Raw genomic sequence first — 144,179 nt, forward strand, 5'->3', positions numbered from 1 at the left:
GACAAATGCCTGCTCCAGTCCTGTTCACCTCTGGGGCAAGAGTGACATTGCTGGAAGCAGGGAGAGCAAACACTAAGGGGAATGGAGCCAGCTTGAACACAAACTTCAAAGTTTCTACTCCAGCAACTTGGGAATGGCCCACACCACCAATATGGTGGTGTAGGTCACTGAGCAGAAGGGAGTGTCTAGCTCACACCTTGCTCTGGCTCTAGCCCCTTCATCTGCAGCCCCACCTCGTACCAAGGTGATAGCTGCCAGCACAAACTGGGAAAAGACATGACTCATACTTACATCAGATTCAGCTCTCTCACCAAGGCCACTGGGCACATGCAGACTGTATAGGGATGCTCCCACACAAGGACACCAATTCAAGATTTGGATAAGTAACTCTTTCACCTAATTTAACAGAGACAGAGAAAGTTAAGCAAAATAAGAAGACAGAGTAATTTGTTTCAAATGAAAGAACAAGAGAAAAACCCTGAAAAAACCACTAATGAAACAGAAACAATTAAACTGACAAAGAGTTCAAAACAATAGTAATAAGAGTGTTCACTTTTTTTAAATTTTATTTATTTTTTATACAGCAGGTTCTTATTATTCATCCATTTTATACACATCAGTGTATACATGTCAATCCCAATCTCCCAATTCATGACACCACCACCCCCCACCCCCACCACTTTCCCCCCTTGGTGTCCATACGTTTTTTCTCTACTTCTGTGTCTCAATTTCTGCTCTGCAAACTGGTTCATCTGTACCATGTTCTAGGTTCCACATATATGCGTTAATATACGATATTTGTTTTTCTCTTTCTGACTTACTTCACTCTGTATGACAGTCTCTAGATGCATCCACGTCTCAACAAATGACCCAATTTCGTTCCTTTTTATGGCTGAGTAATATTCCATTGTATATATGTACCACATCTTCTTTAACCATTCGTCTGTTGATGGGCACTTAGGTTGCTTCCATGACCTGGCTATTGTAAACAGTGCTGCAATGAACATTGGGGTGCATGTGTCTTTTTGAGTAATGGTTTTCTCTGGGTATATGCCCAGTAGTGGGATTTCTGGGTCATATGGTAATTCTATTTTTAGTTTTTTAAGGAACCTCCATATGGTTCTCCATATTGGCTGTATCAACTTACATTCCCACCAACAGTGCAAGAGGGTTCCCTTTTCCCCACACCCTCTCCACCATTTGTTGTTTGTAGATTTTCTGATGATACCCATTCTAACTGGTGTGAGGTGATACCTCACTGTAGTTTTGATTTGCATTTCTCTAACAATTGGTTATGTTGAGCAGCTTTTCATGTGCCTCTTGGCCATCTGTATGTCTTCTTTGGAGAAATGTCTATTTAGGTCTTCTGCCCGTTTTTGGATTGGGTTGTTTGTTTTTTTAATTTTGAGCTGCATGTGCTTTATGTATTTTGGAGATTAATCCTTCATCCGTTGATTCATTTGCAAATATTTTCTCCCATTCTGAGGGTTGTCTTTTTGTCTTGTTTATGGTTTCCTTTGCTGTGACGAATGTTAACTTAATTAGGTAAAAGAATAGATGAACACAGTGAGAATATTAAAAAGGAACTAGAAAAAAATTATTTTAGCTTGCTTTTTCTGAGAATATATTTTACTTTTATACTAGGACAATCCAAACTGCAGGTTGATTGTCACTACTCTACTGAATGCTTTGACAGAACAGTCCAGAACCACTCATGCCAGGTACTGGTATTTTCCAGAGTAGTCGGTGGAAATAACCTTTGGATGTAAACTTCCTTTTAACTTATTTAAATGATTTTAACATACCCACCCATAATATTACTAGATGAGAAAATGAAGATTTGGGTATTGTTTTATTTTCCTTAGTGGTTAAGAGCATTTAAAATAATAAATATTCGATTTGATATGAGTTTGAATTTCTAAACTTCTGAAAATCCTACTGTCTCAGAAGTTGAGACCTATTCAGTGTTCATATTATAGCTGGCTCTGAATAAAATGTTTAAAACCACCACAAAGTTCAGTTCAAAATATATATATGATGAGATATATATATATATATATATATATATATCACTAAGCAGTTAAAACAATAGTTTTTGTTTCCGGAAAGGAAGCTTCAAAGCATTACTATTAATCCTAAAGAATACTCATTTATTCACTTTGCTGTGCAGCAGAAATTAACAAAACATTGTAAATCAACTATACTTCAATAAAATGTAAAAAAAAGAACTAGAAAATACAAAAAAGAACCAGTCTGAACTGAAGAATACAACAGCTTAAATAAAAAACACACTAGGAGAATTAACAGCAGACTGTTTGATACAGAAGAACACATAAGTAACCTGAAAGAAAGATTGATAGAAATCACCTAATCAGAACAGCAAAAAGAAAAATAAATTTTAAAAAATGAGAAAAGTTAAAGGGGCCTCTGAGACAACATCAAGCATAACAACATCTGTATAATAGGAGGCCCCAGAAGGAGAAGAGATAGAGAAAAGGGTTGAAAATGTATTAGATAAATTTATGGCTGAAACTTCCCAAACCTGAAGAAGGAAATGAATATCCAGGTACAGGAATTACAAAGAGTCCCAAACAAGATGGCCACCAAGGCATATCATAATTAAAATAGCAAAAGTTAAACAGAGAATTCTAAAGGCAGCAAGAGGAAACCAAATAGGTATATACAAGGGAACCCCCATAAGTTTATAAGTTGATTTTTCTGCAGAAACTTTGCAGACCGAAAGGTAGTGGCATGACATATTTAAGTACTGAAAGGGAAAACCCTACAACCTAGGTTATTGCACCCAGCAAGATTCTCATTTAGGATAGAAGGAGACATAAATCACTTCTCAGACAAGCACAAACTAAAAGAGTTAATCAATACTAAACCTACCAAAAAAAAAAAAAGAAATATTAAAGGGACTTCTCTAAATGGAAAAGAAAAGGCTACAACAAGAAGTAAGACTCCATAGAAAAGTTAAAATCCCAGTAGTAAAGGAAAAACATATAGTAAAAGCTGTGGATCAACCACTTAAATAAGAAAGTACAAAGATTATAAGACAAAAAATTATACAATCAACTATAACTACAATAAACAGTGAAGGGATAAACATGGAGTTGTAAAATATGACATTAAAAACACAAAACTGGGGAAAGGGAGTAAAAAATGTAGATGTTTTAGAATGTGTTTGAACTTGAATGACTACCAGTTTAAAATACATGAACCCCATGGTAACGAGAAATATAAAACCTAAAGTAGATACACAAAAACTACAGAGAAAGAAGGAAAATAATACCAATTAAAAAATCATTAACACACAAGGGAAGAAACTAAAAGAAGAAGAAAAACACTGAAAAGATCTACAAAAACAACCAAAACACAAGTAACAAAATGAACCCCAATGTTCATTGCAGCACTATTTACAATAGCCAGGACATGGAAGCAACCTAAATATCCATCGACGGATGAATGTATAAAGAAGACATGGTACATATGTACAATGGAATATTACTCAGCCATAAAACAGAAAAAAATAATGCCACTTGCAGTGACATGGATGGACCTAGAGACTGTCACACTGAGTGAAGTAAGTCAGACACAGAAAGACAAAACCATATGATATCACTTATATATGGAATCTAAAAACATGGTACAAATGAACTTATTTACAAAACAGAAATAGAGTCACAGATGTAGAAAACAAACTTATGGCTACCAAGGGGGAAGGGGGGAGGGATAAATTGGGAGATTGGGATTGACATATACACACTACTATATATAAAGTAGATAACTAATAAGAACCTACAGTATAACACAGGGAACTCTACTCAATACTCTGTAATGACCTATATGGGAAAAGAATATAAAAAAGAGTGGACATATGTATATGTATAACTGATTCACTTTCTGTATAGCAGAAACTAACACAACATTGTATATCCAATAAAAGTTAATTATACTCTAATAAAAATTAATATTTAAAAAAAGGCAATAAGTACATACCTATAAATAATCACTGTAAATGTCAATGGACTAAATGTTCCATTCAAAAAACATAGGGTGGCAGATTAGATAAAAAATAAGATCCATGTACATATTGCTTACAAGAGACTCACTTCAGAGCTAAAAACACACACAGACTGAAAGTGAGGGGATGGAAAATGATATTTATGCAATTGGAAATGAAAAGAAGCTAGGGTAGCAATACTTATATCAGACAAAATAGACTATAACAAAAGACAAAGAAAGGCATTATATAATGATGCAGTGATCAGTAAAAGAAGAGGAAACAAAACTTGTTAATATATATGTACTGAATATAGGAGCACATAAATATATAAAGTAAATATTAACAGACATAAAGGGAGAAATTGACAATAATACAATAATAGTAGGAAAAGTTAGCATCCCACTTACATAAATAGATCATAACAGACAGAAAATCAATTAGGAAACATTATCTTAAATGACATATTAGACCAGTTGAATTTAATAGATACTACTGGACATTCCATCTAAAAAACAGCAGAATATACATTCTTTTCAAGTGTCCATAGAACTTTCTCCAGGATAAATCACATGCAAGGCCACTAAACAAGTCTCAACAAATTTAAGAGAATAGAAATTAAATCAAGCTTGTTTTCTGCCCCCCAGTGTATGAAACTAGAAATCAATTACAGGAAGAAAACTGGGAAAAACACATACATGTGGAGACAAAGCAACATGTAACTAAAAAGCAATAAGTCACTGAAGAAATCAAAGAGAAAATCAGAAAATACCTGGGGACAAGTGAAAATGGAAACAAAACACACCAAAATCTATGAGAAGCAGCAAAAGCAGTTCTAAGAGGGAAGCTTAGAGCAATACCGGCCTTCCTTAAGAAATAAGAAAAATCTCAAATAAACAACCTAAACTACCACCAAGAGTTAGAAAAAGAACAAAAAAGTCCAAGGTCAGCAGGAGAGAAACAATAAAGATCAGAGAGGAAATAAATAAAATAGAGATTTAAAAAACAATAGAAAATATCAATGAAACCAAAAATTGTTTTTTTGAAAAAATAAAAAATTGATAGGCCTTTAGCCAGGCTGATCAAGAAGGAGAGAGAGGAAGATTAACCAAGATGGCGGAGTAGAAGGACGTGCTCTCACTCCCTCTTGCGAGAGCACCAGAATCACAACTGGCTGCTGGACAATCATCGACAGGAAAACACTGGACTTCACCAAGGAGGATACCCCACGTCCAAGGACAGAGGAGAAGCCACAGTGAGACAGTAGGAGGGGCGCAATCAGAGTAAAATCAAATCCCATAACTGCTGGGTGGGTGACTCACAGACTGGCGAGCACTTATACCACAGAAGTCCACCCACTGGAGTGAACGTTCTGAGCCCCACGTCAGGCTTCCCAACCTGGGGGTCCGGCAATGGGAGGAGGAATTCATAGAAAATCAGACTTTGAAGCCTAGTGGGAATTGATTGCAGGACTTTGACAGGACTGGGGGAAACAGAGACCCCACTCTTGGAGGGCGCACACAAAATAGTGTGTGCATTGGGACCCAGGGGAAGGAGCAGTGACCCTGGGGGAGACTGAACCAGACATAACTGCTGGTGTTGGGGGGTCTCCTGCAGAGGTGGGGGCTGGCTCTGTTTCACCGTGGGGACAAGGACACTGGCAGCGGAGGTTCTGGGAAGTACTCCTTGGCGTGAGCCCTCCCAGAGTCTGCCATTAGCCCCACCAAAGAGCCCGCGTAGGCTCCAGTGTTGGGTTGCCTCAGGCAAAACAACCAATAGGGAGGGAACCCAGCCCCACCCATCAACAGTCAAGTGGATTAAAGTTTTATGGAGCTCTGACCGCCACAGCAACAGTCAGCTCTACCCACCTCCAGAGCCTCCCATCAAGCCTCTTAGATAGCCTCAACCACCAGAGGGCAGACAGCAGAAGCAAGAAAAACTACAGTCCTGCAGCCTGTGGAACAGAAACCACATTTATAGAAAGATAGACAAGATGAAAAGGCAGAGGGCTATATACCAGATGAAGGAACAAGGAAAAACCCCAGAAAAACAACTAAATGAAGTGGAGATAGGCAACCTTCCAGAAAAAGAATTCAGAATAATGATAGTGAAGATGATCCAGGACCTTGGAATAAGAATGCAGGCAAAGATTGAGAAGATGCAAGAAATGATTAACAAAGACCTAGAAGAATTAAAGAACAAACAAACAGAGATGACCAATACAATAACTGAAATGAAAACTACACTAGAAGGAATCAATAGTAGAATAACTGAGGCAGAAGAACGGATAAGTGACCTGGAAGACAGAATGGTGGAATTCACTGCTGTGGAACAGACTAAAGAAAAAAGAATGAAAAGAAATGAAGACAGCCTAAGAGACCTGTGGGACAACATTAAACGCAACAACATTCGCATTATAGGGGTCCCAGAAGGAGAAGAGAGAGAGAAAGGACCAGAGAAAATATTTGAAGAGATTATAGTCGAAAACTTCCCTAACATGGGAAAGGAAATAGCCAGCCAAGTCCAGGAAGCGCAGAGAGTCCCATACAGGATAAACCCAAGGAGACGCACACCGAGACACATAGTAAACAAAGTGGCAAAAATTAAAGACAAAGAAAAATTTTTGAAAGCAGCAAGGGAAAAATGACAAATAACATACAAGGGAAGTCCCATAAGGTTAACAGCTGATTTCTCAGCAGAAACTCTACAAGCCAGAAGGGAGTGGCATGATATACTTAAAGTGATGAAAGGGAAGAACCTACAACCAAGATTACTCTACCCGTCAAGGATCTCATTTAGATTTGATGGAGAAATCAAAAGCTTTACAGACAAGCAAAAGCTAAGAGAATTCAGCACCACCAAACCAGCTCTACTACAAATGTTAAAGGAACTTCTCTAAGTGGGAAACACAAGAGAAGAAAAGGACCTACAAAAACAAACCCAAAACAATTAAGAAAATGGTCATAGGAACATACATATCGATAATTACCTTAAACGTGAATGGATTAAATGCTCCAGCCAAAAGACACAGGCTTGCTGAATGGATACAATAACAAGACCCTTATATATGCTGTCTACAAGAGACCCACTTTAGACCTAGGGACACATACAGACTGAAAGTGAGGGGATGGAAAAAGATATTCCATGCAAATGGAAATCAAAAGAAAGCTGGAGTAGCTATACTCATATCAGATAAAATAGACTTTAAAATAAAGAATGTTACAAGAGACAAGGAAGGACACTACATAATGATCAAGGGATCAATCCAAGAAGAAGATATAACAATTATAAATATATATGCACCCAACATAGGAGCACCTCAATACATAAGGCAACTGCTAACAGCTATAAAAGAGGAAATTGATGGTAACACAATAATAGTGGGGGACTTTAACACCTCACTTACACCAATGGACAGATCATCCAAAAGGAAAATAAATAAGGAAACAGAAGCTTTAATTGACACAATAGACCAGATAGATTTAATTGATATTTATAGGACATTCCATCCAAAAACAGCAGATTACACGTTCTTCTCAAGTGTGCACGGAACATTCTCCAGGATAGATCACATCTTGGGTCACAAATCAAGCCTCAGTAAAGTTAAGAAAATTGAAATCATATCAAGCATCTTTTCTGACCACAACGCTATGAGATTAGAAATGAATTACAGGGGAAAAAACGTAAAAAACACAAACACACGGAGGCTAAACAATACGTTACTAAATAACCAAGAGATCACTGAAGAAATCAAAGAGGAAATCAAAAAATACCTAGAGACAAATGACAATGAAAACACGATGACCCAAAACCTATGGGATGCAGCAAAAGCAGTTCTAAGAGGGAAGTTTATAGCTATACAAGCCTACCTCAAGAAACAAGAAAAATCTCAAGTAAACAATCTAACCTTACACCTAAAGAAACTAGAGAAAGAAGAACAAACAAAACCCAAAGTTAGCAGAAGGAAAGAAATCATAAAGATCAGAGTGGAAATAAATGAAATAGAAACAAAGAAAACAATAGCAAAGATCAATAAAACTAAAAGCTGGTTCTTTGAGAAGATAAACAAAATTGATAAGCCATTAGCCAGACTCATCAAGAAAAAGAGGGAGAGGACTCAAATCAATAAAATCAGAAATGAAAAAGGAGAAGTTACAACAGACACCACAGAAATACAAAGCATCCTAAGAGACTACTACAAGCAACTTTATGCCAATAAAATGGACAACCTGGAAGAAATGGACAAATTCTTAGAAAGGTATAACCTTCCAAGACTGAACCAGGAAGAAGCAGAAAATATGAACAGACCAATCACAAGTAATGAAATTGAAACTGTGATTAAAAATCTTCCAACAAACAAAAGTCCAGTTCCAGATGGCTTCACAGGTGAATTCTATCAAACATTTAGAGAAGAGCTAACACCTATCCTTCTCGAACTCTTCCAAAAAATTGCAGAGGAAGGAACACTCCCAAACTCATTCTATGAGGCCACCATCACCCTGATACCAAAACCAGACAAAGACACTGCAAATAAAGAAAATTACAGACCAATATCACTGATGAATATAGATGCAAAAATCCTCAACAAAATACTAGCAAACAGAATCCAACAGCACATTAAAAGGATCATACACCACGATCAAGTGGGATTTATCCCAGGGATGCAAGGATTCTTCAATATACGCAAATCAATCAATGTGATACACCATATTAACAAATTGAAGAATAAAAACCATAGGATCATCTCAATAGATGCAGAAAAAGCTTTTGACAAAATTCAACACCCATTTATGATAAAAACTCTCCAGAAAGTGGGTATAGAGGGAACCTACCTCAACATAATAAAGGCCATATATGACAAACCCACAGCAAACATCATTCTCAATGGTGAAAAACTGAAAGCATTTCCTCTAAGATCAGGAACGAGACAAGGATGTCCACTCTCACCACTATTATTCAACATAGTTCTGGAAGTCCTAGCCATGGCAATCAGATAAGAAAAAGAAATAAAAGGAATACAAATTGGAAAAGAAGAAGTAAAACTGTCACTGTTTGCAGATGACATGATACTATACATAGAGAATCCTAAAACTGCCACCAGAAAACTGCTAGAGCTAATTAATGAATATGGTAAAGTTGCAGGATACAAAATTAATGCACATAAATCTCTTGCATTCCTATACACTAATGATGAAAAATCTGAAAGAGAAATTATGGAAACACTCCCATTTACCATTGCAACCAAAAGAATGAAATGCCTAGGAATAAACCTACCTAGGGAGACAAAAGACCTGTATGCAGAAAACTATAAGACACTGATGAAAGAAATTAAAGATGATACCAACAGATGGAGAGATATACCATGTTCTTGGATTGGAAGAATCAACATTGTGAAAATGACTATACTACCCAAAGCAATCTACAGATTCAATGCAATCCCTATCAAATTACCAATGGCATTTTTTACGGAGCTAGAACTAATCATCTTAAAATTTGTATGGAGACACAAAATACCCTGAATAGCCAAAGCAGTCTTGAGGGAAAAAAACGGAGCTGGAGGAATCAGGCTCCCTGACTTCAGACTATACTACAAAGCTACAGTAATCAAGACAATATGGTACTGGCACAAAAACAGAAACATAGATCAATGGAACAAGATAGAAAGCCCAGAGATAAACCCACGCACCTATGGTCAACTAATCTATGACAAAGGAGGCAAAGATATACAATGGAGAAAAGACAGTCTCTTCAATAAGTGGTGCTGGGAGAACTGGACAGCTACATGTAAAAGAATGAAATTAGAATACTCCCTAACACCATACACAAAAATAAACTCAAAATGGATTAGAGACCTAAATGTAAGACTGGACACTATAAAACTCTTAGAGGAAAACATAGGAAGAACACTCTTTGACATAAATCACAGCAAGATCTTTTTTGATCCACCTCCTAGAGTAATGGAAATAAAAACAAAAATAAACAAATGGGACCTAATGAAACTTCAAAGCTTTTGCACAGCAAAGGAAACCATAAACAAGACGAAAAGACAACCCTCAGAATGGGAGAAAATATTTGCAAACGAATCAACGGACAAAGGACTAATCTCCAAAATATATAAACAGCTCATTCAGCTCAATATTAAAGAAACAAACACCCCAATCCAAAAATGGGCAGAAGACCTAAATAGACATTTCTCCAAAGAAGACATACAGACGGCCACGAAGAACATGAAAAGATGCTCAACATCACTAATTATTAGAGAAATGCAAATCAAAACTACAATGAGGTATCACCTCACACCAGTTAGAATGGGCATCATCAGAATATCTACAAACAACAAATGCTGGAGAGGGTGTGGAGAAAAGGGAACCCTCTTTCACTGTTGGTGGGAATGTAAATTGATACAGCCACTATGGAGAACAATATGGACGTTCCTTAAAAAACTAAAAATAGAATTACCATACGACCCAGCAATCCCACTACTGGGCATATACCCAGAGAAAACCGTAATTCAAAAAGACACATGCACCCGAATGTTCATTGCAGCACTATTTACAATAGCCAGGTCATGGAAGCAACCTAAATGCCCATCAACAGACGAATGGATAAAGAAGTTGTGGTACATATATACAATGGAATATTACTCAGCCATAAAAAGGAACGAAATTGAGTCATTTGTTGAGACGTGGATGGATCTAGAGACTGTCATACAGAGTGAAGTAAGTCAGAAAGAGAAAAACAAATATCGTATATTAATGCATGTATGTGGAACCTAGAAAAATGGTACAGATGAGCCGGTTTGCAGGGCAGAAGTTGAGACACAGATGTAGAGAACAGACATATGGACACCAAGGGGGGAAAACTGCGGTGGGGTGGGGATGGTGGTGTGCTGAATTGGGCAATTGGGATTGACATGTATACACTGATGTGTATAAAATTGATGACTAATAAGAACCTGCAGTATAAACAAACAAACAAACAAAACAACTAATACTAAACTTTCATTGGGTTATTTGTATGGAAATATGTTAATATAAATGTTTCAGACATTACATGAAATTTCTAAAACTCTTATATGTTCTGGTATAATGTTATAAGTCATAATCCTAGTTATTACTTTAAAATGTATATCTCAGAAATAACTAATTTTCTTGTCAACTGCATTATTATGAACTTTCATCAAATCTTTAACCGTGGTCATTTTTAAGTCTTTCGTCATTTACAGACAGTTCTGGGTGTACTCTGATGCTTTTGTAAATATGTTCCTATAAAAGGGTTTCATCTTCAGGAAATTCATGGAAAAGACTCTGACAAGTACAGGTTTCTGGTACCTGACTGTACTGCTGAACTGAATGAATAAGCATTTTCAGAACTCTAATGAAAAACTGATGAGCTCATAAAAGTGCTAACAAAAGATCAAGATGAAAATAAAAATTAATTGCATGGGACTGAGTGAACTGATGAGGATGCGTATAATTTTTGTGACTTTCTGTTTGAATTTAAAAAAAGAAAAAATCCCACAAGGACTCAGAGGCAAAGAATATACAAATCAATTTTCACTGCAAAGTAAAGGAGCTGTTACAGTGGAGGATTACTGGACTGAATGTCAATATTATGACATAGTATGAGTGTGTTTCATGTTTGGTAATTGCAATCATTGTTGCTTTTGTTGTGGTCATCCATGTACAATGCTTGGTGTCAGTCTATTTATCTCTTGTAAAAATAAAATACAGTGTGTGTGTGAAAAAAAAAAAAGAAGAAGAGAGAGGAGAGCCCAATAAACAAAAAAGAATTGAAAGAGGAAAAATACCAATACCACAGAGATACAAAAAAATCATAATAGAACACTACCAACAGTTATATGCCAACAAATTGTACAACCTAGAAGGAATGGATAAATTTTTAGGAAAATACAAACTTCCAAGACTGAATCAGGAAGAAATAGATAATTTGAACAGACCTATCACTAGTAGCAAAATTGAATTTATAACCAAAAAAAAGCTCCCATCAAACAAAATCCATGACTGGACAGCTTCACAGGGAAATTCTACCAAAAATATAAAGAAGAAACAATACTGCTCCTTTGCAAACTAATCCAAAAAATTGAAGAGGAGGGAACACTCCCAAATTTATTCTATGAAGCCACCATCACCCTGATACCAATACCATGCAAAGACACTACAAAAAAAAGAAAATTACAGACCAATATCTCTCATGAATATAGATAAAATATCCTCAGTAAAATATTACTAAACCGAATTCAAAAATATGTTAAAAAAATCATACACCATAATCAAGTGTGCTTATTCCAGGGATACAAGGATTGGCCAATATCCAGAAATCAATCTGTGTGATAAACCACATTAACAAAAGGAAGGATAAAAATCACATGATCATCTCGGTAGATGTAAAAAAAAAAATTGACAAAATTCAACATCCGTTCATGATAAAAACGCTAATCAAAGATGATATAGTGTCCAGTCTCACATTTAGATCTTTGAGACTGGACACTATAAAACTCTTTGAAGAAAACATAGGTAGAACACTCTCTGACATAAATTGCAGCAATATCTTTTTTGATCCATCTCCCAGAGTAATGTAAATAAAAACAAAAATAAACAAATTGGACTTAATTAAACTAAAAAATTTTTGCACAGCAAAGGAAACCATAAACCATACGAAAAGACAACCCAGGAATTTACTGAGGAAATTACACAGCAACCTCCAGAGGACAAGCTGAGTTAAATTAAGATCTGAAATAATTAGGAATAAAACTTGTCCTACCTCTAGGTTCAGTCAATTCATTCCAGTTAAGTAAACATTTACAAATCAAGCATGACAAAAATTGTGTTAATTTCCAAAGGAGATTAATAATACCAGAAAGCTATTGAATGTTTATATATATTAATTCATTTAATCATTACTTCAGCCCTATGAGAAAAGTTATATTCTCATTTTTTCTTTCTTCTTTGTCAAAATTTTAATAGTGGTAAAATACATATACATAAAATTTACCATCTTAACAATTTTAAAGTGTACAGTTCAGTAGAATTAAGTACATTTACATTGTGGTGCAACCATCACCACTGTCCATCTCTAGAACCATTTTTGTCTTGCAAAATTGAAACACTTTATCCATTAAATACTAACTTTCCAATAGCCCCACCCCTCAACCTGGCAACCACCATTTTACTTTCTGTATGAATGTGGCTACTCTGGGTGCCTCATGTAAATGAAATAATAAGGTATTTGGTTTTTGTGACTGGCTTAATTCACTTGGCATACGTTCTCAAGTTTCACACATGTTGTAGTGTGTGTCAGAATTTCTTTCTTTTTTTAAAGGCTGAATAGTATTCCATTCTATGTATATACAATATTTTGTTTATCCATTCATTCATCAATGGACAATTGAGATGCTTCCATTTCTATATCTCTTCAAGACTGCTTTTAATTTTGGGGTGTAAGTACCCAGAAATCGAATTGCTAAATCATAAGACATTTCTATTTTTAATTTTTTAAAGAACCATAATACTGTTTTCCATAGTGGCTGCACCATGTTACATTCCTAATAAAAGTGCACAATGGTTCCAATTTTTCCACATTCTCACCAATATCTGTTATTATTTCTGTCTCTCTCGTTTTTTTTTTTTTTTTTGATAGTAGCTTTCCTTATGAGTGTGAGGTAGTGTTTCAACTTGTTTTTTTATTTACATTTTCCTAATGATTAGTGATGCTGAGCATCTTTTAATGTGCTTATTGTCCATTTGTATATCATCTTTGGGGAAATGTCTGTTCAAGTTCTTTCCCCTTTTTGTATTGGGGTGTTTTTTGTTGAGTTATATATTTTTGATATTAACTCTTTATCAGATATATGATTTGCACATATTTTCTCCCATTCCATGGGTTGCCTTTTTACTATGTTGATTGTCCCTTTTGATGTACAGAAGTTTTAAATCTTGAGGTAATTCAAGTTGCCTGTTTTTTTTTTTCTTTTGTTGCCTGTGCTTTTGGTGTCATATCCAGTAAACAACTGTGAAATCCAATTTCATGAAGATTTCTCCTATGTTTTCCTCTAAAGGTTTTATAATTTTAGCTCTTACATATAGATGCTTGATCCATTTTTAGTTACCTTTTGCATATGGTGTAAGGTAAGGGTCCATTGTCATCATTTTGAATGCGGATACCCAGTTTTCCCAGCATCATTTGTTAAAAGGCTGTCTTTTCCCCTTTTAATACTCTTTGCATATGCTATGGGCTGAATTGTTTCCCCTCAAAATTCATATAAGTCCTAACACCCAGTACCTCAGAATGTGACTCTATTTGGACATAGGGTCTTTAAAGAGGTAATTAAGTAAAATGAAGTCATTAAGGTGGTCCATAATCTAACAATGACAGATACCCTAATAAGAAGAGGAAATTAGGACACAGACAAACACAGAGGGAAGATATGTGGAGACACCAAAGGAAGACAGCCATCTACAAGTCAAGGAGAAAGACCTTACAAGAAAATAATCTTACTGGCATATTGATCTCAGACTTCTAGCCTCCAGAATTGCACAAAAATAAATTTCTATTGCCTAAACCACCTAGTCTGTGGTACTTTGTAATGGCAGCTCTAGCAAACTAATACAACACCCTTGTTGAGAATCATTTGATCGTATATCCAAGAGTTTATTTTCTGGGATGCCTATTGTATTCCATTGATCTATATGTTTGTTTTTCTGCCAATACAACACTATTTGAATAAATTTTGAAATCAGGAAGTGTGAAACCTACAACTTTGTTCTTCTTTTTCAAGATTATTTGGACTCTTCAAGGTTCCTTGAGATTCCATATAAATTTTAGGATAAATTTTTCTATTTCTGCAAAAATGCTTTTGGAATATTGTTAAGTATTTCATTGAACCAGTAGATCATTTGGGTAGGATTGATATCTTAACAATATTAAGTTTTCCAATCTGTAAATATGAGATGTCTTTCTATTTATTAGTTTTGTCTTTATTTTCTTTCAGCAACTTTTTGTAGTTTTTAGCGTACAAGTCTTTTACTTCCTTGCTTAAGTTTATTCCTAATAATTTTATTATTTTAATGCTATTATAAATGTAATTATTTTAACTTTTTTTTCAGATTGTTCACTATTAGTATATACAAATGCAAATTTTTCTAAGTTAATTTTATATACTCCAACTTTGCTGAATTTGCTTATTAGTTCTAACCGTTTTTTGTGAAACTGTTCATGTTTTCTGCATATAAGATTATGTCATCTGTGAACAGAGATAACTTTACTTCATTCTTTCCAATTTGGAAGACTCAATTTATTTCTTTTCCTTGCCTAATTGCTCTGGATAGAACTTCCAGTAGTATGTTGGATAGGAGTGGTGAAAGCAGATATTCTTGCCTTGTTCCTGATTTTAGAGGAAAAGCTTTTAGTCTGTATTCTGTTATCTGTTGGATTTTTATATATGGCTTTTATTATGATGACATAGTTTCCTTCTATTCATAGTTTTAGTAGACTGCTTTTATTATGAAAGGGTGTTAAATTTTGTCAAATAGTTTTTCTACATCTATTAAGATGAATTTTCCCCTTCATTCTATTAATGTGGTATATTATATTGATTGACTTTCACGTGTTGAAACATTATTGCATTCCAGGAATAAATTGCACTTGGATATGAAGTATAATCCTTTTAATGTGCTGTTGAATTGTCTTTGCTAGTGTTTTGTTGAGGATTTTTGCATCAATATTCACCATAGATACTGGTTGGTAGTTTTCTTTTCTTGCAGTGTCTTTGTCTGGCTTAGGATCAGGGTAATTCTGGCCCCAAAGAATGAGTTTGGATTTTCAAAATTTTGAAAAAAAATAACAATTTTTTTTGGAAGAGGTTACGAGAATTGGTGTTAATTCTTCTTTAACTATTTGGTAGAATTTACCAGTAAAGCCATGTGGTTCTTGGCTTTTCTTTTTGGGGGAGGATTTTGATTACGGATTCAATGTCTTTACTAGTAATTGGTCTGTTCAGATTTTTCTATTTCTTCATGATTAAGTCTTGGTATGTTGTTGTTTCTAAAAATTTGTCTATTTCATCTACATTATCTAATTTGCTTGCACACAATTATTCATAGCACTCTCTTATAATCATTTTTTGTTTTATAAAATTGGTTGTAATGTTTACTCTTTCCTTGATGGTTTTAGTTATTTGTGTCTTGCCCCTTTGTTAGTCAATGCTGTTAAAGATTTGTCAATTTTATTGATATTTTTGAAGAATCAACTCGATTTATTGATTTTCTTTATTGTTTTGTATTACCTATTTATTTATCACTGCTCTAATCTTTATTAATTCCTTCCTTCTGCTAATTTTGGGTGCAGTTTGTTCTTCTTTTTCTAGTTCCATAAGGTGTAAAGTTAGACTATTAATTTGAGATCTTTCTTTTCTTTTTTTTATAAATTTATTCATTTTTTATTGATTTTTGGCTGTGTTGGGTCTTCATTGCTGCGCACAGTCTTTCTCTAGTTGTGGCAAGCGAGGGCTACTCTTCATTGTGGTGCATGGGCTTCTCATTGCAGTGGCTTCTCTTGTTGTGGAGCATGGGCTCTAGGTGCGCGGGCTTCAGTAGTTGTGGCACACGGGCTCAGTAGTTGTGGCTCATGGGCTCTAGAGCGCAGGCTCAGTACTTGTGGTGCACAGGCTTAGTTGCTCCACGGCATGTGGGATCTTCCTGGACCAAGACTCTAACCCATGTCCCCTGCATTGGCAGGCAGATTCTTAACCACTGCACCACCAGTGAAGCCCGAGATCTTTATTTTCTTAATGTAAACATTTGCAGCTATAAATTTCCCTCTTACACACTTTAGCTGCATTCCACAGCTTTTGTTATATCTTGGTTTTGTTTTCATTTGTCTTAGAATATTTTCTAATTTCCTTGTGATTTCTTCTTTGGCCCATTGGTTGCTTAAGGGTATGTTAACATATTTGTGTATTTTCTAGTGTTCTTTTGCTATTGATTTCTAGTTTCATTCTATTATGAATGGAAAATATTATTTTTATGATTTTAATCTTTTAAAATTTATTAAACTTTTTTGTGGATGACCATATGGTCTATCCTGGAGAATGTTTCATATGTACTTGATTAAAATGTGCATTCTGTTCTTTTGGGGTGGAATGCTTTATATTTGTCTACTATGTCCAAATGTCCTAATATAGTGTTGTTTCAGGCTGTAATGTTTTTCATTGATTTTATTTCTGCTTCTTCCATACAATTTTGAAGGTGGAGTATGAAATCTCCTACTATCATTTGAGCTGTCTTTTTTACCCCTTCAATCTATCAATCTTTGCCGTATATCATAGAGCCTCTGAAGCTGGTGCATATATATTTATAATTGTTATATATTTGCTATTGTCTAAATGTTTTCCCTACCACAAATTCATATGTTGAAATACTGACTCCCAAAGATGATGGTATTGGTAGTTAGGACCTTTAGGAGGTGCTTAAGTCATGAAGGTGAACCCATAACAAAAGGAATTATGTTTTTGCAAAAGAGACCCCACAGAACTCCCTAGCCGCTTCCATCATGTAAGGACACAGCTGGAGGAATCCATTTCTATCCAGCAGCACAGATTTGTGAGGAGAGACGTCTGTGACTGGGGGAGAGAGAGGGAAGGGAAAGAGGCAGACAAGAATAACAAAGGTCATTGAAGGGACATGTTCCCTGCTGTCTGCGTTGGAATTTTAGCAGGAGGTTGGCCCATAGACCTCTGGGAGTACCCTCACTTGAGGATCCCCCTACCAGACTGTGGGAACCCACAAATCCCCAAATGCTAAGCCCACACCTCCCCCCACTCTGTCACCAGCATTTTCTATGCCAACTTTTTAATGTGCTTTCCTGAGTGTAGCCCCAGAGCAGGCACAGGAAAAGAGAAACCAAAACCTTGAGCTATAGCTCCACCTTCTGGAAAAAAGATATGTTTCTAATTGCCATTTTGTTGAACTGTAAAATCAAAGCAAAAACTAAGAAAGGTGTGTGCTACAACAAATGTGATGTCAGAGGCACATCATATCAAACACTATGAAAAATCATGTTAATATGGTGTCACAAAAAGAAAATAATAATTCTCCAACAACCAAATCCAAATATATGGAATATTTCAATCTAACTGATAAAGAATTCATAATACCTGTTGTGAAGTGATTCAACAATCTAAACAAAAACCCAGAAAGGCACTTAAAAAAAAAAAACAACTTAGAAACAAAAGAAGGAGTTCTTAACCAAAAAGATTGAAATTTTTTAAATGAACCAGAGAAATTCTGGAACTGTAAGATTCAATGAATGAGATGAAAAATGCATGAGAGAGCTTAGGAAATAGGGCAGATCAGATTGAAGAAAGAATTAGCAACTTGGAGGATAGGAATTTAGAAATTACTCAGATGAGGAGAGAGAACTAAGATTTTCTTTTTTAATGAAGAAGTCCTACAAGACCTATCAGATATGATGAGAAAAACAAATATAAGAATAATTGGTCTACCAGAAGAAGAGAAGGAGAAAGGAGCAGAGAGCGTATTTAGAGAAATAATAGCTGAAAACTTCCCAAACCTGGGGAAGGAATTGGACATACAAAGTTCAAGAAGCTAATAAAATGCCTATTACCTCAATGCAAAAAGACCTTCCCTAGATTGGTGATGTCAGCATGATGGAGGCATGAGTTGCTCCTTTTCCCTCCCCTTTTATTTGCACCTAATTGGACATTTATAACTGAACAAAGGTGTTTCTGCACTGCATACTAGGACACAAGAGAGATCCATCCCTCCTTGCATCCAAATGTGAGTAGATTGGACCTTTAGGAGTCTGTGAAGCCAGTGGAGTTGCAGCAGCAACACTGGTGTGACAGTGATCACTCTAGCAGAAGAGGTAGAAAGTGAAAGGGGTCAGTGGAAGTATGTCCAGGCATAAGGGTTTCAACTGGACGGTCCCACTGCTCTTCAGTAAAACCTGGATTTTTTGGGAGAGACCTCCATGACTCAGGAGAGGGGAAAAAAAGGGGGAAAAAGCAAAGAAAACTAAATTAACATATTTCCTGCTGTCTACCCATGATTCCAGTAAGACCTCTGGAACTCACCCACATGAGGATCCCCCTGCTGAGCTGTAGGCACACACAAAGCCTCAAGATCTAAGCACACACCTCATCCACTCTGTTGCCAATCCTTTTTTTCTTCCCCTGCAAGCATATATGTGCACACTCCCTAATTTAGCAGCAAGTCAACTCCAGTAAGAGAAACAAAAAACTTGAGCTCTAGCATCACCTTCTGCCAACTAATTGAATTGTTGGAAACTAAGATTTTTAAAAAGGCTTTAGATTTCGCATATAAGCGATATCATATGATATTTGTCTTTCTCTGTCTGACTTACTTCACTTCGTATGATAATGTCCAGGGCCATCCATGTTGCTGCAAATGGCATTTTATTCTTTTTAATGGCTGAGTAATGTTCCATTGTGTATATGTACCACATCTTCTGTATCCATTCACCTGTCAATGGACATTTAGGTTGCTCTCATGTCCTGGCTATTGTAAACAGAGCTGCAATGAACCTTGGGGTGCATATATCCTTTTGAATCATGCTTTTCTCTGGATATATGCCCAGGATAGGGATTGCTGGATCATGCAGTAGCACTATTTTTAGTTTCTTAAGGAACCTCCATATTGTTCTTTGTAGTGGCTCTATCAATTTACATTCCCACCAACAGTTTAGTAGGGTTCCTTTTTCTCCACACCCTCTCCAGCATTTATTGTTTGTAGACGTTTTGAAGATGGTCATTCTGACTGGTGAGAAGTGATATCTCATTTTAGTTTTGATTTGAATTTCTCTAATAATTAGTGATGTTGAGCATCTTTTCATGTGCCTCCTACCATCTGTATGTCTTATTTGGAGAAATGTCTATTTAGGTTTTGTACCCATTCTTTGATTGAGTTGTTTGTTCTTTTGATATTGAGCAGCCTGAGCTGTTTGTAAATTTTGGAGACTAATTCCTTGTCTGCTACATCGTTTGCAAAATTTTCTGTGATTCTGTGGGTTGTATTTTCGTTTTGTTTATGGTTTCCTTTGCTGTGTAAAAGCTTTTGAGTCCCATTTCTTTAAAATGTCCATTAATCTAAGAGATGGCTCAGGAAAGATATTGCTGCAGACATAGAGAATGGACTTGAGGGCACGGGGAGGGGGAAGGGTAAGCTGGGACGAAGTGAGAGAGTGGCATGGACATACATACACTACCAAATGTAAAATAGATGGCTAGTGGGAAGCAGCCACATAGCACAGGGAGATCAGCTCAGTGCTTTGTGACCACCTAGAGGGGTGGGATAGGGAGGGTGAGAGGGAGACGCAAGAGGGAGGAGATATTGGGATATATGTATATATATAGCTGATTCACTTTGTTATACAGCAGAAACTAACACACCATTGTAAAGCAATTATACTCCAATAAAGATGTTAAAAAAAAAGATATCGCTGCGATTTATGTCAAAGAGTGTTCTGCCTGTGTTTTCCTCTAGGAGTCTTATAGTATCCGGTCTTACATTTAGGTCTTTAATACATTTTGAGTTTTATTTTTGTGTATGGTGTTAAAGAATGTTCTAATTTCATTTTCTTACATGTAGCTGTCCAGTCTTCCCAGCACCATTAATTGAAGAGACATCTTTCCTCTATTGTATAGTTTTGCCTCCTTTGTTATAGATTAATTGACCATGGATGTGTGGGTTTACTTCTGGGCTTTCTATCCTATTCCATTCATCTATATTTCTGTTTTTGTGCAAGTACCATACTGTTTTGATGACTGTAGCTTTGTAGTATAGCCTGAAGTCAGGGAGCCTGATTCCTCCAGCTTCGTATTTTTTTTTTTTTTTTTTTTGTCTCAAGATTGCTTTGGCTATTCGGGGTCTTTTGTGTCTCCAGACAAATTTTAAGACTTTTTGTTCTAGTTCTGTGAAAAATGTCATTGGTAATTTGATAGGGTTCACACTGAATCTGTAGATTGCCTTGGGCAGTATGGTCATTTTAACAATATTGATTTTTCCTACCCAAGAACATGCTATATCTTTCCATCAGTTTGTGTCATCTTCAATCTCTTTCATCAGCATCTTATAGTTTTTGGAATACAGGTCTTTTGTCTCCTTAGCTAGGTTTATTCCTAGGTATTTTGTTCTTTTCTTTTCTGGCTGCAGCATGTGGCTTGTGGGATCTTAGTTCCCAGACCTGGGATTGAACCCAGGCCCTCAGAAATGAAAGTGCGGGGTCTTAATCACTGGACCGCCAGGGAATTCCCTATTCTTTTTGATGCAATGGTAAATGGGATTGTTTCCTTAATTTCTCTTTCTGATTTTTTCATTGTTAGCATACAGAAATGCAACAGATTTCTGTGTATTAACTTTGTATCCTGCAACTTTACCCAATTCAATGATGAACTCTAACAGTTTTCTGGTAGCATCTTTAGGATTTTCTATGTATAGTGTCATGTCATATGCAAACAGAGACTGTTTTACTTCTTCTTTAGCAATTTGGATTCTTTTATTTCTTTTTCTTCTCTGATTGCCATGGCTAGGACTTCCAAAACTATTTTGAACAAAAGTCATGAGATTGGACATCCTTGTCTTGTTCCTGATCTTAGAGGAAATGCTTTCCGTTTTTCACCATTGAGTATGATGTTAGCTGTAGGTTTGTTATATATGGCCTTTATTATGTTGAGGTATGTTCCCTCTATGCCCACTTTCTGGAGAGTTTTTATCATAAATGTGTGTTGAATTTTGTCAAAAGCTTTTTTCTGCATCTATTGAGATGATCATATGGTTTTTATTCTTCAATTTGTTGATGTGGTGTATCACACTGATTGATTTGGGGATATTGAAAAATGCTTACATCCCTGGGATAAATCCCACTTGATTATGCTGTATGATCCTTTTAATGTATTGTTGGATTCAGATTGCTAGTATTTTGTTGAGGATTTTTGTGTCTGTGTTCATCAGTGATATTGACTTGTAATTTTCTCTTTTTTGTGGTATCTTTGTCTGGTTTTGGTATCAGGGTGATGGTGGCCTCATAGAATTAATTTGGGAGTATTTCTTCCTCTGCAATTTTTTGGAATAATTTCAGAAGGATAGGTGTTAACTCTTCTCTAAATGTTTGATTGAGATTATTTACAAAACAGAAACAGACTCACAGACTTAGAGAACTTATGGTTATGGGGGGGTGGGGCAGCTGAGGGGAAGGACGGATAGATTGGGAGTTTGGGGTTGACATGTACACACTGCTATATTTAAAATAGATAACCAACAAGGTCCTAATATAGCACAGGGAATGCTGCTCAATATTCTGTAATAACCTAAATGGGAAAAGAATTTGAAAAAGAATAGATGCATGTACATGTATAATTGAATCACTTTGCTGTACACCTGAAACTAACACAACATTGTTAATCAATTATGCTCTGATAGAAAATAAAAATTTAAAAATGATAAAATAAAAAAAATTTTTAAAGGCTTACCTAAATAAGAATGGTCTTTGTTACTTCAAATGCAGTGGGAGTGGCGCAATGCATCAAACAGTATAAAAATCATCATAATACAGGATCACAAAAAGAAAATGACAATTCTCTGGCAACCAAACCCAAATACACAGAATGTTACATATAACTAATAAAGAATTCAAATTACCTATCATGAAAAAATCCAGCGAGCTACAAGAAACATCAGAAAGGCAATTCAATAAACTCAGGAATAAAATTTATGAAGCAAAAAAGTACCTTACCAAAGAGATTGGAATTCTAAATGAGAACCAAACAGAAATTCTGGAGCTGAAGTATTCAACAAATAATAAGACGAATGCATTAGAAAGTATTAGAAATAGAGCAGATCAAATGGAAGAGAAAATAGGTGAGCTCAAAAATAGGAACTTAGACATTACTCAGGTGGAAGAGGAGAGAGAACTAAGTTTTTTAAAAAGTGAAAAAAAACTCTACAAGAGCTCTAAGACTCCATTTTAAAAAGGCCAAAATAAGATTAATGGGTAGACAGAAAGAGAAGAGAAGGAGAAGGGGTCAGAGAGTTTATTAAGAAATAATTGCTGAGAACTTCCCAAAACTGGGGAAGAAACTGAGTATAAAATTCATGAAACTAATAGAACTCCTTATTTTAGCAATGAAATAGACCTTCTGCAAGACAAAATATAATGAAACTGTCAAAATCAGTGATAAAGAAAGATTTTTAAAGGTGACCAGGGCTTCCCTTGTGGCACAGTGGTTAAGAATCTGCCTGCCAATGCAGGGCACACGGGTTCGAGCCCTGGTACGGGAAGATCCCACATGCCACGGAGCAACTAAGCCTGTGCGCCACAGCTACTGAGCCTGCGCGTCTGGAGCCTGTGCTCCGCAACAAGAGAGGCCACGATGGTGAGAGGCCCGCGCACTGTGATGAAGAGTAGCCCCCGCTCACTGCAACTGAAGAAAGCTCGTGAACAGCAACGAAGACCCAACGCAGCCAAAAATAAATAAATAAAATAAATTTATAAAGGTGACCAAGGTGGGGCGGGGGGAACCAGTAACCTACAAAGGAACCCCCATTAGGCTATGAGCAGATTTCTCAGCAGAGACTATACTAGCCAGGAGAGAGCAGAATGACACATTTCAAGTATTGAAAGATAAAAATTGCCAACCAAGAGCACTCTATCCAGCAAAGTTATTCTTCAGATATGAAGGAGAAATTAATGTTTTCCCAAACAAAGGAAGCCAAGGGAACTCACCACCACTAGAAATGACTTACAAGAAATGCAGAAAAGAGCTCTTTAAGCTGAAAAGTCAAAGGTATGCAAAACTCTGATTAAGGTGATAGACAGAATTAGAAAACTACCTCTAGTTTAGAATAGTATATTAAACAATTAATGCATAAAGGTTAAAGAGAAAGAGCACACACATAACTATAACTACTACAATTTGGTAACAAATCCACAGCTTAAAAAGAGATAATTTGTGACATCAAAAACAAACAGGGGAGTAGTAAAAGGGTGGAACATTTACAGGCAAATGAAGATAAATTGCTATCAGCATAAAAAGAACTATTTTATCTATAAGATGTTTTATGTAAATCTCATGGTAACCACAAAGCAAAAATCTAGGACAGAGACACAAAATGTAAAAAAAAGGAGATTGAGCAATCCATCATGGAAAATTACCAACTTACAAAAATAGACAGAAATAGAAGAAAAAAAGTAATAATGGAGAGATAAAATAGCCAATCAAAAGGCACAGAGTGGCTGGATTGATACAAAAATAAGACTCAACTACATGCTGCCTACAGGAAGTGAGCTTCACTTCTAAAGATACATATAGGCTCAAACTGAAGGGATGAAAGATGATATTCCAAGCAAGTGGAAAGAAAAAGAGAGTGGGCATTGCCATACTTGTATAAGACAAAATAGATTTCAAGCCAAAAATGCTAATGAGTCAAAGAAGGACATTATATAATAATAAAGGGGTCAATCATCAAGAAAATATAAATTCATAAATATACATGCTCCCAATACCTGAGCACCAAAATATACTAAGCTGATACAAACAGGACTTAAGGGAAATATAGACAACAACATAATAATAGTAAGGGACTTTAATACTGCACTATTAGAAATGGATAGATCATCCAGAGAGAAAATCAACAAGAAAACATTGGAATTGTGTCATACTTTAGAACAAATATACTTAGCATATATGTACAGAACATTTCATCCAAATGAAGCAGAATTCACATTCTTCAAAAGTGCACACGGAACATAATCCAGGGTAGATTATATAATAGTGCATGCACACACACACACACACACACACACACACACACACACACACACACAGTTAGCAAACTTAAGAAGATGGAAATCATACCAACTATCTTTTCTGACCACAATGGTATGAAACTAGAAGTCAACATCAAGAGGAAAGTGACAAGATCTATAAATATGTGGATACTAAACAACACACTTCAGAACTACTAATGGGTCAAAGAAAAAATCAAAAGGGAAATAAAAAGCTATTTTGAAATAAATTAAAATGTCAATATTACATATCAGATTATATGGGATGCAGAAAAACAGTTCTGGGAGGAGAATTTATAGAGATCAATGACCAATTAAAACATTAGAAAGATATTAAGCAACCTAATTTTATACTTCAAGTAACTAGAAAAAAGAAGAACAAATTTGGCCCAAAGTTAGCAAAAGGAGGCAAATAATAAAAAACAGAACAGACATAAATGAAATAAAGACCAGAAAAAAATAGAAAGGATCAAAAAACTAAGAAGTGTTTCTGTAAAAAAAATAATAATAATAAAATTGACAAATCTTTAGCTAGAATAACTAAGAAAATAAATAAAATTAAAAATCAGGCAGAAGGCCTTATAACTGATATTACAGAAATACATAAGATGATAAGAGACCACTATGAACAATTATATGCCAAAAAATACAAAACCTAGAAGAAATGGATAGATTTGTAGACACACACAACCTATCAAGACTGAATCAGGAAGAAATAGAAAACCCGAACAGACCAATAACAAGTAAAGAGATTGGATCAGTAATCAAAAACCCCCCAACACAGAAAACTCCAGGACCGGATGACTTCACTGGTGAATTCAACCAAACATTTAAAGAAAAATTAATACCAATCCTCCTCAAACTGTTCCAAAGTATCAAAGAGAAGGTAATATTTCCAAACTCACACTACAAAGCCAGCATTACATTGATACCAACACCAGATAAGGAAACCACAAGAAAAGAAATCTGTAGACCAATATACTTGATGAATATAGATGCAAAAATTCACAACAGACTATTAATCACCTGAATTCAAGAACTCATTAAAAGGATTATACACCATGACCAAGTGGGATTTATTCTTCAGATGCAAGGATAGTTCAACATATACAAATCAAAATGTAATATATCACATCAATAAATGTAAAGATTAAAATCACATGATGACCTCAATAGATGCATAAAAAGCATTTGACAAAATACAACATCCTTTCATGATAAAACCTTTAACAGATTGGGATAGAAGGAACATATCTCAACATAATAAAGACCATATATGACAAACCCACAGCTAACATGATACTCAATGGAGAAAAACTGAAAGCTTTACAACTAAGATCAGAAATAAGACAAGGATGCCCACTCTCACCACTCCTATTCAATATAGTGCCAAAATTATTAGCAAGAGCAATTAGGCAAGACAAAAGTATAAAGGCATCTAAACTGGAAAGGAAGAAGGAAAATTATCATTATTTGCTGATGATATGATCTTATATATATAAAAGAAACAAGAAGTTAATTTAAAAACTGTTGGAACTAATCAACAATTTCAGTAAATTGGCAGGGTACAAAATCAATATAGAGAAATCAGTTGCATTCTTTTATGCTAATGATGAACTATCTGAAAAGACCACCTACTGAATGGGAGAAGATATTTGCAAATGATATATCCGATAAGGTGTTAATATCCAAAATACACAAAGAATTCATACAACTCTACACAAAAAAACCAAACAACCTGATTGAAAAATGGGCAGAGGAGATGAATAGGCATTTTTCCAAGGAAGACATACAGATGGCCAACAGGTTTATTAAGATATACTCAACATCACAAATCATCAGGGAAATTCAAATCAAAACCACAATCAAATATCACCTCACCTGTCAGTATGGCTATTATCAAAAAGACAACAAATAATGAGTGTTGGCAAGGATGTGGGGAAAAGGGAACCCTCATGCGCTATGGTGGGAATGTAAATTGGTGTAGCCACCATGGAAAATGGTATAGAAATTCATCAAAAATTAAAAATAGAACTACCATATGATCCAACAATACCACTCCTGGGTATTTATCCAAAGAAAACAAAACACTAATTAGAAAATATATGTGCACCTCAATGTTCATTACAGCATTATTTAAAATAACCAAAATATAGAAGCAACCTAAGTGCCCATCAATAGCTGAATGGATAAAGAAAATTATGTGTGTGTGTGTGTGTGTGTGTGTGTATAATGGAATATTACTCAGCCATAAAAATAAATAAAATATTGCCATTTGCAACAACATGAATGGGCCTAAATGGTATTTACGCTAAGTGAAATAAGTCAAGCAGAGAAAAACAAATGCTGTATAATTTCACTTATATTTGGAATCTAAAAATAACAAAACAAATGAACAAACATAACAAAACCATAAACAAGAGTCATAGATACAGAAAAGAAACAGGTGCTTGCCAGAGGGAATGGGGGTAGGGGGAGGAAAGGAATAGGTGAGAGAGATTAAGAACTACAAACTTCCAGTTGGAAATAAATGAATCACGGGTATGAAATGTACAGTGTGGGAAGATAGTCAATAACTAAGTAATATCTTTGCATAGTGACATATCATAACTAGACTTATCATGGTGATCAGTTTGAAATGTATAGAAATATCAAATCACTATTTTGTGTAACAGGAACTAACATAGTGCTGTAGGTCAATTATATTTCACAAACAAACTCATATAAAAAGAGATCAGAATTGTGGTTACCAGAGGCGAGAGAGGGAAGGGGAAATTGGATGAAGTCAGTCAAAAGGTACAAACTTCCATTTATAAGATAAATAAGTACTAACGATATAATGTACAACACGATAAATATAATTAACACTGTAGGTTATATGTGAAAGCTGTTAAGGGAGTAAATCCTAAGAGTTCTCATCACAAGAAAAAAATTCTTTTCTATTTCTTTATATTTGTACCTATATGAGATGATAGATGTTCACTAAACTTATTGTGATAATCATTTCATGATGTATGTAAGTCAAATCATTATGCTGTACACCTTAAACTTATACAGTGTTTTATGTCAATTATATCTCAATAAAGCTGTAAGTAAAAAAAGTAACCCCTCCCTGTGGTAGCCCCCAAGCTGTAAGCTTAATCAGCTTTCTGCTTTCTAGCCCCCAAGCTGTAAGCTTAATCAGCTTTCTGCTTATCGGAGAACTGCTTGTCTCTTTCTTGGTATGCACTCCTGACTCTGTGGTTTTGAGCGTAAAAAAGGAAAATGGCTGGAGGCCAGTTTCGTTCCAGGAGCCTGCTCTGGATCTAAAGAGCCCCTGGTTGTTCGCCAGAAGAAGGACGTGCTGCCCTAAAGGGAAAGTCTGTATCTCCAAAGAATGGCCCCTAAGGCATGCTGACGCATAGACAGGTGGCGACAGGATTATGTGGAAAACAAGGTTTACTGATTTATTGCCTTCTTTCTGTTCCTTAACTAACCTATATATATGATTATGCTCTTTGAATAAACTTGCCTTGCAACCATCAGTTGTCTTGGCCCTTCTGATCCCATACTGGTGCTTTTCAGTTCCTTACCCCTCACCGCCAGGAACTCCCAGCTTTCTGCAGCCGGTCTGCGGCACCTCCCCCTAAAAAAAACTTCATAGTGGTTGAAGACCCCATTTCTTCTTTAAGTCTGTGTTCTTTGGCCAGTTTTACAACACTTTCAGTCTGCTTACCACCCTCAAACCTCTGGTTTAGTCAAACACACAGCAGTATTAAGACTCAATTGGCAAAATTTGTAGAGGTCCTCCAAATACTTTGGCCAAAAGCATTGCCATTGGTCCTTCTAAATCTTAGATCCATGCATTTTGGAACTCATAAACTCTCACCCTTTGAAAGAGTCACATGATGCCCAATGCACTAGGCTCCTTCTTGTTTTGACCCACAACTGATAAAAGGAAAGCTACTCCAGTATTGCAAGGGCCTAATTGCTTCTATTAAAATTAACCATGTTTTGGTAGAGCAATCTTTTCACAGCGTGCCGTTGGGAGATGAAGACCTTAAGCATCACATCTCGCAACTTGGAGATTTTATCTACTGAAAAAGACACCTCCAGAACTTTCTTCTACCTCACTGGAGAGGTCCCTATCAGGTATTGCTAATCAACCCTTGTGCTGCCAATTCCAAGGAATGGACTCTTGGATTCATGTGACACATCTAAAGAAAGTACCAAACCCTGAATGGACATGCACATCATCTGGTGACCTGAAAGTAAAGATTTCCTGGAATTGAAGCAGAGGACATCTGATGAGACAGCTTTCCTAAGATATCTGGACCAGGCCTGTTGGAAGTTAGTCTGCCAAATCTTTGGTGATGACATATCACTACAGGTGATCTCCAATGTCTATGATCTTGCAAACATATGGACTTTAGATTAAAAGCGCCTGAAATTTCTCCCTCTTACCCCTCCTTGTTATTCGAATGTGATCTCTATAGATTTTCAATCTGTACTCATTCCTTCTGATGTGAGACACTGCACCCAGGAAAGGTCCTTTGCAGCACTGAGGGACAAAAAGCCACTGAAACTAGAAAACCTGACTCTTGATCAGCAATGCTTTCAGAGAAAAATCTTGATCAAAAGGGAAAATTATAATAAACAGAAACCTCAATTGAACAGAGTCAGGAGACCAGAAGGGGGAGCTCTCTTGCCCTGCAACAATAGCAGAAGGCACAACAGAAAGAAGGAAAAACTCTTCTTTCCTGGCAAGGACTAAGCCAATGAAAAGCCAAGGACTTTTTGTTTACTAAAGCCCTCCCAACTTCCTTTCCCCCTCTATAAAAGCATTCTCCTTCCCTTTCCATGGGGGGACCTGTACATGGCTCCTTATGTTGCAGACCCTGAATTGCAATTCTCAGCTGATCCCAAATAAACCTATCTTTGTTGGAGAAATATCTGGCAGTCAACACTGCCAGTCTATTTCTTTTGATTGGGGAGTTTAATGCGCTTACAGGTAAAGTAATTACTGATAGGGAAGGACTTACTATTGCCATTTTGCTGTTTCTTGAATTTCTTATAGCCTTTGTGTCCTTCATTTCCTCCCCTACTGCCTTCCTTTGCATTTAGTTGATTTTTGTAGTGACACATTTTGATTTTCTTTTCATTTCCTTTTCTGTATATTCTATAGATATTTTCTTTGTGGCTACCATGGAGATTACCGGAAATATCTTAAAATTACAATAATCCATTTTAAAGTGATAACAAGTTAATTTAAATCACATGAAAAATTCTACTTTTTATAGCTCTGCCCCCAACTTTATTTCATTGATGTATCAAGTTACATATTTATTTATTATATATCCTTTAACATAGATTTACAATATTTTATGTTTTTGTCTTTTAATCCTATGAAAAATTAAAGGTGAAGTTACAAACCAAAATAATAATAATACAGGTTTCTATATTTTACATATATTTACCTTTACCAGAGAACTTTATAGGTTCACATGGTTTCAATTTACTTTCTAATGTTCTTTTCTTCCACCTTGAAGGACTCTAGTTGTAGTGATCTCCCTCAACTTTGGTTTACCTAAGAATGCTTTCATTTCTCCCTCACTTTTTTCCTCTTTTAAATAGATTTTTAGAACAGTTTTAGGTTCACAGCAAAATTGAGCAGAAGATATAGAGAGTTCCTATATACTCCCTCTCCCTACACATGCACAGCAACCCCCACTATCAACACCTCTCACCACTGTGGTGCATTTGTTAAAACTGATGAGCCAACATTGACACATCATTACCACCCAAAGTCCACAGTTTACATTAGGGTTCACTCTTGGTGTTGTGCATTCTATGAGTTTGGAAAAAATGTTTAATGACATGTTTCCACCACTATAGTATTACGCAGAATAGTTTCACTGCCCTAAAAGTCTTTTGTGCTCTGCCTATTCATCTCTCTGGCCCCCCAACTCCAGGAAACCACTGATCTTTTTACTGTTTTCATAGTTTTTACTTTTTCAGAGTTTCATATAGCTAGAATCATAAAATATGTAGCCTTTTAATAGACTTCTGTCGTTTAGTGATATGTATTTAAGATTCCTGTATGTTTTTTCGTGGCTTGATAGCTCATTTCTTTTCAGTGTGGAATAACATTCCGTTATTTGGATGCACCACAGTTTATCTACTCACTTACTGAAGGACGTCTTGGTTGCTTCTAAGTTTTGTCAGTCATGAAAAAGCTGCTATAAAAGTCTTTCTGCAGGTTTTTTGTGGACATAAGTTTTCAGCTCCACTGAGTGAATATCAACAAGTGCAATTGCTGGATCATATGGTAAGAGTATGTTTAGTGTTGTAAGAAACCACCAAATTGTCTTCCAGTGTGGCTGTACCATTCTGCATTCCCACCAGCAATGAATGAGAGTTCCTGTCATTCCAAATCTTTGTCAGCATTTACTGCTGTACGTGACCTGGATATTGGTCTTTCTAATAGGTATGTAATGGTATCTCATTGTTTTAATTTGCATTTCTTTGATGACATATGGTGTGGAGAATCTTTTCACATGCTTATTTGCCATCTTTGTCTGTTTTCTGGTGAAGTGTTTCTTAAGGTCTTTGTCCCATTTTTTAATGAGGTTGTTTGTTATTGTTAAGTTTTAAGAGTTCTTTGTATATTTTGAATAACAGTCCTTTATCAGATGTGTCTTTTGCAAATATTTGCTCCCAATCTGTGGTTTGTCTTCTAATTGCATTGATAATATCGTTTGTAGAAGGGAAGTTTTAAAATTTTAATGAAGTCCAGCTATCCATTATTTCTTTCATGCATCAAGTCATGTCATTGATACGTGTCTAAATACGTATCACCATACCCCAGGTCATCTAGGTTTTCTCTTATATTTTCTTCTAAGAGCTTTATAGTTTTCCATTTTATATTAGGTTTATGATCAAACCATTCTGAGTAAATTTTTGTGAAGTGTTTAAGTTTTGTGTCTACATTTATTTTTCTGCTTCTGGATGTCCAATTTTCCAGCACCTTTTGTTGAAAAGACTGTCTTTGCCCCATGGTACAGCCTTTGCTCCTTTGTCAAAGATCAATTAACTATATATATGTGGGTCTTTTTCTTAGCTGTCTATTCTGCCCCATTGTTCTATTTGTCTCTTCTTTTTCTAATACCACACTCTCTTGATTACTGTGACTTTATAATCAGTCTTGAAGTTGGGTAGTGTCAGTGTTCCAACTTTGTTCTTCTCCAATATTATGCTTGTTATTATGGGTCTTTTATCTCTCCATGTTAACTTTAGAATCAGTTTGTTAATATCTGCAAAATAATTTGTTGGCATTTTGATTTGGATTGCATGGAATCTATAGATCAAGTTGGGAAGAACTGACATCTTGACAATATTGAGTCTTCTTATCTATGATCATGAAATATCTATACATGAATTTGGTTCTTTATCAGAATCTGAGGTTTTCCTCACATAGATATTGTACATTTTTAAAGATTTATACCTAAGTGTACAAATTTTTTGGTGGTAATGTAAATAGTATTGTGTTTTTAATTTTTAAAAAAGCATTTGTTCGTTGCTGGTATATTGGGAATCTATGGACTTTCTATATTACCCTTGTATCCTGCAACTTTGCTATAATTGCTTTTTAGTTCCAGTTGTCTTTCATTGATTCTTTCATATTTTCTACATAGATGATCAAGTCAACTGCAAACAAAGATAGTTTTATTTATTCCTTCCAAATCTGTATGCATTGTATTTCCTTTTCTTGTCTTATTGTATTAGCTAAGACTTCCATTATGATGGTAAAAAAGAGTAGTGAGAGGTGACATCCTTGCCTTGTTCCTGATCTTAGTAGGAAAGCTTGAAGTCTATCATCATTAAACTATTCTTAGTTTGCTTAGTTTTTATCATGAATCGGTGTTGAATTTTGTCAAATGTTTTTTGTGCATTTATTGATGCTATCATGTGACTTTTCTTGTTTAGTCTGTTGATGTAATGGATTACATTAATTAATTTCCAAATGTTGAACCAGACTTGCATACTGGGATGTATCACACTTGGTCATGCTGTATAATTCTTTTTATACATTATTGGATTTGATTTGGTAAATATTTGGGGGGGGGATTTTTGCTCTATGTTCATAAGAGCTATGGAAATAACAAAGAATAAGGTGGTATGGTATGATGGCTAAGAGCTCAGCACTGGTGTTAGGCCACCTGAGACAGAAACCTAACTTCTTCACCCACAAAAGAGGGGGGTAATCTATCTCATACTACAGATACCTAGATACAGCTTGTGTTAGTGCTGCTTAAACATGTCACATATTTAAGAGGGCATTTAACAATGACATAAAAGTCAGAGATCTTTATTCAATCAAGTGCCAGTTCTGAAGTAATTTCTATCTAATTTATCTATTACAAAAAATAGTTACTCTAGTGTATTCTCTGTGCTGATTATACTAGATGCCATGATTACTGCCATTTGTCTCACAAAAAATTAAGCAGATGGTACTTACCCACCACAGTCCCACAGGTCCAATACCAATGCATTGGTCTATAGGTTTCTTTTCTTGTAATTTTTTATATGGTTTTGGTATTAAGGCAATGCTGGCCTCATAGAATAAACTAGGAAGTAGTCTCTCTTCTTCTATCTTCTGAGATTGTAGAAAATCGCTACAATTTCTTTCTTAAATAATTGGTAGAATTCACCAGTGAATCCAACTGGGTCAGGTGCTTTCTCTTTTAGAAGTTAATTAAAATTCAATGTGTTTTATAGATATAGGCTATTTCAGGTTGTCTATTTCTTCTTGTGTGAGTTTTGGCAGATTTTGTCTTTCAAGGAATGGTCCCTTTCGTCTAGGTTATCAAATATGTGGACATAGAGTTGTTCATAGTATGCCTGTATAATCTTTTTAATTTCCATGGAATCTGTAGTGATGTGCCTTCATTCATTTCTGATATTAGTACATTGTTGTCATCTCTTTTTTTCTTAGTTAGCCTGGCTAGAAACTTATAATTTTATTGATCTTACAATTTTAAGATCAATAATTTTATTGACCAATTTTATTGGTTTTTTAAGAACCAGCTTTTGGTTTCATTGATTTTCTCTATTAATTTCCCATTTTAGATTTTATTGATTTCTGCTCTAATTTTTATTATTTCTTTTTTTGGCCTACTTAGGATTTAATTTACCATTCTTTTTTTAGTTTCCTAAGATGGAAGCTTATTAATTTTAGATCTTTCTTCTTTTGCAATATATGCATTTAATGTTACTATTTCCCTGTAAGCAATGCTTTCATTGCATTCATAAATTTTAGTAAACTATATTTTCATTTATTTAAAAATATTTTAAAATTTCTCTTAAAATTTATTTGACCCATATGTTATTTAGAAGTACATTGTTTAACCTCCACGTATTTGGAGATTTTTCAACTATCTTTCTGCTATTGATTTCTATTTTGATTCCATTGTGGTCTCAGAGCATTCATTGTATGTTTTCAATTCCTTTAAATTTGTTAATGTGTGTTTTATGGACCCCAAAGTGGTCTATCTTAGCTTATGATCTATGTGCACTTGAGAAGAATGTGTACTCTGCTGTTGTTGGATGTAGTCTATAGATGTTATGCCCAGTTGATTGGCACTGCTGTTGAGTTCAGCAATGTTCTCACTAATTTTCTGCCTGCTAGACCAATCCATTTCTGATAGAGCAGAGTTGAAGTTTCCATCTATAATAGTGGATTCATTTGTTTCTATTTGCACTTCTATCATTTTTTTTGCCTCACAGATTTTGATGCTCTGTAGTTAGGTGCATGCATATTAAGAATTGTTATGTATTCTTGGTGTATTGACGCTTTCATCATTATGTAATGCCTCTCTTTATCTCTGATAATTGTCCTTCCTCTGGAATCTGTCCTGTCTAAAATTAATATAGGTACCTTAGCTTTCTTTTTATTAATATTAGTATCTTATAACTTTCTCCATTCTTTACGATTAATCTATATGTGTCTTTATATTTAAAGTGGGTGTCTTGTAAACAAGGTTCAGGACACACTACCCCAAAATGAGGAACCTTGGAATATTGAATATTTTGACCTAAAGATATTTGAGAAAACAAGAGAAGCAGGAATGTTACTCTATTATCAGAAAGACAACAAACAATAGGTGTTGGCAGAGACGTGGAAAACAGGGAACCCTCCTGCATTGTTGGTGGGAATGCAAATTGATTAGCCACTATGAAAACAGTATGTCTGTTCCTCAAAAATTAAAAATGCAACTACCATATGATTCACCAATGCCACTTCTGGGTATTTCCCCAATGAAAACAGAAACACTAATTCAAAAAGATATGTACAGCCGTATGTTCATTGCAGCATTATTTATAATAGCCAAGATATGGACACAACGTAAGTGTCCATCAAGAGATGAATGGATAAAGAACATGTGGCATATATGTACAATGGAATATTACTCAGCCATAGAAAAGAATGAACTCTCGCATTTGCAACAACATGGATGGATCTAGACTGTATTATGCTAAGTGAAATAATTCAGGCAAAGTCAAATACCATATGATTTCACCTATATGTAGAATCTTAAAAAACAAAATAAATGAACAAACATAACAAAACAGAAATAGACTCATAGTTACAGAGAACAAACTGGTAGTTGCCAGAAAGGATGGGGTGGGGTATGAGTGAAATAGATGAAAGAGATTAAGAGGTACAAGCTTCTAGTTATAAAACAAATAAGTCATGATAATGTACAGCATAGGAAATGTAGACAATAATATTGCAATAACTTTGTATAGTGACAGATATTTACTAGACTTATTGTGGTGATCATTCTGTAATGTTAAAAAGTATCAAATCGCCATGTTGTACTCATGAAACTAGTACAATATTGTAAGTCAATTATGTTTCAATAAAAAATTTAAAAATAAATAAGTAAATAAAAAATAAACAATTAATTAATTAAAATACTGAGGTCAAGACGGCAGAGGAGAAAGACGTGGAAATCACCTTCCTCCCCACAAATACATCAGAAATACATCTACATGTGGAACAACTCCTACAGAACACCTACTAAATGCTGGCAGAAGACCTCAGATTTCCCAAAAGGCAAGAAACTCCCCACGTACCTGGGTAGGGCAAAAGAAAAAAGGAAAAACAGAGACAAAAGAATAGGGACGGGACCAGCACCTCTGAGAGGGAGCTGTGAAGGAGGAAAAGTTTCCACACACTAGAAAGCCCCTTCACTGGCAGAGATGGCGGTGTGGGGGGGAGATGGGGGGTAGCAGGGGGGAAGCTTTGGAGTGACAGAAGAGAGCGCAGCAACAGTGGTGCAGAGGGCAAAGCAGAGAGATTCCCACAAAGAGGATCGGTGCCAACCAGCACTCACCACCCTGAGCGGCTTGTCTGCTCACCCACCGGGGCTGGTGGAGGATGAGAGCTGAGGCTCCAGCTTCAGAGGTCAGATCGCAGGGAGAAGACTGGGGCTGGCTGCGTGAACACAGCCTGAAGGGGGCTAGTGCACCACAGCTAGCTGGGAGGGAGTCTGGGAAAAAGTCTGGAACTGCCTAAGAGGCAAGAGACCATTGTTTTGGGGTGCCCGAGGAGAGGGGATTTGGAGCACCTCCTAAACGAGCTGCAGAGATGGGCATGAGCCGCAGATATCAGGACGGAACCAGAGACGGGCATGAAACTCTAACATGGCTGCTGCAGCCACCAAGAAGCCTGTGTGCAAGCACAGGTCACTATCCACACCTCTCCTCCTGGGAGCCTGTGCAGCCCGCCACTGCCAGGGTCCCGTGACCCAGGGACAACTTCCCCAGGAGAACACACAGCTTGCCTCAGGCTGGTGCAATGTCACACCAGTCTCTGCCGCCGCAGGCTCACCACGCATTCCATACACCTCCCCTCCCCGCCTCCCCTGAATTGAGTGAGCTAGAGCCCCCTAATCAGCTGCCACTTTAACCCCGTCCTGTCTGAGTGAAGAACAGATGCCCTCAGGTGACCGACACGCAGAGGCAGGGCCAAATCGAAAGCTGAACCCCAGGAGCTGTGCCAACAAAGAAGAGAAAGGGAAATTACTCCCTGCAGCCTCAGAAGCAGCGGAATAAATCTCCACAATCAACTTGATGTACCCTGCATCTCTGGAATAAGGGAATAGACAAAGAATCATTCCAAAACCAGGCAGTGGACTTTCTGTGATTTTGTCTGTACAGCTTTGCTTTCACCACTTGTCCTAGGGTTCTGTCTGTACGTTTTTTTGTTTTTTTTTTAATAGTATTTAGAGCTTGTTATCATTGGTGGATTTGTTTTTTGGTTTGGTTGCTAGCTTCTTTCTTTTTCTTTTTTTTATTACTTTTTAATTTTTAATAATTTTTAATTTTTTTAAATAACTTTATTTTCATTCTTTCTTTCTTTCTTTCTTTTTCTTTCTTTCTTTCTTTCTTTCTTTCTTTCTTTCTTTCTTTCTTTCTTTCTTTCTTTCTTTCTTTCTTTTATTCTCCCTTTTCTTCTCAGCTGTGTGGCTGACAGGGTCTTGCTGCTCCGTCCGGGTGTCAAGCCTGTGCCTCTTAGGTGGGAGAGCCAAGTTCAGGACATTGGTCCACCAGCGACCTCTTGGCTCCCCATAATATCAGGCGGTGAAAGCTCTCCCACAGATCTCCATCTCAACGCTAAGACCTAGCTCCACTCAATGACCAGCAAACCACAGTGCTGGACACCCTATGCCAAACAACTAGCAAGACAGGAACACAAACACACCCATTAGCAGAGAGGCTGCCTAAAATAATAATAAGGTCACAGACACCCCAAAATACACCACCAGATGCAGTCCTGCCCACCAGAAAGACAAGACTCAGCCTCATCCACAAGAACACATACACCAGTCCCCTCCATCAGGAAGCCTACACAAAACACTGAAAAAACCTTGGCCACTGGGGGCAGAAACCAATAAAAACGGGGACAAGAAACCAGCAGCATGTAAAAATAAGACCCCAAACACAGTAAGTGAAGCAAAATGAGAAGACAGAGAAATACACAACAGATGAAGGAGCAAGGTAAAAACCCACCAGACCAAACAAATGAGGAGGAAATAGGCAGTCTACCTGAAAAATAATTCAGAGTAATGATAGTAAAGATGATCCAAAATCTTGGAAATAGAATGGAGAAAATACAAGAAACATTAAGCAAGGACATAGAAGAACTAAAGAGCAAACAAACAATGATGAACAACATGATAAATGAAATTAAAAATTCTCCAGAAGGAATCAATAGCAGAATAACTGAGTGAGAAGAAGGGATAAGTAACATGGAAGATAAAATAGTGGAAATAACTACCACAGAGCAGAATAAAGAAAAAAGAATTAAAAGAATTAAAAGAATTGAGGACAGTCTCAGAGCCCTCTGGGACAACATTAAACACACCAACATTCAAATCATAGAGGTCCCAGAAGAAGAGAAAATAAAGGAACTAAGAAAATATTTGAAGAGATTATAGTTGAAAACTTAACTAATATAGGAAAGGAAATGGTCAATCAAGTCCCAGAAGTGCAGAGAATCCCATACAGGATAAATCCTAGGAGAAACACACCAAGACACATATTAATCAAACTATCAAAAATTAAACATAAAGGAAAAATATTAAAAGCAGCCAGGGAAAAGCAACAAATAACATACAAGGGAATCCCCATATGGTTAACAGCTGAATTTTCAGCAGAAGCTCTACAAGCCAGAAGGGAGTGGCCGGATATATTTAAAGTGATGAAAGGGAAAAACTGACAACCAAGACTACTCTACCCAGCAAGGATCTCATTCAGATTTGATGGAGAAATTAAAACCTTTACTGACAAGCAAAAGCTAAGAGAATTCAGCACGACCAAACCAGCTTTACAACAAATGCTAAAGGAACTTCTCTAGGCAGGAAACACAAGAGAAGGAAAAGACCTACAATAACAAATGAAAAACAATTAAGAAAATGGTAATAGGAACATACATATCGATAACTACCTTAAATGTAAATGGATTAAATGTTGCAACCAAAAGACATAGAATGGCTGAATGTACACAAAAAGAAGACCCATATATATGGTGTGTACAAGAGACCCACTTCAAACCTAGAGACACATACAGAGTGAATTGAGATGATGAAAAGATATTCCATGCAAATGGAAATCAAAAGAAAGCTGGAGTAGCAATTCTCATATCAGAAGAAATAGACTTTAAAATAAAGATTATTACAAGAGACAAAGAAAGACACTACATAATGATCAAGGGATCAATCCAAGAAGAAGATGTAACAATTGTAAATATTGATGCACCCAATATAGGAGCACCTCAGTACATAAGGCAAATGCTAACAGCCATAAATGGGGAAATCGACACTAACACAATCATAGTAGGGGACTTTAACACCCCACTTTCAACAATGGACAGATCATCCAAAATTAAAATATATAAGGAAAAACAAGCTTTAAATGATACATTAAACAAGATGGACTTAATTGATATTTATAGGACATTCCATCCAAGAACAACAGAATACACTTCCTTCTCAAGTGCTCATGGAACATTCTCCAGGATAGATCATATCTTGGGTCACAAATCAACCCTTGGTAAATTTAACAAAATTGAAATTGTATCAAGTATCTTTTCTGACCACAATGCTATGAGACTAGATATCAATTACAGGAAAAAAAATCTCTAAAAAATACAAACACATGGAATCTAAAGAATACACTACTAAATAAACAAAATATCACTGAAGACAACAAAGAGGAGATTAAAGAATACCTAGAAAAAATGACAAGGCAAACATGATGACCCAAAACCTATGGGATGCAGCAAAAGCAGTTCTAAGAGGGAAGTTTATAGCAATAAAATCCTACCTCAAGAAACAAGAAACATCTCAAATAAACAACCTAAACTTACACCTAAAGCAAATAGAGAAAGAAGAACAAAAAAACCCCAAAGTTAGCAGAAGGGAATAAATCATACAGGTCAGATTAGAAATAAATGAAAAAGAAATGAAGGAAACAATAGCAAAGATCAATAAAACTAAAAGCTGCTTCTTTGAGAAGATAAACAAAATTGATAAACCATTAGGCAGACTCATCTGGAAAAAAAAGGGAGAAGACTCAAATCAATAGAATTATAAATGAAAACTGAGAATTAACAACTGACACTGCAGAAATACAAAGGATCATGAAAGATTACTACAAGCAACTGTATGGCAATAAGATGGACAACCTGGAAGAAATGGACAAATTCTTAGAAAAGCACGACCTTCCGAGACTAAACCATGAAGAAACAGAAAATATAAACAGACCAATCACAAGCACTGAAATTGAGACTGTGATTAAAAATCTTCCAACAAACAAAGACCCAGGGCCAGATGGCTTCCCAGGCGAATTCTATCAAACATTTAAAGAAGAGCTAACACCTATCCTTCTCAAACTCTTCCAAAATATAGCAGATGGAGCAACACTCCCCAATTCATTCTATGAAGACACCATCACCCTGATACCAAAACTAGACAAAGATGTCACAAAGAAAGAAAATGACAGGCCAATATCACTGATGAACACAGATGCAAAATCCTCAACAAAATACTAGCAAACAGAATCCAAGAGCACATTAAAAGGATCATATACCATGGTCAAGTGGGGTTTATCCCAGGGATGCTAGGATTCTTTAATATACACAAATCAATCAATGTGATAAAACATATTGACAACTTGAAGGAGAAAAAACATATGATGATCTCAATAGATGCAGAAAAAGCTTTCGACAAAATTCAACACCCATTTAGGATAAAAACTCTCCAGAAGGTAGGAAAAGAGAGAACTTACCTCAACATAATAAAGGCCATATATGACAAACCCACAGCCAACATCATTCTCAATGGTGAAAAACTGAAGCCATTTCCACTAAGATCAGGAAAAAGACAAGGTTGCCCACTCTCACCACTATTATTCAACATAGTTTTGGAAGTTCTAGCCACAGGAATCAGAGAAGAAAAAGAAATAAAATGAATACAAATTGGAAAAGAAGAAGTAAAACTGTCACTGTTTGCAGATGACCCGATACTATACATAGAGAATCCTAAAGATGCTACCAGAAAGCTGCTAGAGCTAATCAATGAATTTGGTAAAGTAGCAGGATACAAAATTAATGCACAGAAATCTCTTGCATTCCTATACACTAATGATGAAAAATCTGAAAGAGAAAGTAAAGAAACACTCCCATTTACCGTTGCAGCTAAAAGAATAAAATACCTAGGAATAAACCTACCTAAGGAGACAAAAGACCTGTATGCAGAAAACTATGACACTGATGAAAGAAATTAAAGATGATACAAATAGTTGGAGAGATATAGCATGTTCTTGGATTGGAAGAATCAACATTGGGAAAATGATTATACTACCCAAAGCAATCTACAGATTCAATGCAATCACTATCAAATTACCAATGGCGTTTTTCCCAGAACTAGAAAAAATTTTTTCACAATTTCTATGGAAACACAAAAGACTCCAAATAGTCAAAGCAATCTTGAGAAAGAAAAACAGAGCTGGAGGAATCAGGCTCCCAGACTTCAGACTATACTACAAAGCTACAGTAATCAAGACAGTATGGCACTAGCACTAAAACAGAAATATAGATCAATGCAACAAGACAGGAAGCCCAGAGATAAACCCACGCACCTATGGTCACCTTATTTTTGATATACAAGAATATACAATGGAGAAAAGACAGCCTCTTCAATAAGTGGTCCTGGGAAAACTGGACAGCTACATGTAAAAGAATGAAATTAGAACACTCCCTAACACCATACACAAAAATAAACTCAAAATGGATTAAAGACCTAAATGTAAGGCCAGACACTATAAAACTCTTAGAGGAAAACATAGGCAGAACACTCTATGACATAAATCACAGCAAGATTCTTTTTGACCCACCTCCTAGAGAAATGGAACTAAAAACAAAAATAAACAAATGGGACCTAATGAAACTTAAAATCTTTTGCACAGCAAAGGAAACCATAAAAAAGACAAAAAGACAACCCTCAGAATGGGAGAAAATATTTGCAAATGAAGCAACTGACAAAGGATTAATCTCCAAAATTTACAAGCAGCTCATACAGCTCAATATCAAAAAACAAACAAACAAACCAATCCAAAAGTGGGCAGAAGACCTAAAGAGACATTTCTCCAAAGAAGATATACAGATTGCCAAGAAACACATGAAAGGATGCTCAACATCACTAATCATTAGAGAAATGTAAATCAAAACTACAATGAGGTATCATGTCACACCAGTCAGAATGGCCGTCATCAAAAAATCTACAAACAATAAATGCTGGAGAGGGTGTGGAGAAAAGGCAACTCTCTTGCACTGTTGTTGGGAATGTAAATTGATACAGCCACTATGGAGAACAGTATGAAAGTTCCTTAAAAACTAAAATTAGAGCTGCCAAACGACCCAGCAATCCCACTACTGGGCATATACCCTGAGAAAACCATCATTCAAAAAGAGTCATGTACCACAATGTTCATTGCAGCTCTATTTACAATAGCCAGGATATGGAAGCAGCCTAAGTGTCCATTGAGAGATGAATGGATAAAGAAGATGTGGCACATATATACAATGGCATATTACTCAGCCATAAGAAGAAACGAAATTGAGTTATTTGTAGTGAGGTGGATCGACCCAGTGTCTGTCATACAGAGTGAAGTAAGTCAGTAAGAGAAAAGCAAATACCGTATGGAATCTAAAAACAAAAAACAAAAAAAATGTTCTGAAGAACCTAGGGGCAGGACAGGAATAAAGATGCAGAGATAGAGAATGGACTTGAGGACAAGGGGAGGGGGAATGGTAAGCTGGGACGAAGTGAGAGTGTGGCATGGACATATATACACTACCAAATGTAAAATAGACAGCTAGTGGGAAGCAGCCATATTGCACAGGGAGATCAGCTCAGTGCTTTGTGACCACCTAGAGGGGTGGGATATGGAGGGTGGGAGGGAGGCGGAAGAGGGTGGAGATATGGGGATATATGTATATGTATAGCTGATTCACTTTTTTATAAAGCAGAAACTAACACACCGTTGTAAAGCAATATACTCCAATAAAGATATTAAGAAAAATAATGCTGAGGTCTAAGTGTTTCTTCAGGTACTTATTTCCTTATGAAATCTCCCATGTCACATAAAACGTATTAAATTTCATGCTTTTCCTTTGCTAGCCTGTAATTGTTAATTTAATATTCAGATCCAACCATGGTCCCTGAGAGGGTTAAGGAAAACCTTTTCCTCCCTATAACAACATGTACTTGGATCTTGTTTTTTGATCCATTCTGAAAACCTGTGTCTTCTTGCTTGATTTATACCATCAACTTTTGTTTTTTTCAAAGGCACAAGAATGTATGAGATGTAACCTATTTATTTTAAATTGTGCAATTTTCTCTTTTTAAAATTTATTTATTTTATTTACTTTATTTTTAGCTGCATTGGGTCTTCGTTGCTGTACACGGGCTTTCTCTAGTTGCAGTGAGCGGGGCTACTTTTTGTTGCGGTGCTCGGGCTTCTCATTGTGGTGGCTTCTCTTGTTGCAGAGCAGGGGCCCTAGGCATGCGGGCTTCAGTAGCTCTGGTGTGCAGGCTCAGTAGTTGTGGTGCACAGGCTTAGTTGCTCCGTGGCATGTGGGATCTTCCTGGACCAGGGATCAAACCCATGTCCCCTGCATTGGCACGTGGATTCTTAACCACTGCGCCACCAGGGAGGCCCTATACCATCAACTTGAAAAATGATTATTGATATACTGGATTAAGATCTACCATAGTTTTTACTGTTTTCTACTTATTGTCCTTGTTCTTTTTTCCTATTTTTGTTTTCCACTCTTTTTCTGCCATTTGTGGTTTTAATTCATTCCATGTTCTCTCCTTTGTTTGCATATTAAGTTTATTTGTTTTAAAATTTATTTTAGTGGTGACCTAGATTTTGCAATATACTTTTACAACTAATCCAATTTCACTTTTAAATAACACTATACTACTTCACTGTATAGTAGTACAAGTACCTAATAATAACAAAATACTCCTAATTCTTTTCTTCCATTCTTTGTCTCATTGCTGTTATTCATTTCTTTTATATATGTTATAATCATCAAATATATTACTGTTATTATTATTTTGAAAAAAATGCTATCTAGCAAATCAGTTAGAGTAAGAAAAATAAATTCTCACTTATTCTATCTTTAATGTTCTTCCCTTCTTTATCTATATCTGAGTTCCTGAACTATATCATTTTCCTTCTCTTTGAAGATCTTCTTTTAACAATTCTTGCAAGGCAGATCTACTGGTCACAAATTTCCTCTGATTTTTGTTTGTCTCAAAAGTCTTTATTTCTCCTTCATTTTGAAGAATAATTTTGTAGGGTACAGAGTTCTAGGTTGGTGGGTTTTTTCTCTCAACATTTGAACTATTTCACTCCACTCTCTTCTTGCTTGCAGGTTTCTGAGGAGATGTGAGTTGTAATTCTTATCAGTTATCTTCTATAGATAAGGTGTGGGGGGGGGTTTGGCTTCTCTCGAGATTTTTTTCTTTATCCTTGATTTTTATGTAATTTTAAAATGATATACTTAGGAGTAGTCTTTTTTTTCTTTTCTTGGCCTTTATCCTGCTTGGTGTTCTTTGAGCTTCCTGAATTTGTGAGTTGGTGTCTGACATGAAGTTAGGAAAAATTCTCAGTCGTTATTGCTTCAAATATTGCTTCCGCTTCTTTCTCTTTTTCTTCTCCTTCTGATATTCCCATTATGCATATATTACCCCTTTTGTAGTTATCCCACAGTTCTTGGATATTATTGTTATTCTTTTAGTCTTTTTTTCTCTTTGCTTTTCAGCTTTGGAAGTTTCTTTTTACATATCCTCCAGGTAAGAGATTCTTTCCTCAGCCATGTCTACTCTACTAATGAGTGCAAACAAGGCGTTCTTCATTTCTGTTACAGTGCTTTTGATCTCAAGCATTTTTTTATTCTTCATTAAAAATTTCCATCTCTTTGCTTAGATCATGTATCTGTTATTGCATATTATCTATTTTTCCATTAGAGCTCTTAGTATACTAATCATAGTTATTTTAAATTCACAGTTGAGTAGTTCAAAAATTTCCCTCAGGTGGGCAAGGCACTGATAAAACTCCAGTAGGTTATGCTCTAGTAAAATAGATTCTCCTGATGAGAGGCCTTGTTAAGAAGAACATAAAGTTCTAGTTTATTTCAAAATGGTTACTTTTCCTCTCCCACTGCCAGTAGCAGGAGATATTCACTGTGAGGACCTGGTAGAATTCCTGCGGATAAAACTCACAAAAGTGTGGAGCCTCCCACTATGACTAGGCTGCTCTGGAGTTTTTAACTTTCAGATTTGTCCAAACTGAGCCTCCAGCAAATTGTCAATTACAATTCAGGTTTTCCTACCTTGGTGGCAATTCCCACAGAGGTCTCTGTGTGGGTTTCTGCTCTGGAGAGTTATCATTCTCTGTATCCATCCATCTCTCTCTACAATTTTAATGGAAGCAGTTTGCCCTGTGACTTCGTTGTCTCTGATGAATCCAAGAAGTCTTGTAGGTTTTTCAGTTTGCTCAGCCTTTTACTTGTTGCTAGTATTGTGTAGCAATTCATAAGCTCCTTACATGCTGGGCAGGAAACCAGAAGTCCCTCCATTAGACTTTCATTCATCAAATACTTAAGTCTAGTTAACTGAAAGATTATTTCCTGATATTTCAAGCAAAAGAGTGGGAATGGGGAAGAAAGAGCTGCCCACAGGATGTAGGAATAAGCTCATGGGACTCTGGGCAGTAACAGTGAGCTATGGGAACAGAGGAAGAAGGGAAGGGTGGAGGAGAAGAAAGGCAGGGAAGTTATGAGGGACACTTTGGAATTGGAGACCCATGGGTGTGGTTGAGGATAAGGCGACTAGAATGAATTTAAGGAATAAAAGGAAACACATCTTATTGGATCTTAGGGGCTCTATATTACTTTTTCTTGCTGAGATGGATGGTTAAAAAAATATGGGGTGGTATCTGGACAGATGGAATGCTGATATGTTTGTATGTGTGTGTATAAGTGTGTATGAGTATAGTGAAGCTGAGGTGTTAGATATAAGCATCCGACAGGCAGTGGTACCTGAAATAAAGGAATGTTTGTATCTCTAGTGTCTAACACAGTTCCTGGCACTGTTCAATAAATATTTGTTGCACGAACGCATGAATAACTCCACAGAGCTTAATCAACACCTTCGGAAAAGACCTATAATAAAAAGTTTAAAAATTAACTTGACATAAATAAAAAGTAACTTTCATCTCCTATCTATGTAAGACTCTTTAATGAAAATGTAAAAATAAGCACCAATGATACTTGGGTGAAAACCAGAATCTTAACTTCTGGACTGTATAGGAATGCATTGTATCAACAGTCTTATTTATTCTCTGGAATCAACTTTTAATTTGGTTTAGTTCCTCAATCTTTTTCAAATCCCTTTCTTCCACTCCCATCCTCCTACCTCTATTCCTCCTCTTTCCTCTTCTCCTTTCTTCTCTCTTCCTTCCCTTTCCCCATCTCCCGACTTCTTCCCCTTTTCTTCTTCATCCCTTCTCCATTTCTTCACCTTTTCCACATGGAACTTGAGGGAGGTAGTGAGAAAGGGCAAAAGTGTGATGGTTTGGAGAAGGAAATGGAGACTAGCATCAGGGAGACAGTGACTTTCTATAAAAGAGTGGTTTAAGGGAGCAATGTGGCTGGTGAATCCTGGTGTTAGTAGGGGTTGAAGGATATATTGAAAGCTGCCTTTACATAACAAGCACATATTATTATATTGAATGCTTTTTGAAGGGTGAGATGACTGATGAAGATTATTCCACCCACTCCAAACTCCTTTGAAACTGCCACTGTAGGAAAATCACTTATGAGGCTATTGCAATTATCCAGGGCAGATATTATAACAGCTGGAACAAAAACAGCAGCAGTAAGTATAGGGAGGAGCATAGAGATTGTAGAAAATGGACTAACGAGAACTACAGAAGTCTCAGCACATAACTCTGTCCAAACCCCTGCACCAAGAGACTTGCCAAGCCCCTAGGGTGACCCCCAATTCCCCATTGACCCCACCCCTACCCCCATTAAAAAGCCTGCTTGAGAAATCTCAACACTGCAAGGAGAATTTACTGTTTGGTCCAGCCTGATGACAGGACCCTGACCTACTTTTTTTAGAGCATTTACTCAAAAGAGCTTACAACTGTGAATATGTATCTGCTACAACTCAGAAGTGTCTTTCTCAAGGATCTGAGAGCCATTCCTTTGAAACGTAATCATCAGGAAGGATAGGTGAGGGAGATTAAGAGGTACAAACTTCCAGTTGCCAACAAATGAGTCATGGGTATGAAATGTACAATGTGGGGAATATAGTCAATAACTATGTAAAATCTTTGTATGGTGACATACAAAGATTTGTATGGACTTCCCATGGAGATCATTTTAAAATGCATAGAAATAGCGAATCGCTATGTTGTGTAACAGAAACTAACATAGTGTTGTAGGTCAATTATACTTAAAAAACAGCAACCTAAATGTCCATTAATAGATGGATGGATAAAGAAGATGTGGTACATATATACAATGGAATATTACTCAGTCATTAAAAGGAATGAAATTGGGTCATTTGTAGAGACGTGGATGGACCTGGAGACTGTCTTACAGAGTGAAGTAAGTCAGAAAGAGAAAAACAAATATCGTATATTAACGCATATATGTGGAATCTAGAAAAATGGCACAGATGAACCTATTTGCAAAGCAGAAATAGAGACACAGACGTAGAGAACAAACATATGGACACCAAGGGGGGAAAGGCAGGGTGGGATGAATTGGGAGATCAGGATTGACATATATACACTGCTATGTATAAAATAGATAACTAATGAGAACCTGCTGTATAGCACAGGGAACTCTACTCAGTGTTCTGTGGTGACCTAAATGGGAAGGAAATCCAAAAAAGAGGGGATATATGTATACGTATAGCTGATTCACTTCACTGTACAGCAGAAACTAACACAACATTGTAAAGCAACTATACCCCAACAAATAAATAAATAAAGTAAGTAAGTCAACTGATTAGGAATGGTAATTACATCTGCAAAACTCCCTTCAGAGCAACAACTGAAGATTCGTTTGACTGGGAGAAGCTGTGTGTGTGCGCGCGCGTGCACACGTGCACACGGCTACTTTCATTCTTCAAACCATTGCAAAAGAATATTTTTTGAACTGTCCTTTATTCCCCATCCAGGCACATACTAGAAAGAATTCTTGGGAGCATAGTTTAGCCTAGAGAAATTGACACACTGCAAAGTCATTATCGACCCTCAATTTGGGATGTGTCTCTCCTATCTGTCCTGCATCTATCAATCTCCCTTCAGCTTCTGTTCTGAAGAGGATATACAGCCTCTTACTACCAAGTATATTTTGCTTCTTCCAGAGTACCAGCGATAGCAGGAATGTCATGAATTTGAAGGATAACAAGTGGTCAGAGATGGTAAGGAGCATACTGTGCATAGTTCTCAGTAATAAACAAAACAGAAAATGTTTAACATTTCATTTTGAGTGGGATCTTATATCTTACCTCTCTAAATTTATTCCCTGCCATGCTTGTTGCTTACTGTCTTGCTGCCAAACTGAAAGCACTTGTCTGTTTTCCACCTGTGGGAGGCCTTTGCCCATTCTATTCCCTTGGCCTGGCATGCTAGCTACAGAATTTCACAGGACTTTCTCCATTGGTTCATTCAGGTCTGATCTATGATCACATTCACTCTTTATGCCTTCATACTACTTCATTGTTATTTATTTCTAGAACTAATTACCACTTTAAATTTCATTATATGTTGGCTTACTGCATTATTTTCTGCTCTCCCTCTACAATTAAAGCTCCTTGAAAGTGGGAGATGTCTCTCTTTAGTTCAACGTTGTATGTCTAGCAATCAGAACTTTACTTAGCACTGTCAGTAGAATGTGCTTCATTCTGAGGTTTAACTTAAATGAATGAGTGATTGAAAGTTCTCAAACATTAATGGAAGAATTCCTAGGCATTTATATATCTTAATATGGAATAGATAACTTAAAATTTTTCAATGAATAATATTTCACTAATGCTAATAAGACAACCAAAGGCAGTTTTTTTAATATTAAAAAGATGTTTCACAGCTCATTATATTTTGAAAAAGTTTTTTGAATATAGAATGACTATTTACTTATTATTGGGAATTTTTAGTATCCTAAATAGTAACTCTGAGTTGGAAAAATTCAGAGAGACCCAAGTTGGATCATAGTTCCATCACTTCCCAACTATGTGACTGTGAGCAAAATTAGCCTCAGGCTTTATTGTCTTTCAAGTGGGGATAATATTGGGCACATATTTTAATGAGGATTACTTGAGGTCCACATACAGTAAATCCTCAATGAATGCTATCTACCTATTCATTTCTTATCAATTGTAATATAGATAGATTTTCATAAAGAAGTTACATATAATCTTATTTAATAATTAGTATTTAGAACAGGCTGCCTATAAAATATGGATAACAGCATCCTTTCATTGCATTGAATATTTAATTTTAAATGATATGCCTAATTTTATTTTTTATTAAAACATTTTGCATGGCACAACCACGAGAATGGCTAAATTAAAAGAAATTTCAGAAAAAAAACAAGTATCACTGCCAAATATCAAGAATATGAAGCTAACTAGATATTCACCCAGAGGCCACGTGTCCCATCTTGCTGTGATACTCTAGGGTGACACCTGTTGTTATGGTATAAGTAATAGCATCTCCTTTCATTCTCAAAAGTATATTGGTTTGGCTTGTGAATTTTATTGTTGCCTTAATTGAAATAAACAACATGAAGGTTGGGAAGAGAGACCTAACTATAGATATTTCGGAGATTAAAAAAAGATTAAAAGGATATTATGGACAATTGCATACCTGTGTATTAGATGAAATAGATATATTCATTTTAAAGCAATATGTTAAAATTGACAACTATATATATAAAACTTTATAAATGTAAGACCTATAACTATCTATATAATGTATATTATATACACATATGTAATATATATAGTATATATATACAATTTGAATAGTTTTAAAAATCATTAGAGAAGTTGAATGTGTTAAACGTCTTCTGACAAAGAAAATACCTGAGATGGTAATATCCAAGAATAAATAATCCAATTTTAATATAATCCTCACAGAGAGAGAAAAAGAAATAATCTCTCAATCTTCATGAGGCAAACATAACTTTAATAATAACATTAGATAAGGATAATCTAAAACAACAAAAAAAGAGAAACTAAAAAAGCACCCTTACTTGAGAACATAGGTACAAAATCCTAAACAAAATATTGGCAAAGCAAATATAAATATTTTTCTTCATTAAAAATCCAAAGGGGTGATTTAATGGACATATATAACACATAACTCCCCCCAAATAGAAGAATGCACATTGTTTTCAATAACAAATTGCTTATCTCCAGTCTAAGTCTTTCCTCTTAGATAAAATCTACAAATTAAACTCTTCATTAGAGTGATCTGATTGGATAAAACTGTAAGCCCATCAAATTCAAAATTTCCATAACTGCATTTATCGGACGATAATTAATAAATCTTTCTCACATCCTCTTTTTTCCTACATCAACCAGTTCACCAAGCAAGAACTCTTGAAGTCATCATAAAGTACTTCTATCCCTAGGCCAGAGACTTCCAATTGGTTACTGAGTCCTGCCAGTTCTATTGTTGACATGGCTCCATCTCCAGTGGTAATACCTCAGTAGGACCCTTGTTATTACCATGTAGACCAGCGTTCCCCAACCTTTTTGGCACCAGGGGTTGGGGACCCCTGATGTAGACCACTGCAGCCACCTTTGATGTCATCATCCTCTTACCCATTTTACCCAGTCTTGAAACTCCTGCAGATTTATCTCTTTAATATGTGAATCTGATCATTACTGTCTACTTAAAACCTTTTTGTGTTTTTCTATCCTCTTCAGTATTAAAATCTAATGTCAACATAATATTTAGTGGGTTTCTGGCCCCTGACTTCTAGATATGTTACCATATTCCTATACACTATGCTCTACTAATACTAAATTACTTGCAACACCTAAAAAATAGCATATTAATTTATGTTTCTTGCTTTTGCAAATGCTTCTTTTGCTTGTAATATTCTTTTTTCTTTCTTAAATGGTTGATCCATATTTTCTTCAAAGAAGCCAATCACAGGAATCATCTACTTCGAGATTCTTCCCAACTATTTTTTACGTTTCTCATGAAACCTCCTTTCCCCCTTTTCCATTCCTACTGTACTTATCACACTATAGTTTAATTTTCTTTTTATTTATTTTTTCCTATCTAGACTGAAAGCTCCTTGAAAGAAGGGATCATGGCTTGATCTCTGTGTTCACAGTGCCTAGCATATGCACTCAATGAAGATTTGTTGAATAAGTGACAAATGAATATAAAGAAGTAGAATATGAAAGCATATGTACTAGTATACATATGTACAGTCAAAATTTTGAAAGTGATTCTTTCTGTTTTGACTAAATATGAGATAATTTTTCCTTTTAGTACCCTCCTTAGTTTGTATTTTGAGAAATAATGTGTACATATGCAGTTCTTAAGGTGGAAAAATCATTAATATAAAAATTCACTGTTGAATGAGTTAAAACAAACAAACAAACTCAGCAAAAGAGATCAGATTTGTTGTTACAGAGGCCAGGTGAGGCGGGAAGTGGGGAGGGAGGAGGAATTGGATGAAGGCTGTCAAAACGTACAAACTTCCAGTTATAAGACAAGTAAGTACTAAGGATGTAATGTACATGATAAATATAATTAACACTGTTGTCATACTTGAAAGTTGTTAAGAGAGTAAATTTTAAGAGTTCTCATCAAAAGAAAATTTTTTTTCTATTTCTTTAATTTGGTATCTATATGAGATGAAGGATGTTCACTAAACTTATCGTGGTCATCATTTCATGCTGTATGTAAGTCAAATCATTATGCTGTACACCTTAAACTTATACAGTGCTGTGTGCCAATTACATCTAAATAAAACTGGAAGAAAAAAAAATAATAAAATGACTTCCTGGTTTGGGACTCAGGGTCTTTCACCACACAGGGAAAATTAGAATAGGAGCTGGTTTGGGGTCGGGTGGTAGAGAGGAGGAAGAAGATTTAGCAAGTGATAGGGCTAAGGAATCATGGTCAGAATACAATGAATTTTTCTTGAGGCATATCAGTTGTGGTAAGAAAGGATCATATAGGAGGGTAAATGGGGACGTCTGGGGGCAAGACAGCACCCCATTTTTGTCCAGTTTCCCTTTCCTTCCTTCTTTCCTTCCTTCTCTCCCTCCAGTCCTTCTTTCCTTTCTTTTCAAGGAATATGTACATGTGTTTTAAATACATAAATATATAAATATATATATATCACATATATATGTGGTTTAAATATATATATATATCTATCACAAAAGGGAATAAGATGAAAAGCAACAGTCCCCTCACTTCCTATCTATCTCCTGCCCCTCTCCAGAAGCAACCCCTTTAAACTACTTCAGCCGTTTTTTCTTGTAGTCTCTGTATCTAAATACAGTATGTATATGCCTACCAGTAGTCCTTCAATCATCAACTCTATATTTTGTCTATTGACTTTTACTATGGTGTATGATAATTCATTTCCCTTTCAGTTTTAAAGTGGGGAGATAAGTCAGTCCTAAATTTCCTGATGAATCCCTGATTCCAGCAATAATTACTTTTATTGAGCACTACTTGAAAGACACAGTTGTAATCACTTCGGATGTATTAACTCATTTAATTACAAGCTCAGTTACAAGGACGGGGCTAATAACAAAAACAGGAAAACAAAGACTTAAAAAACAGGGAGAAAAAAAGACAATGCTAGGCCTTCCCCACTGAAAAACGTTAAGGGTGAATGAAATAGCAGTTAGAAAAAAAAAAAAAAAAAAAAGGCCAGCTTTGAGGCACTAAAATTGCAACCGGCTCCTTTAATTCCCCGCGGCAGGCGGGGCGTGGCGCCAGATGGCTTACAATGAATGCCCCTTCAAGCTGGCAGCGCCCTTCCAAGCCTGTGGCTTTGTAAGAGCCCGGGCCACGTGACGGCGACAGGCGGCGCTCTGTCTTTCTCCGCGCAATCTCTATGGTATTCTTCTCAGCCCACCGCCCCTAGGGAAGCGGCAGTCATGTGACAAGCTCCGGGTTTACGGCAGGTGTCCACGTGATCCTGGCCTGCAGTAGGGTGGCTGCGGTGAGGTACCTGCGCTCGTGAAGGGTGGGCGGTTAGGTCGTAGCCGCCGCAGCCTCCGGCGGACTCTCCCGAACGGCCAGGCTCGGGAAAAACGAGCCGACTGAGGCATTCATCGCTTAGTGCTTACGGCACGGGTCTGTTCTTTATGCCACCTCCGCCTTCCTCGTCCCCACCTCTTTGCGGGTGAAGTCCCCTTTGGGTTTCGAGACCTTGGGGCCTGAGGCCCAAACTCGAAACGAACCCCCCACCCATCCCTCTTTTCTTCTCATCCTCCATCTCTTCCTTTGCATCACCGAATCACTTAGCCGTTGAGCTGGCCAGCTCGGCGGTGCCTTGAGGCCAAGTTCGAGGCGGTAAAGGTAACGGTGGGGAAAGCAGCCCCCCAGTGGACAAAGGTGGAGGCAAGACTAGAGCAGGCCTAAGGGCCGCAGGCAACGAGAATAGGCGGCTGAGGGGGTGAACAGGAAAAAAAAAAAAGAGAGAGAGTACTGCGGATTTAGAAGGGACTGGAAAGGACTTGTTGCACGATGGAAGAATCTGACTCTGAGAAAAAGATGGAGAAAGAGAATCTGGGGACGAGAATGGATCCTCCCATAGGGGAACCGGAAGGATCGCTTGGGTGGGTGAAGGGTATTAAGTCAAACCTGGAAGGGAGGGGGCAGGGGGGACGTTCTAACTGAAGAGAGTATTGTGAATTAGAATACCCCACCTATGATAAATTCTTTCGATTTACCAGTAAGGTTGCTTTTGGTGATTGGATAAACTAGCTAGAGGTCTGGTTGCTAACTGGGGAGAAACAATCCTTAGGACAGGCCTGATATTACTCCGGGGAGGGGGAAGTGTTCTAATTGAGGAGGCAGTTCTGAATTGCTTTGAATTGTCAATAAAGGAGATTTTACGTCATCATGTTGACGATAAGAAGACTAGGAAGAGGGTTGGCTTTTCCTGGGCAGAGATCAGTGGCTCAAGAGTGCTTTCTGTGCCAGTTTATACCTGAATTTGAGAATTTATATGCTTTGTGCCTGTGATGAGTGAAATATGACTTGGAAGGACAGCTGAAGGACTTAAGATTTTTAGAAATATGCTGACTTTGAAAAACAGGATATTCAAATATGACAATATTGTTTGATTTATTAAAGCATTTGTAAATATTGCTTTGATAAATTTTTTAAGGTGATAAAAAATTGAATCTTGAATTTTAATGGCTCATTTATATTCCTAAATAAATATTCCTAGGAGCTATTTCCTGAGCACATAATTAGGGGAGAGGGAGCATAAACCCAGTTTTATAATTTAGGAAAATGAGGGCCTCTACCTAACTGAGGTCCCCCGCACAGCTGTACTCAGCTGTTGTGCTAAATGTGCTCTTTTGCATCTCTACGTTAATTCCAATTTCTAAGGCAACTGGATCATGGAAACTCTGTCTTTTGGTTTATATCTGCAGGTGGGTGCTACCAAATACAGCCATGAAGAAAAAGGTAAGACGTGTTAGGTACATCAAAAACATGAAGGTAAAGGTAAGAAGTTACTGTTCAGGAAGTATATTTGTGGTCATATATGCCATCTTTCCTTGACTGTTGTAGGAACCTTCTACATGCTCTCCCTGACTCTTGTCCCCTTCTTTGCTATCAGATTTAATTTTTCTAATATAGAAATCTAAGTCATTCACATACTTAAGAACTTTTTGTAACTTCCTGAAGCCCATAGAATACAATCCAAAAGATTTCATCTCATAGAATGCCCTTTAAAAATCTATTCCTGACTAAACCATCAGCCATACCTTTGCACCCTATCATAGCCATGCAGAGTCTGTTTTTCTCCAAGTTTACAAATTAATTTGCATTTTGTGCAAGCCATACACACACAGTACACAGGCCTCTGCCTGCACATTTATGTTGAACCCAACTCAAATGTTATCACTATTAGGTTTCATGTGAGTTCTCCAAATGGAATTGAACACTCCTTCCCTTGTGCTCTTATGGTACTGTGCCCCACCTTGGGGTTTAAGAAGAATCGATAAGGGCACAGTTCTAGAGTAAGTTTCTGAATCTTTTGGGCTTTCAGTTTCTCCATTTATAAAATGGTGATAATAAGGTTACCTGTCTCATAGAATTATTATGAAGTTTTTAAACAAGCAAATGCAGGTAGAGCACTTAGATTAGTACTTAATACAGTTAGCCTTGATAAGTCTTTCATAAGCTATTAAAGTAAGATTTCTTAAACAACAAAAGCTCATAAAAAAGAATGAAATATTGCCATTTGCAGCAATATGGATGGACCTAGAGAATATTATGCTTAGTCAAATAAGTCAGAGAAAGACAAATGCTATATGATATCACTTATATATGGAATCTAAAAAGTAATACCAATGAATCTATATACAAAATAGAAACAGACTCACAGACATAGAAAACAAACTAGTGGTTACAAAGGGGAGAGAGACAAATTAGAGGTATGAGAGTAACAGACACAAACTACTATACACAAAATACATAAGCAACAAAGATTTACTGTATAGCACAGGGAATTATACCCAATATCTTGTAATAACCTATAATGGAATATAATCTGCAAAAAAAATGAATCACTGTGCTGTACACCTGAAACTAACACAATATTGTAAATCAACTATACTTCAATTAACAAAAAAAAAAGAAATACACTGTATTTAGCCTTAACTTTATCTAATAAGTCAGTTATATAACTTCAGTTTGCTAAGGGAATGTTCTTGATGAGCCGGTCTAAAGTTGCTATCAACAAGGATGCCTAAAAATACCAGAAATTTGTAAATGATAAAGAATAAAAGCAAAACGTTTTTCTAACAACTTTAGACTATCTCCTCAGTAACGTTTCCTTAGTGAGATAAAGTTATATAGCTAAATAGATTAAGCCTGAGGCAGTATACTTTTATTAATACTCCCTATATTTGTAATTAGAAATTTTTATAAAATATCTTGGAATTTAAGATAGAACATGTACCCTCTCATTTGAAAATCAAGGTAATTGGAATTATATTTCATAAATTTTGAGTTAGAAAAGACTTAAAAGTTACCTCACCCAATTTCCCCCCTAGTGCAAGAATCTACAGCATCTTTGGTAGGTGTTTTTCTGTCTTTGTTAAATGCTGTCATTGACAAGAAGGTGTTTACCTTCACCCTTTCCACTGTTAAAAAATTGCTTGTTTTATATCCTTGTTTTGATAGCTTGCTCATTCTTTTGATGAACATATTTTGAGCATCTGTTATATGTTAGGCACTGAAGACTCAAAGGGGATTTTCCCTGCCATTCAGGCGCTCAGAGTCTTGTGAGAGACCAAAAAAAAAAAAAATTGGATAACTGCAATGCATTATGGTCTTAGCAGTGTCATAAGAGTGTCATGGGAGGACAGAGGTGAAATACATCTAAGCCAGCCTAGGGCATTGGGATCAGAGAAGTTCTTGAGATGATTACTGAACCAAGACTTGAAGGGTAAGTGGAGCTTAGCTGAAGGAAGAAAAGGGAGTGGAAAGTTACTGGCAGAGAGTTCAGCATGAAAAAAAGACCTGGAGCAATCAAAGGGACTACAAGCAGTTCAGTTCAGTATGGCTGGACTTGACAAGTTCCAGGCTAGGAGGGTCAGAAGATGAGGGCAGAGGAGTAGATAAGCCAGATCAAGGAGGGTCTTATATGTAGTTTAAAGACTTGATCCTGTAGGCGATGGGATGCTCTTGAAAAGAAAAGAGTAATTAATGGAACAAAATCATGAAGGTAAGTAAAAGGGATGAAATTAAGGGCAGAGGTGGTAAGGTTGATCCTGAGGAGGAGAAAGAACTTTCAGTTATACTGAAATACCCTGCCAGATAGTTCAGTGCATAAAACATTACATTATGAGAGTTCCTCTCAAGTTGATATTTTGCTAACATAGTACTGAATGCATGATAGTATATATTAATAGCATAATAAATTCACTGTGATTCTATCACCAAGAGAATGTGTGACTCATGACAGGTAAGTGGCTGGCCTCTGGAATTCTCGGTACCTCTGCATTCACCACTGGTCAGAGAACTAGTCAGTTACAAGTATCCACTCTAGGTTATTAGTACTGTCACTTCAGTGAAACATCAAGTTCAAGAGAGAAATAGATCCCTTTAGACTTGATTTGCTCTTGATCGCTGACTTCTTTCCTTTCTTTTTTCCCATTTTGTCCTTAGGTGCTGTTGATGGGTAAAAGTGGGTCTGGTAAGACCAGCATGAGGTCTATTATCTTTGCAAATTATATTGCAAGAGACACACGTCGCCTTGGTGCAACAAGTAAGATGTTTTATCTTATTGTAAAGTCAGGTGATCTTAATAATTCACATAACACACTTGGTTGCAGTAACTTGGGGATGCAGAGCTTGACAGATTTGTTTTTGAGCATGTTTCCTTTTTTTTCATTCCTTCTCAGAAGGATGTGACCTAATTCTGGTTACTACTACTTGCTCTCTTGGGGAGGTTCTTTCCTTTCTAGGTTGCTTACCAAATGGGATAACCTTGTCCAACTTCGTTTTTATCCTGCTCTTTCTCTACAAGCATAGGGGTCCTTTTGTTTGTTCATTTTTTAGGAGGGGGAGGGTGTTTGTTTTTAACAGTTATTATATAAACAGAAATTAATTTATAGGCATTAACAAGCATAACATTAAAATCTAAGATTTTATAAAGCAGTAGTCCTAGTCTTCATTAAAAGGTAAATTGTTGGGTTTGGGAGGCTGTCAGAGGGAGGTTACCCAGATCTGTACTCTGCTACTTCTCTTCCTGGATACATATAGATGTTTTCTTTGGAGTTATAGCTTTGACTTGAGAAATGTTTCCTTGCCCTTTATGGTTTGAATGTTAAATCTGGTTTCTTAGTATAGGCTAGCTGGGCTGCCATGGCTGCCAGTTCAGTGGATCTATGCTCCTAGGAGACCCTTTCTGTCTTTAGGCTATAACGCCATTTCGTTTTGTAGCACCTAAGGATTTCTGGATTCTTCCTTGGTCCTTGGCCTCTAGGTGACGAAACCATTGCTCTACCTGGCTTTCAAATTTTCCTGATCTGGGTTGCTACCATCTTGGACACTTTTAGGGACAAGCCACCCACTACTTCATAAGGTATCTCTGGTTTCAAGAACAACAAACATTTTTAAAACACCCTATGTTCCAGAACCTAGGATACAAAAGAGAAGGAAACCTCATTTCTGTTCTTAACGTGCTTGGAGTGTAGAATAGACTCTCATAATTAGGGAAGCTTTAATGATTAGAAAGTTATTTCTTAGAGCCCTGAATCTATTTCCATTTATTTCTGTTAGCTGGTACCCTTTCTGTTCTCTTGAGCCTCTCCAAATATTTTAGTATGATTAATGTCTCAGTCTATCCTAGCCATTCCTTGCCTCCCAAATCTTATCTTCCTTAAGTTAAATATCTCCAGTTCCTTCATCTATTCCTCATTTGACATCATTTTGAAGCATTTTTAAGGACTTGTTAGAATATGTCTATATTTTTTTAGTGATGAGACTTAAATGAAGATGTGGTCTAATCAGAGCAGAGTAGGACTGTTACATCTCTTGTTCTATAGGCATCACACTACTGTTAGCACAGTCTAGCCCCTACTCTCCTGTGGAGCAGCCTTAATCATACTGAGTCATACTAAAAAAAAAAAATCCTTTTCACATATATTTTTATTAAAACAACATATCCTCCTTCTGATTCTTGTGAAGTTAATATTTTGAACCTAAGAATAAATGCTTATCTCTGTTAAATTATTCAGTTTTGATTGTTTTAGCCCATGAAAGGTTAACTTAAATCCAGAACAAGTTACTATCTCACTGGGCCTCAGTTTCCTTATCCATAGAAAAGGGGTTGGATCCTATTTTCATTTTAGCTACTTATTCTCTCATCTGATATGTTAGCTATCCTTCCTAGCTTTGTGCAGTTTGTACACTTGATAAGCATCTCATCTAGTTTTCATCTAAGTCATTTATGAAAAATTTTGGTCAGGACAGGGTCCTATGGCCTGTTGTGCCTCAAGAGACGTCCTTCTAGAAAGTACCTGTCCAAACTTCTCCCTGTTTTGATTTGCTGTATTTTAATTTTTTTCTATTTTTCCAAGTTTAATATCTAGACCTAATAATCACATGGTTTCAGTAGATCAGAGGAAGCTAATGTTTATTGTATGGTGTTTTATTTACTTTAGTTCTCATATTAACTTCATTTTAATAGGTGAAGAAAATATAACTTAGAAGTTAAGGTCACGCAACTCATAAGTGTTAGAGCTAGAATGTCAATCTATGCTCCTGCTTTATTCATTGTTCTACAGCCACAATTCCTGGCAGACTTCTTTCTGTTTATGTTTTAAATTCTGCACATTTCATTGATGTACTTTTTTCTAGTCCAATTAATATTTTTGTTTTTAGCTAATCAGCAGAGTTGATTGACTACCTAAGTCTGGTGAATAGTCTTAAAACCCAAATTTCAGAGCTAGTCAAGCTATTTAATAGTTTTGAAATAATCTAGCAGATTCGTTAAAAAGTTATGAACAGAATGTTGCAAATTATATGAACCCTGTACATGAAGCAGGCCATTTATTTTAACAAGTGTTTTTCTGGAGCTTCCTGTGGATGGGACAGGGCTCTTGACCTTAAGAATATCTCAAGTGAGACCTGTATCGATAATACTTTGTTAGTAAGTACTGTATTTCTTAAAGGTGATAAAAGTATACTTCAAAATATTATGTTGGCCTGATGCTTTAGTGTGTCACTAGCTAGTTTGTCATTGCTGAAGAAAGGTCTTGGTTCTACTTGCTAAACTTATAGACTAATTAAAAATACATATAGTGTATTGATTTTTACTTACTATTCCTTTTTGTGAAGTTGCTGATTTTCTTTAAAAGTAGTGAAAGAGTACTTATTCTAAAATATTATATCACCTTGAATGTTTTAGTGTTTCTCTAGTTTGTCATTGCTGAAAAAAGTCCAGGTTCATTTTGTTAAACTTAGAGTGTACTGTGTTTTGAAATTTGAAGTAAGAATACAGAATGGTGGTATTTATTTATCAGGGGGCTGTTAAAATGTGTTTGTTGGAATAGTAAACTTGTCAATAAAAATGTGATTATGAAGTATTTTAGTCTCAAACACTGTTGACAGCTCCAAGATTTCCTGCCTTCTCAAAATTCTCTGATCCCTTGGCTTTTATTTAATGCTTTATTACCCTGGTTTTATTCCTTTATCTTTAACCATCCCTTCCTTTTAAAAAAATGAATATTTTCTTCTTTCTGCCCCATAAGTGTATGTGATTTCCCAAAGCTCTGTTCTTGGTTCTTTTCAGTTGCTGTTATGATAGCAGGACAGGAAGATTAAGAGAGCCAGAGGGCCCTATAGGAGACCTGAGACTAAAGAGGGAGGCAGAAAGTGGGGGTTAGATCATAAAATGCCCTATAAGCCAAGTCAGGTAGTTTAAACTGAGGGTAGAGGGCAACCCTTAGAGAGTTTCAAACAGAAAAGTAATATGATCAGATTTCAGTATTTTTAATTTTCAATTTTAATTGGAAAAGTAATACTTGTGAAAAATTCAAACATTGCAGAAGTGTAGAAAGTCTACTCTGTCCCTCATTCTCAGGCCTACTTCCTAGGGACAACCACCATTAGTAATTTGAGGTTATCCTTTTGGCCTTATGTTTCCTGGGTATATACAGTCATACATAGACAGAGACATGTTATTTTTTTTTCTCTTTAAAGAAGAATGAAATAAAATCTGCACTGTGGAGAGATCATTATACCTGTAATATAGAGGATAGACTGGAGGGAGGCAAGGGAAGAAACAGATTGACAGATTAGGGAACTGTTTTTAGTAGACCAGGTAAGAGATGATAGGGGCTTAACTTGGGTTAGGGTGGTAATAGTGGGTATGGTGAGAAGCAGATGGATTTGGGATATTTAAAAGGTAGAGTCAGTATGACTTGCTGGTAGGTTTGGGGGGAATGGTGGGGGAAAGAGTGGACTCAAGGATGAAACTTAGTGTTTGGCTTAGGCAACTGGTTAAATTCACTGAGTTAAGGAGGACTGAAAGAGGAATAGATTTTGTGGGAAGAATGGGCAGATGATGAGTTATATTTGGATACATTGAGTTTGGGATACTTGTGGTTTATGCAAGTAAAGATGTCCAGTATATGATTCAGAAAGGGAAGAGAGAAATCTGTATTATAGATACATGTTTATGGATTATCAGTATCCAAATGGTAAATAAGATGATACGAATTGATTAGCTTGCCTGGGGGAAAGAATACATAGAGAGAAGAGTAGGTGGCCAAAGATGGAATCCTGAAGAACTCCAGCATTTAAGGGACAGAAAGAAGAATAGGAGCCTGTGAAAGAGGACCTGCCAGAGAGGTTATAGGTATGCTCTCAGAGGCCAGGAGAAGAGAATTTTTTGAGAAGAGAGTAGTCAACAGTGTCATGCTGCAGAAAGTAAGACAAGGACTAAAAAGGTCCATTGGATTTGGTAATGGTGCCATTGGTCACTTGATGAGAACAATTTCTATGACATGGGAGTAGAAACCAGATTTCTATCCCATGTGCTCCATATCTAAACAGTCGCTGAATCCTGTCACTTCTTTTATTATTGTCTTTCCCTTTCTCAGTAGCACTTCTTTCCATTTTTTTTTTTAGTACTAGACCGTTTACATAGTCTTCAAATTAATAGCAGTTTGAGCACCTACTCTCTCGTAGACTCTGTTGGAAATACAAAGACATGTAAGATATGATTCCTTTTCCAAGGAGGGGGAAGTAAAGGGGAGAAGGGAAGTAGTTTGAGCACCTACTACGTGCCAGGCACTTGATGTATGATAACTCCTGTAATCCTCACAGTAATGTGAGGTCAATAGTATGCCTCCCACCTTTTTTTTAACAGAAGAGGAAACTAATACTCAGAGGTTAAGTGACTTACCCAAGGTCACACAGAGAGGTAGAGCTGGTATTTGAACTAAGAACTGTTTGACTCCAATGCCCATGTTTTTTTAAAGTAATGCTTTGCTGCTTATGATCTAGTTAATGAGAAGATAAAATTGCACAAAAGTTAGATAGCAGTCAGTTTAAGCAACAGCTTCAAGGTAGTCATAGAAGAAACACCACTGTGTGATGTTTAACTGTTACATAAATTGTAAAGATGATAATTGCTAGACTTTGAGAAATTTCCAGGATAAGAATTTTCATTATTGTTTCTTGTGATTTTTAGTGCCTGGCAGAAAGTAGATGCTTAATAAATGTTTAAATGAATTCAGAGGGAGTGATGATGATAAGTAGGGGTGGCCAGGTAGGGATTTTAGAGGAGGTGGGATTTAAGCTGGGTCGTAGAAGATGAATCTAACTTTGGAAGAAAGGTGGGGAGGACTTTCTAGGCAGATGGACAGAGTAGGCAAAGTAAAGGGTGGGGAGGGAAGTGTAAGGCAGAGGTCGCAAACAGGCAGCCTGTATGCTGGATAAGGCCTGTAGATGTGTTTTGTTTGGCCTGTGTAATGTTTTAGAAAAATTGGAATTAGTTATCAATATGTAAAATTTCCATAAAAAATCTGGATTTTCTACTACTATTGAAAAATTTAAAGATCTGGTAATCCTGAGCCCACGTTCCTGCATGGCAAATGAGCTAGAGCTGTGTAACTGCTACCCACTCCATCGTCCCCTTGGGTGGATATTTACTCTCCATACCTGATCAACTTCACTCTTGTACGTTTACTGGCCTGGCTCCTATTAGCAAGTTTGCGACCCCTGATGTAAGGTATGTTGGAGGTTGGGGTGGTAGAGGGGTTTAGGAGGACTATGAATAAACCAAATTGGACTGGAGCAAAAGGCTTCATTAATGTGAATCATTGGGGAACATAAAGGTAGATTGGAAGCCAAATTCTGAAGGACCTTGAATGCCCCCCGTGTAGGTATGGAGGAGCCATTGAAAGTTTTTTGAATGGGGAGTGACATGTTCAAAGTAGTGTTAAGAAGATGAATCTGGCAGTAGCCTATAGGATGAAGTAAAGTGAGTAAGGCTTCCTGGTGGGAGGTAATTATGGAGCTACTGTAGTTGTATAGGCTTGAGAAGGTAAGGGCCTTCCTTAATGTTAGTAGCAGGTTGTAAAACAAAGAGTGGAATTGAGAGAGATTACAAAGGAATAGCAATGAATTGAATGTGGACAGAGGAGTCAAAAATGACCCCCTCAAAATGGGAAAATGGTAGGGTCATTAACCAAAATAAGGAAATCAATAGAGGGAGCGAGTTTGGTTATGTTTTATGTTTGTTTTGTATTTGGTTTTTGTTGTCTTTTTTTAATTTTTAAATTTTAAAATTTTTTGTGGAGGGTGTTGATGGGTCAGAAAAGAGCTATTAAATGGTATATGTCTCTGTCTTACATGTTGAAATTTTAACAGTATTATAATTGGAGATTGTTTCTGCTCTAAGCACTAAAACAACTAAAAAGTAAAACGACTTACGTGAGAGCCAGTTCTGTAGCTCAGGGTAGTTTAGGTGCCCGCCTTGCCACTAAACCACACTACTAAGCTGAAAATCACCTTCTTGTTGTAGCTTTGAGCATTTCACTCCACTTTGGTCCTTCTAAATTCCATGGGTTAGCACGTTGCTTATTTTGAATTTCATCTCGCATGCTACAATTACTAGATTTGTCATGTTTGTCTTCCAGTTGATGTAGAACATTCTCATGTTCGATTTCTGGGAAACCTGGTATTGAACCTGTGGGACTGTGGTGGGTAAGTACCATCTGCTTAATTCTTCATGAGGCAAATGTCAATAATCATGGCATCTAGTATAATCAGCACAGAGAATACATTAAAGTAACTATCATTTGTAATAGCTACATTAGTTAGAAATTACTTCAGAATTGGCACTTGATTAAATAAAGATCTCTGACTTTCATGTCATTGTGAAAATGCCCTCTGTATGTGACATGTTTAAGCAGCACTCACACAAGCTGTATCTAGGTATCTGTAGTATGGGATCAAACATTCTTCTCTTTTTCTGATGAATAAATTAGGTTTCTATCTCAGGTGGCCTAACACCAGTCCTGAGCTCTTAACCATCACACCATACCGCGTCATTCTTTGTTATTTCAATAATTATCTCCAGGCAGTCTAAGCACTGTTGATTGGACCTCAGTTCTCCAGCTGAGTTTCCCACTGTTGGAGGAATAGGAGACAGTTTTTCCTCTCATGTCCAAGACACTTCCAGAATATCCTATCATAAATACACATTCACTGTGCATATGGTGCTCCCTTGCATCTCTGTACTGAAGCAACATGTAGCAACATGTAGTGCACAGTGGTTAGGAGCCTAAGCTATGGAGTTAGATTGGGGTTTGTATCTCAGCTCTGTTAGCTGTGTTATCTTGGATAGATCATTTAAACTCTCTGAGCTACAGTTTCTTCATCTGTACAATAGGATTAATGATCGTACCAACTCGTATGGTTGTTCTGATGATTAGGATTATATATATGTATATATATGTGTGTGTATATATATTATATATACATAATATATATATATATATCTCAAGAGTACCTACAAAATAAATAAATGTTACAATTAGCTCAGTGTCTCCCAGCTCCTAGTATAGAGCCAGCCATGGAGTAGGTACTCAATGAATATTTGTTGAAAGAATAACAAATCAGAAAATGACTTCCTTATTGCTAGCAGATGGATAACACCCTAGTAGCTTTCTCCATGTAAATCCTTCCTCAGTATCATTGCTTCCAATTCTGTAATCTGTGTCAAGAGATTAGTTCAAGTCCTTTGCTTTTAGGCACTAACATGTTATTGTCATTTTTACAGATAAGGCACAGCTACTTAATAGCAAAGTGTAGGACTAGAAGCTAGGTTCATGATCTTTTTTTAAAGAAACTGCTGTTTATTGAGAGCATGCTGTATGCCAGGTTTCATGCTAGATTCTTTCTGTAGGAAAGAAAATCTATAGATTTTCAGGATAGCCTCCAGAAATGTAGAAAATTAAATTCACCAGAAACCCCCACCCCAGTTCACTGATTATTCTGGTTTTCTAGAAATCTATTCAACATTCATTCAGCAAACATCTATTGATCACCTACCATGTACCACACAGTGAGCAAAGCATTGAAAGTTACAACATAGTAGATTAACATACACAGTATTTGGTGGCTATGACAAAAACCTTCAAAGTAAATATAATCTTTTTTCTTTCCTTTATTTATTTAGTTGTTTTATTTTTGTCTATTTTTTAAGATTTAATTTTTGTTGAGGTAACATTGGTTTATAACATAAGTTTCATGTGTACAACATTATATTTCTACTTCTGTATACCCTACAGCATGCTCACAACCAAAAATTTAGTTTCTATCCATCCATCAGCATACAGTTGACCCCCTTTACCCTTTCTGCCCTCCCCGCTGCCCCTTTCCCTCTGGTAACCACTACTCTGTTCTCTGTATCTATGGGCTTGTTTTTGTTTTATTTGGTTTATTTATTGTTTGTTTGTTTTTTATATGATGGGTGAGATCGTATGGTATTTGTCTTTGTCCATCTGACTTATTTCACTTAGCATAATACCCTCAAGATCCATCTGTGTTGTTGCAAATGGCAAGTTTTCATCTTTTTTATGGCTGAGTAGTAGTACATTGTATATAGATACCACATCTTTTTTTTTTTTTCCTAGTACTTTACTTCTTTAGAGCAGTTTTGGATTCACAGCAAAATTGAACAAAAAGTATAGATATTTCCCATTACCCCCTGTCTCCACACGTGCATAGCCTCCCCCATTATTAACATTCCCCATCAGAGTGATACATTTGTTACAAGTGATGGACCTACATTGACACATCATTATCACCCAAAGTCCATAGTTTACATTAGGGTTCATTCTTGGTATTGCACATTCTATGTGTTTGGACAAATATATAATGACATGAATCCACCATCATAGTATCATAGAGTAGTTTCACTGCCCTAAAAATCATATGTGCTCTGCCTATTCATCCCTCCCTCCACCCTGACTCCTGGCAACCATTAATCTTCTTACCATCTCCATAGTTTTAACTTTTTCAGAATGTCATAAAGTTGGAATCACACAGTGTGTAGCCTTTTCATATTGGCTTCTTTTTTTTTTTTTCCTTTTTTTCTTTTTGGCTGCACCATGCAGCATGTGGGATCTTGGTTCTCTGACCAGGGATCGAACCTGTGCCCCCTGCATTGGAAGCACGGAGGCTTAACCACTGGACCACCAGGGAAATCCCCATATTGGCTTCTTTCACTTACTAATGTACCTTTTTTTAACATGTTTATTGGAGTATAAATGCTTTACAATGGTGTGTCAGTTTCTGCTTTATAACACAGTGAATCAGTTATACATATACATATGTCCCCATATCTCTTGCCTCTTGAATCCCTCCCTCCCACCCTCCCTATCCCACCCCTCTAGGTGGTCACAGAGACCGAGATGATCTCCCTGTGCTATGTGGCTGCTTCCCACTAGCTATCTATTTTACATTTGGTAGTGCATATATATCCATGCCACTCTTTCACTTTGTCCCAGCTTACCCTTTCCCCTCCCCGTATCCTCAAGTCTATTCTCTAGTAGGTCTGCATCTTTATTCCTGTCTTGCCCCTAGGTTCTTCATGACCATTTTTTTCTTCTTAGATTCCATATATATGTGTTAGCATACAGTATTTGTTTTTCTCTTTCTGAATACTTCACTCTGTATGACAGAATCTAGGTCCATCCACCTCACTACAAATAATTTCGTTTCTTTTTATGGCCGAGTAATATTCCATTGTATATATGTGCCACATCTTCTTTATCCATTCATCTGTCGATGGACGCTTAGGTTGCTTCCATGTCCTGGCTATTGTAAATAGAGCTTCAGTGAACATTTTGGTACATGACTCTTTTGAATTATGGTTTTCTCAGGGTATATGCCCAGTAGTGGGATTTCTGGGTCGTGTGGTAGTTCTATTTTCAGTTTTTTAAGTAACCTCCATACTGTTCTCCATAGTGGCTGTACCAATTTACACTCGCACCAACAGTGCAAGAGGGTTCCCTTTTCTCCACACCCTCTCCAGCATTTATTGTTTGTAGATTTTTTGATGATGGCCATTCTGACTGGTGTAAGATGATATCTCATTGTAGTTTTGATTTGCATTTCTCTAATGATTAATGATGTTGAGCATTCTTTCATGTGTTTGTTGGCAATCTGTATATCTTCTTTGGAGAAATGTCTATTTAGGTCTTCTGTCCATTTTTGGATTGGGTTGTTTGTTTTTATGATATTGAGCTGCATGAGCTGCTTGTAAATTTTGGAGATTAATCCTTTGTCAGTTGCTTCATTTGTAAATATTTTCTCCCATTCTGAGGGTTGTCTTTTCATCTTGTTTATGGTTTCCGTTGCTGTGCAAAAGCTTTTAAGTTTCATTAGGTCCCATTTGTTTATTTTTGTTTTTATTTCCATTTCTCTAGGAGGTGGGTCAAAAGCATCTTGATGTGATTTATGTCATAGATTGTTCTGCCTACGTTTTCCTCTAAGAGTTTGATAGTGTCTGGCCTTACATTTAGGTCTTTAATCCATTTTGAGTTTATTTTTGTGTATGGTGTTAGGGAGTGTTCTAACTTCATACTTTTACATGTACCTGTCCAGTTTTCCCAGCACCACTTATTGAAGAGGCTGTCTTTTCTCCATTGTATATTCTTGCCTCCTTTATCAAAGATAAGGTGACCATATGTGCGTGGGTTTATCTCTGGGCTTTCTATCCTGTTCCATTGATCTATATTTCTGTTTTTGTGCCAGTACCGTACTGTTTTGATTACTGTAGCTTTGTAGTATAGTCTGAAGTCTGGGAGCCTGATTCCTCCAGCTTCGTTTTTCTTTCCCAAGATTGCTTTGGCTAGTCGGGGTCTTTTGTGTTTCCATATAAATTGTGAAATTCTTTGTTGTAGTTCTGTGAAAACTGCCACTAGTAGTTTGATAGGGATTGCATGGAATCTGTAGATTGCTTTGGGTAGTAGAGTCATTTTCACAATGTTGATTCTTCCAATCCAAGAACATGGTATATCTCTCCATCTATTTGTATCATCTTTAATTTCTTTCATCACTGTCTTATAATTTTCTGCATACAGGACTTTTGTCTTCTTAGGTAGGTTTATTCCTAGATATTTTTTGTTGTAATGGTAAGTGGGAGTGTTTTCTTAATTTCACTTTCATATTTTTCATCATTAGTGTATAGGAATGCAAGAGATTTCTGTGCATTAATTTTGTATCCTGCTACTTTACCAAATTCATTGATTAGCTCCAGTAGTTTTCTGGTAGCATCTTTAGGATTCTCTATGTATAGTATCATGTCATCTGCAAACAGTGACAGCTTTACTTCTTCTTTTCCAATTTAGATTCCTTTTATTTCTTTTTCTTCTCTGATTGCTGTGGCTAAAACTTCCAAAACTATGTTGAATAATAATGGTGAGAGTGGGCAACCTTGTCTTGTTCCTAATGTTAGTGGAAATGGTTTCAGTTTTTCACCATTGAGGACGATGTTGGCTGTGGGTTTGTCATATATGGCCTTTATTATGTTGAGGAAAGATCCCTCTATGCCTACTTTCTGGAGGGTTTTTATCATAAATGGGTGTTGAATTTTGTTGAAAGCTTTCTCTGCCTCTATTGAGATGATCATATGGTTTTTCTCCTTCAATTTGTTAATATGGTGTATCACATTTATTGATTTGCATATATTGAAGAATCCTTGCATCCCTGGGATAAATCCCACTTGATCGTGGTGTATGATCCTTTTAATGTGCTTTTGGATTCTGTTTGCCAGTATTTTGTTGAGGATTTTTGCATCTATGTTCATCAGTGATATTGGCCTGTAGTATTCCCTTTTTGTGACATCTTTGTCTGGTTTTGGTATCAGGGTGATGGTGGCCTCGTAGAATGCGTTTGGGAGTGTTCCTCCATCTGCTGTATTTTGGAAGAGTTTGAGAAGGATAGGTTTTAGCTCTTCTCTAAATGTTTGATAGAATGCGCCTGTGAAGCCATCTGGTTCTGGGCTTTTGTTTGTTGGAAGATTTTTAATCACAGTTTCAATTTCAGTGCTTGTGATTGGTCTGTTCATATTTTCTGTTTCTTCCTGGTTCAATCTCGGAAGGTTTTGCATTTCTAAGAATTTGTCTATTTCTTCCAGGTAATCCATTTTATTGGCATATAGTTGCTTGCAGTAATCTCTCATGATCCTTTGTATTTCTGCAGTGTCAGTTGTTACTTCTCCTTTTTCATTTTTAATTCTGTTGATTTGAGTCTTCTCCCATCTTTACCTTGATAAGTCTGGCTAATAGTTTATCAATTTTATCTTAAAGAAACAGCTTTTAGTTTTATTGATCTTTGCTATCATTTCCTTCATTTCTTTTTCAATTATTTCTGAGCAGATCTTTATGATTTCTTTCCTTCTGCTAAGTTTGGGGGTTTTTGTTCTTCTTTCTCTAATTGCTTTAGCTGTAAGGTTAGGTTGTTTATTTGAGATGTTTCTTGGTTCTTAAGGTAGGATTGTATTGCTATAAACTTACCTCTTAGAACTGCTTCTGCTGCATCCCATAGGTTTTGGGTCATCGTGTTTTCACTGTCATTTGTTTCTGGGTATTTTTTGATTTCCTCTTTGGTTTTTTTAGTGATCTCTTGGTTATGAAGTACTGTACTGTTTAGTCTCCATGTGTTTGTATTTTTTACAGATTTTTTCCTGTAATTGATATGTAGTCTCATAGTGTTGTGGTTGGAAAAGATACTTGATACGATTTCAACTTTCATAAATTTACTAGGGCTTGATTTGTGACACAAGATATGATCTATCCTGGGGAATGTTCCATGAGCACTTGAGAAGAATGTGTATTCTGTTGTTTTTGGGTGGAATGTCCTATAAATATCAATTAAGTCCATCTTGTTTAATGTATCACTTAAAGCTTGTGTTGCCTTATACATTTGAATTTTGGATGATCTGTCCATTGGTGAAAGTGGGATGTTAAAGTGCCCTACTATGATTGTATTACTGTTGATTTCCCCTTTTATGGCTTTTCATAGTTGCCTTATGTATTGAGGTGTTCCTATGTTGGGTGCATAAATATTTATAATTGTTATATCTTCTTCTTGGATTGATCCCTTGATCATTATGTAGTGTCCTTCTTTGTCTCTTGTAATAGTCTTTGTTTTAAAGTCTTTTTTTTGATATGGGAATTGCTACTCCAGCTTTCTTTTGATCTCCATTTGCATGGAATATCATTTTCCATCTCCCCACTTTCAGTCTGTATGTGTCCCTATGTCTGACGTGGGTCTCTTGTAGACAGCATATATACGGGTCTTGTTTTTGTATCCATTCAGCCAGTCTATGTCTTTTGGTTGGAGCATTTAATCCATTTACATTTAAGGTAATTATCGATATGTATGTCCCTATTACCATTTTCTTAATTGTTTTGGGTTTGTTATTGTAGGTCTTTTCCTTCTCTTGTGTTTCTTGCCTAGAGAAGCTCCTTTAGCATTTGTTGTAAACCTGGTTTGGTGGTGCTGAATTCTCTTAGCTTTTGCTTGTCTGTAAAGCTTTTAATTTCTCCATCAAATCTGAATGAGATCCTTGCTGGGTAGAGTAATCTTGGTTGTAGGTTTTTCTCCTTCATCACTTTAAATATGTCCTGCCACTCCCTTCTGGCTTGGATAGTTTCTGCTGAAAGATCAGCTGTTAACCTTATGGGGATTCCTTTGTGTGTTACTTGTTGTTTTTCCGTTGCGGCTTTTATGGTGTTAGGGTGTAGTTTCATTCTTTTACATGTAGCTGTCCAGTTTTCCTAGCACCACTTATTGAAGAGACTGTCTTTCTCCATTGTGTATCCTTGCCTCCTTTGTCATAGATTAGTTGACCGTAGGTGCGTGGGTTTATCTATGGCCTTTCTATCTTGTTCCATTTATCTATGTTTCTGTTTTTGTGCCAGTACCATATTGTCTTGATTACTTGTAGCTTTGTAGTATAGTCTGAAGTCAGGGACTCTGATTCTTCCACCTCTGTTTTTTTCCCTCAAGACTGCTTTGGCTATTCGGGCTCTTTTGTGTCTCCATACAAATTTTAAGATTTTTTGTTCTAGTTCTGAAAAAGATGCTGTTGGTAATTTGATAGGAATTGCATTGAATCTGTAGCTTGCTTTGAGTAGTATAGTCACTTTCACAATATTGATTCTTCCAGTCCAAGAACATGGTATATCTCTCCATCTGTTGGTATCATCTCTAATTTCTTTCATCAGTGTCTATAGTTTTCTGCATACAGGTCTTTTTTCTCCCTAGGTAGGTTTATTCCTACGTATTTTATTCTTTTTGTTGCAATGGTAAATGGGAGTGTTTTCTTAATTTCACTTTCAGACTTTTCATCATTACTGTATAGGAATGCAAGAGATTTCTGTGCATTAATTTTGTATCCTGCAACTTTACCAGATTCATTGATTAGCTCTAGTAGTTTTCTGGTGGCATCTTTAGGATTCTCTCTGTATCGTATCATGTCATCTGCAAACAGTGACAGTTTTACTTCTTCTTTTCCAATTTGTATTGCTTTTATTTCTTTTTCTTCTCTAATTGCCGTGGCTAGGACTTCCAAAACTATGTTGAATAATAGTGGTGAGAGTGGACATACTTGTCTTATTTCTCATCTTAGAGGAAATGCTTTCAGTTTTTCACCATTGAGAATGATGTTTGCTGTGGGTTTGTCATATATGGCCTTTATTATGTTGAGGTAGGTTCCCTCTATGTCCACTTTCTGGAGAGTTTTTATCATAAATGGGTGTTGAATTTTGTCAAAAGCTTTTTCTGCATTTATTGAGATGATTATATGGTTTTTCTTCTTCAGTTTGTTAATATGGTGTATCACATTGATTGATTTGCATATATTGAAGAATCCTTGCTCCCTGGGATAAATCCCAGTTGATCATGGTGTATGATCCTTTTAATGTGTTGTTGGATTCTATTTGCTAGTATTTCGTTGAGGATTTTTGCATCTATATTCATCACTGATATTGGTCTGTAATTTTCGTTTTTTTTAGTATCTTTGTCTGGTTTTGGTATCAGGGTGACTGTGGCCTCATAGAATGAGTTTGGGAGTGTTCCTCCCTCTGCAATTTTTTGGAAGTGTTTGAGGAGGATAGGTTTTAGCTCTTCTCTAAATGTTTGATAGAATTCACCTTTGAAGCCATCTGATCCTGGAGTTTTGTTTGTTGGAAGATTTTTAATCACAGTTTCAATTTCATTACTTGTGATTGGTTTGTTCATATTTACTATTTTTTCCTGGTTCAGTCTTGGAAGGTTATACCTTTCTAAGGATTTTTCCATTTCTTCCAGGTTGTCCCTTTTATTTGCATAGGGATGCTTTTAGTAGTCTGAGGATGCTTTGTATTTCTGCGGTGTCTGTTGTAACTTCTCCTTTTTCATTTCTAATTTTATTGATTTGTGTCCTCTCCCTCTTTTTCTTGATACGTCTGGCTAATGGTTTATCAATTTTGTTTATCTTCTTGAGGAACCAGCTTTTAGTTTTATTGATTCTTGCTATTGTTTTCTTTGTTTCTATTTCATTTATTTCTGCTCTGATATTCATGATTTCTTTTCTTCTGCTAACTTTGGGTTTTGTTTGTTCTTCTTTCTTTAGTTCCTTTAGGTGTAAGGTTAGATTGTTTATTTGAGATTTTTCTTGTTTTTTGAGGTAGGCTTGTATAGCTATAAACTTCCCTCTTAGAACTGCTTTTGCTATATCCCATAGGTTTTGGATCGTCGTGTTTTCATTGTCATTTGTCTCTAGGTATTTTTTGATTTCCTCTTTGATTTCTTCAGTGATCTCTTGGTTATTTAGTAACGTATTGTTTAGCCTCCATGTGTTTGTGTTTTTTATGTTTTATTCCCCTGTAATTAATTTCTAATCTCATAGCGTTGTGGTCAGAAAAGATGCTTGATATGATTTCAATTTTCTTAAATTTACTGTGGCTTGATTTGTAACCCAAATTGTGATCTGTCCTGGAGAATGTTCCGTGCGCACTTGAGAAGAAATTGTAATCTGCTGCTTCTGGATGGAATGTCCTATAAATATCAATTAAGTCTATCTGGTCTATTGTGTCATTTAAAGCTTCTGTTTCCTTATTTATTTTCATTTTGGATGATCTGTCCATTGGTGTAAGTGTGGTGTTAAAGTCCCCCACTGTTATTGTGTTACTGTCGATTTCCTCTTTCATAGCTGTTAGCAGTTGCCTTATGTATTGATGTGCTCCTATGTTTGGTGCATATATATTTATAATAGTTATATCTTCTTCTTGGATTGATCCCTTGTTCATTATGTAGTGTCCTTCCTTGTCTCTTGTAACATTCTTTATTTTAAAGTCTATTTTATCTGATATGAGTATTGCTACTCCAGCTTTCTTTTGATGTCCATTTGCATGGAATATCTTTTTCCATCTCCTCTCTTTTGGTCTGTATGTGTCCCTAGGTCTGAAGTGGGTCTCTTGTAGACAGCATATATATGGGTCTTGTTTTGGTATCCATTCAGCCAGTCTATGTCTTTTGGTCGGAGCATTTAATCCATTTACATTTAAGGTAATTATCGATATGTATGTCCCTATTACCATTTTCTTAATTGTTTTGGGTTTGTTATTGTAGGTCTTTTCCTTCTCTTGTGTTTCTTGCCTAGAGAAGTTGCTTTAGCATTTGTTGTAAAGCTGGTTTGATGTTGCTGAATTCTGTTAACTTTTGCTTGTCTGTAAAGGTTTTAATTTCTCCATCAAATCTGAATGAGATCCTTGCTGGGTAGAGTAATCTTGGTTGTAGGATTTTCCCCTTCATCAATTTAAATATGTCCTGCCGCTCCCTTCTGGCTTGGATAGTTTCTGCTGAAAGATCAGCTGTTAACCTTATGGGGATTCCCTTGTGTGTTATTTGCTGTTTTTCCCTTGCTGCTTTTAATATTTTTTCTTTGTATTTTATTTTTGATAGTTTGATTAATATGTGTCTTGGCGTGTTTCTCCTTGGATTTATCCTGTATGGGACTCTCTGTGCTTCCTGTACTTGATTAACTCTTTCATTTCCCATATTAGGGAAGTTTTCAACTATAATCTCTTCAAATATTTTCTCAGTCCCTTTCTTTTTCTCTTCTTCTTCTGGGACCCCTATAATTCAAATGTTGGTACGTTTAATGGTGTTCCAGAGGTCTCTGAGACTGTCCTCAATTCTTTTAATTCTTTTTTCTTTATTCTGCTCTGCAGTAGTTATTTCCACTATTTTATCTTCCAGGTCACTTATCCATTCTTCTGCCTCAGTGATTCTGCTATTGATTCCTTCTAGAGAATTTTTAATTTCATTTATCGTGTTGTTCATCACTGTTTGTTTGCTCTTTAGTTCTTCTAGGTCCTTGTTACACGTTTCTTTATTTTCTCCTTTCTATTTCCAAGATTTTGGATCATCTTTACTATCATTATTCTGAATTCTTTTTCAGGTAGACTGTCTATTTCCTCTTCATTTGTTAGGTCTGGTGGGTTTTTGCCTTGCTCCTTCATCTTCTGTGTGTTTCTCTGTCTTCTCATTTTGCTTAACTTACTGTGTTTGGTGTCTCCTTTTCATAGGCTGCAGGTTCATAATTCCCGTTGTTTTTGGTGTCTGTCCCCAGTGGCTAAGGTTGGTTCAGTGTGTTGTGTAGGCTTCCTGGTGGAGGGGACTAGTGCCTGTGTTCTGGTGGATGAGGCTGCATCTTGTCTTTCTGGTGGGCAGGTCCATGTCTGGTGGTGTGTTTTGGGGTGTCTGTGTCCTTATTATTATTTTAGGCAGCCTCTCTGCTAATGGATGGGGTTGTGTTCCTGTCTTTCTAGTTGTTTGGCATAGGGTGTCCAGCACTGTAGCTTGCTGGTCGTTGAGTGGAGCTGGGTCTTGGCGTTGAGATGGAGATCTCTGGAGATTTTCGCTCTTTGATATTATGTGGAGCTGGGAGGTCTCTTGTGTACCAGTGTCCTGAACTTGGCTCTCCCACCTCAGAGGCACAGCCCTGACACCTGGCTGGAGCACCAAGAGCCTGTCATCCACACGGCTCAGAATAAAAGAGATAAAAAGAAGAAAGAAAGATAGAAGAAGATAAAATAAAGTAAAATAAAACAAAATAAAATAAAGTTATTAAAGTAAAAGTAAAACATAATTATTAAGAAAAATTTTTTGAAAAGTAATAAAAAAAAAAAATCAGACAGACAGAATCCTAGGACAAATGGTAAAAGCCAAGCTCTACAGACAAAATCACATGCAGAAGCATACACATACACACTCACAAAAAGAGAATAAGGGATAAAAATATATACATCGTTGATCCCAGAGTCCACCTCCTCAATTTGGGGTGATTCGTTGTCTATTCAGGTATTCCACAGATGCAGTGTACATCACGTTGATTGTGCAGATTTAATCCGCTGCTCCTGAGGCTGCTGGGAGAAATTTCCCTTTCTCTTCTTTGTTCGCACAGCTCCCAGGGTTCAGCTTTGGCTTTAGATCTGCCTCTGCCTGTAGGTCGCCTGAGGGCCTCTGTTCTTCGCTCAGACAGGGCGGGGTTAAAGGAGCAGCTGATTCGGGGGCTCTGGCTCACTGAGGCTGGGGGGAGGGAGGGGTACGGAGTGCTGGTTGAGCCTGCGGCGGCAGAGGCCACCATGACGTTGCACCAGCGTAAGGCGCGCCGTGTGTTCTCCCGGGGTAGTTGTCCCTGCATCACGGGACCCTGGCAGTGGTGGGCTGCACAGGCTCCCGGGAGGGGAGGTGTGGATAGTGACCTGTGCTTTCACACAGGCCTCTTGGTGGCTGCAGCAGCAGCGTTAGCGTCCCATGCCCATCTCTGGGGTCCGCGCTGATAGCCGCGGCTCGCACCCATCTCAGGAGCTCCTTTAAGCAGCACTCTTAATCCCCTCTCCTCACGCACCAGGAAACAAAGAGCCAAGAAAATATCTCTTCCCTCTTCGGCAGCTCCAGACTTTTTCCTGGACTCCCTCCCGGCTTGCTGTGGCGCACTAGCCCCTTCAGGCTCTGTTCATGCAGCCAACCTGAGTCCTCTCCCTGGGATCCGACCTCTGAAGCCCAAGCCTCAGCTCCCAGCCCTCACCTGCCCCAGCGGGTGAGCTGGCAAGCCTCTCGGGCTGGTGAGTGCTGGTCGGCACCGATCCTCTTTGCGGGAATCTCTCTGCTTTGCCCTCCGCACCCCTGTTGCTGCGCTCTCCTCCGTGGCTCCGAAGCTTCCTCCCTCCGCCACCCACAGTCTCCGTCCTCGAAGGGGCTTCCTAGTGTGTGGAAACCTTTCCTCCTTCACAGCTCCCTCCCACTTGTGCAAGTCCCATCCCTATTCTTTTGTCTCTGTTTTTTCTTTTTTTTTTTGCCCTACCCGTGTACGTGGCGCGTTTCTTGCCTTTTGGGAGGTCTGAGGTCTTCTGCCAGCGTTCAGTAGGTGTTCTGTAGGAGTTGTTCCACATGTAGATGTATTTCTGATGTATTTGTGGGGAGGAAGGTGATCTCCGCATCTTACTCTTCCGCCATCTTGAAGCTCCTCCTGCGATACCATATCTTTTTCATCCATTCATCTTTTGATGGGCACTTAGGTGGTTTCCATATCTTGGCTCTTATAAATAATGCCACAGTGAACATAGGGGTGCATGTATCTTTTCAAATTAGTGTTTTCATATTCTTTGGGTAAATACCCGGTAGTGGGATAGTTGGATCATATGGTAGTTATATTCTTGATGTATTTTTACATTTTATTTATATATTTATGTATTTATTTTGGGCTTTGTTGCTGCACACGGGTTTTCTCTAGTTGCATCGAGTGGGAGCTACTCTTCTTTGCCATGTGCAGACTTCTCGTTCCTGTAGCTTCTCTTGTTGTGGAGCACGGGCTCTAGGCGCGCGGGCTTCAGTAGTTGTGGCTCACAGGCTCTAGAGCGCAGGCTCAGTAGTTGTGGCTCACGAGCTTAGTTGCTCCATGACATGTGGGATCTTCCTGTACCAGGGATCAAACCTGTGTCTCCTCCATTAGCAGGCAGATTCCTCACCACTGCACCAACAGGGAAGTCCATATTTTTGATTTTTGAGGACTCTCCATATTTCTTCCATAGTCGTTGCACCAATTTACATTCCCACAAACAGCATATGAAGGTTCCCCTTTCTACACTTGTTATTTCTTGACTTTTTGATAATAGGCAATCTAAGGGGCGTAAGTCAGTATATTATTGTGGTTTAGATTTACATTTCCATACTAATCAGTGACATTGAACATTTTTTCATGTGCCTGTTGGCCATCTGTATATCTTTGGAAAAATGTCTATTCAGCTGCTCTTCCCATTTTTTTTTAACTCATCTTTTTATTTATTTATTTATTTTTAGCTGTGTTGGGTTTTCGTTTCTGTACGAGGGCTTTCTCTAGTTGCGGCAAGCGGGGGCCACTCTTCGTTGTGGTGTGCAGGCCTCTCACTATCGCGGCCTCTCTTGTTGCGGAGCACAGGCTCCAGACGCGCAGGCTCAGTAGTTGTGGCTCACGGGCCTAGTTGCTCCGCGGCATGTGGGATCTTTCCCGACCAGGGCTCGAACCCGTGTCCCCTGCATTGGCAGGCAGATTCTCAACCACTGCACCACCAGGGAAGCCCCTCTTCCCATTTTTTAATATGGTTGCTTGTTTTGTTTTTGATGAGTTTGTATAAATTCTTTATGTATTTTGGATATTAACTGCTTATCAGTTATATGATTTTCAAATATCTTTTTCCATTCAGTAGGTTGCCTTTTTGTTCTGTTGATGGTTTCTTTTGCTATGCAGAAGCTTTTTAGTTTGATGTAGTCCCATTTGTTTATTTTTGCTTTTGTTTCCTTTGTCTGAGGAGACATATCTAGAAAGACATTGCTAAGACTGATGTCAAAGAGAGTACTGCCTATGTTTTCTTCTAGGAGTTTTATGGTTTCAAATCTTGTATTGAAGTCCTTAAACCATTTTCAGCTATTTTTTCTGTATGGTGTGAGATATTGTTCTAGTTTCACGTTTTTGCATGTCACTCTTCATTTTCTCCAACACCATTTATTGAAGAGACTATTCTTTCTCCACTGTGTATTCTTGCTCCTTTGTTGTAAATTAATTGTCCATATATGCATGGGTTTATTTCTAGGCTCTCAATTCTACTCCTTGCTCTGTGTGGTTTTTCTGCCAATACCATGCAGTTTTGATTACTGTGGCTTTGTAGTATATTTTGAAGTCAGGGAGTGATGTACCTCCAGCTTTGTTCTTTTTTTCAGGATTGCTTTGGCTATTTGAGATCTTCTATGGTTCCATACAAATTTCAAATTTTAGGATTATTTGATCTATTTCCGTGAAAAATGTTGTTAGAATTTTGATAGGGATTGCATTCAGTTTTTATGTTGCTTTGGGTAATAGAGACAGTTTAACGATACTAATTCTTCTAATCCAAGAACAGAGAATATCTTCCCATTTAATTGTTTCTTCAATTCCTTTCATCATTGATTTATAGATTTCAGTGTACAGTTCTTTTTCACTTCCTTGATTAAATTTATTCCTAAGTATTTTATTCTTTTTGTCACAATTATAAATGGTATTGTTCACTTAATCTCTCTTTCTACTAGCTCATTATTGGTGTATAGAAACACAACAGATTTTTGTATATTGATTTCATATCCTGCGAATTTAATGTCTTTGTTTCTTATTTCTAATAGTTTTTTTTGGTGGAGACTTCAGGATTTTCTATATATAAAATTATGTCATCTACAAATAGTAACAGTTTTACTTCTTTCTTTCCAATTTGGATGTCTTTTATTTCCTTTTCTTGCCTAATTGCTCTGGCTAGGACTTCCAATACTATGTTGAATAAAAGTGGCTAGGGTGGGCATTCTTGTCTTGTTCCTGATTTTAGAGGAATAGCTTTCAGTTTTTCACCATTGAGTATGATGTTAGCTCTGGGTTTTTCATATATGGCCTTTATTATGTTGAGGTACATTCCTTTTATACCTACTTTATTGAGAGTTTTATCATAAATGTGTGTTGAATCTTGTCAAATGCTTTTTCTGCAGTTACTCAGATAATCATATGATTTTTATACTTTATTTTGTTAATGTGGTATATCACATGGATTGATTTGCAGGTGTTGAACCATCCTTGTATAACTGGAGTAAATCCCACCTGATCATGGTGCATTATCCTTTTAATGCATTGTATTTGGTTTGCTATTATTTTATTGATTTTTGCATCTATGTGCATCAGAGATATTGGCTTGTAATTTTCTTTTTGTGTGTGTTGGCTTTGTCTGGTTTTGGTATCATGGTAATGTTGGCCTCATAAAGTGAGTTAGGAAGTGTTCCCTTCTCTTCAGTTTTTTGGAGTAGTTTGGGAAGGATAGGTATTAAATCTTCCTTGAATGTTTGATAGAATTCATCTGTGAAGCCATGTGGTCCTGGACTTTTGTTTTTTGGTAGCTTTTTGATTACTGTTTCAATCTCCGTACTAGTGATCAGTCTATTCAAACTATTTCTTCATGGTTCTGTCATAGAAGGTTGTATGATTCTAAGAATTTGTCCATTTCTTCTAGGTTGTCCAATTTGTTGGAATATAGCTGTTCATAGTATTCTCTTATAATCCTTTGTATTTCTGTGGTATCTTTTGTTATTCTCTTTTGTTTCTGATTTTTTAATCAGGATTTTCTCTCTTTTCTCCTTTGTGAGTCTAGCTGAAGGTTTGTCAGTTTTTTTAATCCTTCAAAAGAACCCACTGTTAATTTCATTTACCTTTTCTCTTGTCCTTTTAGTCTCTATTTCATTTATATCTGCTCTGATCTTTGTTATTTACTTTCTTCTACTGATCTTGGGCTTTGTTTATTCTTCTTTTTCTAGTTCCTTTAGGTATAAAGTTATTTATTTGAGATATTTCTTGTTTCTTGAGGTAGGCCTGTATTACTATAAACTTCCCTATTTGTGCCACTTTGCTGGATCACATAGATTTTGGTATGTCATATTTTCATTTGCCTTCAGGTAGTTTTAGATTTCTCCTTTGATTTCTTCATTGACCCAATATTGTTCAGTAACATGTTGTTCAGGCTCCACATATTTGTTATTCTTCCAGCTTTATTCTTGTAGTTGATTTTAGTTTCATACCATTGTCAGAAAAGATGCTTGATATGATTTCAGTCTTCTTAAATTTATTGAGCCTTGTTTTGAGTTACAACATATGGTCTATCTCTCAGAAAGTTCCATGTGCAGAAGACTTTGTATTCTGTTGCATTTGGATGGAATGTTCTGTACAAATCTATCAAATCCATCTGGTCTGATATTTCATTTAAGGCCAGTGTTTCCTTCATTTAAGGCCATCTGTCTGGATGATCTATCCATTGATGTAAGTGGGGTATCAGTGTTAAAGTTCCCTACTGTTATCATATTGCTGTCAATTTGTTTTCTTCTGTTAATAATTGCTTTATATATTTTCGTGCTCCCATATTAATCACTGTTATGTCATTTTTATCTCTTACTACCCTTTTTCGGCTTGAAGTCCATTTTGTGTGATATGAGTATGGCTACACCCACTTTCTTTTCACTGACATTTGCTTAGACTATCATCTTCTGTCTGTTTACTTTTAGCCTATAGAGCTGAGGTGAACCTCATGGAGGGAGCACAGAGTTGAGTATTGTTTTATAACCTCTCCAGCTACTCTATGTCTTTTGATTGGTGAATTCAGTTCATTTACATTTTGGGTGATTATTGATGGATGAGTACTTAGTACTGCCATTTTATCTTCTGATTTCTGCTTCATCTATATTATCATTGTTTCTTTTTTTTAACATCTTTATTGGAGTATAATTGTTTTATAATGTTGTGTTAGTTTCTGCTGTACAACATTTGGTAGTGTATATATGTCAGTGCTACTCTCTCACTTCGTTCCAGCTTACCCATCACCCTCCCCATGTCCTCAAGTCCATTCTCTATGTCTGCGTCTTTATTCCTGTCCTGCCCCTAGGTTCATCAGAACAATTTTTTTTTTAAGATCCTATATATATGTGTTAGTGTACGGTATTTGTTTTTCTCTTTCTGACTTCACTCTGTATGACAGACTGTAGGTCCATCCAGCTCACTAAAAATAACTCAATTTCGTTTCTTTTTATGGCTGAGTAATATTCCATTGTATATATATGCCACATCTACTCTATCCGTTAATCTGTTGATGGACACTTAGGTTGCTTCCATGTCCTGGCTATTGTAAATAGTGCTGCAGTAAACACTGTGGTACATGTCTCTTTCTGAGTTATGGTTTTCTCAGGGTATATGCCCAGTAGTGGTATTGCTGGGTCATATGGTAGTTCTATTTTTAGCTTTTTAAGGAACCTCCATACTGTTCTCCATAGTGGCTGTGTTAATTTACATTCCCACCACCAGTGCAAGAGGATTCCCTTTTCTCCACACCCTCTCCAGCATTTATTGTTTGTATATTTTTTGATGTTGGCCATTCTGACTGATATGACGTGATACCTCATTGTGGTTTTGATTTGCATTTCTCTAATGATTAGTGATGTAGAGCATCCTTCCATGTGTATTTTGAAAATCTGTATATCTTCTTTGGAGAAATGTCTATTTAGGTCTTCCGCCTATTTTTGCATTAGGTTGCTTGTTTTTTCGATATTGAGCTGCATGAGCTACTTCTATATTTTGGAGATTAAACCTTCGTCAGCTGCTTCGTTTGCAAATATTTTCTCCCATTCGGAGGATTGTCTTTTCGTCTTGTTTATAGTTTCCTTTGATGTGCAAAAGCTTTTAAGTTTCATTAGGTCTCATTTGTTTATTTTTGTTTTTACTTCCACTTCTCTAGGAGGTGGGTCAAAAAGGATCTTGCTGTGTTTTATGCCATAGAGTATTCTGCCTATGTTTTCCTCTAAGAGTTTGATAGTGTTTGGCCTTACACTTAGGTCTTTAATCCATTTTGAGTCTACTTTTGTGTTCGGTGTTAGGAAGTGTTCTAATTTCATTCTTTTACATGTAGCTTCCAGTTTTCACAGCACCATGTATTGAAGAGACTGTTTTCTCCATTGTATATTCGTGACTCCCTTATCAAGGATAAGGTGACCATATGTCTGTGGGTTTATCTCTGGGCTTTCTATCCTGTTCCATTGATCAATATTTCTGTTTTTGTGCCAGTACCATACTGTCTTGATTACTGTAGCTTTGTAGTATAGTCTGAAGTCAGGGAGTCTGATTCCTCCAGCTCCATTTTTCTTTCTCAAGAGTGCTTTGGCTATTCGGGGTCTTTTGTGTTTCCATACAAATTGTGAAATTTTTTGTTCTAGCTCTGTGAAAGATGCCATTGGTAGTTTGATAGAGATTGCATTGAATTGTAGATTGCTTTGGGTAGTTAAGTCATTTTAATAGTGTTGATTTTTCCAATCCAAGAACATGGTATATTTCTCCATCTTTTTGCATCGTCTTTAATTTCTTTCATCATTGTCTTATAGTTTTTTGCGTACAGGTCTTTTGTCTCCTTAGATAGGTTTGTTCCTAGGTATTTTATTCTCTTTGTTGCCGTGGTAAATGGGAGTGTTTTTGTAATTTCTCTTTAAGATTTTTCGTCCTTAGTGTATAGGAATGCCAGCGATTTCAGTGCATTAATTTTGCATCCTGCAACTTGGCCAAATTCATTGATGAGCTCCAGTAGTTTTCTGGTAGCATCTTTAAGATTCTCTATGTATAGTATGATGCCATCTGCAAACAGTGGCAGTTTTTCTTCTTCTTTTCTGATTTGGATTCCTTTTATTTCCTTTTCTTCTCTGATTGCCATGGCTAAAACTTCCAAAACAATGTTGAATAATAGTGGTGCAGGTGGGCAACCTTGTCTTGCTGCTGACCTTAGAGGAAATGGTTTCAGTTGTTCACCATTGAGAACGATGTTGGCTGTGGGTTTGTCATGTATGGCCTTTATTATGTTGAGGTAAGTTCCCTCTATGCCTACTTTCTGGAGAGCTTTTATAATAAATGGGTGTTGAATTTTGTTGAAAGCTTTTTCTGCATCTATTGAGATTATCATATGGTTTTTCTCCTTCAGTTTGTTAATATGGTGTATCACGTTGATTGACTTGCATATATTGAAGAATCCTTGCATTCCTGGGATAAACCCCACTTGATTATGGTGTATGATGCTTTTAATGTGCTGTTGGATTCTTTTTGCTACTATTTTGTTGAGAATTTTTGCATCTATGTTCATCGGTGATATTGGCCTGTAGATTGCTTTTGTTGTGACATCTTTGTCTGATTTTGGTATCAGGGTGATGGTGGCCTCGTAGAATGAGTTTGGGAGTATTCCTCCCTCTGCTATATTTTGGAAGAGTTTGAGAACGATAGGTGTTAGCTCTTCTCTAAATGTTTGGTAGAATTCACCTGTGAAGCCATCTGGTCCTGGGCTTTTGTTTGTTGGAAGATTTTTAATCACAGTTTCAATTTCAGTGCTTGTGATTGGTCTGTTCATATTTTCTATTTCTTCCTGGTTCCATCTTGAAAGGTTGTGCTTTCCTAAGAATTTGTCCATTACTTCCAGGTTGTCCATTTTATTGGCATATAGTTGCTTGTAGTAATCTCTCATGATCCTTTGTCTTTCTGCAGTGTCAGTTGTTACTTCTTCTTTTTCATTTCTAGTCATGTTGATTTGTGTCTTCTCCCTTTTTTCCTTGATGACTCTGGCTAACGGTTTATCAATTTTGTTTATCTTCTCAAAGAACCAGCCTTTAGTTTTATTGATCTTTGCTATCGTTTCCTTCATTTCTTTTTCATTTATTTCTGAGCTGATCTTTATGATTTCTTTCCTTCTGCTCACTTTGGGGTTTTTGTGTTCTTCTTTCTCTAATTGCTTTAGGTGTAACATTAGGTTGTTTACTTGAGATGTTTCTTGTTTCTTGAGCTAGGGTTGTATTGCTATAAACTTCCCTCTTAAAACTGCTTTTGCTGCATCCCATAGGTTTTGGATCGTCATGTTTTCATTGTCATTTGTTTCTAGGTATTTTTTGATTTCCTCTTTGATTTTTTCAGTGATCTCTTGGTTATGAAGTAGTGTATTGTTTAGCCTCCATGTGTTTGTATTTTTTACAGTTTTTTTTTTACTGTAATTGATACCTAGTCTCATAGCGTTGTGGTTGGAAAAGATACTTGACACGATTTCAATTTTTTTTAATTTACCAAGGCTTGATTTTACCGAAGATATGAATCTGTCCTGGAGAATGTTCCATGAGCACTTGAGAACAAAATATATTCTGTTGTTTTTCGATGGAATGTCCTATAAATATCAATTAAGTCCATCTTATCTAATGTGTTATTTAAGGCTTGTGTTTCCTTATTTATTTTCATTTTGGATGATCTGTTCATTGGTGAAAGTGAGGTGTTAAAGCCCCCTCCTATTGTTGTGTTACTGTCGATTTCCCCTTTTATGGCTGTTAGTATTTGCCTTATGTATTGAGTTGCTCTTATGTTGGGTACAGAAATATTTTCAATTGTTTTCTCTTCTTCTTGGATTGATCCCTTGATCATCATGTAGTGTCCTTCTTTGTCTCTTGTCTGTATTTTAAAGTCTATTTTGTCTGATATGAGAATTCCTGCTCCAGCTTTCTTTTGATTTCCATTTGCGTGGAATATCTTTTTCCACCCCTTCAGTTTCATTCTTTATGTGTCCCTTGGTCTGAAGTGGGTCTCTTGTAGGCAGCATATATAGGGGTCTTGTTTTTGAATCCGTTCAGCCAGTCTTTGTGTTTTGGTTGGAGCATTGAATCCATTTACATTTAAGGTAGCTATTGATATGTATGTTCCTATTACCATTTTCTTAATTGTTTTGGGTTTGTTGTTGTAGGGCTTTTCCTTCTCTTGTGTTTCCTGCCTAGAGAAGTTCCTTTAGCATTTGTTGTAAAGCTGTTTTGGTGGTGCTGAATTCCCTTAGCTTTTGCTTGTCAGTAAAGATTTTAATTTCTTCGTCGAATCTGAATGAGGTCCTTACTGTGTAGAGTAATCTTGGTTGTATGTTTTTCCCTTTCATCACTTTAAATATGTCCTGCCACTCCCTTCTGGCTTGCAGAGTTTCTGCTGAAAGATCAGCTGTTAAGCTTTTGGGGATTCCCTTGTATGTTTTTTGTTGCTTTTCCCTTGCTGCTTTTAATATTTTTTCTTAGTATTTAATTTTTGATAGTTTGATTAATATGTGTCTTGGCATGTTTCTCCTTGGATTTATCCTGTATGGGATTCTCTGCGCTTCCTGTACTTGACTATTTCTTTTCCCATGTTAGAGAAGTTTTCAACTATAATCCCTTCAAATATTTTCTTAGACCCTTACTTTTTCTCTTCTTTTTCTCGGACTCCTATAATTCGAATGTTTGTGTGTTTAATGTTGTCTCAGAGGTCTGTGAGCCTGTCCTCAATTCTTTTCATTCTTTTTTCTTTGTTCTGCTCTGTGGCAGTTATTTCCACTCTTTAATCTTCCAGGTCACTTATCCATTCTTCTGCCTCAGTTATTCTGCTGTTGATGCCTTCTAAAGAATTTTTAATTTCATTTATTGTGTTGTTCATCATTGTTTGTTTGCTCTTTAGTTCTTCTAGGTCCTTGTGAAACGTTTTTTTGTATTTTCTCCCTTCTATTTCCAAGATTTTGGGTCATCTTTACTCTCATTACTCTGAATTGTTTTTCAGGTAGACTGCCTATTTCCTCTTCATTTGTTTGGTCTGGTGGGTTTTTACATTGCTCCTTCATCTCCTGCATTTTTCTCTGTCTTCTCGTTTTTTTTAACTTACTGTGTTTGGGGTCTCCTTTTCGCAGGCTGCAGGTTCGTAGTTCCCGTTGTTTTTGGTGTCTGCCCCCAGTGGGTGAGGTTGGTTCAGTGGCTTCTGTAGGCTTCCTGGTGGAGGGGACTGGTACCTGTGTTCTCGTGGGTGTGACTGGATCTTGTCTTTCTGCTGGGCAGGGCCATGTCCGGTGGTGTGCTTTGGGTTGTCTGTGAACTTAGTATGATTTTAGGCAGCCTCTCTGCTAATGGGTGTTTTTGTGTTCCTGACTTGCTAGTTGTTTGCATAGGGTGTCCAGCACTGTAGCTTGCTGGTTGTTCAGTGGAGCTGGGTCTTTGCATTGAGATGGAGATCTCTGTGAGAGCTTTCACCATTTGATATTAAGTCGGGCTGGGAAGTCTCTGGTGGTCCAATGCCCTGGACTTGGCTCTCCCACCTCTGAGTCTCAGGCCTCACACCCGGCTGGAACACCAAGACCCTGTCAGCCACACGGTCATTTCTGCACTGCTTCCCTGCCAGGAGCGTCCCAATGTGGCGACCAACTCAGTCTCCAGCTTCCCTTTCCTCAGGACGGGCTCATTGTTTCTTTCTCCTTGTGTTTCTGGCTTCCATTTTTGTTTGGTGGTTTTCTATGATATTTTTCTCAGTTTCCTCATTTTGTTTTGTGTCTCCGTTCTAGATTTATGTTTTGTAATTAACATGAAGTTTGTATCAAATGTCACATAGATAAATAGTTTTTTCTGCTGATAGCATCTTATCTTCATTTAACTGTATGGTTTTCCTCTTCCCCTTTTGTGTTTTTGTTGTCTCAAACTTTCCCTTTTTATGTTGTAAGTTTATTACCAAATTGAAGTAGCTATAGTTATTTTTTCTGCATTTTCTCCCTTTTTTAACCTTTATACTGTAATAAAGTGTTTAAGAACCTTTTCTGATAAATAGTTGCAATTTTCTGATTCTGTCTGTCTATCACCTTACTTACTCCAAGTTTTGTGTACTTTTGTCTTTGTTTCTGGTATACGACCTCTGTTCAACATCTCTTGTAAGGCACGTCTAGTGTTGATGAACTCCCTCAGCTTTTGTTTCTCTGGGAAAGTCTTTATTTCTCCTTCATATCTGAATGATAACTTTGGTGGATACAGTATCCTTGGGTGACAACTTTTATCTTTTAGTATTTTGATAATGTCATTCCATTCCCACCTGACCTGTAGAGTTTCTGCTTAGAAATCTGCTGATAGCCTAATTTGGGTTCCTTTGTAGTTTACCATTTTTTTCTCCCTGGCTGCCTACAAAATTGTTTCTTTGTCATAGACTTTTGACAATTTTAGTATGTGTCTTGGAGAAGATCTTTTTGCATAGAGGTAATTACGTGTTCTCTTAGCTTCATGGACTTGTATATCCAGTTCCTTCCACAGTTTAGGAAATTCTCACCTATTATTTATTTAAATAAACTCTCTGCTCCCTTCTCCCTCTTTTCTCCTTCTGTGATGTCCATTATCCTAATGTTGCCCTACCTAAGAGTCAGATAGCTCTTGTAGAATTTCCTCATTTTTTTGCATCTTATTTTTCTTTCCTCTTCTACTTGTATCTTTTCTAGATTTTTATCTTCACACTCACTAATTCTCTCTTCCATATGGTCTGCTTTATTTCCAGTGATTTTTTTTTAAAACATCTTTATTGAAGTATAATTGCTTTACAATGGTGTGTTAGTTTCTGCTTTATAACAAAGTGAATCAGTTATACATATACATATGTTCCCATATCTCTTCCCTCTTGCGTCTCCCTCCCTCCCACCCTCCCCATCCCACCCCTCTAGGTGGTCACAAAGCACCGAGCTGATCTCCCTGTGCTATGTGGCTGCTTCCCACTAGCTATCTATTGTACATCTGGTAGTGTATATATGTCCATGACACTCTCTCACCCTGTCACATCTCACCCTTCCCCCTCCCCATATCCTCAAGTCCATTCTCTAGTAGGTCTGTGTCTTTATTCCCATCTTGTCACTAGGTTCTTCATGTCCTTTTTTTTTTTCCCCCTTAGATTCCATATATATGTGTTAGCATACTGTATTTGTTTTTCTCTTTCTGACTTACTTCACTCTGTATGACAGACTCTAACTCCATCCACCTCATTACAGATACCTCCATTTCATTTCTTTTTATGGCTGAGTAATATTCCATTGTATATATGTGCCACATCTTCTTTAACCATTCATCCGATGATGGACACTTAGGTTGCTTCCAAGTCCTGGCTATTGTAAATAGAGCTGCAATGAACATTTTGATACATGACTCTTTTTGAACTATGGTTTTCTCAGGGTATATGCCCAGTAGTGGGATTGCTGGGTCGTATGGTAGTTCTATTTTTAGTTTTTTAAGGAACCTCCATACTGTTCTCCATAGTGGCTGTATCAAATTACATTCCCACCAACAGTCCAAGAGTGTTCCCTTTTCTCCACACCCTCTCCAGCATTTATTGTTTCTAGATTTTTTGATGATGGCCAATCTGACCGGTGTGAAATGGTATCTCATTGTAGTTTTGATTTGCATTTCTCTAATGATTAATGATGTTGAGCATTCTTTCATGTGTCTGTTGGCCATCTGTATATCTACTTTGGAGAAATGTCTATTTAGGTCTTCTGCCCATTTTTGGATTGGGTTGTTTGTTTTTTTGTTATTGAGCTGCATGAGCTGCTTGTAAATCTTGGAGATTAACCCTTTGTCAGTTACTTCATTTGCAAATATTTTCTCCCATTCTGAGGGTTGTCTTTTGGTCTTGTTTATGGTTTCCTTTGCTGTGCAAAAGCTTTTAAGTTTCATTAGGTCCCATTTGTTTATTTGTGTTTTTATTTCCATTTGTCTAGGAGCTGGGTCAAAAAGGATCTTGCTGTGATTTATGTCATAGAGTGTTCTGCCTATGTTTTCCTCTAAGAGTTTGATAGTGTCTGGCCTTACACTTAGGTCTTTAATCCATTTTGAGTTTATTTTTGTGTATGGTGTCAGGGAGTGTTCTAATTTCATACTTTTACATGTACCTGTCCAATTTTCCCAGCACCACTTATTGAAGAGGCTGTCTTTTCTCCACTGTATATGCTTGCCTCCTTTATCAAAGATAAGGTGACCATATGTGCGTGGGCTTATCTCTGGGCTTTCTATCCTGTTCCATTGATCTATATTTCTGTTTTTGTGCCAGTACCAAACTGTCTTGATTACTGTAGCTTTGTAGTATAGTCTGAAGTCAGGGAGCCTGATTCCTCCAGCTCCATTTTTCGTTCTCAAGATTGCTTTGGCTATTCGGGATCTTTTGTGTTTCCATACAAATTGTGAAATTTTTTGTTCTAGTTCTGTGAAAAATGCCAGTGGTAGTTTGATAGGGATTGCATTGAATCTGTAGATTGCTTTGGGTAGTAGAGTCATTTTCACAATGTTGATTCTTCCAATCCAAGAACATGGTATATCTCTCCATCTATTTGTATCATCTTTAATTTCTTTCATCAGTGTCTTATAATTTTCTGCATACAGGTCTTTTGTCTCCTTAGGTAGGTTTATTCCTAGATATTTTATTCTTTTTGTTGCAATGGTAAACGGGAGTGTTTTCTTAATTTCACTTTCAGATTTTTCGTCATTTGTGTATAGAAATGCAAGAGATTTCTGTGCATTAATTTTGTGTCCTGCTACTTTACCAAATTCATTGATTAGCTCTAGTAGTTTTCTGATAGCATCTTTAGGATTCTCTATGTATAGTATCATGTCATCTGCAAACAGTGACAGCTTTACTTCTTCTTTTCCGATTTGGATTCCTTTTATTTCTTTTTCTTCTCTGATTGCTGTGGCAAACACTTCCAAAACTATGTTGAATAATAGTGCTGAGAGTGGGCAACCTTTTCTTGTTCCTGATCTTAGTGGAAATGGTTTCAGTTTTTCACCATTGAGGACAGTATTGGCGGTGGGTTTGTCATATATGGCCTTTATTATGTTGAGGAAAGTTCCCTCTATGCCTACTTTCTGCAGGGCTTTTATCATAAATGGGTGTTGAATTTTGTCAAAAGCTTTCTCTGCATCTATTGAGATGATCATATGGTTTTTCTCTTTCAATTTGTTAATATGGTGTATCACGTTGATTGATTTGCGTATATTGAAGAATCCTTGCATTCCTGGGATAAACCCCACTTGATCATGGTGTATGATCCTTTTAATGTGCTGTTGGATTCTGTTTGCTAGTATTTTGTTGAGGATTTTTGCATCTATGTTCATCAGTGATATTGACCTGTAGTTTTCTTTCTTTGTGACATCTTTGTCTGGTTTTGGTATCAGGGTGATGGTGGCCTCGTAGAATGAGTTTGGGAGTGTTCCTCCCTCTGCAATATTTTGGAAGAGTTTGAGAAGGATAGGTGTTAGCTCTTCTCTAAATGTTTGATAGAATTCGCCTGTGAAGCCATCTGGTCCTGGGCTTTTGTGTGTTGGAAGATTTTTAATCACAGTTTCAATTTCAGTGCTTGTGATTCGTCTGTTCATATTTTCTATTTCTTCCTGGTTCAGTCTCGGCAGGTTGTGCATTTCTAAGAATCTGTCCATTTCTTCCAGGTTGTCCATTTTATTGGCATAGAGTTGCTTGTAGTAATCTCTCATGATCCTTTGTATTTCTGCAGTGTCAGTGGTTACTTCTCCTTTTTCATTTCTAATTCTATTGATTTGAGTCTTCTCCCTTTTTCTCTTGATGAGTCTGGCTAATGGTTTATCAATTTTGTTTATCTTCTCAAAGAACCAGCTTTTAGTTTCATTGATTTTTGCTATTGTTTCCTTCATTTCTTTTTCATTTATTTCTGACCTGATCTTTATGATTTCTTTCCTTCTGCTAGCTTTGGGGATTTTTTGTTCTTCTTTCTCTAATTGCTTCAGGTGCAAGGTTAGGTTGTTTATTCGAGATGTTTCCTGTTTCTTGATGTAGGCTTGTATTGCTATAAACTTCCCTCTTAGCACTGCTTTTGCTTCGTCCCATAGGTTTTGGGTCGTCGTGTCTCCATTGTCATTTGTTTCTAGGTATTTTTTGATTTCCCCTTTGATTTCTTCAGTGATCACTTCGTTATTAAGTAGTGTATTGTGTAGCCTCCATGTGTTTGTATTTTTTACAGATCTTTTCCTGTAATTGATATCTAGTCTCATAGCGTTGTGGTCGGAAAAGATACTTGATACGATTTCAATTTTCCTAAATTTACCAAGGCTTGATTTGTGACCCAAGATATGATCTATCCTGGAGAATGTTCCATGAGCACTTGAGAAGAATGTGTATTCTGTTGTTTTTGGGTGGAATGTCCTATAAATATCAGTTAAGTCCATCTTGTTTAATGTATCATTTAAAGCTTGTGTTTCCTTATTTATTTTCATTTTGGATGATCTGTCCATTGGTGAAAGTGGGGTGTTAAAGTCCCCTACTATGATTGTGTTGCTGTCGATTTCCCCTTTTATGACTGTTAGTATTTGCCTTATGTATTGAGGTGCTCCTATGTTGGGTGCATAAATATTTACAATTGTTATACCTTCCTCTTGGATCGATCCCTTGATCATTATATAGTGTCCTTCTTTGTCTCTTGTAATAGTCTTTATTTTAACGTCTATTTTGTCTGATATGAGAATTGCTACTCCAGCTTTCTTTTGATTTCCATTTGCATGGAATATCTTTTTCCATCCCCTCACTTTCAGTCTGTATGTGTCTCTAGGTCTGAAATGGGTCTTTTGTAGACAGCATATATATGGGTCTTGTTTTTGTATCCATTCAGCCAGTCTGTGTCTTTTGGTGGGAGCATTTAATCCATTTACATTTAAGGTAATTATCGATATGTATGTTCCTATTCCCATTTTCTTAAATGTTTTGGGTTTGTTATTGTAGGTGTTTTCCTTCTCTTGTGTTTCTTGCCTAGAGAAGTTCCTTTAGCATTTGTTGTAAAGCTGGTTTGGTGGTGCTGAACTCTCTCAGCTTTTGCTTGTCTGTAAAGGTTTTAATTTCTCCATCAAATCTGAATGAGATTCTTGCTGGGTAGATTAATCTTGGTTGTAGGTTTTTCTCCTTCATCACTTTAAGTATATCCTGCCACTCCCTTCTGGCTTGCAGAGTTTCTGCTGAAAGATCAGCTGTTAACCTGATGGGGATTCCCTTATGTGTTGTTTGTTGTTTTTCCCTTGCTGCTTTTAATATGTTTTCTTTATATTTAATTTTTGACAGTTTAATATGTGTCTTGGCGTGTTTCTCCTTGGATTTATCCTGTATGGGACTCTCTGTGCTTCCAGGACTTGATTAAGTATTTCCTTTCCCATATTAGGGAAGTTTTCAACTATAATCTCTTCAAATATTTTCTCAGTCCCTTTCTTTTTCTCTTCTTCTTCTGGGACCCCTATAATTCGAATGTTGGTGCGTTTAGTGTTGTCCCAGAGGTCTCTGAGACTGTCCTCAGTTCTTTTCATTCTTTTTTCTTTATCCTGCTCTGCAGTAGTTATTTCCACCATTTTATCTTCCAGGTCACTTATCCGTTCTTCTGCCTCAGTTATTCTGCTATTGATCCCATCTAGAGTATTTTTAATTTCATTTATTGTGTTGTTCATCGTTGCTTCGTTCCTCTTTAGTTCTTCTACGTCCTTGTTAAATGTTTCTTGCAGTTTGTCTATTCTATTTCCAAGATTTTGGATCATCTTTACTATCATTATTCTGAATTCTTTTTCAGGTAGACTGCCTATTTCCTCTTCATTTGTTAGGTCTGGTGTGTTTTGACCCTGCTCCTTCATCTGCTGTGTGTTTTTCTGTCGTCTCATTTTGCTTATCTTACTGTGTTTGGGGTCTCCTTTTCACAGGCTGCAGGTTCGTAGTTCCCGTTGTTTTTGGTATCTGTCTCCAGTGGCTAAGGTTGGTTCAGTGGGTTGTGTAGGCTTCCTGGTGGAGGGAACTAGTGCCTGTGTTCTGGTGGATGACGCTGGATCTTTTCTTTCTGGTGGGCACGTCCACGTCTGGTGGTGTATTTTGGGGTGTCTGTGGCCTTATTATGATTTTAGGCAGCCTCTGTGTTAATGGATGGGGCTGTGTTCCTGTCTTGCTAGTTGTTTGGCATAGGGTGTCCAGCACTGTATCTTGCTGGACGTTGAGTGAAGCTGGGTCTTGATGTTGAGATGGAGATCTCTGAGAGATTTTCGCCGTTTGGTATTACGTGGAGCTGGGAGGTGTCTTGTGGCCAGTGTCCTGAAGTTGGCTCTCCCACCTCAGAGGCACAGCCCTGATGCCTGGCTGGAGCACCAAGAGCCTTTCATCCACACAGCTCAGAGTAAAAGGGAGAAAAAATAGAAAAAAAGAAAGAAACAGGATAAAATATAGTGAAGTAAAATAAAGCTATTTTAAAGCAAAGCTATACAGACAAAATCTCACCCAGAAGCATATACATATACACTCAAAAAAAAAAAGGAAAAGGGGAAAAATTAATATATCCTGCTCCCAAAGTCCACCTCCTGAATTTGGGATGATTCGTTGTCTATTCAGGTATTCAACAGATGCAGGCACACCAAGTTGTTTGTGAAGTTTTAATCCGCTGCTTCTGAGGCTGCTGGGAGAGATTTCCCTTTCTCTTCTTTGTTCGCACAGCTCCCGGGGTTCAGCTTTGGATTTGGAGCCGCCTCTGCTTGTAGGTCGCCTGAGGGCGTCTGTTCCCTGCCCAGACAGAACGGGGTTAAAGGAGCAGCTGCTTCAGGGGCTCTGGCTCACTCAGGCGGGGGGAGGGAGGGATACGGATGCGGGGCGAGCCTGCGGCGGCAGGAGCCGGCGTGACGTTGCACCAGCCCGAGGCGCGCCGTGCGTTCTCCTGGGGAAGTTGTCCCCTGATCACGGGAGCCTGGCCGTGGCGGGCTGCACCTGCTCCCAGGAGGGGCGGTGTGGAGAGTGACCTGTGCTCGCACACAGGCTTTTTGGTGGCGGCAGCAGCAGCCTTAGCGTCTCATGCCCGTCTCTGGGGTCCGCGCTGATAACCGCGGCTCGCCCCCGTCTCTGGGGTCCGCGCTGATAGCCGCGGCTCGCCCCCATCTCTGGGGTCCGCGCTGATAGGCGCGGCTCGCGCCCGTCTCTGGAGCTCGTTTAGGCGGCGCTCTGAATCCCCTCTCCTCGCGCACCAGGAAACAGAGGGAAGAAAAAGTCTCTTACCTCTTCGGCAGCTGCAGAGTTTTTCCCAGACTCCCTCCCGGCTAGCTGTGGTGCACTAACCCCTTCAGGCTGTGTTCACGCTGCCAACCCCAGTCCTCTCCCTGCAATCCGACCGAAGCCCGAGCCTCAGCTCCCAGCCCCCGCCCGCCCAGGCGGGTGAGCAGACAAGCCTCTCGGGCTGGTGAGTGCTGGTCGGCGCCGAGCCTCTGTGCGGGAGTCTCTCCGCTTTGCCCTCCGCACCCCTGTGGCTGCGCTCTCCTCCGTGGCTCTGAAGCTTCCCCCCTCTGCCACCCGCAGTCTCTGCCCGTGAAGGGGCTTCCTAGTGCGTGGAAACCTTTCCTCCTTCACGGCTCCCTCCCACAGGTGCAGGCCCCGTCCCTATTCTTTTGACTCTGTTATTTCTTTTTTCTTTTACCCTACCCATGTACGTGGGGAGTTTCTTGCCTTTTGGGAGGTCTGACGTTTTCTGCCAGCGTTCAGTGGGTGTTCTGTAGGAGCAGTTCCACGTGTAGATGTATTTCTAATGTATCTGTGGGAAGGAAGGTGATCTCCGCGTCTTACTCTTCCGCCATCTTCTTCTCCCCCCTCTCCAGTGCTTTTTAATGCATTCTTTATCTCATTTATTGAGTTTTTCAGCTCCAGAATTTTAGTTCTTTTTTTTAGTTTCAACCTTTTTGGTAAAGCATTCCTGTTTATTAATTTTATTCCTGAGCTAATTGATGTGCCTTTCTGAGTTTTCATGTAGCTTGTTGAATTTCTTCATGACAGCTATTTTAAATTCTCTATCAGATCACATTATTCTGTGACTTTGGTTTCTGGAGAATTGTCATTTTCTTTTTGTGGTGCGGTATTACTGTGCTTCTTCATGGTACTTCCTTCTGCCAGAGCATGTGAAGTGAGACAAGTTAGAAATTAGGGGTCTTTTCTTTTTTCATAGGTGGCACTATAGCACAAGTTTTTGGTTTCTCTTACCTGAGCTGCCTCTGTCAGAGCTGTGCCCCCTGTCCCAACTCTCATTATCACTTCTGGTGTTTTCAGGGTCATTGGCACCTTGCTTCTGCCTATGTCACTGGCAGAAGCTGCCTGGTTCACCTGGATGGTGGGTTCTTCCCTCGCTTCCAGGATCCTCTGAGTCACAGGCTCAGCCACCACAGGGGGAAGGGGTGGGGGGAGCCAGGGTCATACCTGTGCCTCTTCCCTATCTGGTTTTCTAAGTTTCTTAGGCTCTGCCACTGCTGGTGGGAGAGCAGAGGGGCTGGAGACTTGGGCACCTCAGTGGCTGGAGGGACAGGGCTGCAGGCCCCATTCCCACTGCTGTACAGTTAGATGTGGCCATGGGTGCCACTGCAGCCAGGAGGCTGGTGTTGTGTGTGCTGTCTGCTCTGCTGCTACCAGGTTCTCTGGGGCTGCAGGCTTAGCTGCCATGGCCAGAGGGCCAGGATTATAGGCACTACCTCTACTGTTCCTTCAGTTCTGCCTCCTCTATCTGTTCCAGTCCATCCACCTTTAGATGTACAGGTGTGTGGAATTCTCTAGCATCCTGGTGTGTTGGACAAAAGTACCTTTGTTGAGTTGTAAATGTTTTACTGGTTGTAGATTGAAGGGGAGAGACAGAGGTAGCTTTTCATTCCACCATGTTGTTGATGCCACTCCTTGATTTTTTTGTTCAGGATAGAACACTACTGTATTCTTCTAGCCAGCTGGCAATTGAGAATTTCTTGGGAAGCTGCACACAGCCTAAGGAGCAAAGAGCAACATTCTGCTAAAAAGTTAACTTGGAGCCATTTTCATATAGTTTAGAGTGTTTGACTAGTTATTCATTCAGTAAATATTCATTGAGCAACTACTCTGTGGCAAGCTCTGTGCTAAAAGCTGGGAAACAATGTCAAACTGTAACAGACATGGTCCTTACCTTCATGGAGCTTGCCGTCTAGGGGATTGAATGCCATTAATTAAAAACTCACACAAATATGTATAATATCACACTTGTGGTGAGTGTTAAAAATAAAACCAATGTGTTAGTATAATTGCCTATGGTGACTAGATTTGCCCAAGTCAGTGAGGTCAGGGGTAGTTTCTGTGAGGAAGTATGGATTGAACTGAAATCCAGTGGAACAAGTAGGCGTTAATTAGGTATAAAAGTAAGGGGATAGCATGTGAGACAGAGTAAAAAGCATGTGTAAAGGCCCCTCGGTGGATAGACCATGGGCCACTAGAACTGAGGGAAGGTCAAAGTATATTTGGAACACAAGGAGAGGAGCAAAAGGTGGCACAAGATGTGGCTTAAGAAGTAAGAAGGTGAGGCCATCCTAATTTGCTATCATTTTCCCTTTAATTTGAAGCTTTAGGATTATCTTTCACACTGATTAAGCCAACAAAAATAGATCGTAAATAGGAGTGATTAAGTGATGACTTGCTTATTACCTAGATTTTTTTTCCTACTAGACAGGACACCTTCATGGAAAATTATTTCACCAGCCAACGAGACAACATCTTCCGTAATGTGGAGGTTCTGATTTATGTCTTTGATGTGGAAAGCCGCGAACTGGAAAAGGACATGCACTATTACCAGTCGTGCCTGGAGGCCATTCTGCAGAATTCTCCAGATGCCAAAATCTTTTGCTTGGTGCATAAAATGGATCTGGTACAGGAGGATCAACGAGACCTGGTAAGAAATAGAAAGGGTGGTGCACCAAATAATTGACATCCTTTGTAGACTTCTTCTGTAGAGATATAGGTAAATTTGTACCATTCTTTTTTAGGAAAAAAAAATCTCAGCATAAGCTTTCAAAATAAAGTTGACATTTGTTTTTAAAAACACTTATAAACAAATGTTCCATGGTAAGGGAAATATAATGTTCATTTAGCAAATAATTTTCAAATTTAGGAAAGGATCCTGACCATGTGATATCACTAAGCAGCTTTATGTATTTTAAAAATATATTTGCTACCACTGTTTTACTGTCCTTCAGAGCAGGCAGTTATTGTCAAGGCTAGAAGACCCACCAGGGGTGAGGTAAAGAAAGGTCATAGCTGTCACTAGGTTGACCTAGGAAACTGGTATGCACCAATTCAAATGCCAACTATACTGTGTTAGGCACAATGCCAAGGTCCTCATAATTGCACTGATATGGTATATTTATCTTCTTTTCTAGCATGGGAGTTAGTACGCATAAATTTAAACCAGAAAAGACACAGTAGAAAGGGCAAACTCCTAGCTAGCTATGAGACCCCAGGACTGGCAAGTCACAAATATAGTCTAGCGTTAGTTTGCTCCGTATAAAATAAGAGGATTGGATTTTAAAGTCTAAGCTGAAAGAGAAGATCCTCTGTTTCCAAGGGTAAAGTTGAGGAAAGCAGTTTTAGAATATGCTGGTGATGTAGAAGAATACAGTTCCTCTTTGGGTTGGAACCTAGGAGTCTAAGGATCCCCTTTAACTTAAGAATTTTTTGGTAATAGCTGTGGTCAGGAATACTTTTTTTTTCCGTAATTAGTTACAGGATTGGCTTCAGTGTTCCAGTATTTGAGTATGTTTTGGTGTTTCTAGATTAGCTTACAGGCTTTCAGAAACCACTTGACAGGGTTCCGTATTTGACTCTGAAAAGGACTTTTGAGTATTCTTTTTAATTCCTTCTCCCTCTCACTAAGTATCAATTCTGTTTTAATTCATCAGAAAATTCTGTATGTAGCTTGATCTTGAGATTGTGAGGGGTTTGTTATTATTACTGTTCTTTGTTTTGTTTCCCTGGCCCAATTTGCAACAGAAAAACCTAGAGCATTCCAATAAATGACCTCCTTATGGATTTTTTAATTACTTGTAATTTTTAGTGATCAACATATTGTTTTCTAAATGCTTATGTAAATATCCCCAAAGATACATTAATGTTCTTTGTGGGATTTTAAGCTTAATTAAGAAAAGTATACTCTATTTCATTAAAGATTCAGACTTGGAGGTTTTGGAATAAAATGGCTAGGGTGCTTCCCTGAATATCAGTTTCAAGCAAGATAGGTGTTTCCCTCTATGTGTGTGTATTAGTCAGGGTTCCTCAGAGAAACAGAACCAATAAGAAGTGTGTGTGTGTGTGTGTGTGTGTATGTGTGTGTAGAGAGAGAGAGTGAGTGAGAATAAGAGAGAGACTGATTAATTTTAAGGAATTGACTCATATGATTGTGGAGGCTAGCAAGTCCGAAATCTGCAGGGCAGACTGATAGGCTGGAGACCCTTGTTGCAGCTTGAGTCAGAAGGCAGTCTGGAAGGCAGAATTCCCTCTTCCTGGGGAATGGCAGTCTTTTTCTCTTAAGGCCTTCAACTGGTTATTTAAAGCTTACCCATATTATGGAAGGGGATCTGCTTTACTAAAAGTCCACTGATTTAAATATTAATCTCATCTAAAAAATACCTTCATAGCAACATCTAAATTGGTGTTTAACCAAATGTCTGGGTATTGTGGCCTAACCTAGTTGTTGCATAAAATTATCCATCACAGTGTGAACAGTGCACTCACTATAAGCCCACCCAGTCCTGGAAAATATCTGTGTATGTGTTTATATTTGTATAAATAGATATTTTTCCATGTATATATGGGCATATATATAGATAGATAGATACATAGCCAAGAAGAATAGATATTTGTGTGTAAGGGGTTGTTATATCTATGTAGCCAAATAAATACAGTCCATACAGAAATAATATATAAGTGTATGCATGTGTGTATGAGAGAAAGATATCTACAAAAGTTGAAGTATTTTGATTTATAAAATCTTGATATTGGTATGGATATCTTAAAAATGACCCAGATTGGATTATTTGGAATGTTAGATATATTTTATTAAGATTCCTCTGTATGATAAATTTTATTTTCCAGCATAGTGTTCTCAGTGAGTACTCAGAACAAGCAGCACAGTCCTGAAAAATTCTAGTAGCCGTTGCACTTTGTAGACCTGACCTGAAATCATTTCTGCCATACTAGTCTGTAAAGTAACATACACATTTAAAAATTCCTCTGAGGAAAAACGAAATGCCCCTGTTTAAAATATGCTAAAATATTACACCTCAGATTTTGCAGTGAGAGAGGAGAGCTGTTAGTTATATGCTGATCAGTATGTTGGTCTATTTACTTCAGATTTTTAAAGAGCGAGAAGAAGATCTGAGGCGTTTGTCTCGCCCATTGGAATGTTCTTGCTTCCGAACATCTATCTGGGATGAAACTCTCTATAAGGTGTGTATGTTTCCCTGAGTTCTCTCATTTAAAGAGCATGAAAAAAAAGCTAGAAAGGTATTATCAAAACTAAAAGATTTTAAACTCTTTCATAGCCATCTAGATGTGTTGAACTAAAAGAAGAAATAATCTACAATAAATAGTTTGAAAAATACCCAATTTAACCTTAAGAAATTTTGCTTTTGATCTTAGATTGGGTCGACATACCTACCAGATCACACTGAATTAACCCAGTTTGGTCCTGATTAATTTGATACAGATCTTCATGACAGTAGAGGTTTCACTGGCCATCATCCATTTTGACCTGTTGTGGTCTCAATGCTGATTGGAATTGTATCTAATATTCAGGTACCTCTACAGGATATAAGCTAGTCTGCCTAAGTTTGGATGGCAATAGAAGAACAATATTTAGGGGAGAGATTGGAGAAGGGAATCTTAGAATGGGATATGTTATTTCTAGAGTATGATAGCTTCAACTTTCATGCCAAATTAGAGACTAGCATTCTTTCAACCAGAGAGATTGTTCCCATTGGTGGAATGGATGCCACACTGCTTGTAGTAGTTGTAGAGGTTACAAACAATAGCTGTGTTATGGATGAAGCTGAAATTACCTTATTGGCACATAGGCTCCTTATCCTGCTTCCTCCCTTTCTCCCACTGATTTAGTGATTTGAAAGACTGGCTCCTTTTGGGTCCTCCTGTGGTCAGACTGCTTCTGGTATCCATTGACAAGTCTGGGTAGGAAAGCATCCTTCTCTGTGACTCGTAGCTACAGCCTCAGTATCAACTCCATCTGACAAGTATCTACAACCAAAAGCACAGAAACCTGATTTGCCAAGGAGAAAAACAATTGGACTTTAAACATAGCCACTGATTTATTTTTTTAACTAATTCATTTTTTTCCCCAATATGTTGACCCAGCCTCGCTCTAATAACAGATCATTTTGAGATACCTATCTAGGAAATACTGTTCTAGATTAATTTGGGCCGAATTTCTCTCAAAGCCTTATTCCCATAGAACAGGTAACCGTGAATAAGGATGGACATGACGCACTGATAAGAACCAACTGCGGTGTGAAGGATGGCAATACATAACACGACCAAAGACAATTGGCTAATCACAACACTGCTGTGAGTGACAATGTCTCTGCTGTGGTTAGCTTTGGTGCCTTCTCCAAGGTAAATTCAGCAGTGACATTAACACCGACCTGGGAACTTGGAACCTAAACCCCATGCCTAAGTAATAAAACTAATTGGAACAGAGACATGGCTCTACTCTCTCTTACATCAACGTTGCATAGAGCTGACATAAATTTTTATATTAAGTTTTATTCTACAAGCACTCATTGCAATATGCTTGATGCTGTTGGACACACAGATGACTAAGACCAGGTTCCTGCCCTCTAGTAGGGGAGAGAAGAACATTGTACACCTTACCAGACAAATTGGAGCAAAATTGAAAGAAATATTATAATGAAAATTCAAATAAAAGAGCCTTAAGAGAATAGAGGGAGGGTGTGGTTAATTTCAACTCCTTATTTTAGTCATACTCCTCTGGATGAAGTCAGTTTTAGGCAAACACACAGTGGACTGTTTTTAATTCAATTGGATCAATAATTTATACAGCTGACAATAAGCCTTTTGGAATGATAATGCCACTAATTTCTCTTGTAATTTCTATTGTATGTTATCCCATTGAGGGGAGGGGCCATTTTTCTACGTGGCTCTGATATTTTCATAAAATTGATTCTTAGATGTATGTTAAGTATAGCATTATTAGGTTCTGATCTTTAGAGCAATCTACACTATTGGACTTAATATCTGTTTGAATGGCTGTATTAGAAGTTCTTTAGCCCAGTATATCAGAGTTTTCAACTTCCCTAAGGCAATGTGATGGAATTAAATATTTGTTTATTTTTAATTATCAATGGAAAGAAGTATTTTACAGAAGTGTTTGAAACTTTAAAAAATCCAACTGAAGGATAAAAATCAAATATCTTCATTTTCTCACTTCGTTTGTGTTATATCATACTTCTTGCCAGAATTTGTTTGGGACTCAATTATCACCATATTTTGCTGTCTGTATGTTATAGTATACTTACTCATTTGCAAAGATCTGGGACTGGCTACCTGTTAGTAATATTACACTGTGCTTCTGTTCTGTTAGGCTTGGTCCAGCATTGTTTATCAGCTGATTCCCAATGTTCAGCAGCTGGAAATGAACCTAAGGAATTTTGCTGAAATTATTGAGGCTGATGAAGTGCTTCTATTTGAGAGAGCCACTTTTCTGGTGAGAACTTTCTGCTCTGCAGATGTACTTCACACTCACCTTCTTCTATTCAGCAACGGAGAATATGTTGCCACTTTCAGGAAGAACCTTTTTCCCTCTTGTCATTACTTCACCATGCATAGCCTTATTTATAAAGTAGTATTGTCAGCAAGTAACTTGAAAGAAGTTCTTTGGTGCGTGGATCTTTAGTAATTAGTAAAACTTAGCTGTTTGCAGGTAAGCCTTACTATAGAGTTTAGATTATTTTTGTGAATAATTGTTCATTTGTGTTAAAGAATTCCTATTTCCCATTGACTTTTATTATGAAATGATGGGTATTTTTCTTTGAGTTTAAAGCTTTTAACATGGAAGAGATGTAATGGTCAACTCAGTGACGTAGCTAAGAGTTCAGATGGGGAGGTGAAAGGGCAAAGAGGTATGTTGGTATTTTTATTTTTCTTATAAATTCGGCTTAACAATGATATTAGCACTTACTGTGTACTTGGCCATGAGGGGGTATGCAAAACCCAATATTATATTTATAAATAAAATTTTTAAATAACTAATAAAAATTGACTTGAGATGTCACAAAGCACTGCTTAAGTAATTGCTGATCAGCTTAATAAATATAGCTCTAAGAGCAGCTCACAGTAAATAATTGGTTTCTGAGCTCTACCAGTGCTTGGTGATTTTAGACACATTTCTTGCTTTTTTTGTTTTTTACATACACACGTATCCTTTTTCAAATTCTTTTCTCATTTAGGTTATTACAGAATATTGAGCAGAGTTCCCCATGCCGTACAGTAGGTCCCCGTTGGCCATCTATTCTAAATATAGAAGTGTGTACGTCTCAATCCCAAACTCCCAATCTATCCCTACCCCCACCCTTCACCCATGGCAACCACAAGTTCCTTCTCTAAGTCTGTGAGTCTGTTTCTGTCTTGTAAACAAGTTCATTTGTATCATTTCTCTTGGATTCCACATATAAGCAATATCATATGATATTTGTCTTTCTCTGTCTGACTTACTTCACTTAGTATGATAATCTCCAGGTCCATCCACGTTTCTGCAAATGGCATTATTTCATTCTTTTTAATGGCTGAGTAATATTCCATTGTATATATGTACCACATCTTCTTTATCCATTCATCTGTTGGTGGACATTTAGGTTGCTTCCATGTCTTGGCTATTGTAAACGGGGCTGAAATGAACATTGGGGTGCATGTATCCTTTCAAACCATGTTTTTCTCCGGATTTATGCCCAGGAGTGGGATTCCTGGATCATATGGTAGCTCTAATTTTAGTTTTTTAAGGCACCTCCATACTGTTCTCCACGGTGGCTGTACCAATTTACATTCCCACCAACAGTGCAAGAGGGTTCCCTTTTCTCCACACCCTCTCCAGCATTTATTGTTTGTAGATTTTTTGATGATGGCCATTCTGACTGGTGTGAGGTGGTACCTCATTGTAGTTTTGATTTGCATTTCTATAATAATTACTGATGTTGGGCATCTTTTCATATGCCTCCTGGCCATCTGTATGTCTTCTTTGGATAAATGTCTGTTTAGGTCTTCTGCCCATTTTTTTTATTGGGTTGTTTGTTTTTTTTCATACTGAGCCACATGAGTTGTTTGTAAATTTTGGAGATTAATCCCTTGTCTGCTACATCATTTGCAAATATTTTCTCCAATTTTATGGGTTGTCTTTGCGCTTTCTTTATGGTTTTCTTTGCTGTGCAAAAGCTTTTGAGTTTAATTAAGTCCCATTTGTTTTTTGTTTTTTGTTTTTTGTTTTTTAATTTCCATTACTCTAGATGTGGATTGAAAAAGATCTTGCTGCAATTTATGTCAGAGTGTTCTGCCTATGTTTTCCTCTAAGAATTTTAGAGTATCCAGTCTTACATTTAGGTCTTTAATCCATTTGAGTTTATTTTTGTGTATGGTATTAAAGAATGTTCTAATTTCATTTTTCTTACATGTAGCTGTCCAGTTTTCCCAGCACTATTTATTGAAGAGACTGTCTTTTCTCCATCATATAGTCTTGCCTTCGTTGTCATAGGTTAATTGACCATGGTGCGTGGGTTTATTTCTGGGCTTTCTATCCTATTCCATTGATCTATATTTCTGTTTTTGTGCCAGTTCCATACTGTTTTGATGACTTTAGCTTCGTAGTATAGTCTGAAGTCAGGGAGCCTGATTCCTCCAGCTCTGTTTTTCTTTCTCAAGATTGCCTTGGCTATTCGGGGTCTTTTGTGTCTCCATACAAATTTTAAGATTTTTTGTTCTAGTTCTGTGAAAAATGCCCTTGGTAATTTGATAGGGATTGCATTGAATATGTAGATTGTCTTGGGTAGTATAGTCATTTTGACAATATTGATTCTTCTAATCCAAGAACATGGTATGTCTTTCCATCTGTTTCTGTCATCTTTGATTTCGTTCATCAGCATCTTATAATTTTTTGAAGTACAGGTCTTTTGCCTCCTTAGGTAGGTTTATTTCTAGGTATTTTATTCTTTCTGCTGCACTGGTAAATGGGATTGTTTCTTTAATTTCTCTTTCTGATCTTTCATTGTTAGTGTATAGAAATACAAGAGATTTCTGTGTATTAATTTTGTATCCTACAACTTTACCAAATTCATTGAGCTCTAGTAGTTTTCTAGTAGCATCTTTAGGATTTTCTATGTATAGTATCATGTCATCTGCAGACAGAGACTGTTTTACTTCTTTTCCAATTTGGATTCCTTTTATTTCGTTTTCTTTTCTGATTGCCATGGCTAGGACTTCCAAAACTGTGTTCAGTAAAAGTGGCGAGAGTGGACATCCTTGTCTTGTTCCTGATCTTAGAGGAGATGCTTTCAGCTTTTCACCATTGAGTATGATGTTAGGTGTAGGTTTGTCATATATGGCCTTTATTATGTTGAGGTAAGTTTTCTCTGTGCCCACTTTCTGGAGAGCTTTTATCATACATGGGTGTTGAATTTTGTTAAGAGCTTTTTCTGCATCTATTGAGATGATCATATGGTTTCTATTCTTCAGTTTGTTGCTGTGGTGTATCATACCGATTGATTTGGGGATATTGAAAAGTCCTTTCATCCCTGGGATAAATCCCACTTGATCATTGGGTCTGATCCTTTTAATGTATTGTTGGATTCGGTTTGCTAGTGTTTTGTTGAGGACTGTCTTTGCATCTATGTTCACCAGTGACATTGGCCTGTACTTTTCTTTTTTGGTGGTATCTTTGTCTGGTTTTGGTTATCAGGGTGATGGTGACCTCATAGAATGAGTTTGCAAGTGTTCCTTCCTCTGCAATTTTTTGGAATAGTTTCAGAAGGATAGGTGTTAACTCGTCTCTAAATGTTTGATAGAATTCACGTGTGAAGCCATCAGGTCCTGGACTTTGGTTTGTTGGGAGTTTTTTAATCCCAGTTTCAATTTCATTCTTGTAATTGATCTGTTCATATTTTCTGTTTCTTCCTGGTTCAGTCTTGGGAGATGGTACCTTTCTAAGAATTTGTCCGTTTCTTCTAGGTTGTCCATTTTATTGGCATAGAGTTACTTGTGGTAATCTCTCATGATCCTTTGTATTTCTGTGGTGTCTGTTGTAGCTTCTCCTTTTTCATTCCTAATTGTATTGATTTGAGTCCTCTCCCTTTTTTCCTTGTTGAGTCTGTCTAAAGGTTTATCCATTTTGTTTATCTTTTCTAAGGACCAGCTTTTAGTTTCATTCATCCTTTCTATTGTTTTCTTTCTCTCTATTTCATTTATTTCTGCTCTGATCTTTATGGTTTCTTTCCTTCTATTAACTTTGTATTTTGTTTGTTCTTCTTTCTCTAGTTGCTTTAGGTGTAAGGTTAGGTTGTTTATTTGAGATTTTTATTGTTTCCTGAGGCAAGATTGTGTTGCTATAAATGTCCCTCCTAGAACTGCTTTTGGGGTGTCACATAGGTTTTGGATCCTCATGCTTTCATTTTCATTTGTTTCTATATACTTTTTGATTTCTTTGATTTCTTCAGTGATCCATTGGTTGTTAAGTAGCATATTGTTTAGCCTCCATGTGTTTGTGTATTTTACAGCTTTTTCCTTGTAGTTGATTTCTAATCTCATAGCGTAGCGTTTGGGAAAGATTCTTGATATGATTTCAGTTTTCTTAAATTTACCGAGGCTTGCTATGTGGCCCAGCATGTGATCAATTCTGGAGAATGTTCCATGTGTACTTGAGAAGAATGTGTATTCTGCTGCTTTTGGATGGAATGCTCTAAATATCAATTAAGTCCATCTAGTCTAATGTGTCATTTAAGGCCTGTGTTTCCTTATTGATTTTCTGTCTGAATGATCTTTCCATTGATGAACATGGGGTGTTAAAGTCCCCCACTATGATTGTGTTACTGTCGACTTTTCTTTCTATGGCTGTTAGTATTTGCCTTATATATTGTGGTGCTCCTATGTTGAGTTCATATGTATTTACAATTGTTATGTCTTCTTGTTGGACTGTTCCCTTGATTATTATGTAGTGTCCTTCTTTGTCTCTTGTAACATTCTTTATTTTAAACTCTATTTTGTCTAATATGAGTATTGCTACTCTAGCTTTCTTTTGATTGCTGTTTGCATGGAATGCATTTTTCCATCCTCTTACTTTCAGTCTGTATGTGTCCCTAGATCTGAAGTGGATCTCTTGTAGACAGCATATATATGGTAGACACATATCTTAATCTCTCTGAGTTTGGTTCCCCTTTTATAAAATGGAGATAATAATATCTATATCATAGGTTTATTGTATGGATTAAAATGGGACAAGGTAACATAAAGCCCTAGCACAAAGTTTAGCATACAGTTGGCAAACTGTTAAACGTTGATTTCTTTTGCTATTGCAGCCAACAGAAGGCAGAGAATGCAAAGTGAAATTTTTTCTCCTTCCTTTGTGGAAACATTATTTTTAACGGTAGCATATTTGGGAGTCATCCTTCCTGCTAACTGATATAGCTGAGGCAAGGAGTCCTAACTAGAGTGTCTTTCTGCCTCAGCCCATAGGCAGGGATCACTTCCTTGGAAGTTCACTACCCTGAGCCCTGTCTTTCCTGCTAGTGGTAATAGCAACAAGCAGGTGAGCTCTTCTGTCTATCTTGAGACACGTGGCATGGTAGAATCCTGCTTCAGCAGTATTCTCCTGCTACATCTACCACACATGATCATAGAGGTTAACCTAATATAAACTCTGTTTTTCACTGGCAGTAACAAGTAGCTTTTGCTTTCTCTTGAGGACTAAGTTTAGGTGTGATTGACCATTTTCACTATAGCTCTTGAAGTCAAGCAACAGGAACCTATTCCACCGTTGGTCTAGGAATTATGTTTTGAAAATTTCACATGGTTTCAGGGAATTGCCCTGTGAATTTTCTTCTGGCAAATGAGTCAGTTTTGCTTCCTACTAGAAAGTTTACATCAGCTTATGGGAAATACTTGTGTGGTTTTATTAATCTGAAAGTGTTAGGGGAAGTATTTTCAGCTGGCATTGGTGTCCATCATGAATAGGTTCATTTATAAATAGTAAATCCTCAGAGGTTAGAATCGTTCAGTTAAGATTTTTAAATATGATACCAAAAACCACTTGGTTATAGCCTTCATTAAAATTAAATACATTAAGTACACCTCAACAACAGCTAAGAGGGACTTCCCTGGTGGTCCAGTGGTAAAGAATCCACCTTCCAGTGCAGGGGATGCAGGTTCAGTCCCTGGTCAGGGAAGTAAGATCCCACATGCCGCGGGACAACTAAGCCTGTGCACCACAACTACTGAGCTTGCACACCTCTACTAGAGAGCCCGCATGCTGCAAACTACAGAGCCCACACGCCCTGGAGCCCACGTGCCACAAACAGAGAGAAGCCTGAGTGCCGCAACGAAGAGCCTGCACGCCACAGCCAAAAGATCCCACATGCCTCAACGAAGATCCTGTGTGCCTGCAATTAAGACCCAATGCAACCAAAATAAATAAATAAATAAATAAATAAATAAATAAATAAATAAAATATTAAAAAAAGAACAGCTAAGAATTTTTATTTATTTTTCCTTTTTGATTTGTACTTTTTTTGAATCAAAGACATCCTATTGAAATAAGATGAATATTTAATGATTAAAGTAAGTGAGAAAGGACAGCAATGAACCAAAATAGATAATATAATACTTAAATGATCTAATAAAATTATAACCAAACAATACTGGATGGGTCATCCTTAGGGATGTTGAATTATGCAGATGTTGACAGGATATGGGACAGAGGAATAGAGGCACTAAAGTCAGGTGCCAAGTCTACCCTGAAAATCAGGGTGACCAAGAGACTGACAAATGTATTGCCTTGAGGAGTAGTAGAGGGTGATATGACAACACTGCATGGATTTAAAGGGCATTGCTCTTTTTCGTAGGTGATTTCTCACTACCAATGTAAAGAACAGCGTGATGTCCACAGATTTGAGAAAATCAGCAACATTATTAAGCAATTTAAGCTGAGCTGCAGGTAAGAGATCTTATGTGATGTATTTATCTCTGGAACAAATTGTCATTTTTTGAGAGGTTCAAATAACTATAGTAGACTGCACTTCTATATTCAGCATACTTTATATTAAAAATAAAGCTAAACTCTAAGGGAGCCTACAGTTGACTGAAGTGAAAGACATCTTTAATGCAAAGTCAACTGATGCAGAAGAAGCATATGAAAAATATCTAAGCAGAGTACCCCTTCAAGATGTTTGATACTATTTGGGAAAAAATAAACAGAAAATGTCCAAGAGAGTTTTGAAAAACAAGAAAGGAGAATTTACCCTACCAAATACCAAGATTTACTATAAAACTACAGTAATTAAAATAGTGAGGTACTGATTCAAGAATGGTACAAAGTAGAGAGTCTAGAAATGTCTGATCATATTGTCTCAGCTTTGTTTAAATACAATTTGAATCTTAGCATTGTGAATATAGGAAGAAGGAATGGCTGAACATCATAATCTAGTAAAGATTTAATAATCATATCCTGGTAAAACTTTGATGCCCAGTGCCCAGACAATAGAATAAGTGTAAGTTTTTCCCTTTTATGCCGTAACACACTTTGAGACTTTCTGGCATGTTTATTCTAACATTTTTAAGAAGAAATAGCAAATGGCATATAAATATCATTACCCTTTTTGTTTTCAAAGAAATGGGATCATTTCTAGAATTTCAGCATAACTAACATTCAAAAGATACAGTTATTAATCTCAATGATAGGGAAATTTCAACTGAATAAACTTCTTAAATATTAGAGAAATCTTTGGTAACATGATTTTTAATATGAATCTAGGTCTAAGCCCACTTTTCATTTCACAGTCACTATCAATTCCTAATCCACTTTCTAAGTCACTTTCCAGCACGTGTTAAATTTGTCATTAGAGTTTCCTTGGAAAACAAAGTGGGATTAGTGATTAACTGTCTTAATGCGGTGGTGGATTGAGATACAATGCTATGAAAATGTTTAACATGAAAGATAAGAATATCTTATGTTGCTATTATTTTATGTTCTTTACTCACTTTTCTCCTTTCTCCTATAGCAAGCTGGCTGCCTCTTTCCAGAGCATGGAAGTCAGGAACTCTAACTTTGCTGCTTTCATTGACATCTTTACATCCAACACTTATGTGATGGTCGTGATGTCTGATCCATCCATTCGTAAGTTTAAACTTAGCTGACATAGGTTCAAAGCCACATATTCTTTAAACTAATTTCCCTAGAGGTAGTATATTATTAAAGATACTGAAAAGCTATTTTGTAGTGCATAACACTGTGAATGTACTTAATGCCACTGACCTGTACATTTAAAAATGGTTAAAATGGTAAATTTCATTTTATGTGCATTTTACCACAATGAAAAAAAAAATTTTAGTACTAGTGGTAAATACTTTTTATTTAATAGACTTATATTTTGAAACTTAAAGACGATTTAGACTCTAGGGTATTATATCTTCTTCATGGGAACTTTAAAAATTACTTATGTATAGTTACTATATCTAAGGATTTTAAAGAAAAAGAACCCAAATGTATGACTTATGCTCCATGTGGGGTAGATTTTTAAAAGACTAGTCAATCTAAGCTCTGAACTATTAAATGTTGAACCATTTTATATGTCATTGTGTATTCCTAAGTACCATACCCCCATTGAAATAAAGGTTCTAGCAATATTTCCAGGATGCTCCCAGAAGTTTAAATTATCTCTTGAGTTATCTATCTTAGGTTAATATTAGAATACAACATAAGATAATGTGTTTTTTTACTATTAGCCCCAAACCAAAAGAGTTTGAAAATTTATTTTGAAAATACTATGTTTAGAATATAAACAAATCTTTTATTTATTCAGAAAAATTAAACTCTGGTTAACTTGGGACTTATGTTCTCTGTGACATACATTGAGGGATTTGGCTCTCTTTTGTTTATTTGTTTTTACTAGTCAATTATTCCTTTGGCTGCTTGTACTTAGTCTGTTGGTTATCTTCCCTACCACACCCTCAGCTTCTGCAGCTACTCTGATCAATATCCGCAATGCCAGGAAACACTTTGAAAAGCTGGAAAGAGTGGATGGACCAAAGCAGTGTCTTCTCATGCGCTAAAACATTGCCAAATGCTGTTTCAGAAAAAAATTGGAACACTGTTTCTTAATCTTAATGTTGTATTAGTATATATAGGCTCTGAAATGTTGTGATGCTTATCACTTCTGTATTTCTTCCCTACTCCCCAGTCTTAACGTTTAACCTTGAATGCTATTTACTCAAATAGCCAGTGAGGAGTTAGAAGATGAGCTGTTTATGAAGTTGGTGTGACATATAAAGTAGGTGATATATAAGTGTTCTGATAACAACATTCTAGTAGTACAAGTGTTCTGTTAACCTGGTTCCAGTTGTTGTGTATGCCAAAGCCTTTCCCAACGTCATCTTGTATTCCTTACCAGAGAGTAACCTATACGTTTGGAATATTACTGTTTTCTCAGCATGCATTAAAACTATTCCTTAACTACAATTGTAAATAAACTTTTGCTGTTAGGGATTTCAGTGTCTGTTTTTCTTTTCCTTGTTTCTTCAACTTTTCCCTAAGAAAGAGCAAATGAATTTCAGTTATCCTAGGGGAAGGGGACCTGCTGTTTGGGAAATAGTACAAAATAAAGTTGGATAGGAAGGATGAGCCAAATGATAGCCTTAAAGCTAGGCAGAAGAGTTTTGGTACAATGTGATAGGAAATGACAAAGGAATTTTGAAAGAAAGTTAACCTATAGGCTGACTGATGGCAGTCAGAGAAGCTGTGGTAGTAATCCAGGCCTGAGGTGTGTTGAAAGTCTATTTCAGGATGCAGCTGGAGAAGGAATGAATAAAAAGTTGAGGGAAAATAGTGTTTATGAGATGTAAGTCTTCTTTCTATGAGGTCCAGGAATGGTTAATTTTATATATTCCGTAACACCTGGTGGGATGTGCCTTCATTATACTAGTTAAGTAGTATTAAAACCTTTTTCAGGCTGGGAGTTTATTTGACTTCATCCCCTAAGGAAAAGATGAGGCATTGTGAACTGGGAGAAATGGAGCTTGACAACACTGACTAGAACTACTCAAAGCCCTTTTTCAGTTTCCAGAGAACTGAAACAGAACACAAAAGCATTTAGGGAATCTACAGCAGAGTAGACTCATCTCAATTTTCTTGTCTCTATGTCATGAAGAAACTTCTTCCAGACTGCCAGAACCTCACCTTTCCCCATCTTATTGTCCCCAATTGAGATAGAGTGTTTACTGAGCAGCAAAGAACATGTTGTTTTTTAGGCAGTTTAACATTATGTAGACTAAAACTACCAATTCTTAAAAGACTCTCGTTGGACTAATTTTATCAACAGTTGTATTAATCTTCTACAGAAGGAGAGTTTTTTAAGTAGGTGTTCCAGATTCTTTATCCTAGTAACATCTAGGAAAATGAAAAGAGCAAATGAACCGGGTCGGGCGGGGGTCTGTTCTGTGACTAATGATTTGGCAAGTTCTCCTTATCCTCCATCTGGGGTGAGGTTTGAAGGAAAACACCCGAAAGTGTTTTTTTTTGTATTTTGGAAGGTGGATAGATATAGGTAATATATTCAATTAGATGAGCACAAAAAATAAAACAGTTATATAATTACTCTGTTCACTCTTGGTTCAGCCCTTTCTCAGATTCTAGTTATAACTTGGACTTAGAGGATGTATAAAAGTATGAAAGGTTAGAAAAATAAGGTTATTATTTGACTTAATCCTTATGGTAATGAGCAGCCAGTCGTCTTTGTCACTGAAGAAAAAAAAAAAAAGGTTTTGAGATAGATATTTGTCCAAAGATGGAGCCGCTTAGAAACTGAAGTAAACAGAAGTGGACAGTGAAGGCATGTACACGGAAAGAGTTGGAGAGAAGAAATCAAAACCAGAGGTGCAGAAATTATGAGATCAGTGATACAATGAACTGATTCTTTTTACGGGTCATGTTAGCTATGTCAGTAGGATAGGGCAATGGTTCTCAAACTTGAGCATGCATAAGAACCACTTGGAGGGTTATTGTTAAAACACACACTGCTGTCCCACCCGCTACCACTGAGAGTTTCAGATTCAGTAGGTCTCGGGTGGGGTCCATGAATCTACATTTCTAACAAGTTCCCAGGTGTTGCTGATACTGATCCTGCTGGTCCACAGACTATATTTTGGGAACCACTGCTTTAAGGAAAAGAAGAGGAAATGTAGACCTGGAAGCAGGAGTGGGAAAACATGTGCTCACCAGGTTTGTAAGGATAAGTTGAAGGCATTATACCAAATAAGATATATGTAGTTTATACCAAATGTAAAATAGATAGCTAGTGGGAAGCAGCCGCATAGCACAGGGAGATCAGTTCAGCTTTGTGACCACCTAGAGGGGTGGGATAGGGAGGGTGGGAGGGAGACGCAAGAGGGAGGAGATATGGGGATATGTGTATATGTATAGCTGATTCACTTTGTTATAAAGCAGAAACTAACACCATTGTAAAGCAATTATATTCCAATAAAGATGTTAAAAAAATAAACACATGTTAAGAGGTTAAAAAAAGATATATATAAAAAAAGAGATAAAAAAAGATACATATAAATCAGACCACTGATTCTCAAAGTAATCTAAAAGTTTGTAAAGCACTGTCTTAGATAAAAGCAATGACTAGGAAGCTTCTATTTCATAAGTAATGTGTTGCAAATGGAAACCATTGCTAGCATAGAGTATGGGTAGTGATTTGTGTAGGGACCTAACTTTTTCCAGTTTCAACCAGCTTTATTTGCTAACTTAATAGGATATCATGAAAATGTAGGTGGGTTGCAAATGAAAACAGTGCTACCTTTTGTTCAGTATTTACTAAGTGTCATGTTGTAAATGCTTTATAAGGATTGTCTCATTAGTCTTCACAAGAACCCCATGAGGTAAGTACTATCACTATCCCACTTTTTAGATGGGGGAATTGGGCCCAGAGAAGTAAGAAACTTGCCCACATTTAAACAGTAGTGGGTGGTAGAGCTGGGATTTGAATTCAGGTATTCTAACTCCAGAGCTTGTGCACTTAACCTTAACCTTGAAATTGTATGGCCTTCCTGAATTTAAGGGCCTTCTCAGGATGGAGAGTTTGAGGTGCATCCAGGTATGGTACCTAGCTTTGAGACTACCACTGTGTTGGCTACTATGGAAATAGTAAGCCAAATGCTTGTGAACCTGTATTACTCTTGTTTTCATTGGGGCTTTGCCACATGGAATAAGAAGCTTTACCACAGTTGGCAGTGAAAAGCAGAGTCGAATAGGAGGGGGAAAAAAATCTCTAGCTTGAAGGATTTAGGTCAAATCTAAGCAGTTTTTCAGTATTTGTGGGTTTTCCCCAAGAATTGGACTACTGTGAGCTGTTAGTTATAGCCTCTACTTCTCTGGGGCCTTTTAAAAATAGGAGGGAAAAAGTTTATAACTCTTTTGGATCTCCCACAGCAATATTTTGCAAAGGCCAGCTTATGATTTCCCACTTAAATTCCTGACTTCCTTTTAAAGCAGGAAAACAGTCAGGGTCTTCCTGCAGTCTTCACTAACAAGATTTCCAGCCTCATTGCATATAAATGTCCTCACTGCATGTGATTTAGTGGCACATAATCAGCATTTTTTTCCAGCTTTATTGAAGTATGATTGACAAATAATAATTGTATATGTGTAGGTTGTACAATGTGATGTATTTTTTAAGGTGTACAACATTATGATTTAATATACAAATACATTGTGAAACGATTACCACAATCAAGTTAATTAACACATCCATCACCCTACACAGTTACCTTTTATTTTTCAGGTAAAGAACACTTAAGATCTACTCTCTTAGCAAATTTTAAGTATACAATACAGTATTCTTAACTATAGTCACCATGCTGTAATTAGATCCCGAGAACTTATTCATCTTATCACTGGATATTTGTTCTATTTGACTAAAATCTCCCCATTTCCCGCACCCCTCAGGCCCTGGCAACCATCATGCTATTCTGCTTCTATGAGTTCGACATTTTTAGATTCCACATATAAGTGAGATGATACAGAATTTGTCTTTCTCTAACATCTTGCATAGCATTATGTCCTCAAGGTCAGTCTGTGTTGTTACAAATGGTTACATTGGAGTGAAGGAGACAGAAACCATACTCAATGGGCCTGAAGAGTATGTGGACGGTGATGAAGCAAAGAAGTGCTTCAAGAAGTATAGTTACGTAGGGAAGAAAAGAGGATGGTAGCAATGTCCAGGGAAGTATTTTTTCATAACTCCTGAAGAATTTCTTCCTTAGGCTGGTCTCAACCCAAAAGAAATTTCTCAAAGTCTGACCAGCAGCTTCTGAGTGAAAGATTGCCTCCTTTATAATCTATTTTCAACACCACATATATGCTCCTCTTGAGCACTTCTTGAAACTGGAAAGACCAAACTCAGTGTAGAGGAGAAAGTAGCCAAATTCTCACCCCATAAAAAATAGGAAACTGAATTTCTTTGGAGTAACTCAATTGAAAACAACTAACTTTTGGTAGCTCCCTTCATTGTAGCTCCAGAACAACAATTATGATTTCCAACATTTATTGATTGCTTACCATATATTATGCACTCTTCTAAATATTTATATTAATTATTTAATCAATTATTTAAGTATATTAATTATATTGTTAATATATATTAATTCATTTTGTCCTTAAAATTCCATTAATTAGGTACTGTTATATATGATAAAACTGAGACACAGAGAGGTTAGGTTACTGGCCCACAGCTCACATGGTTTGTGAGTGACAGAGCCGGGACTTGAATCTAGGCTTCTAGTGTGTGCCACTAACTTCTCCTGCTGTACTGCCTGAGTAGCAGAAAAGATTTTAGAGAAGGAGATGTCTGCACCTACTTCAGAATAAGGTAGATAGAACTGGACAGACACACTATCTCTAGATGAGATTTAATCTAAATTAGCCCCATAGGGTATCAATTCCAATTTCCCTTCATATGCTAGTAAGCATTGACTGAGAAGCCCTGTATATTCAGCTGTTTTAGGCGTTGTGGTTAAGAAGACAAAAAGACAGTCTGCTTGCAAAAAAAGGTTTTCCCACAATACTGGAAACTCCTTGAGGGCATAAACATGTCTATTTTCCCTCCTCACTGACTCCACAATATAAGACAATTCCTGACATGTCATAAGCATTCAATAAATAGTTGATGAATGAATGAATAAAGCTTCCATTCTAGACAGTCCCTAGAGAGAGAGCAAGCAATGCTGGCTGGATTAATTGAGGTCAAGAACAAATCTAGCTCTAGTTACTAGCTTTTAGATTGTTGTATAGTCAGACTTTTTTTTTAGGTTTTCCTTTGGAGGCAGGGTTCAAATTCCTGAGTGAGCTGCTTGGTGTTTTTCCGAGCCAGACTGCTAAAATACATCCTGAAACTTTGGGCAACATAAAGGCATTCTGCTGCTGTGGACCTTTGAGAATAAGATCGGTTCTTTTCACACTTTGTGACATAATCTGAGGTAAGGAGACATCGTCTTACTTTGAGGCTATTCTCATTGGTATCTAGGAGGAAGAGGATGGCCAAGATCATGCATACTTTATACTTTTCCACTCCAGACACTTTCTCTGCCTCCAGCCATGCTTTCTTAGGTAGAACTCTCAGGGACTGGGGTCTGAAAACCGCAAAAGCAGATGTCTTGTCTTCCTTCTGCCACCTACTCAAGGGGATGGTGGGGTACAACTTTCAGTGGCTCAGGTTGCCAAGAACTACCTAGATGTCCAAATATGAAAGACAGTGACTTTTCTCTAACGTATCCTGGTGTAGAAGTAAATGATTGGGCATTAAAGTCAGACCAGGTGTTTACTTTCTAGGTGGATTATTTTGGATAGTCTCTTAACCTCTCCCAGCCTCAATTTCCTCATCAATAAAATGGTAGTAACAACATCAGCTTCACAAGGTTGTATGTAGAATGAGAGGAGATGAGATAATGTACCTAAAGCTCCCTAACAATGCCTGGTGTATATTTGGTACTCAACAATGGTAAGTAATAATAATAACAGCAATAATAAAAGTTCATTCAGTTGGTAGATCCATAGTGAGATGAAGCTGGAATACCTGACTCAGGAGGATGTTAAGGGGGAGATGACTTGATTAACTACCCAGAAACTGGAGTTCTGAACCACTGAAATGTCATGAGGCATTGGAGTCTCTACAAATCTCTGGCAATATTGAGCCTGGGCAAGGCCACTAGCCTTCTTAAGGCTTCACATGAGCAGAGATACTACTTGTGGTAGTGAGAGAGCTTAGCTGAGAAGTGTGCCTGACTCTCTGTGGCTCTCTACAGACCTGGTTCTGATTTGATAGCCATGCTGGCAATAACTCCTTTACCTTATCCATATCCATCCCTATTAAGTCTACCATACCTTGCTCCTGGCTGGCTTTCCCTCCCAATCTGATCCTCAGTTCTGTCTCCAGTCTTCTTGGTCATTCTGGTCTCAATCTCATTCAAGATTGCAACTTCATCAGCATCCTGCCAGAGTAATAGTGATAATAACTGCTATTTGGAGAGCACCTACTATGTAATAGGGTCTTTACTTATATACTTTTGTTTCATCCCCAAAGTAATCTTCCTTACGTAACACTCCCCTGTATAAAACTCTCAGATGGTCCTTACCTTTCAGTCATAAATGCCAAATGATGAAAGGATAGGAAGTGTGAAATTTGCATCAAAATTATCTGAAGTTGTGTGGGGAGTAGGTAGGTATATAGATAAAACAAGAGAAGCCATGACTTGATGACTTGATAATTATTAAAGCTGGGTGATGAGTGTAAGGGGTTCATTATATTATTCTCTCTACTTTTGTATATATTTGAAACTTTCCATAATAAATATATTTTAATTAAAGAGAAAAGTAAAACAGACACACACATATGCAAAACAAAAATAAACAAAAATTCTCTCAGATGGCCTGTCATTGCACAGCACAAATACTGCTTAATAAGACTTACAGGGTAGATAGCCTCAACCACCAAAGGGCAGACAGCAGAAGCAAGAAAAACTACAATCCTGCAGCCTGTGGAACAAAAATCACATTCACAGAAAGATAGACAAGATGAAAAGGCAGAGGGCTATATACCAGATGAAGGAACAAGATAAAACCCCAGAAAAACAACTAAATGAAGTGGAGATAGGCAACCTTCCAGAAAAAGAATTCAGAATAATGATAGTGAAGATGATCCAGGACCTCGGAAGAAGAAATGGAGGCAAAGATCGAGAAGATGCAAGAAATGTTTAACAAAGACCTAGAAGAATTAAAGAACAAACAAACAGATGAACAATACAATAATTGAAATGAAAACTACACTAGAAGGAATCAATAGCAGAATAACTGAGGCAGAAGAACGGATAAGTGACCTGGAAGACAGAATGGTGGAATTCACTGCTGCAGAACAGACTAAAGGAAAAAGAATGAAAAGAAATGAAGACAGCCTAAGACACCTCTGGGACAACATTAAACGCAACAACATTCGCATTATAGGGGTCCCAGAAGGAGAAGAGAGAGAGAAAGGACCAGAGAAAATATTTGAAGAGATTATAGTCGAAAACTTCCCTAATATGGGAAAGGAAATAGCCACCCAAGTCCAGGAAGTGCAGAGAGTCCCATACAGGATAAACCCAAGGAGAAACACGCCGAGACACATAGTAATCAAATTGGCAAAAATTAAAGACAAAGAAAAATTATTGAAAGCAGCAAGGGAAAAGCGACAAATAACATACAAGGGAACTCCCATAAGGTTAACAGCTGATTTCTCAGCAGAAACTCTACAAGCCAGAAGGGAGAGGCATGATATACTTAAAGTGATGAAAGGGAAGAACCTACAATCAAGATTACTCTACCCAGCAAGGATCTCATTCAGATTCAATGGAGAAATCAAAAGCTTTACAGACAAGCAAAAGCTAAGAGAATTCAGCACCACCAAACCAGCTCTACAACAAATGCTAAAGGAACTTCTCTAAGTGGGAAACACAAGAGAAGAAAAGGACCTACAAAAACAAACCCAAAACAATTAAGAAAACGGTCATAGGAACATACATATCGATAATTACCTTAAACGTGAATGGATTAAATGCTCCAACCGAAAGACACAGGCTCACTGAATGGATACAAAAACAAGAACCATATATATGCTGTCTACAAGAGACCCACTTCAGACCTAGGAACACATACAGACTGAAAGTGAGAGGATGGAAAAAGATATTCCATGCAAATGGAAATCAAAAGAAAGCTGGAGTAGCTATACTCATATCAGATAAAATAGACATTAAAATAAAGATTGTTACAAGAGACAAGGAAGGACACTACATAATGATCAAGAGATCAATCCAAGAAGAAGATATAACAATTATAAATATATATGTACCCAACATAGGAGCCCCTCAATACATAAGGCAACTACTAACAGCTATAAAACAGGAAATCGACAGTAACACAATAATAGTGGGGGACTTTAACACCTCACTTACACCAATGGACAGGTCATCCAAAATGAAAATAAATAAGGAAACAGAAGCTTTAAATGACACAATAAATCAGATAGATTTAATTGATATTTATAGGACATTCCATCCAAAAACAGCAGATTACACTTTCTTCTCAAGTGCGCACAGAACATTCTTCAGGATAGATCACATCTTGGGTCACAAATCAAGCCTCAGTAAATTTAAGAAAATTGAAATCATATCAAGCATCTTTTCCGACCACAACGCTATGAGATTAGAAATGAATTACAGGGGAAAAAAATGTAAAAAACACAAACACATGGAGGCTAAACAATACACTACTAAATAACCAAGAGATCACTGAAGAAATCAAAGAGGAAATCAAAAAATACCTAGAGACAAATGACAATGAAAACACGATGATCCAAAACCTATGGGATGCAGCAAAAGCAGTTCTAAGAGGGAAGTTTATAGCTATACAAGCCTACCTCAAGAAACAAGAAAAATCTCAAGTAAACAATCTAACCTTACACCTAAAAGAACTAGAGAAAGGAGAACAAACCAACCCCAAAGTTAGCAGAAGAAAAGAAATCATAAAGATCACAGTGGAAATAAATGAAATAGAAACAAAGGAAACAATAGCAAAGATCAATAAAACTGAAAGCTGGTTCTTTGAGAAGATAAACAAAATTGATAAGCCATTAGCCACACTCAACAAGAAAAAGAGGGAGAGGACTCAAATCAATAAAATTAGAAATGAAAAAGGAGAAGTTACAACAGACACCGGAGAAATAAAAAGCATCCTAAGAGACTACTACAAGCAAGTCCATGCCAATAAAATGGACAACCTGGAAGAAATGGGCAAATTCTTAAAAAGGTATAACCTTCCAAGACTGAACCAGGAAGAAACAGAAAATATGAACAGACCAATCACAAGTAATGAAATTGAAATTGTGATTAAAACCTTCCAACAAACAAAAGTCCAGGACCAGATGGCTTCACAGGTGAATTCTATCAAACATTTAGAGAATAACCAACACCCATCCTTCTCAAACTCTTCCAAAAAATTGCAGAGGAAAGAACACTCCTAAACTCATTCTATGAGGCCACCATCACCCTGATACCAAAACCAGACAAAGATACTACAAAAAAAGAAAATTTTAGACCAATATCACTGATGAATATAGATGCAAAAATCCTCAACAAAATACTAGCAAACAGAATCCAACAACACATAAAAAGGATCATACACCATGATCAAGTGAGATTTATCCCAGGGATGCAAGGATTCTTCAATATAAGCAAATCAATCAATGTGATACACTATATTAACAAATTGAAGAATGAAAACCATAGGATCATCTCAATAGATGCAGGAAAACCTTTTGACAAAATTCAACACCCATTTATGATAAAAACTCTCCAGAAAGTGGGCATAGAGGGAACCTACCTCAACATAATAAAGGCCATATACGACAAACCCACAGCAAACATCATTCTCAATGGTGAAAAACTGAAAGCATTTCCTCTAAGATCAGGAACAAGACAAGGATGTCCACTCTCACTACTATTATTCAACATAGTTTTGGAAGTCCTAGCCATGGCAATCAGAGAAGAAAAAGAAATAAAAGGAATCCAAATTGGAAAAGAAGAAGTAAAACAGTCTCTGTCTGCAGATGACATGATACTATACATAGAGAATCCTAAAAATGCCACCAGAAAACTACAGAGCTAATCAATGAATTTGGTAAAGTAGCAGGATACAAAATTAATGCACAGAAATCTCTTGCATTCCTATACACCAATGATGAAAAATCTGAAAGAGAAATTATGGAAACACTCTCATTTACCATTGCAACAATAAGAATAAAATACCTAGGAATAAACCTACCTAGGGAGACAAAAGACCTGTATGCAGAAAACTATAAGACACTGATGAAAAAAATTAAAGATGATACCAACAGATGGAGAGATATACCATATTCTTGGATTGGAAGAATCAATATTGTGAAAATGACTATACTACCCAAAGCAATCTACAGATTCAATGCAATCCCTATCAAATTACCAATGGCATTTTTTACGGAACTAGAACAAATCATCTTAAAATTTGTATGGAGACACAAAAGACCCCGAATAGCCAAAGCAGTCTTGAGGGAAAAAAACGGAGCTGGAGGAATCAGACTCCCTGACTTCAGACTATACTACAAAGCTACAGTAATCAAGACAATATGGTACTGGCACAAAAACAGAAACATAGATCAATGGAACAAGATAGAAAGCCCAGAGGTAAACCCACACACCTATGGTCAACTAATCTATGACAAAGGAGGCAAAGATATACAATGGAGAAAAGACAGTCTCTTCAGTAAGTGGTGCTGGGAAAACTGGACAGCTACATGTAAAAGAATGAAATTAGAACACTCCCTAACACCATACACAAAAATAAACTCAAAATGGATTAGAGACCTAAATGTAAGACTGGACACTATAAAACTGATCGAGGAAAACATAGGAAGAACACTCTTTGACATAAATCACAGCAAGATCTTTTTTGATCCACCTCCTAGAGTAATGGAAATAAAAACAAAAATAAACAAATGGGACCTAATGAAACTTCAAAGCTTTTGCACAGCAAAGGAAACCATAAACAAGACGAAAAGACAACCCTCAGAATGGGAGAAAATATTTGCAAATGAATCAACGGACAAAGGATTAATCTCCACAATATATAAGCAGCTCATTCAGCTCAATATTAAAGAAACAGACAACCCATTCCAAAAATGGGCAGAAGACCGAAATAGACATTTCTCCAAAGAAGACATACAGATGGCCAAGAAGCACATGAAAAGATGCTCAACATCACTATTTATTAGAGAAATGCAAATCAAAACTACAATGAGGTATCACCTCACACCAGTTAGAATGGGCATCATCAGAAAATCTACAAACAACAAATGCTGGAGAGGGTGTGGAGAAAAGGGAACCCTCTTTCACTGTTGGTGGGAATGTAAATTGATACAGCCACTCTGGAGAACAATATGAAGGTTCCTTAAAAAACTAAAAATAGAATTACCATATGATCCAGCAATCCCACTACTGGGCATATACCCAGAGAAAACCGTAATTCAAAAAGACACATGCACCCGAATGTTCATTGCAGCACTATTTACAATAGCCAGGTCATGGAAGCAACCTAAATGCCCATCGACAGACGAATGGATAAAGAAGTTGTGGTACATATATACAATGGAATATTACTCAGCCATAAAAAGGAACGAAATTGAGTCATTTGTTGAGACGTGGATGGATCTAGAGACTGTCATACAGAGTGAAGTAAGTCAGAAAGAGAAAAACAAATATTGTATATTAACGCATGTATGTGGAACCTAGAAAAATGGTACAGATGAACCGGTTTGCAGGGCGGAAGTTGAGACACAGATGTAGAGAACAAACGTATGGACACCAAGGGGGGAAAACCGCAGTGGGGTGGGGATGGTGGTGTGCTGACTTGGGCGATTGGGATTGACATGTATACACTGATGTGTATAAAATTGATGACTGTTAAAAAAAAATTTGAATGGGATGTGCCAGGAAAAACCCCCACAAGTTTATTTCTAAAAAAAAAAAAAATCAGTGATATATAATTTTCTTTAGCCATGGTCACTGTTAGCTTTGAGGGGTATGCCAGTATGTTTAAATTAACCAACATTGGGATTTACAAGTGAGTTAGGAGGAAGTTGAAGATAAAAAAAAAAAAAAAAGACTTACAGGGACTTACGTGACCTGTTTTGATCTCATTTTGTACCACTCTCCCCTTGGCCTGCTGAATTCCATCCATACTGTTCTCCTTGCTGTTCTTTGAATATGCTAAGCCTGCCTATGTATCAGGGCTTTGCACTTGTTCCCTCTGCCTGGACCACTCCTTTTTCAAATATTCTCTTACCTTCCTCCTTCTTTTCATTCAGGTCTCTGCTCAAATGTCACTTCCTCAGAGAAATCTTTTCTAACTTTGAAAGATAGCTCCATTCCCACTTGTTACTCTCTAGCCTTTTACCCTGTTTTTCAGCTTTTAAAAAGTACTTATCGCTATCTGAAATGGTAATAAACATTTTTTGTTTACTTGTTTATGTTTTGTCTATCCCACTAAATTGTGACTTTTCTGAAGACAGGGACTTTGTCTTGTTCCCTGTTATATCCTAAAAGACCTAAAGCAGTCCATGGGAAATGATAGTTCTCAAATGTTCATTAAGAGAACTTAATTGAAGTATAAGTAATTGTCATGGCTCTTAAATGAAGTCCCAGGAAATGTTACTGCCATACTAAAGTCAGACGTGTGTAACACAGGCAAGGTAATTACTTAGTTCACCACCAAAGCCAATAGTCTTCAAAAACTAATTCAGCATTTTTGAAATTATAATCAGTTTTTCTACTAATATACTTTTATATCTCTTTATTTCAAAATAGAGGATTTGGTATGTATTCATTACATATAATGTTCTAAAATCAGACAAGTTCTTGGAAGACATTTTAAGAAGACATAATATTCAGCTAATAAAACAACTCTCTTTTTTCCAGTGAACAATATACAGCAAGTACTATTTGGTTTCAGAATTCCATCTGACTTAGACTACCAACTTTAGACAACTCTCAGTTGATTGGTCTCAGGTTGGTGATCCAACTTTATAACTTCACAATGCAGTTTGCAAGTGTGTGTTGCAAAATTATTCATCTGGGGATTAATTAATTGGTGCTGATGAGTGAGATTTCTTTTTAAATTTCAATTTCCATTTGAATGTGCTTTCTACTTCAGCAGTAGGCAGTAGAGAGACAAATTCACATTTCCATAGTTAAATTAAAAATATTATGCTGAGACCTAAGTTATCTAAAGTGCTTATAAAGATCTGGATAATATACAACATGCAGTTAATGAGGCCTAAAACTCTGGTAGAGCCCTAAAAAGAGCTGTTGATAAAAGATGAGATAAGGAAGGGCTTACATTGTACCTTTAAAACTGAGGAACTGCCCTAGGCCTCAACTTTTCCCCTCCACTCTCATTCTGAGTTAATATGATCAACAGCTATTTCTAAAGAGAAAAATATATAAAGACTTTATTACCACACTGATACCACACCTGTTTTACCACCTGGGCACTGCTTTCCTGCCAATAGCAACTTTTCTATAGACACAAGGGGAAAAAAAAGGACTGTATTTGTAGTCAAAAGACCTGGGTTCTAGTGCACTGCTCAGTCATGCCACTGAGAGGTAAAGTGCAAGTCACTTAACCTCTTCAAGCCTCAATTTCCTCATAAAATAATCTGGGATAATAACATCTATCTCATTAACTCGTTGTACCTATCCTTTTATGGGAATTCCCAAAGCACCCTCTACATGTTTCTAGCATTGTGCTTCCCAAGTTATATTGAAATGAGATATTTATATCTTTCCCAACAGAACTTCAACTGCTCATTGGCGGAAATTGTGCCTTACTCATTGATGTAACCCCAAATACTTAGGATTAGGGTCTTTAAGAAATGATGTGCAACTAAACACAACACTCGTAAAGCAAAAAAGGCATTGAGAGTAGTTGAGAACAAGTTTTCAATCAATTTTGCTAGCACCTGACTAATATAACATAAATTAGAGGGACATTCAAGATGGCGGAGGAGTAAGACGTGGAGATCACCTTCCTTACCACAAATACATCAAAATTATATCTACATGTGGAACAACTCTTACAGAACACCTACTGAACCCTGGCAGAAGACCTCAGACTTCCCAAAAGGCAAGAAACTCCCCACGTACCTGGGTAGGGCAAAAGAAAAAAGGAAAAACAGAGACAAAAGAATAGGGATGGGACCTGCACCTCTGGGAGGGAGCTGTGAAGGAGGAAAAGTTTCCACACACTAGGAAGCCACTTCACTGGTGGAGACGAGGGTGGCAGGGGGAAAGCTTCAGAGCCACGGAGGAGAGCACAGCAACAAAGGTGTGGAGGGGAAAGTGGAGAGATTCCCGCACAAAGGATCACTGCTGATCAACACTCACCAGCCTGAGAGGCTTGTCTGTTCACCCACCGGGGTGGGTGAGGGCTGGAAGCTGAGGCTCGGGTTTCAGAGGTCAGATCCCAGGGAGAGAACTGGGGTTGGCTGCGTGAAGAAAGCCTGAAGGGGGCTAGTGTGCCACAGCTAGCTAGAGGGAGACCAGGAAAAGTCTGGACCTGACTAAGAGGCAAGAGACCATTGTTTTGGGGTGTGAGAGTAGAGGGGATTCAGAGCACTGCCTAAATGAGCTCCAGAGACGGGCGTGAGCCACAGCTATCACCACAGAAACCAGAGAAGGACATGAAATGCTAAGGCTGCTGCTGCAGCCACCAAGAAGCCTGTGTGCAAGCACAGGTCACTATCCACACCCCCCAGCAGCCTGTGCAGCATGCCACTGCCAGGGTTCTGTGATCCACGGACAACTTCCCCGGGAGAACACATGGCATGCCTCAGGCTGTTGCAACATCACGCCAGCCTCTACCGCCACAGGCTCGCCCCACATTACGTACCCCTCCCTCCCCATGGCCTGAGTAAGCCAGAGCCCCCTAATCAGCTGCTACTTTAACCCCATCCTGTCTGAGCAAAGAACAGTTGCCCTCAGGCGACCTACATGCAGAGGCAGGGCCAAATCCAAACCTGAACCCCAGGAGCTGTACAAACAAACAAGAGAAAGGAAAATTTCTCCAAGCAGCCTCAGGAGCAGCAGATTAAATCTCCACAATCAACTTGATGTACCCTGCATCTCTGGAATACCTGAATAGACAACAAATCATCCCAAAATTGAGGCAGTGGACTTTGGGAGCAACTGTAGACTTGGGGTTTGCTTTCTGCATCTAATTTGTTTCTGCTTTTATGTTTATTTTAGTTTAGTATTGAGAGCTTATTATCATTGGTAGATTTGTTTATTGATTTGGTTGCTTTATTCTTTTATTTTTTAAATATACATTTTTTCCTTTTTCTCTTTCTGTGAGTGTGTATGCGTATGCTTCTTTGTGTGATTTTGCCTGTATAGCTTTGCTTTTACCATTTGTCCTAGGGTTCTGTCTGTCCATTTTTGGTTTTTTTTTTGTATAGTTTTTAGAGCTTGTTATCGTTGGTGGATTTGTTTTTTGGTTAGGTTGTTCTCTTCTTTCTTTTTTTTTAATTACTTTTTTATTTTTAATAATGTTTTTTTATTTTTTATTTTAATAACTTTATTTTATTATTATTTTCTTTCTTTCTTTCTTTCTTTCTTTCTTTCTTTCTTTCTTTCTTTCTTTCTTTCTTTCTTTCTTTCTTTCTTTCTTTCTTTCTTTCTTTCTTTCTTTCTTTCTTTCCTTCTTTCTTTCTTTCTTTCTTTTCTCCCTTTTATTCTGAGCGGAGTGGCTGACAGGGTCTTGGTACTCTGGCCGAGTGTCAGGTCTGAGCCTCTGAGGTGGAAGAGCCAAGTTCAGGACATTGGTCCACCAGAGACCTCCCAGCCCCCTATAATATCAAATGGTGAAAGCTCTCCCAGAGATCTCCATCTCAACACTAATACCCAGATCCACTCAACGACCATCAAGCTACAGTGCTGGACACCCTATGCCAAACAACTAGCAAGACAGGAACACAACCCCACCCATTAGCAGAGACGTTGCCTAAAATCATAATAAGCTCAGAGACACCCCAAAACACACCACCAGACGTGGTCCTGCCCATCAGGAAGACAAGGTCCACTCTCATCCACCAGAACACAGGCACCAGTCTCCTCCACCAGGAGGCCTACACAACCCACTGAACCAACATTACCCACTGGGGGAAGCCACCAAAAACAAAGGGAAATATGAACCTGCAGCCTGCAAAAAGGAGACCCCCAAACCCAGTAAGTTAAGCAGAATGAGAAGACAGGGAAATACATAGCAGATGAAGGAGCAAGGTAAAAACCCACCACACCAAACAAATGAAGAGGAAATAGGAAGCCTACCTGAAAAAGAATTCAGAGTAATGATAGTAAAGATGATCCAAAATCTTGGAAATAGAATAGACAAAATACACGAAACGTTTAACAAGGACCTAGAACAACTAAAGAGCAAACAAACAATGATGAACAACACAATAAATGAAATTTAAAATTCTTTAGAAGGAATCAATAGCAGTATAACTGAGGCAGAAGAACGGATAAGTGACCTGGAAGATAAAATAGTAGAAATAACTACTGCAGAGCAGAATAAAGAAAAAAGAATGAAAAGAATTGAGGACATTCTCAGAGACTTCTGGGACAACATTAAACGCACCAACATTCAAATTATAGCGGTCCCAGAAGAAGAGCAAAAAAAAGGGACTAAGAAAATATTTGAAGAGATGATAGTTGAAAACTTCCCTAATATGGGAAAGAAAATAGTCAGTCAAGTCAAGGAAGCACAAAAAGTCCCATACAGGATAAATCCAAGGAGAAACAAGCCAAGACACATATTAATCAAACTATCAAAAATTAAATACAAAGGAAAAATATTAAAACAGCAAGGGAAAAGCAACAAATAACATACAACGGAATCCCCATAAGGTTAACAGCTGATCTTTCAGCAGAAACTCTGCAAGCCAGAAGGGAGTGGCAGGACATATTTAAAGTGATGAAGGAGAAAAACCTACAATCAAGATTACTCTACCCAGCAAGGATCTCATTCAGATTTGATGGAGAAATAAACATCTTTACAGACAAGCAAACCTGAGAGAGTTCAGCACCACCAAACCAGCTTTACAACAAATGCTAAAGGAACTTCTCTAGGCAAGAAACACAAGAGAAGGAAAAGACCTACATTAACAAACCCAAAACAATTAAGAAAATGGGAATAGGAACATACATATCGATAATTACCTTAAATGTGAATGGATTAAATGCTCCAACCAAAAGACACAGACTGGCTGAATGGATACAAAAACAGGACCCATATGTATGCTGTCTACAAGAGACCCTCTTCAGACCTAGGGACACATACAGACTGAAACTGAGGGGTTGGAAAATGATATTCCATGCAAATGGAAATCAAAAGAAAGCTGGTGTAGCAATTATCATATCAGACAAAATAGACTTTAAAACAAAGACTATTGCAAGAGACAAAGAAGGACACTACATAATGATCAAGGGATCAATCCAAGAAGAAGATATAACAGTTGTAAATATTTATGCACCCAACATAGGACACCTCAATAATTAAGACAAATGCTAACAACCATGAATGGGGAAATCGACAGTAACACAATCATAGTAGGGGACTTTAACACCCCACTTTCACCAATGGACAGATCATCCAAAATGAAAATAAATAATGAAACACAAGCTTTAAATGATACATTAAACAAGATGGACTTTATTGATATTTATAGGACATTCCATCCAAAAACAAGAGAATACACTTTCTTCTCAAGTGCTCATGGAACATTCTCCAGGATAGATTATATCTTGGGTCACAAATCAAGCCTTGGTAAATTTAAGAAAATTGAAATCATATCGAGTATCTTTTCTGACCATAATGCTATGAGACTACATATCAATTACAGGAAAATAATCTGTAAAAAATACAAACACGTGGAGGCTAAACAATACACTACTAAATAACCAAGAGATCACTGAGGAAATCAAAGAGGAAATCAAAAAATACCTAGAAACAAATGACAATGAAAACACGACGACCCAAAACCTATGGGATGCAGCAAGCAGTTTTAAGAGGGAAATTTATAGCAATACAATCCTACCTCAAGAAACAAGTGGATGGACCTAGAGTCTGTCATACAGAGTGAAGTAAGTCAGAAAGAGAAAAACAAATACCGTATGTTAACACATACATGGAATCTAAAAAAAAAAAAAAGGTTCTGAAGAACCTAGGGGCAGGACAAGAATAAAGGCGCAGACGTAGAGAATAGACTTAAGGACACGGGGAGAGGGAAGGGTAAGCTGGGACAAAGTGAGAGAGTGGCATTGACATATATACACTACCAAATGTAAAATAGATAGCTAGTGGGAAGCAGCTGCATAGCCCAGGGAGATCAGCTCGGTGCTTTGTGACCACCTAGAGGGGTGGGATAGGGAGGGTGGGAGGGAAAAAAAAAAAATCTTCTTGTTTATCTTAGAACTCATTCATCATTTTTCTGTTTATTTCATTCATTCATTAATTTATTCATTCATTCACCAAATATTTATTTACTCATCTATTCCACTTCCACTACCAATTGCCTTAAATATCCGCTTTTTTCAAGGTTTCATCCTCAGCTCATTGGTCTTCTTGAAATACAAATTATCCTTGGAAGAATTCTTCCACTTGCACAGCTTTAATGACCATCAATAAGCTCAGGGCTGCCACTAATGTTTATGGCAACTTCGTGAGAATATGAAAAAAGGTCCCCCCTCTTGTGGACCCATTGCTGTGGGCACAATGCTTGGACAGTGAATAACAATATTGTGCCAATTTTTTAAAAAATCACATCTTCCTCTAGGCAGTTTTTTGTTGGAGTGCACAGGTTAGTGTGCAGCATGTGGACTGAACTTCAGTCTCAAGTGAGCCCCTCAACTGAGCACCATGCATAGTACACAACCTGCACAACTATATGTGCTTATGTATTTGATGATGATTCATAAATTTATATGTCCAGCCCTCATTTCTCCTATGAGATCCAGACTAAGATATCAAACTTCCTATTAGACATTTCTGCCTGGACATACCACAGATAGCTTAAATTCAACATGTCCAGAACTGAAACTTCCAACTCCTACTCCTGCTTTCCCTCTCTCAGTTAGCAGGTTAACCATCGATTTAGGAATGCAAAAAAACAAACAAACATGAAAGGATTTCTATTGTTTCTCCTACTCCCACATGCAATCACTAAACCATCCCATTTGGACTTCCTAATATTTCTCTCTTCCTACTATTGCTATCTTGCTTTAGACCTTCATAATCCTTCACCTGCCCTACTACATTAACCTCCTAACTTGTAACCCAGCTTCCAGGCTTGTTTTTCCTCTCCAAGTATAGACCTCCGAAATACTTTTTTTTTTTTTCATTCTGTTACTTCTTTTTAAAAAATTCTGCAATGTCTTCCCATTACCTGGTAGATAAAGTTCAAGCTTTTTCTCATGGCATACTATGACCCTTCATACTTCTCTTGCTTTATTTATTTCCATTTATTGCTTCCCAGTTTATACTCCAGCAATACTGGATAGCTTGCACTTCCATAAACACAGCATGATCTTCCATGCCTTATAACTCACCTTTTCCTGAAACTCCCTTTCCCTCAGTCTTCATCTGGCTTTACCTCCTGCTTTTCCTTCGTGGCTCAGCTCAGGTGTCACCCTGCTCTATGAAGGTTTCCCTGATCACACCTTCAAAGTAAGCAGATGTGTTTACTTTTGTGTATTGAAATCATCTATTGTATTTGCCCTATTTTTTTTCTTGACTCTAAACCTTTCAAAGGGAAGGGGCTGGGAGTAAAAGTATTGTTAGAACACTTCCAAGAGGAGGTGACACTTGAACTAAGTCTGAAAGGATGATGAGTTACTGGATGGATGGATTAGCTGGGGAGGGTGTTATGGTCAGTAGGGCAGAACATTTAAGGCAGAGAGAATAGTATAAACAAAGGAAAGGAGCAGAGCTTACGAATGGATTTCCCTTGGACAGAATTCAGACTGTAAATGTGTTTTACTTGGCCTTCACCACTTTAAAAAATGAATTAGTTGCCAACATAAAATAAATCAGGAGACCTAACATAAAAATTGGATTTCTGACTTCTTTTCAATAACTAGAAGATCTGGAGACACTAGACAAGTAATTCCACATGACAACAACTGGTTGGAGGGAAATAGTGGTTACCATCTTTAGAGGAGAATTTCAGTACTTTGGTCTATCATTGTCTCCATCTTTTCCACTTGCTTATACTTGGCCTGCTTTCCTCATATATGTTGCTCACTTTATCACTGTAGGATTTTGAGTTTGTGAACCTTTACACAGAGTCATAAAGGAGTATGACAGGTTTAGGAATCTGTAATTAAGTCAGCATGGCACATAAAAGAGAAAAAAAAAATTGTCCTCTGCCTTTCAGGAGCTTAACTGGAATATAAGACAAAACCGGATAAAGAACTAATTGTAAGTATTAAAATTATTGGTATACTGTAGTGTTCTAAACCAGTAGTTGTCAAAATATTTAAAAGCAATGGAACTTTTTCAAGTGAAATCTACAGAAATTCTAGTTCTAGTTACCATCAACTCTCCACCGTAGCTTTTGCCCTTGCTCTTCTACAAATAGAGCCACAAGGCAAAAAAAGTGATCAAGCCACTCCTTTGCTCAAAGTTCTTTATTATCTTCCTATTTTTCTCATAGTAAATCCCAAAGTTTTTACAATAGCCTTCAAAACTCTTCAAGGTCTGGTCCCTGAATACCTCTGTAACTTCATCTCCTACAATTCTATCCCCCACTCACTTCATGCCAGCCCTGTGAGTCTGCTTGTTGTTCCCTGAACACGTCAGGAAACTTTGAGTTTGCCATTCCTCTGCTTGGACTGCTTTTCCCACAAATAACTGTATGGCTCACTCCCTCATTCAGGCCATCTTGTCATACGTCACGTTGTCAGAGAGGCCTTCCCTGACCACCCTATATAAAATAGTACCACTTTCACTCTTTATCATTTTATTCTGGTTTATTTGGTTTTCATAGCACTTATCACTATACAACTTTATCATCATATACTTATTTACTTGGTGTGTATGTATGTATGCATTATGTGTATTGTATGTATGCATACCTTATTGGGATATAACTTCCATGTAGCAGGATTCATATTTTTTGTTCATTTATGTGTCTCTAGCATTGTTAGAATAGTTGGCACACTGTAGACAGTGCATATTTGCTCAAGAAAGGAACTAAGGAAAGGAAAAAGGAAGAGGAAAATAAGGAAGATGGAGGATAATTTCTGAAAGATGCTGAAAATCAGGCCCAGGAGTTTGTTTTATAGGTAATGATGAGCCATTGAAAGTTTATGAAAAGAGATTTGTATCTTCAAAGCAACATTTTAGGAAGATTAAAGTGACATCAGGTTGTCAGAACAGATAATGCCTCCTTGTAGAACCCCATGCACATTATCTTTCCAACTAAAAAATCTCCCTTTCTCCTTCAACAGTCCTAGGAACCTCCAAATAAGGTTATTTGAATCCTCCTGAAATGGACATCTATGTGCTATGGGCCAAGATTTAAGCCTTTGTCCAAGAGCTGATTTGCATCTCTCATTTTCCAGTTCTATATCCACTTTATCAATGGAAATCAACATTAAAATGAGAAAGGACATTAATTGTTACCTCTACCCCAAAATTATCATATTTATTTGATTTGGAATTTAAAATAGAACTCTTAAGAAGCTTAAATTTCTCGAGTAAAATGTGAGTCACAGAAAAGAAGTCTGCCATTTTTTTCCTGTGGGCATATATATATATATACACACACACACACACACATATATATGTGTGTGGGGGTGGGTTTATATACAGTTAGAGAAAGATATGAAAGGATACACACTGAATATTTTTGGAAAATTAAACTGATGGTATGTAGTAAGTAAGCAAAATGTGAGCTGGTTAGGAAAACAAGCTTTTCAAATTTCCTGGATGAGTCTTTTCTGAAGGACAGATGAAGCCAGGAATTGACTAGACAAGGGAATTGCTTACCTAAGGAAGGGCTTTCACAAGTTACCAGTTTGATTCTCAGAAGAAAGATTATATAAAGTACTTAGAATAGTGGCTGGCATACTATGTACTTAACAAATATTAGTAATTATGATAAGGATAATGATACTAACGATGATGATGACTTTCTGCATCAATGAGGCTAGTCTGGTCCCTGCCTTGAGTTTTATCATTGCTATTTATGCTGTAATGCTTTCTTTCTTTTTCAATGTCTGCTTTTCAGTGTATAGTTTGGAGATACTGGATGCTTAGTTTTTGGTATTTTATAATCCAAATCTCTTAGCTTGTATATTAGTATTTCAGGGATCCAAGTCTGAATTAAAATTGTGTGAACCCAGGATTTATCCATGACTGGAAGAGGTGGCTCCTCCAGGAACTATATATATAAGGAGCTGCATCTAGTGAAGAACTCGCTCCTCTATGTGAGATGATAGATGTTCACTAAACTTATTGCAATGATCATTTCATGATGTATGTAAGTCAAATCATTATGCTGTACACCTTAAACTTATACAGTGCTGTATGTCAATTATATCTCAATAAAAATGGAAGAATAAAAAGCAGGGGAAAAAAAGAACTCACTCCAAGGGAGAGAGAATCTACATGAACATATTTAGTTCAAGTATCAGCCTTAAAGAGGGAAGATACATAAAATGACTTCACCAATATTTTCTTTTGACCCAGTACCAAGGGACTTGTGTCCGATCCCTAAAGTGATGGGGCTAAAACAAAAGAATGAAAAGAATAATTACAAGAACTAGTTCAGTGAAAGTGTTGAAAAGGGGTGCTGAAAGCACGTGTTTCAACTTTTGATGTCTTCAGTCCAAAAATTCATTACTCTAGTTGGTGGATCAAAAAAGATATTGCTGCAATTTATGTCAAAGAGTGTTCTGCCTATGTTTTCCTCTAAGAGTTTTATACTATCCAGCCTTACATTTAGTTATTTAATCCATTTTGAGTTTATTTTTGTGTATGGTGTTAGGGAGTGTTCTAATTTCATTCTTTCACATGTAGCTGCCCAGTTTTCCCACCACTGTTTATTGAAGAGACTGTCTTTTCTGCATTGTATATTCTTGCCTCCTTTATCATATTAGGTGGCCATAGGTGCGTGGGTTTATCTCTGGACTTTCTATCCTGTTCCATTGATCTATATTTCTGTTTTTGTGTCAGTACCATAGTGTTTTGATTACTGTAGCTTTGCAGTATAGTCTGAAGTCAGGCAGTCTAATTCCTCCAGCTCCGTTTTTCTTTCTCAAGATTGCTTTGGCTATTTGGGGTCTTTTGTGTCTCCATATGAACTGTAAAATGTTTTGTTCTAATTCTGTGAAAAATGCCATTGGTACTTTGATAGGGATTGCATTGAATCTATACATTGCTTTGGGTAGTATAGTCATTTTCACAATATTGATTCTTCCAATGCAAGAACATGGTATACCTCTCCATCTGTTTATGTCATCTTTGATTTCTTTCATCAGTGTTTTATAGATTTCTGCATACAGGTCTTTTGTCTCCTTAGGTAGGTTTATTCCTAGGTATTTTATTCTTTTTGTCGTGATGGTAAATGAGATTGTTTCCTTAATTTCTCTTTCTGATCTTTCATTATTAGTGTATAGGAATGCAAGAGATTTTTGTGTATTAATTTTTTATCCTGCAAATTCATCAAATTCATTGATTACCTCTAGTAATTTTCTGGTGACATCTTTAGGAATTTCTATGTAGAGTACCATGTCATCTGCAAACAGTGACAATTTTACTTCTTCTTCTCCAATTTGGATTCCTTTTATTTTGTTTTCTTCTCTGATAGCCATGGCTAGGACTTCCAAAACTATGTTCAATAAAAGTGGCGAGAGTGGACATCCTTGTCTTGTTCCTGATCTTAGAAGAAATGCTTTCATCTTTTAACCACTGAGAATGATGTTAGCTGTAGGTTTGTCATACATGGCCTTTATTATGTTGAGGTAGGTTCCCTCTATGCCCACTTTCTGGAGAGTTTTTATCTTAAATGGGTGTTGAAATTTGTCAAAAGCTTTTTCTGCATCTATTGAGATGATCATATGGTTTTCATTCTTCAATTTGTTAATGTGGTGTATCACAATGATCGATTTGCATATATTGAAGAATCCTTGCATACCTGGGATAAATCCCACTTGATCATGGTGTATGATCATTTTAATGTGTTGTTGGATTCTGTTTGCTAGTATTTTGTTGAGAATTTTCGCAACTTTGTTCATTAGTGATGTTGGTCTGTAATTTTCTTTCATTGTGATATCTTTGTCTGGTTTTGGTATCAGGGTGATGATGTCCTCATAGGATGAGTTTGGGAGTGTTCCTTCCTCTGCAATCTTTTGGAAGAGTTTCAGAAGGATAGGTGTTAACTCTTCTCTAAATGTTTGACAGAATTCACCTGTGAAGCCATCAGGTCCTGGACTTTGGTTTGTTGGGAGTTTTTTAACCCCAGTTTCAATTTCAGTACTTGTGGTTGGTCTGTTCATATTTGCTATTTCTTCCTCTTTCAGTCTTGGAAGGTTGTACCTTTCTAGAAATGTGTCCATTTCTTCTAGGTTGTCCACTTTATTGGTATACAGTTGCTTGTAGTAGTCTCTTATGATACTTTGTGTTTCTTTGGTGTCCACTGTAACTTCTCCTTTTTCATTTCTAATTTTATTGTTTTGAGTCCTCTCCTTTTTTTTCTTGATGAGTCTGGCTAAAGTTTTATCAATTTTGTTTATCTTCTCAAAGAACCAACTTTTAGTTTCATTGATCTTTTTATTGTTTTCTTAGTCTCTATTTCATTTATTTCTGCTCTGATCTTTATGATTTCTTTCCTTCTTCTACGTTTGTGTTTTGTTTGTTCTTCTTTCTCTAGTTGCTTTATGTGTAGGGTTAGGTTGTTTATTTGCAATTTTTCTTGTTTCTTCGGGTAAGATTGTATTGCTATAAACTTCCCTCTTAGAACTGCTTCTGCTGCATCCCATAAGCTTTGGATCAATGTGTTTTCATTGTCATTTGTCTCTAGGTATTTTTTGATTTCTTCTTTGATTTTTTCAGTGGCCCATTGGTTGTTTAGTAGCATATTGTTTAGCCTCCATGTGTTTGTGTATTTTACAGTTTTTTTCTCCTGAAATTGATTTCTAATCTCATATCATTGTGGTCAAAAAAGATGCTTGATATGATTTCAGTTTTCTTAAATTTATCGAGGATTGATTTGTGACCAAAGATGTGATCTATCATGGAGAATGTTCCATGTGCACTTGAGAAGAAAGTGTATTCTGCTTCTTTCGGATGGAGTGCCCTATAAATTTTCAATTAAGTCTATTTGGTCTAATGTACAAATGGGACCTAATTAAACTTAAACGCATTTGCACCGCAAAGGAAACCATAAACAAAACAAAAAGACAACCGTCAGAATGGGAGAAAATATTTGCAAATGAAGCAACTGACAAGGGGTTAATCTCCAAAATATACAAACAGCTCATGTAGCTCAATATCAAAAAAACAAACAACGCAATTTTAAAAATGGGTGGAAACATCTAAATAGACATTTCTCCAAAGAAGACATACAGATGGCCAAAAAAGACATGAAAATATGCTCAACATCACTAATTATTAGAGAAATGCAAATCAAAACTACAATAAGGTATCACCTCACACCGTCAGAATGATTATCATTAAAAAATGTACACACAATAAATGCTGGAGAGGGTGTGGGTGAAAGGGAACCCTCCTACACTGTTGATGGGAATGTAAACTGGTACAGCCACTATGGAGAACAGTATGGAGGTTCCTTGAAAAACTAAAAATAGAATTATCAGATGACCCAGCAATCCCACTCTGAGCATATATCCAGCGAAAACCATAATTCGAAAATATACATGCATCCTGATGTTCATTGGAGCACTATTTACAGTAGTCAGGACATGGAAGCAACCTAAATGTCCATCGACAGAGTAATGGATAAAGAAGATGCGGTACATTTATACAATGGAATATTACTCAGCCACAAAAAGGAATGAAATAAAGTCATTTGCAGTGACATGGATGGACCTAGATATTGTCATACATGGTGAACTAAGTCAGAAAGAGAAAGACAAATATTTTATAATATCACTTATGTGTGGAATCTAGAAAAATGATACAGATGAACTTATTTGCAAAGCAGAAATAGAGACACAGATGTACAGAACAAACTTATGGTTACCAAGGGGGGAAGGGGAGTTGGGATGAATTGGGAGATTGGGATTGACATATATACACTACTATATATAAAATGGATAACTAATGAGAACCTACTGTATAGCACAGGGAACACTACTCAATGCTCTGTGGTGACCTAAATGGGAAGGGAATCTAAAATGATTGGATATATGTATATGTAGAACTGATTTACTTTGCTGTACAACCGAAACTAACACAACATTGTAAAGCAATTATACTCCAATAAAAGTTAATAAAAAAAGTCATTTGGAAAATTTGAGTACTATGCACTTGTTCCACTTCTTGCCTGGCACCAGGGAGTCATGAGAGAACACAAAATCATGGTGTGGCTTATACTGGATCCTCACAAACACCCGGGATGTGATGGCTTAGGAAGGGTGTAATCTCAAAAAAACAGTCCTGTAAACTACACCTTACCCATGTAACGTGACTAACTTGGTTACGATCTACTCCACTACTCCATAGAGTTGACTCTGAATTGGCTAAGGAGAGAAAGGAGAAGAGTATGTTAAAAACTCAAAGTGGACTTGGAAATGGTCTGGTACTTTAAAAATCCCCTAGAATAAGAGTCACCACTGTGTAGCAAAGCCAATAAAAACTTACTAAAGCATTAGAGAAAGCATTTATTTATGAAAAGTATTATCTCTTTTGAACATCTAACAGGTGGTATGTACTGGGGATCAAAGAGCAGTAAGACAGAGAAGGGGAGAAAGGAAGAAACTAAACTGTGAGTTCCACGGAACTCTTTCACAGTATTTCCCACAACAGTCCTAGGATTGGTTCTCATTGGCTGGATTGGGTCACATATCCATTTCTATGTAAATCACTGTGGCCACAGGAACAAATTGGCTTGGCCTGAGTCATGCATATATCCCTTTAGCTGGGAGTCAGATGTTTGGGTCAAAAAGGAAACTGGAAGGAGGGGCAATTACCAAGAATAAAATCAAGATGTTATTAACCAATTAAAGTCGGGATGGGTGCTGGGCCAGAAAAAGCACTGGATATCCACTATAGAAACTAAATTCAGGGAATATAATGGGAGCTAACAGAGCAGGAATGAGAATGTTTGGGGAAGTATGGCAAAATTTTAGGCCCTGGGGGTGGGCCAAAAACTGCAAACAGCCTGGAGAAAGTACAGTGAGCTCATCCACATCCTGGCTTGGGTTCAACTGTGCAAAGGAAAATTGAAAAAATCCCTTTTAAGGGATTGGGGTGAGGATAGTTGCAGAAGTGTGGAAACAGAAAGAGACCAGTTACAAGCCAGCTCAGGCAAACAAGAAGGAGGCAGTACCCAGCCCTCTGGGAATAACTCTTCATAGTAAGAATCTGTCTCATAGGCGTGATACCCTGGAAGGAGGTAGAGAAACATAACAAATTTTTTAAAACCTTGCAGTGTAACTCAAAGTTAGGAAGGAGGCAGAAGCCTTTTTTCTCCATAATGAGGTTTTAAAGTAATGCCAGTAGGGGCAATAAAAATCTTGTATGTAGTTTATGTAGTTTGGTGAGAGTTTCTGGTCCCACATTCATGGATGGAGCTTTATTAGGAGATAATAAGGTAAAGAGTTAGTTCACTGGGTGGCTGAGATGTAATAAAGCTAGTAATTAAGTGCTCAGATTTTGGAGCCAGACTGCCTGAGTTGGAATCCCAGCATCTCCACACATCATTAGCTGTATGACTTCAGGCAAGCTAGTTGACCTTTCTGTCCCTCTGTTTCCTAACCTCTAAAACAGGGATAATTAAGAGTATATACCTCATAGGGCTAATGTGAGCATTAAGTGAATTAATATATGTAAAGCTTACAGTAGTACAATGCTTGACTTTTCACCCCATCTCCACCTCAACTCTTTATGATTTGGATTCTTTCACTAGGAGCATGAAGTCAAACTGATGGAAATTGATTTGAGCTTTTGTCTTTGTGTATTCACTCAGCAGAGGATGGAAAGTAGGTCTCTCACCTTTACCAGAGTCAAAAACAGACCCCTGACACCTTCAGTGAAGACCATGGGGACAAAGAAGCTATCAAGGTGATCACCAAGCCAAACAAAACAGCAAGCTCTTGAGTTATTTGTAATGAGGTGGATGGACCTAGAGTCTGTCATACAGAGTGAAGTAAGTCAGAAAGAGAAAAACAAATACCGTATGCTGACACACATATATATATGGAATCTAAAAAAAAAAAAAAAATGTTTCTGAAGAACCTAGGGGCAAGACAGGAATAAAGACACAGACGTAGAGAATGGACTTAAGGACACTGGGATGGGGAAGGGTAAGCTGGGACAAAAGTGAAAAATTCATAGATTTACAATGGTTTGGTACCCTCCAAAGTTCAACCCTACCTGACAAAGTCTTATTCCTTAGTATTTAATTTCTCTTTAAGGAGGTGACAATTAAAAGAAGATTGAGAAACACTGGCTTAAAGTATGGGTAACGTGGTTGTGCAGCATTGTAGCCTCAGGAAATGATATGATATGACTGGTGCCAACTGCAAGCTTCTTGCATTTTACTTGTTAGTGTGTGGGAAGCACTTCACACAGAACCTGGTAGACAGTAAACAGTGAAATGTTAGTTTTTCTCTTGGCAGATAGCTAAACAGATTAAAGAACAGCAAATAGTAATGAGGGGCCACAGCAATACCTCTATGGTTCATGAGCTTAATAGGTAAGGTCATTAGACTCAGTCCTTGATACAAGTGTGTGTATGTGTGTGTGTGTGTGAGTGTGTGTTACATACACATGTACTTGGTTTTCAATCTATCTTTCATTTATTTTCAAATATTATTTGTTTAAATTCATATTTGAAGCATTTTTCTTCTACTTCACACAAAAGAACCAAAATTTAACACAAAACTCAATTGCTTTCCACATAAAAATTGACACCTAAATTATTTTAATTGAAATTGTGTTCCCTTCACTGCTCAGCCCAGTGTTAAGATGCTGTAGATCAGAAGTTCTCATACAACAGTCTTAATCTTAACACAGTTGGCACTAAGCTACTCATTCTCACAATAATTAGCCAGAAAATTTGCTACTAAGTTTGCTTCTAGTGCTTTCTCAATAGTTAAGGAAAAACTATTTGAAGGAATAAGGGCTTTGGGAGAGGATGTAAATACAGTGTAAAGGAATGTTTTCTTCTTTTAAAATTAAACAGTTTTTGTTTTTTACTTTTTGACTAATGAAAGTTAGCCTTTCATGTACTAACTTATATTGAGCAGCTTCAAGTGGCAAGCTTATTTGAGGGCAGAACTCTTTGTTCTTTGAGCACCAATTAACATCTGAATGCTACAATACTATTATGCAAATGCTGTTAAAATTATTTTCTTATTATTAGCACCTAGCATAACCATAACACATAGTAAGTATTCACTGAATTTTTGTTCAGTGAATGAATTATAAATGAAAACCATATCAAGTTATTGAAATGTGTTTAAAAGAAGGGGATCAGGACAGTTAAATTTTTTAACTTTTTGTGTTGAGTAGAGGTATTGTGCAGTCGGCTTATGAAATTCCACTCCAAGGTGGCTGAGTAAAAAATTATTTCAAGAATGATATATGTTGCAAACAGTATTATGTTATCAACTTTTCTTTATGAGATAAAAATAATAGTGATTTATAGAAATGTTAAATAATCATCATATTCTACTTGTTATAGTGGAATTGTAACATTAGAATTGTCATAACCTAGCTGTAGGCCTGCTGGAAGTCCCTGGGAGACATGCTGGGAGAGGGAGTGAACTGAAGTCTACTGCTGAGAGGGCTGGGGAGAGACAGAGACTAGAAGAGTAGGTTTGGCCACCAATAGGAAGAGGCCAGAACTCCAAATCACCAAGTCCAATGGGAATACAATGACTCCAGCAATCATCAATGTCCGAAGGTCTGAATGGATGGGAAATGGCTTCTAAACAGTTCTTGGAGTTAGACGAGTGTCAAAATTATAGTTTAGGTTTACTGGAAGTGGGGCAGAGCCAGGCCCCCAGCTAATTGGGCTGTTATTCATGGTCCAGGCTCTAGTTTTGGTAGGATTCTAGAGTGGGGACCAGGAATCAACAATCTGAGAGAAAGTCATCAAAGTAACCTGGCTATCCCCTGCAGGAGGGAGGGAGGAAGAGATGTTACAGGTCCCAAGTGACCTATCTTTCCCCAGACACACTCCTGGTGGAGGGATGGAAAGCTAATTCCATGTCTCATCCACCCACCGGCCAGGGGCTTGCAGAAATAACTAGGTCTAAAATCTTTTTCCCATATATTTGGTTGAGAAACACATTGATAATTGTAGTTAAGATTTATTCAGGGTTTATGGTGTACCAGATTCTAAGTCTAATCCTCACAACAACCCTGTGAGACATAATTATTCTCATTTTATAGATGAGAATGCCAAAGAATGGAAAGGATAAGTGACTAAAGTGACACAGCTTGTAAGTAATAGAGCTGAGATTTGACTAGGTCCTTTCAGCTCCAGAGCCCATGGAGCTCTTTTACACTCCCAGAATTTAAAATGTTGGCGCTTTGGCTGAATCCAGTCCACAAGACCCATTATGTTATGCTGGAACAATGTTTTAAACTGTTTAAAAATTTAAATGTCTTTAGGCGAGGTATGGCTTTCCACTTTGCCACAGAACCCACTATTCCTTATTATTTTACTCATGACCACTTCACATATTTATATTACTAGTTTATCCTTGGAAAGCATTGAAGTTTTTAAGTTCTGTATACTGCGTCCCACATTTCTCACAGTCCTAGATACTTCTGCTTATTAAGTAGGCAACGCATTGGCTCCATGGCTAAAGTAATATATGTTATTCCCACTCGGCTTATCCCATAAACTGTATTTTAGCATGATTATATTGTCATCATAAATGACTTTGATGAAGATATTACTCCTATGCCTCTATCCTGTAGAAAAATCCCTTGGAAAAGCAATTGTCCCAGTCATGTTTTTCTATAGATGAAACCACTGCCAATTTTGGTATTCACCTGCCAAACAATGTACGGTTAGATAATATAAAGTTCTGAAGACTGTCTAATTTGACCTGAATATCTGGGGGAATCATTGTACACATTAGTAAGAGAGAGATAATATATTCCAGGAGGACAAGATAATTTTATAGAGATGGTAGCATGGAAGCTGCCTCTATAATGCTAATAAGATTTGTGAGGCTATCCCTACATTCTAAGTACAAGAACCATTATGAGAAGGCTCGGAGAGAAAAAACTTGTAATTTTGAACCATTTAATAATTACCTACTATAAAGGAAATCACTGACAAAACAAAAGAAAACCTACTGAATGGGAGAAAATATTTGAAAATGATATGACCGATAAGGGGTTAATATCCAAAATATATAAACAGATCATACAACCCAATATCAAAAAACCAAACAACCCAATTAAAAAAATGGGCAAAAGAAATGAATAGACATTTTTCCAAAGAGGAAATGCAGATGGCCAACAAGCCCATGAAAAGATGCTCAATATCACTAATCATCAGGGAAATGCAAATCAAAACCACAAGTCTATCATCGAAAGGAACACAAATAATAAATGTTGGTGAGGATGTGGAGAAAAGGGAACCCTCGGATACTGTTGCTGGGAATATACATTAGTGCATCCACTGTGGAAAACAATATAGAGGTTTCTTAAAAAAATAAAAATAGAACTACCATATGACCTAGTAATTCCACTCCTGGGTATATATCTGAAAAGAAAACAAAACAAAAACACTAATTCAAAAAGATACATGCACCCCAGTGTTCATAGCAGCATTACTTACAATAGCCAAGATATGGAAGCAACTTAAGTGTCCATCAACAGATGAATGAGTTAAGAAGATATAGTATATATATACAAAAGAATATTACTCCACCATAAAAAAGAATGAAATTTTGCCATTTACAGCAATATGGATGCACTTGGAGGATATTATGCTAAGTGAAATAAGTCAGACAGAGAAAGACAAATACTGTATGATATCACTTATATGTGGAATATAAAAATGCAACGAACTAGTGAATATAACAAAAAAGAAGCAGACTCACAGATATAGAGAACAAACTAGTGGTTATCAGTAGGGAGAAGGGAGAGGGAGGGGCAATATGGGGAAGAGGATTAAGAGGTACAAACTGTTAGGTATCAAATAAACTACAAGGATATATTATACAACACGGGGAATATAGCCAATATTTTAAATAACTATAAATAGAGTATAACCTTTAAAATTGTGAATCACTATATTGTACACCTCTAACTTATATAATATTGTACATCAACTATACTTCAATTAAAAAAAATAAAAATAAATAATTACCTACTATCTGTCAGGTCCTATCTCTCTCTGTCTATCATCTATCTATCCATCTACACATATATAGTCTTATTTTATCCCCACAACAATTCTATGACATAAATATTTTCTAAAATTTACAGGTAAAGAAACTAAACCTTAGAGAGTTTATTTGCCCAAAGAAATCAAGCTAGGAAGTGGTACAGCCAGAGTGGTTCTTTTTTATCTCCAAAGAAAACATCACACCTTCCACATCTTTATTTTCTATTATTTACAAAAATTCGTCATAACTCCTACCATCCCCAACTCTTGGAAATGACAGGGAGACAGGGGAGGGAGACCTTAAGCTTTAAAACTTTTAATAAGTGCTATATCAGACACCTGCTGGTTTAAGTAATCTCTTTGGGAGAATTCAGTCTCTATTGAGAAAGGCTCAGTCTTTCAAAGTTCTGTCATTTTCCTCATTCCTTGATGCTTCATAAGTATAGTGGGGTGGGGAAAGGGCTTACTGCCATGAGAAACTTGCTGCCTTGAAGGAGCTGTTGAGAAGGTTTTTGGTATGTTGTAAAGAGCAAGGATTTGAATCTAGACGTGTCTGACTCCTAAGCTTGTACAAGCTCTTTCCTCTGTTCAATACTGCCTCTCTGCCAAAATCTGGATTTCTTAAGGAGATGAAAGGAAAACCCAGAATAATGTTTGTAGGTTAATGCTGGGCCCCTATCCTATAGAACCTAGATTGCAAAGCAGAGCACCAATTGCACAATCAAGTGAATCGACGTCTTCCATACCAATAGCAACCCTTCTACATGTCTCTATCCTGCTCCTTCTCCTATTTTACTCAGAAGCTATTTCCAATCATTCATCAGAGAACATTACTCAAACCGTTTTTCTAAAAAATATAGGTTGCCAGATTGGAACAGTCTCAGGTTCCTCCTCTTCCTCCTTGGCAACAACCAAACCTATCTGTATCTTTACTCATCCTGTCCACCTTCCCTCTGACAGTATGGATGACCTTGCCTTCCTCTGGGGTAAAGCACACCCTACACCACTCCCAACCTGCTTTTTGAGTTTACTTCTTCCTGCCTCCTCAGGCATCTTCTTTATTAATTTACTACTCTCGTGTACTTTCAATCTCTTCCTTATTTTGTACTCATGCCCCCTTTTCTTTTTTCATCTTTTCTCCTTGTGTAAGCTTCTTGAGAAAATCATGGTTAACTACTGATTAATAGCATGGGCTCTAAATCCAGCCTGATTGGGTTTAAGCCAGTTCTGCCACTTCCCAACT

The 144,179-nt window shown here is 37.2% G+C and overlaps 1 protein-coding gene across 5 annotated transcripts; it reads left to right on the top strand.

The window, feature by feature from the left end:
* The first annotated feature begins 53,115 nt into the window (after positions 1-53,115).
* Positions 53,116-110,666, top strand: RRAGB (Ras related GTP binding B). 5 transcript variants are annotated; one of them, XM_061177923.1, is made up of 11 exons: positions 53,116-53,194; positions 54,634-54,667; positions 57,380-57,479; positions 61,850-61,933; positions 63,865-63,931; positions 96,609-96,831; positions 99,288-99,383; positions 101,551-101,673; positions 108,065-108,156; positions 109,220-109,335; positions 110,173-110,666. In XM_061177923.1, exons 2-11 carry the CDS (start codon positions 54,656-54,658, stop codon positions 110,268-110,270), a joined length of 1,011 nt encoding a protein of 336 aa, XP_061033906.1. In that variant the 5' UTR covers positions 53,116-53,194; positions 54,634-54,655; the 3' UTR covers positions 110,271-110,666. The 5 variants fall into 5 exon arrangements, with proteins under 5 accessions (XP_061033906.1, XP_061033901.1, XP_061033904.1 ...); XM_061177918.1 differs by having other exon boundaries at positions 53,118-53,808; XM_061177921.1 differs by having other exon boundaries at positions 53,118-53,548.
* Positions 110,667-144,179: the final 33,513 nt, after the last annotated feature.

This window comes from Eubalaena glacialis, chromosome X (genome assembly GCF_028564815.1).
Source record: "Eubalaena glacialis isolate mEubGla1 chromosome X, mEubGla1.1.hap2.+ XY, whole genome shotgun sequence".
In the NCBI taxonomy this organism is placed as follows: Eukaryota; Metazoa; Chordata; class Mammalia; order Artiodactyla; family Balaenidae; genus Eubalaena; species Eubalaena glacialis.

Coding starts and splice junctions, on each gene's coding strand:
- RRAGB (XM_061177918.1), top strand. CDS start 53,717: ATGGAAGAATCTGACTCTGAGAAAAAGATGGAGAAAGAGAATCTGGGG. Junction 63,932..96,608: donor AACCTGTGGGACTGTGGTGG/GTAAGTACCATC, acceptor TTTTCCTACTAG/ACAGGACACCTTCATGGAAA. Junction 108,157..109,219: donor CAATTTAAGCTGAGCTGCAG/GTAAGAGATCTT, acceptor TTTCTCCTATAG/CAAGCTGGCTGCCTCTTTCC.